We start from the raw sequence: 144,179 nt of genomic DNA, 5'->3' as shown, positions 1-144,179 counted from the left end.
AATCAATGTGGATCCATCAGCACTGAGTAGTTGAGATGCACCATAGGTCTTTGGTCCATAGATAACCTTCGGGACATCATAAAGCATTTTGGTTTGTTACTGTCTGCATGAAATTGAATTTTCTTACTGAACCAAGAGTCTAGTATTGCTCTAAGCTTCACTTTTACTTTACTTTTGATAGAATTAAATGCTATCTTCTTAGAAATGGATGGTAAATGCTGTGGAGTTCTCATTTTTCATTTAGCAACTTCTGTATTTCTCCTTCATTTTCATCAAACCAGTTCTGTTGTTTGGGAGTGTTCTAACCCAGATGGGCAAATGCAGTGCTGTACACCAGATCTCTGAAAACGGTCCACTCCTTTTCTACTTCACATTGCTAACTGTGTGATGGCTCAGTTTTCCCTCCAAATTGCCAACAATCTGTTCCCACTCAGAGAGACAGTCTAATCACTTAACATTAATTCTTCTAGTATTCATTTTGCTTTGGGGGCTCTACTTTGATTGAATGTGAATATTTAGCTTAGAGAGGATGCGTCTGTGATCAGTCCAGCACTCTGTAGCAAACATTGCCTTTGTCACTCTCACATCCTGTCTGTCTCTTCTCCTTATGATAATATAGTTTAATAGATGCCGATGTTTGCTATGAGAGTGTATCCAGGAAGTTTTATTGCCTTTAGATAAATAAAAGACAGTGTTTATGATAAAAAGGTCATGAGATACACAAGTCTTCAGTAGTGGGTAACAATTGCTGTTGCTGTTTCCAACTCTATTTCTCCCAAGTGCTCCCTGCCATGTCTACTAATCTGAGCCTACTCTAGCATTAAAGTCACCAAGGATTCATGTTTGTCCTCTTTTGGTACATTGATGATAAGGGTCCCCAGGTCTTCATAAATTTTTCCTTAACTTCATCAGTGTTTGTCATGGTGGGAGCATAGACTCTGATAATGTTGGCATGGGGTTTTCCTGGAAGTGACAATCTCATTGTCATGAGTCTGAAATTCACTCCTTTTGGTAGGCATTCAAAAATGTTGACTAGATTAGTTTTGGTTGCAGAACTTACCCCAGTTTCACAGCATTCCTCTTCACTGTGTCCACTCCGGAAAACTGGGTATCTTGCTTTGACTTCAGTCAGCTGTCCTTCATTTGCCAGTCTTGCTTCACTCAGGGCTGCTATTTGGATATAACTACTGCTTTCCCTTGTAACAAGAGCCGTTCTTTCTTCAGTTCTATTAGATTTTGTGTTGTCTATGAGTGTGTGCATGTTCTATGCACCAATGATGAGTAAAATCTTCTTTGGAGAAGTTCTTGTAGATTTTTTGTGTCTCAACCGCATTGTGAAATCCTGGCCTGCCATGGTAATCAGACCAGGGTTGGGAAAGCTGACAATTTTTAGGGCACATTTTCTTGCCCCTTCCTCACATCAAGAGGTGAGCAGTGAGATCCTTGAAAAGGCTTCTCAGTCACCCAGGAGGATGCTGAATCTCACTGCTGCTTTCAGTGGGGAAATGACCCTACTACCTGGGTCACCTATGTGCAGGGTTGTGACTACAGTTCCCAGCGTATCAGCACCTGTTGCTTCATCACTTTGCCACCAGAGTTTGAGGAATGATTTATTAGTGTTGTCCTTGCATCCTTAAATTGGATTTTAGTGAGGTAGAGCTGTACAATATCATCTACCTTGTTCTCTTATCCAAAGTCATCATGATCCAACATAACAAGCCAGAGGCAAGATAAGTCTAACCAAACTCTAAGTGCTCCACAGCACCCACTTCATCTGGCTTCATGGCTATTGGAATGAATTGTTTTCTTCCATCCATTCCACCAGTGGAAGACTTCACATGCTTAGAGTAGATACCCCCAATTATTCACCAATGAGTTTGAGATCCCCTTGGTTACTCTCATCCTGGTTTAGCACACCTGCTGTGTGTGGCTGTTGTGCATGCTACAGCTTTTTGGAGTCACAGATGAGAATTAGATGGCTCAAGAGGACATTAACGGTGAAAAACAGCCCTGAAAAGGCACTAGTCTCCTTGAACATACCCAACACCCCAACAAGTCCTATAAGTAAAGAATAATAGATCTTATTCGTGTAGTACTTAAGATATACTTTCATTCAAGTATCTGAAGCTGGTTTCGAACTCCTGTTCTCTTGAATCCAAGGGCAGTGCTTTACCCACTGTGCCACCTAGCTGCTAGATGATGCAGTGGATAAAGTGCTGTCCGTAGAAGACAGAAGTTTGAAACAAGACTCAGACATTTGACAACAAGCTGTGTGACCCTGTGCAAGTCACTTAAACCTGATTGCCTCACATCCAGGGTCCTCTCCAGTCATCCTGATTCATATATGGCCACTGGATCCAGATGGTTCTGGATGAGAAAGTGAGGCTGGTGATTTGGCAAAGCACCCACTCACTCATATTCAATTCATGTACTTGTCATGTCATCACCTCTCTGATGTCATGATCCTCTTTGAGAATGAAGGACGAACATTATTACTATTTGCTTTCATTCGACTGATCAAGCAATCAATAAATATTTATTAAGCCCCTACTATTTGTTAGGCACTGTACTAAGCTCTAAGGATATAAAAGAGGAAAAAGACAGGTCCTGCCATCAAGGGGAGAAATATAATTGGGGAGGAAACATGTAAACAAATGCATACAAACTATGTATGGGATAAAAAAGAACCAACATAGGCAAGGCACTAAAATTTAGCAGAGTTGAGGAAGTCTTATAATAAAAGATGAGATTTCATTTGGAACATAAAAAAAGTCAACAAGCCATGAGGTAGATAGTAAATCATATCTCTTTTTCAAAAGATAAATAAATTTAAATTAATCCCTCAATATTCATCTAAGATTGCTGCTCTAATCACACTGTCAGTCATCTCAGGAAGCCTCTTGGAAATGATATAATCTATTTTATAAACAGATGAAACAAAGTTTCATTTTTTGCATTTGACTTGAATCTTGTCTTCACTAATTTCCCTTCATGTTGGTTCATGAAGTTTCAGTCTTGTTGTTGCGACTTGTAAACTCTCCATCCACCTCCTTGATATTTTGCTTGTATTTGTTTTTGTTACTCATTATTAAAATTTAAGCATCATGTCAATTGTTTCACTCTGTGTATGTGGCACATTTAGGGAGTCTGTCTGGGCTGAGAAAAATCCTGAAAAGTGGAATTTTATTTTATAATATATCTGCTTGTGGCATTTATATAAATGATTGATGGATAAGCCTTAACAACTTTATACTATTATCAGGAATCCCTGTGTCAGTCTTCCATATCTTCTTGCTATTTTTCTTTCTCTTTGTTTGTTTTCTCTTGTGTGTTTGGAGTCACTTTAGTTATTTAAGTTATTGAACAGCTATGATGCTATTTTTATTCACCAATGTCACAAATTATTTCTAAGATTTTCATTTTAGTTTATTCCTTTATAGAAATTTAGTTATTCAGGGGTTAAATATTCCCCACTTACCTCTTGTAGCTCTTATTTTTCAAAAACAGTAAATTTCCATTCATATATTTTCCTTCTCTATCACCTATGTTTACCTCTGCAGATGTAAAATTTACAATATGAGGGTAGAAATGGTTCTTTCTTTTTGATATTTTGGTCAGTATATTGCGCTCCCCATTTGGAGAAAGTCATAGCTTGTAACAAAGCATAAGTAAATGGGGAAAATTAGGTGAGTACAATTAATACATCAAAGTATTTGATATTATTTGTTTCACATCCAAAATCTCCCACATCTGAAGAGAAGGTGGGGGGTACCTTCTTAAAACTCTCCTTTGAGGTCAAACTTCATCATAATTTCTCAAGATTCAGTTTCTATTACTTTGTTGTTCTCTTATCATCCATAAACATTGATTAAATGTCTATTGTGTTCCAGGAGTTATGCTAAACTGAAGATACAAAGAGAGGCAAAACAAAACATATTAAGTTCGGGCTCTCAAGGAACTTAAAGTCTAATGATGGAGACAACATTCAAATAATTATGTACAATGAAAAAAATACATACATATATATATACATATATATATATACAAATATATGTGATAAATTGGAAATAATTTCAGTGGAAAGGCAAAAAAAATTAATGAGAAATGGGAAAAGCTTCTTGTACATAGTGGGACTTTAACCAAGATGTGAAATCAGAGAATCCAGGAAGTATGGTAAAGAGGGAGAGAATCTCAGGAATGGGAGACATCCAAAGAACACCCTAGAATCAGGAGATGAAAAGTCCTTGCAACAGCAAGGAGGCCTATATCACTGCATATGAGAGGCTGAATTGGAAAAATGAGGTTCCTTCTATCTAATTTTTATAATTGTGTTTATTGTTTTCCAGGATCTGCTTACTTTACCTTTCATCTGTATCCATTCTTTTTGTCTTTTCTTATAGCACAATTATTTTACATTACTTGTGCCACATTTCTTTAATCATTCCCCATTAAATGTGCTGTTAATCATTCAAGGCCACAGTGGGTGATCAGGAGAATGAAAAGAACACAAAACTCAACCTAGTTCTATTTGTAATTTGCTAATAACTCTGCTAAAAACATGGAGAAAATTTGAAAAATTATCTAAAGTAATGGCTCATAATTTTTAATTTAAAAACATTCTCAGATCCCTAAATGATAGTTAGATGCAGTGAATAAAATACTGGGCCTGGAGTCAGAAAGACTCATCTTTGTGAATTTAAATCCAGCCTCAGTGATTTGGATAAGTCACTTAGTTCTGTATACCTCAGTTTCCTCATCTATAAAATAAACAGAGAAGGAACTGGCAAACCACTACAGCATCTTTGTCAAAAAAATCCCAAATGGGGGGCATTAAGAGCTGTACATGACTGAAAAGCAACTGAATAAGTCAAGAAAAAGTACCATTGGTATCCACAAATCAAGAAAATAAAGAACAGTACATGGGACAAATGGAGATTTGGGGTTAATTTAAATAATTCTTTGGACTAAGGTTCTAAACCACTGAAAATTTAAAATCTTATATTTTTTTGCTTTCAGTTACTAAAATTAGTTTGGTCTCAGCACATCTGAAATGTGGTTCCATATCTGGATGCTGTACTTTATAAGGGAAATTGTCAGAGTGGAGAAAACAGGGCAGTGTGAATATTCAAAACTATGTTACAGAAGGAGCTATTGTATGTTGTTCAGCCAGGAGAAGAAAAGATTAAGCGAAGATGATATCTATTTGCAAGGTTTCAAAGAATTATCCTGTAGAAACTGGATTAAATTTGTTTCAGTTGGACCTAGATGATAGATTTATGAACAAATGGTAGAAATTTTAGGTGGAAGATTTAGGTTAATGTAAGGAAAAGCCTCCTAACAATTAAGAGTTGGCTGTTTCACAAAAATAAAATGGACTACTTAAGTACTACTTTAGTACGTGCATGTTCACTGGAGATATTTAAGCAAAGATTGAATGAGCACATTGATAAGTAGGGTAGGAATTAGATTTATAATCTCTAGAGTCCTTTCTATATCTAAGATTCTATCATACCCAGTGGGAATTAGTGTGTCAGGTGACCCATTCATATTCAGGAAGCTTAATTCAATGACCAAGTCTCATCCTATCTGATGATAATAATAGGTCACATTTATGTAGCACTTTATAGTTTACATTATTCTCCCTCATAGAAGCCCTGTGAAATAATCAGGAAGTTCAAATGTTTTCTCTGTGTATAGTTGAAAACTTTGAGATTCATAGAGACTCGGTGATTTGCCCAAAGTCATGCAATTGAATAGCTGTTAGAGTTGTGACTTGACCAAAAGTCTTCTGACTCCAAGCCCAATACTCTTTACTACACCATAAGGCATGGATAAAAGGAAGTTTTATTTTCAGTATGCTTAGCTAGCAAGGACTTTGATGGCATTCCACTCTCCAGGATCAAATTGCACTTTAGGTTCTATGGATGGTAAGAAGGAGCTTCTGACTAATTATGTCTAATATATTCTTGAGCTATGGTGAATTAGTGAATCATCATCTGAACAACTAACCAAAAATTATAGCAGTATGGAAATTTTTTTCAAGTGTACTTTTAAAATTGATTTTTATAATATTATTTTGCTTTTAGTTGCTCATCATGGCCCTTTAAAGCATAGTTTCATGAAATCAGCTGAAGATACAAAGGCAATCCATATATAATAAGAGAATAATACATATATATGCAAAGGTGAATGAAGAGCTATTTTTCATATATTGTTCGAAAATTGTATAGTAACTCAGGTGCTATCCTAAGTGCTGAAGATGCAAGGGAACTCTAGATTTATCAAGTGAAAAAATGCACTTCCACACTTCTCTCTACAAAAAAAGGAACAAGAAAAGGAAGCAAGCATTTATTAGGCACCTACTATTTTCTAGTACTGTACTAAGCGCATTTCAGATATCTTAACTGATCATCATAATAAACTTGGGAGATCAATGCTATTATTGCCACTTTACAGTTAGGAAAATTCTACTATTAGCAGTCTGAGGCTAAATGACTGACCCAGATTCACATGGCTAGTAAGTGTCTGAGGCTGGATTTGAACTCAGGTCTCTATAAGTTCAAGACCACACACCTACCAAAAATAAATGAAAGGTCATTTCTTTATACATGCTTGGGGAAGTATAATCAAGTCAAACAAATATTGACTAAGAACTCATCTAGTTCTAGAAAAAAGAGAATTAAAAAGTTAGGAGAAATATCAAAAATCTTCTAATTTATCTCCATTTACAGCTTGCATTCCACCCACAACATTCCTGACAAGTAGTCATTCAAACTCTGTTTGATTATTTCCAATAAAAGGGAACTCTTTTGGGGGACAGATATTTTGATTTTGAACAGTTCCAATTGCTTGGAAATTGTAATTTATATGAATTAAATTTTCCAACCAATATTTGACTTAGTAATTCCTTTTTCAGCAATCAAGTGAAATAAGTCTAATTCTTCTGTCACATGAATATCATCTGAATACTTGGAAATAGTTTTAATGTCCCACTTAAATCTTCTTTTCTCCAAGTCTAACATCTCTAGTTTTTGCAACCAGAATTCACATGTTATGGTTTTGATTACCTTCTCCATTCTAGAAGCAACTAGATTGCACAGTGATGAGGTGGTATAGTGGAAACAGCATTAGAACTACACTTAAGAGGACCAACATTCAAATATAGCCTCAGATGCTTATTAATTATGTGACTCTGGGCAAGACACTCAACTTCTGCTCTTCAGTTTCCTCAACTGTAAAGGGGGGGGGGGAGCATCCATCTTATAGGGTTGTTGAGATGATCAAATTAGACAAGATTTACAAAGAATTAGCCAATGCCTGATCTAGTATAGGCACTTAATAAATTCTTATTTATTTGTTTATTTTTGTCTGGTGATACCTATTAGCAAATGTTTCTTTTAAAATTCAATGGCCAGATGTAGTTATCAGACCAGAGTGACTTTCCAGAAGTGCTATGATCAGCAGAGTACAATAGGGTCAATTCTTCTCATGTGTTGTATGTTTCATTTCTTTCAATGCTGTTCAACATCAAAATAGATTTCAGGACAAGATTGTAAGCTCAATATGAGTTAGATTACAGAACAATTAACTCTTAATGAATTTATAATTCATGAAGTCTTTTTTTCTAATCAAAGACTTTTTAGATTTGAAGGCAATTTGCTAGTGACATAGTGCATAGACTATTGGACTTGGAGTCAGGAAAATATGAGTTTAAATTTCGCCTCAAACACAGATTAGTTGTATAATCATAGCTAAGTCACCTCTCTCAGTTTCAGTTTTCTTATCTGTAAAATGAAGATCAGTACATAATTCATGGCAATTGTAAAGATCAAATGAAATAATTTATATAAAGCACTTTTCAAACTTTAGAATTTTATATTTGTGTCCTACTTGCTTTTTTATTATTATTATTTCATAGAATGACATGGAACTCTCTGACCCTGGATGCAAGAGCCACAGATGTCTCCCATGGTTTTCCTCATAAGCCTGGCTTTCTCAATTCTGTTACCTGAAAAAGGCTTCCTTCAAGATGTATGACATCCTTCTATACTGATGCTGATCCCTTTGGTTTCCCACTTGTAACTGCAAACATTTTGGTTGGTATGAGAAAACAACATAATCACTCTAGGATCAATGTATATTGGTCAAATGTCTGAGATCAACTTCAAACTCTCATCCTTCTAGCTCCAAGGTCAGTGCTAGGTGGCACAGTAAATAGAACACTGGATTTGAAGTCAGAAGGATGGGAGTTCAAATCCAGCTTCAGACATTTGACTCTTACTCATTGTGTGACCTTGGGAAAGTCACTTAACCTTGATTGCCTCACATCCAGGCATCCTGATTCATACCTGGTCACTGGATCCAGATGACTCTGGAGGATAAAATGAGGCTGGTTAGTTAGCACAGCATCCCCTCAAACAAATCCAATTCATGTGTTTGTCTTGACATCACCTCCCTGTTGTCATGGTCTTCTTTGGGAATGAAGTGCAAAACACTGGATGGTCATACTTGCTCTCACCCTAAAATTTATTGTTTCATGACTTGCTCACTAAAAAATGGCTCATACCTTCTTCCCCTCAAACCAGAGAGCTTACACTTAGAATATATTCTCAGAGACAAAATAGATCATCAAAATATTTTTCCTATTTATAAAAGTCTGGCATTGAAAACTCTTGGGCATACATTCTCTTGATTTAGTTCTGTTCAGTTCAATTCATTTTAACCTATAAAGAAAGTATAATGTGTTATTACTGGAATAAAAAATGAAAAACAGTAGGGGATAAAAATAAGTAAACACACAAGTAAATATAAGATAATCTGAGTAGGTAATATATTCAAAGAGCCTTAATAAATGTTCTCTTTGTTTTCTGTAATATATATATATATATATATTTACTTCATTAAACTGTATGTGCTTGTAAGTAGAGCTTAAGATACATTGGATGATATCATATAGTAAAGTCTCTAGATAATAGTACAATGAGTGAGAGATATGAGAAATTCTCCCTTCCCTTCCTCCCTCCATGAACTTGGGTCTATCTATTTTGGGTTATGTATGAACCTCTACTATAGGAATTATAAAAAAAAATTGGGAAAGACTGTGGGGCAGCTAGGTGATGCAGTGGATAGAGCATTGACCCTGGGATCAGGAGGACCTGAGTTCAAATCTACCCTCAGACACAATATATTTACTTATCTGTGTGACGTTGGATAAATCACTTAACCCTATTACCTTGCCAAAAAAAAAAACGAATTGGGGAAGACTTGTACATTCACATAAAACCTTGTTAGAAATCTCTCAGAAAGCAATGGGGAAATAAGTAGAAATGGGAGAGAGAGAAAAGATTAGCCACTGAAAGCAGGTCCTATAGAAGATAGAAAAGAATGGAACAGAAATATTAGCTTGAAGGGGACTTACCTCATTCTATGGAACAAAACAAAGAAGAAGCACTGTGAAGACAGAAGGAATTTGATAGGTCACCTATTCTCAATCCTTATGTTCCTTGATTTTGAAACCTTTAAAATTGTGGACCACCCCACTTTTCTGAAACTATGACAGAAGGAAATCCAGAAGCAAAAGTCTTCACAATTATGAGATGATATTATAGCCCATCTAGGGGTTGGACAGAATGACTTCTAAGCTTGTTTCTGTCTCTGGGATTCCATGCTTCTATAACTAAGTGCTCTTTCAATTGCATTACAATTCCATGCATCATTAAAACTGAGTTTTTTCTTATTTCCCATTTTAAAATAGAATGAAGTAATAGTTTTCCTGTAGTTTCTTCATAAAAAGGTGAGATATTTCAAGAAGATGGAGCTGCTCTTAAGGTTTTCCAATTAAAGAGGCTCATTAGGGACTTCAAATTGCCTCTTCTACCTAAATTATTTAATTAGCTCATCTATGCATTCTCCAAGATGAATAGCAGTGAACTAATCCTTTTATCAGTAATTTTATACATCTACTACAGAGATCTGAAGCAGGGGAGAAAAAGACCCAAGAATCCTATTTCCTAATCCTTTCTTATAAGAAATAGAGATACTTCCTAATAAGACTAGACACTGACCTAGCAATTCACTTGGGACTGTGCAAATGTTGTACTTACATCATTCAACAATAATGCTTTTGCCACAAAACCCTTTACTTAGCCCTCTGAAAGACCCATATCTTGCTCATGTTATTTGCTTGTGGAGAAAAGCAAGCTAAGGATGGCAAGAGACAGATATCATCAGTACATGGATAAATATACCTAATTACAGCCTGCACTATTAGTCTGACATGAATTGCTGTTTTTATAAAGAATCTGTCAGCCAGTGAAAGTTCCCCTGTCATAGGTCTGTCCTATCTGTCAACTCACATATCTCCCCAGAAAGCAATCAGGGCAGTGGCACTCTCTGTGTTTTCGCCTGCAGCTCAAAAGCTTGTTTTGGTCTCTTGTCTCAGGAAGTCATTTTTTCCCTATGGAAATGAGATCAACCCTCAAAGTTATTCCTATTAAAGTCTTCAGTTCTGGCTTGTCTGAGGATAGCTGCTGGCTGCTTTAAGCTGCAGCAATAAATATTTGTTAAGCACCTACTATGTGCAAAGCACTGTGTGATGCCCTAGAGAATAAAAAGATCATGGGATCATAGATTTAGAGCTAGAAAGAAATCTTCAAAGTCATATAATTTCACCCTATGATTTTAGAGCTGAGGAACTGAGACCCAGAGGTTCAGTGATGCCAAAGGTCATGCAGATTAAATGGCAGGGCAGGATTTAAACCTAGTTCCTCTAACTCTAATCTGGGTGTTCTATCCATTAAAATGATGTAGTCCTAATTTTCCTGAAATAAACAGTCAAACTTTAAATATAAAATTATTGGGTTTTTAAGGGGGAAATGCTTAGAGATATATAAACATACTATTTTCATATAGTTGTTGTTAAAATCATTTCAATCAGATATGACACTTCATGACCCTATTTGGGGTTTTCTTAACAGACTGAGGAGTTTGCAATATCTTTCCCTAGATCATTTTACAATGAGGAAATTGGGGCAAAAATGTTTAAATGGGGGTGGCTAGCTGACTAAGTAGATAGAGCATTGGCCCTGGAGTCAGGAGTACCTGAGTTCAAATCCAGCCCAGACACTTAATAATGACCTATCTGTGTGGGCTTGGGCAAGCCACTTAACCCCACTGCCTTGCAAAAAAAAATTTTTTTAAAGGGTAAAATGATTTGCCCAAGATCACAAAGCTAGTAAGTTTCTGAGACCAAATTTGAACTCAGGAAAATGAGTCTTCCTAACTCCAAACCCTGTATGTGATCCATATCTCCATTTAACAGTCTATTCATTTTAATGGAATGAATAGATATTTCTAGCTATAAGTAAGTAGTACTTCATTTGGAGAGGAGGCTTGTAACTTTATCTTCCAGAAGCAGAATGAACTGCCTTGAAAGTGAAGTTCACCATCATTGGAAATCTTCAAATAGTCTTTTAAAATGACCATTCAGTGATTATGACATAGAAGGAATACTTTTCTGGTTCAGGTTGGATTAACTAACTAGTCTTTGACATTTCCTTCCATTTCTGAGATTCTGTGACATTCATTTATTTATGATACTCTTATTGACATCTACAACTAATTTCACCTCCAATTCATCAGATTAAATCAAAGCATTGTAAACAACCAAGTTCTCATTTCTTGACTTCTAGTTCAATAATTCTTTCCACTGTTGTACAGATATATTAGAATCACTATCTCCATCCCACCCAACTTCTCTTTTTGGGTCCAAGTGTATTATTTCTTCTGTATAAGGAGTTCTTTGGTCAGGGAATTCCTCTATCAATATAGATCAACAACTTCTAAGCTTGGAGAGTTGCTAGATCACTGGGGAGTAGAGTCTTGCCCAGGGTCACATAGTCAGTGTGGGTCAAAGGAGAGACTTGAACTGAGTTCATCCTGACTCCAAGATCAACTTCCTATTCACTCTGACCTACTGACTTCCCTTCCCTCATCCATGCAGTATTAATTTTTTTCATTTACAGATGATCCCAGATAAAGGAAACCACCATGACTAGTTGAACAACCTCTCTCCCCCCCTCCCTTCACTGAGATTGATATCACCTTTACTCTTCTAGCTGAGAGATAATATGACTTGGGCTGTGTAATGGGTATAATAAATCCTTAGTCCCTGACAAATGAGGACCTGAATTGTTAGGGATTACTGGTTTAAATTGCTGGTTTAAATGAATGAGTGTTAGGTTCAAAGGTATAGCAAGGATATGACACCTTCAGGAACATAATCCTGCCACACTCAAGAAAGACCATGGGCATAGTTCCAGGGTACTTTCCCCAAGGTCACATTTAAAAAAAAAAAGATGGGGCCGCTAGGTGGTGCAGTGGATAGAGCACCAGCCCTGGAGTCAGGAGTACCTGAGTTCAAATCCGGCCTCAGACACTTAATAATTACCTAGCTGTGTGACCTTGGGCAAATCACTTGACCCCATTGCCTTGCAAAAAAAAAAAAAAAAAGATGGTGAGTAGCGGAAGGAGTAGACCTGAGACTACACTTCAAAGTTTTCTCTCAGTACAGATCATGAAGCTTTTTGGAACCTCTATTAAGATTAGGCACCTTTCATACAGTCCCCTTTTTTGTTTGTTTCAAAAAAGAATTGCACCCTCCACCAAAACCCTCAGTTTTTTTTTCCCTAAATGAACTCAGGCAGAGGCTTCTCCTAAGTGAGGCTGACTGACAGCCCAAATGATTTCAAACTCATGTCTAACTGGGTAGAGCAGACTTGAGTTATTTATAGAATGGTATATATTTAGTTTAAATATGAGTTTTATTTTCCCTGAAGAAATGGAGGAGGAATCTGGGGGAAGGGGGAAAAGCTGGGACGAATGGAAATGCAACTACTCCCAGAGGAACTGGTGTTTGGGAAAGGGAAGAAGGACACATTGCACAAGCAATTCGTACAGTCACTTTAGCTAGTCTTCTCCATCCCCTGGCTTACCAGGTAGAGCCAGTGTTTCTTTGAAAGGGAAAGGGAAGAACATGATCCTCCAGAGTCCTTGCCAGAATCTAAAGCAGCATGGCCTCCTCTGACATCCTCAGCTGTGTTTGAACAGTTATTGACTTGAATGGACACATCTGGTCTGAGTCTCATTCACGTCGTTGCTCTGGGCTCACAGCAGGAATTCTGTGTGAAGGGGGGGGGATAGGCGAACAAATAAACCTGCCAAGGCAACATACTTTGCTACCTATATTTTCCCACATGGTTGCCAGGGGCTTCTGAGGCAAAACACAAAATCTTCACCCTTCAGTGTCTGGGGTGATTGCTACAGATAGCCAGTGTGAGGAAGCAAAAAGGGCTGTTGGAGGAAGGCCAGGAAGCTTTGCTCCACCTCCACTAAGGCTTGGGTCTCAATTTCCTTTCTTAAATAAAGTGATAACTTCAGTTCTCCTAGTTTCAATATTAGTCTGCTTAGTTTATGCCAGTGGATCTCCAAGTATGGCCCTGGGAGCCTAAGGAATCCCAAAGACCCTTTCAAGTCAGTCCACAAGGTTAAAACCATTTTTAATATAATAAGAGATGCTTTAACTTCTAATCAAATATACATAGGAAAAAAGCCCACAAACACAATAGCTCTTTGGAGAGTTCTCAGTAATTTTTAAGAGTGTAAATGGGGTCATGAAACTCAACGTTTTGAGAACTGATGCACTTAAACTGCTTGATATTGTAAGATTATAAATTTTCAGGATGTAGGGACTATATCATAAATCTTATTGTGACTTTCACCCAAAAGATGCTCAATAAAATGTTTATTGAATAAATCAAGAAATTCTGTGTATGCTTACAAACTGGGGAATGTTGTGTTCTAGTACCTTGCTAGAGGCTTCAATATACTTTCATTTGTCCTTTCTTCCCAAACTGCATCTGGCCCTGGGAGATTTGAGTTGTGAGTTTTGAAATAGATAGTAGCAAGAGTTTGGTAAAGAATACTGAAAAAAACGATTTGGAGACAGAGAGGGAAAAAAACACAATGTCTATCATGGCTCTGGTCAAAGCTTTGTGTGTTCTAATTACTTGCTTCTGTCGAACTGATCTACAGTAGCCAATAATCTGTGCTCCAGACCTTCAAAGTGCTGAAGTCAGCAATGGGAGTCTGGTTATTATTCTACTCAAATAGAGCAATTGTGATAGTCTGAAAGTTATCACCTGCTTCCCATGCCACTCTCAATAATGGAAGCAGCATGAGCAATTGGAGGAAATGAAACCCCAGCCTGAGGGAAGCAGGAACAGGATGGAGGGCCAGGCTAGAAGAAGAGGGGATAATGTAAAGAGATGCCAAGGTCTAGCATGGGAAAGAATCCTATCTGTAATAGATTAATTACTTTTTGCCTGTTCCTCCTTAAAATTACAATATTTTTCCCCTAATCAATTAATCAATTAAGAGTAAACATTTATTAAGAAAAAATAGCTACCTGGGCAACTATGTGGTGAAGTGGATAGAGCACAGGCCCTGGAGTCAGGAGGACCTGAGTTCAATTCCAGCCTCAGACACTTAATAATTATCTAGCTGTGTGACCTTGGGCAAGTCACCTAACCCTATTGCCTTGCAAAAACAAAAACAAAATAAAATTCATTTAAAAAAAAAGAAAAATACCTACTTACCTACTCTGTACAAGATTACAAGTATAGTAAGTACTGAGGATACAAATACTAAGAACGAACTAATCACTACTTCCAAGGAGTTTATATTCTATTGACAGAGACAACATGCATACAGAATATTAACGTATATACAGAGTAACTGAAAAAATACAAAAAAGTTGAATACAAGGTAGATAATTAGGAAGGGAGGGAAGGCATAAACAGAGAAGGAGATTAGGAAAGGCTTCATGTATAATGTGATGCTTAAATTGGATCTTGAAGGAAGACAGAGATTCTGCAAGGAAGAGGTAAGGAGGAAAGCTTTCCATGCAAGGGAGATTGTCAATGCAAAGGTATGGAAGTTGGAAATGGAGTAGAGTATTTAAGAAGCAGAGAGAAGGACAGTTTGGCTAGATTGTAAAATATGGGAAAAGATAAAATGAGGTTTGAAAAATAAATTGGCACCAGTTTGTAAACAGCCTTTAAAAAAGGCCAGAGGAATTTATAATTCATGCTAGTAGCAATAGGGAGCTACTGAGTTTTATTGAGTAGAGAGTGACCTGGTTAAATCTAAATTTAAGAAATTTGTTTTGGCAGCTGTGAACAGGGAAAGACCAAAGCAGAGAGTGGAGAGAAAGAAAGAAGGATCAGAACAAAGTTTTGGGGAATCCATACCCTTAGGGAACATAAAAAAGATGGTTACCTAACAATGGAGATTTAGTAAAAGTAGTCAGACAGTGAAAAGGAGAATCAAGGGACCAAACTATATAGGAAAAGTATGGTCAATGATATCAATGATAATAAAAGTTCACCAGAAACTTTGGGGAGAGCAGTTTCAGTTTAATAATGAGATAGGAAACCAGATTGCAAAGATTTGAAGAGTGAGTTAGAGACTCTGTTTAATATGGCCCTGTATTGTCTAAGGAGACAAAAAAAGAGGAAATTGTCCATAAATCCTTAAAGTTCATTGTTCCAGAGGTCTCTTGCTCTTTAGCGTCAAGGAAACTCATAGTAGACCTTAACAATGAAAATCAATTTATTGGTCACTAAGAGTTGAAGGAAAATATGGTTTCATTTCATTCTTTAATTGAACAAACACTTATTGAGCACTTAGCACGTGCACTGTTTTTTTTTCTAGGTACTTAAAAGATTTGTAAAAATCAATAAAACATAGTCTGCTCTCAAGGAATTTATAATTTAGCAGTGAAATATGTAACATCCATGCTTTGGTAACCTATATATTGCAATATGATCTCACACATATGAATCCTAGTCCAAAGATGCCAGCTACATAAAAGTTATCCTTATTTTTTCATACTATGGGTCTTTGTTCCATATTCTTCTGTAAATCTTTCAAAGGGGACCACCAGCATCCAGGGATCATTCTGATAGATCCTTACCATTGTGCAGATACCAATGAAACCATTCAAGATTTCATACTTACCACATGACTGGCCTATCTGTTTTTTAAAAGATTTTATTGATTGGTTTGATAGTATATAAATTATTCCCATATTATAAAAGATCTTTTGTAAAAATGTAAAACAATTAATAAAAACTAGTAATACGTTGTCTTTAACTGAAAGTGCATGCAATATTTCACTATATTCCCAAACACATATCTCTTTATTTAAAAAGAAACATCTATTTTCTTTTTTCTTCTTCACGCCCCTTCCCAATTGAAAAAAGAAAAATAAAATTGTAACAGTATACGTTGTTTTTTTTTTTCATTTTTTTTCCCAAGGCAATGGGTTTAAGTGGTTTGCCCAAGGCCACATGGCTAGCTAATTATGAACTGTCTGAGGTCGGATTTGAACCCAGGTACTCATGACTCCAAGGCCGGTGCTCTTATTCACTGTGCCACTTAGCCGCCCCAACAGTATACATTGTTAATAAAGGGTAATACCTTAGACCAAATAATAGAACAAGAAATACTCTATCTGTCAAATCTATGGAAAGGGAAGTAATTTATGACTGAACAAGAAATAGAGTATATAATAAATTGCAAAATGGATGATGTTGGCTGTATTAAAATGAAGTTTTGCCCTAATAAAACCAATGCTGCCAAGATTAGAAGAAAAACAGAAAGCAGGGAAACACAATTTTCATAGCTAAGGGTTCTATTAAAGGTCTCATTTCTAAAATATTTAAAGAATTGATTCAAATTTATTAGGTTACAAGTCATTCTGCAATTGATAAATGGTCAAAGGATAAGAACAGGAAGTTTTCAACAAATTAAAGCTATATATAAAATCATATGAAAAAATGTTCCAAATCATTACTGATTAGAGAAATGCAAATTAAAACAACTATAATGTACTAACCCATATCAGATTGGCTAAGAAGACAAAAAGGGAAAATGATCAATGCTGAAGAGATTGTGGTGAAATGCACTGTTGATGAATTGTGAACTAATCCAACTATTCTAGAGAGCAATATGGACCTATACCCAAAGAGCAATAAAACTAATCATATCCTTTGACCAAGCAATACCAATATTAGAGTGAAATCCAAAAGAAATCATAAAAAAATTTTAAAAGTCCCACAACCTCCAAAATATTACTTGAAGACTTTTTTGTAGTGGCAAAGAACTAGAAATTGAGAGGATGTCCATCAATTGGGGAATGACTGAACAAGTTATGATATCTGAATGTTATGGAATATTATTGTTCTTTAAGAAACCATGAATGGTCAGATGGAGAAGCATGGAAAGAATTACTGGAACTTCTGCTGAGCGAAGGGAGCAGAACCAATAGAATATTGTACACATTAAAAACAACAATGTGAGTTGATCAGTCTTAATGGATGCAACTCCTCTCAGCAGTTCAGAGAGTTAGGACAACCCTGGGAGACCTGTTATGGACAATGCTATACACATCTAGAGGAAGAAAAACAAAACAAAATAAAACCTACAGCATCTGGATGAACACTACATTTATTTTTAAAAATTTCTCTTATGTTTTTCCTTCCCATCTCAAGGTTTTCTTTCTTTTCCCTTAGTCCTACTTCCTCATACAGAAAATAACTTATCTATAAACATGTTAACACAAATATATATGTACATGTTCCCAAGATTGTTTGCCTCCGAGGGGAGGGGGTGTGGAGGGAAATTTTGTAACTTATTTTATAACTTATAAATATGCATTTCCATGTGGATTAATGTTGAAAAGCTTTCAGAACATGTAATTGGAAAAATAAAATATAATATCAATTGGGAAAAAAAGTATATATAGTCAAGCAAAATAAAATTTCTTCAATGGCTATATACAAATATGTTCAAATATATATACATATATATGTGTCGATGTATATATATATACATAATATACAAATATATATTATACATAGTTATACATTATGCATACATACACATGTATTGTATATGTATATTGTGTAATTTTCATGTTAAAATTTTTGTCATATGCAACATGTTTTATATATGCATATATGAATTATATATATATATTTATATCAACATTTCTCATGCTAGCCTTTATGCCACTTCTTTCCCACAATTCACTGTTAATTTGTTGTAGTTAGTTTACTCTCTGCTCCCCCATTCTATGCCTCTATAGTGCCCCATAGGTGTACTTTAACTTTTATTCTTCAGGGATTGTTGTATTACAACCCTGCAGAATCACTGGAAGAATACTGATATTATAAAAAAGATAAACTTCTGTTTCAGGGGAAAGCTTGAAGGGTCATTTAATTCACTGGGGAATTTTCCTAAGGCAATCTCACCCAGTCTTCACTTATTCACCTCATTGTCCATTCAATGTCTATCCTAAATTTTTATACTTAAAAGCATGCAGATGAGTAAATGCATAATCAGAGTAACAAGTTCTATGGGATCAGATTAGGGATAAATTACTTTCAGTTGGTATGGGAGAACAGAATGAGGGAAGGCTGCATGTTGATAGTGGCACTAAGGAGAGAAGAAGACTACAGGCATAAAGAAAATGTGGGGTATAAAAGACTTAGGCACATTTGAGAAGCAGTAAGAATTCCTTTGGTCTGAAGAACAGAGTGCATGACATGGAGGGCAGAATATGTATTCTCCTGGCCAGTTCCAGCGGGAACACTTTTGTCAAAAATAGGGGGGGATTTCTTTTTAAATTTTAGCAATAGTCATGGCCTCTAATTTCTCTGTCTCTGTCACTGTCACCTCCAACCCAAGGCAGAAGATGCTGGCCCAGTAGCCATATAAATAGGTGGCTGTAGATGCAGTTTGGAGCACATTTAAATGAAGGAAGGCTTCAGGTCCACTATTCACTTCGAATCCCTGTGAAATAACTGCTGTTTCACATCACTTATTACCTCAATGTTAAACTGATAAAACTGAGGGAAAAAATAAGTCTAGCCAACTTTCAATTTTCTGTACCAATGAAGGGAAGTATTTGAGGAGATAATAAAAAACCATGGATGATTTTCTGAGTTGATTTGGATTGAAGATGCAGCTCAGAATCAGGCAGGCACTGAGACAGACTAATGTAAAAAAACAGCTCTCTCCTGGGAAAATAATTTCCATAGCCACCTTATAGTTACTGAGGTTATTAGTGAATAAGACATATTTCTGCCTTATTTTTTACGAAGGGTGGAGGTAGGTGGGAAGAGAGGGACAAGTATGAGGAGTCCTGATTACTGATTCTTGTGCCACAAAATTCATTGTATTTTTAAAGATGTCAAAAAGAAAACTTCGAGAATTATCATTCTGCAATACATTCCTAGTTATCCAATCTCTGTATTCAAATTGCTTACAACATTAAGACTGAAGAATTAGGAATTCTGATTTTGGTGACTTCTCACTCTCCCTCAGTTACCCTGTAATTTAAGTCAAAATCTAAAGTCTAAAATGATTTTCCCTAAAAGTGAGATTGTAGTCTGGAATCTAAAGCTCATTATTTTCAGTTTTCCCTCAATGGCTATTCTCAAGTGATTACAGGAGAATGAAATATTTATTATTCCTACCAATGCCCATTTCAATTAGGGCAAACAGATTTTTTTTTCTCCAGGAGAATGAACAAGATACCATTTTAAAACAGTTCAGATAAAAAGACAGTTTGAGGGGAGGCTAGATGGCGTAGTGGATAAAGCACTGGCCTTGGAGTCAGGAGTACCTGGGTTCAAATCTGGTCTCAGACACTTAATTACCTAGCTGTGTGGCCTTGGGCAAGCCACTTAACCCCGTTTGCCTTGCAAAAAAAAAAAACCTAAAAAAAAAAAAAAAGACAGTTTGAGGCAGGATAGAGTCCCACCAGTCTCTGGTTTGAGTAAAGGTGTTGATGTACTGAGGGTACCTGAATTAACTTTGCTGGGAGAAGGGAAGAGTAGTGACCTGTAGCCTTTGGTCTAATTTGTTGGAAAAATCCAATCCCAAACTTGGACTGAAGAGAAACCCAGTGTCCTTGAGAGCCACCACAAGGCATACCATCTATAGTTTGAGGATTTCCAAAGCTCTTTCATTATTAATTCATATCAAAAACTCATCTGATGTACATAGTACATAACTTTCCCCTGTTTGATCAATAACACTTGCCAAGTATATGAACTTTATCCAGTACACTTGTGTTGAAACTAGGGCTAGAACCTAGGCTGTACTACAACCTGTCCAGGACTTTTCCCCACTGTTGTACATCAGACAACAGTCATATGAGATTTAGAAGTAAGACTTGGGTAATATTTACCCCCTCCCCCATCCAGGGATCTTAAAAATGAATTTGAGATGGCTTACTTGTGTGTGAGCAGAAAAGCTATACTAGGGTTCCTATTCCTTAGCTTGCTTCAACACTCTCTACACTCACCCCTTTCTAACCTTACCCTACTACAGTCACAGAACTATATCTAACCCAGTTTCCATCTCAATAATTTTCAAGGGTGTGCAAAGTGCATCATGAAAGTCAAAAGGAAAAGACATTGGAGGAGAAAGATGAGTTATGATATAACATTATCAGTTCTTAAAGACAAACATAGATAAATTTCAACCAATAAATGTGCTGTCCCTGAACCTGGTCTAACTCTGGAACATTCCTTTTGTAAAAATATCTGTGTCACAGAATTCCAGAATTTGGGGGTTAGAAGGGATCTCAATGGTCACCTAGTTCAACTTCTGCCTGAAAATGAATGCCCCTACTTCAATATACCTACTGGCAAGTGATCATCATGCATTTCCTGGAAGAATTTCATGAGGAACAGCCTACCTTCTCTCAGGGGATTCTATTCAAAGTTTGGATAGCTCTAATTGTTAGGAAATTTTATCCTGACACCAAGTCCAAATATCCTTTTTAACAAAGGGGGCAAAATTTAATCACTTTTCAACATGAAAGGCCTTCAAGCAACCATCATGTCTTTCCTGCATTTCCTTTGCAGGCTTAAACATCCTGAGTTCCTTCAGCCAATCCTCATGTGACACAGACAATCCTCATGTGATTGTCCTGATTGACATCTTCTATGGAATATCCAAGTTGCCAATTATTATTTTAGCTACCTCCCCTAAAATTGTACACAATACTACAAATGTAATCTAAGCAGGAAAAATAAAGAATAAACATTACTTCCCAATTCCTAGAACCTATGCCTTAATTCCACTTAAAGATACAATCACTTTTTTGGTTGACATAGTGATAACTCATAGTAAATGTTTGATCAATTCAAAACTCCAGTTCTTTTTTAAAAAATTACAATCTAACCATGCTTTTCCACCTTATACTTGTGAAGATGATTTTTTTGAATCCAAATGTTAATGATTTCAAAGATCCATGACAGATCAGAGTGACCTTTATAGTTACTGTAAAATATTTTATCTTTCTTGGTCCTAAGAACTTCTAGTTTCAAAAATAGCATGAATTTGTATACAATTCAGGGTACATCTGAGATAAATCTAAGATTATTGACCCACCAGGCCCATAGCACCAGATATAATCCTAAATACTCCTCATGTATGGGAAAGAGGAAGAAAGTTGAACATAATTCAATTCACTTTCCATTGCTTCTTTATTGCCCACTCTGGGAAGATCTGGATGCCAATGACATACTCTATTTACTGAATTAGAGTGTTAGTCCCTTCTAAAGAGGCTAGTGGTGACAGAAAGAAAAGGATAAGCTGAGGTCTTTGGGGTTTTTCCTTAAGTTGTTTCAGTGAATTTAATAGTGATAAACAACATTGAATTCACAACCAGAGATACTGAAAACCTGAGGGAAAACAGGAAAGAATTCTTTACAAGAAAAGCTTATTAAGATTTTTCAACTCTGAAGATAAAATTTCTTTCCCAATTATCTATTCAGTCTTCAGAGTTTGATTCTAGTTCCAATTGGTGAAAAATATACAGAATTAATTCTCTTAGGTATACTTTGTGTTCATGAGGCACTAGCTTTAAGGTAGAAGGATTAAATATTCTTGGCCTCATCCAGTCCACCCTCCCCTGTGCTAGTCAAGTTTTTTGGGAATCTGGGAGTTTCTAAGGGTAGAGTTAGTAGGGGAAAGGTCTCCTTGTGCCAAGGACTAAGCCTAGGGTACATGTTTTTGTCTCTTTAGAAAGCAGAGTCATTATAGTCTTGTTTTGGAAAAGAAACTTAGAAGTATCAAAGACTAGGGGAACTATAAGAAGCTAGGTATATAGGACTGGAATCTGATTATAGTGAGAAAATGTAATGGAGTCAATTTTAAAAAAGCTTGTAATCAAGGGCAATACTGGCCAAATCTACATTTGAAATGTAGCAAGACAATATTCAGGAAGAATAAAAGTTAATTTGGGCACAGAGTATTTAGGTACCTGTTAGCAGAAAACAAAGTACTATTGACCAGATCTTAAATGCTGATATTAATGAGAATACCAGACAGAAATCATTCATTCTAGACCAACAAACTCTTTATTATTTTTTCCACAAATGGAGACATTATAAATCTATCTTTTTTCAAAGACCATATGAAACTATAAAACTGTAAAAAAATGAATACTATCCTCTTTATAGGGTACCTCATTCTGAGGAGCCCAGAGACATAATTATCTAAGGTAAAGTACAATGCAAAGATAAGCCATAATACATAAGTCAACATTTTGGCCTTGGAGTCAAATGTCCTAGATTCTTATTTGCCATTTTATCAATTCATTGTATAACTTGACTTTTGCTCCTTAATTGTACCACTTCTAAAACTCTGATATTTCAAATGGTTCTTTCTAAACTTAAGAATCATAAAATGGTATACCATGAAAACAATGTAAAGACTAACAGACTGCCTTCTGGGGGGGGAAGATTAGGGGGGGGGAATTGTAAAACTCAAAATAAATAAAATCTTAAGGAAAAAATCATAAAATGCTAGAGTCAGAAAGAACATTTGAGATCATGTAATTTATTTTTATAATAGCTAGCATTTATACAGTTCTTCAAATCTACAAGGCATTTTTTCAATATTATTTCATTTTATCCTCCCAACCACTCTGGGAAGTAGATACTATTATTATCTTCTTTTTACAACTGGGGAAACAAAGCAAAAAAGTTAAATGAGTTGCCTAGGATCACATAGTTGGTTGAGACTAGATTTGAAATCAGATCTTCCTTATTCCAGATCCAGCAGAATCTCTACCTACCATCTCAGTAAGAAAACTGAGGCCCAAGGAAATGGCATAACATGCCCATGTCCCATAATTAGCAAATAATAAGTGTTAGAGATCAGGCCTCTTGATTTCTACAAAAGTAATGGAAGCTCCTTAGGATAGATATTGCTTAATTTTTTTTTGTCTTTGTTTTCCAGGCCTAGTAAAATGCCTAGCACATTGTAGGGTTTAACAAATGCCTGTTCAACTCTAATGCAGTGCTCTTTCCATTACAACATAGCTTTGCCTTATATCCCCTATAGCAGCATGCACATAAGTGACATCAATAAACATTTATTAAGTGATAACTATATTCCAGACACTCTGCTAAGTGCTGGAAGGCACCTTACAAATATGATGTGTGATAGTAAGTTAGTTAAAAGTGAATGAAATATGAATCCTTCCATTTCTTAGGGATGTACTCTATAAATTTGTTTTATCAGTCCAATTTTCTTTTCCAGAAAGAGCATACACTAACTTACTGTAGCTTCTCTTTGTATTTCTTTTTTAATAGAAATATTTTATTTTTCCCTAATTGCTTATGACAACAATTTTAATGTTTTTAAGTTTAGAGATACAGATTCTATCCTTTTCTCTACCACTTTCCCCCAACCCTAAGGCAATAATGAATCTAATGTAGTATATACATGTGCAATCATGTAAAATATATTTTCTCTTTATATTTCTTAATCCTTTAAAGTATGAAGTGAACTGCAATGTTTTGCTTATGAAGGTCATATGGAACAAGATGTCTGTCTCCCATTTGGCAGAAGTTGAGTATGGAATTTAACATAGACTTCCTTATTACTCGTATGTACTTATTTTGGAGAATCCCAGCAGAAAATCCTTAAGTCTCAAGATTGAAAAGAACCAATAAATATTATTTACTAGGAATGAACCTAGCTATTTCTATAATCATATATGCAGTTTTGCCATTGTTTAATATTTATATGTTCTCATGGATTTTCTCATGACCTTTGACTAGGGTTATAAGATTCTTGAAGACAATGATCTCACCATACTATAATGTTTGGTTTTTGGTTGAAGTATTTTATTTCTTTGGCTTACAAAATATTTTGCTTAAAATTTATTCATGTTGATGCCATCAATACTGGTAATTTGTATGATGGGTTTAAGTTAAGTTTATGGCTATGCGAGTGGTAAGAAGGGGTGTGCAGTATGTGAGAGATGTAGTAGAGGTAGAAATGGAAAGATTTGGAAATAATTATACATGTAGCATAATGGATATTGAGGACATTGGAAGGATTGTGGTGCCACGGAGAGAAATAAGGAACTTTGGAAAAGAAAAGGATTTTATGGAAAAGACAATGAGATCTATTTTGGACATGTGGACTTTGAGATGTTTATAGGACATTCATTTCAAAATGTGCTAGAGGCAATTGATGCAGGATTAGAACATAGGAGGGATCAGAGAAGTAGACATGGGAGTCATCTGTATTAAATATATTAGTGAAATTCAAATATGATGATGAAGTTACTGAGAGAATCTAAGAAGCTATCCTATTCATTGTTTAATGTTCTCTTTATTGAATGTAGCTTCAAAATCCTTTTATTGTCCTTTATATCCAAGTCAGTCTCAATTCATTTTGGACTCCTGATACTCTTCATTAAGGACATTGCAACAGTTTTATATTCATCCTGTCACCTGATTTTGTTTCTATTTTCTGTGAGAACCTTTTTTAAGCATCTAATGTGATTAGTGAGTTCACTATGCAGCCACATCTTTTTGGACAGCTCCATCTTCCCCAATTCTTCTTTCTCCTGGATGGAATTAAACAGAATGTTCAGGCATAGATCTTACCTGTCCTTACTCTAAACCATCTGAGATTAGTTCTCCAAAACTCTGTGTGTATTTCAGATTATAACTTCTCATTATCTTGTCATAGTTGTAATGTTCAATGGTCACTTCTCCTCAATTGTCCAGAATAGCAATTCACTTTAACACTTCAACCCCCAGAAAGCATATTCTCCTATGTTCTGCCTCTTTTGTATCTATTTTTACCTTATCACAAGGCAGAACTAAATGGAGCAATCATTGACATGAAATTAGTATTACTCCCTTTTACCTTCTCCAAAACTATAAACCACCAATTATTCCCTCTTTTTAAATTCTAAGATCCTTAACAAAACCCATCTTGATTGGTAAATCCTGTGAGTGATAGATAGTTTTTAAAGCATGATCTACCCAACATCATTTACTAATTGGAAGCTCAGAGCACAAATATTCATTGAATACCTGCCACGTGAATGGCCCTATGAGAAATACACAAATAAATAAAACATATTCTTCTTCTTCTTCTTCTTCTTCTTCTTCTTCTTCTTTTCTTCTTCATCTAGATACTTTAGGTTTCCAAATATATTTAGTTCTTTATATTAAAAAAAAAACCCCAACCAAATAGACCTGCTCTCAATGTTGCTTCTCCCTTCAAGTTATTGTCCTTCTCTTCCTTCTCATCACTACCAAACTTTTGAAAATATAGTAAGTCTTTGGTATATCCACTTTTACTCACTAGCTCCTTAACCCTCTGAAATTTGACTTCCATTATCATTGATTTACTGAAATTGTTTACTAAAATATTTGTTATACTGAAATACATATATAAACATATATATTTATGGTTTATGTAGATACATATAATATCTTCATGTATATAATATCTTTATATACATATAATATCTTCAAATTCAGTAACTTTTAGTCCTAGTCTGTCTTTACTTCAGTACAGAATTTGGCACAATCTCCTTCTCCTTGAAACTCCCACCCCCTTTTACTTCAATATCTTGATTACCCTAATATATCCCTTAGGACTTCTTATAGCCTTAACTCATTTCTCCTCTTTTTCCTCTATCATTCAATGTAGATATCCCCACCATACTATTCTAATATCTTTTCACTATGCTTTTTCCTTCAGTGATATAAGCTCTCTAATCATATGACTTGCAAATTTATATCTCCTGATTTTTCTACCAAACTGTTGTCATCTATTTTCAACTACCTATTGCACATATTCCCCTAGATAATCCAGTGACACCTAAATCTTATTATTTCCAAAAGAACCCATTATCTTTCTCTATAAGGCATCTGGCTGCTGATTTCCCTGTCTTTGTAAATGAAACCATCTTCTCAGTCTCTTGGGCTAGAATATCTAGAGTAAAGCATCGTTGCTGGCTTATAATTAGTTTTTAAATACTGTAGATTTTACCCTTGCAATGTCTTTTCTTGTCTCTATGTCATTCCATTCCCACCACTACTACTCTAGTTCAGGCCCTCATTACCTCTAGCATTTATTTATTTATTGCTAATACCTCCAGATTCTGTTTCTTGCCTTCAGTCTCTCTCCTTCAATCCAAACCACTTCCAACTGACAAACTGATCTGGATCAGGTGACTTGCTGATCAAAATTCTCTATTGACTTCCACTTTTCGGAGAATTAAATTAAAACAAGACACTTCACTACAAAAATCCAAATTAACTTTCCAAATTTGTCGCCTGCTACTTTCCAAGTAGTTCTTGGGTAGCTAGTTGGAGCAGTGAATAGGTCTGAGTTCAAATTTAGCCTTATATACTTACTAACTGGTGAGTCACAACACTAGTGGTCTCAGTTTTCTCATCTGAATAATAAGCTGGAGAAGGAAATGATAATATCTTTTCTAAGAAAACCCTAAATAATAGATCAAAAAGACTCAGACTCAACTGAAAATGACTGAATAACAGAAAGACTTCCCAAGAAATATCCTAGATTTTTGGAAAACAAGAGAATCACCACTGCCCTCAAAATTAATACATATCCTTCATTTCCCTACTTCTATACCTTTATTCATAGTGTATCCTATTCCTAATAAAATGATTCCTTCAGCAACTATATCTCCCTGTTGAAATATTACATATCAAAGGTCAGCTCAAATTCTGCTGTCATCATGAAAATCCTTTTCATTCTTCCACCTCACCTAAAGATGAAATTATTGTTTTTCTTCCTCAAATTCAAGAGTACATCACTCAAAGTATTTTCATGTTCTATTATATTTCTTGTGTTAGAATTATTTGTGTATTTATTTTTTCCTTCCAGGTTAGATTGCAAACTTTTTGAAGGAATGTACCATGTCTCACTGACCTATGCATCTTCCACAACACAGAACATAGAGTAGGTATTAATAAATAGTAGTGCTCTAAACTCTCACTCTTCATCAATTGTATGTAGTTATGTATTATTTTGCATATAATAATCTCTCACAGGATTACATATCTCTCCACTCTATATTATAAACTGGTTTCTTTAAAGGGTTTGGAGTTAGCAGAGCAAGCTGTAAGAGGCAGATCTTTTTAAACACATTTAAAAAACATTGCAAGATTTTTCAATAGATACATAACTCAATTTGTCTACAAATCTTTCTTTTCTATCCTCCATAGTGTAAGGTACATGCATAATAGGTACCAAACAAACAGTTTCTAAATTTAATTGTCTCTTTGTCCAGAATGATGCTAGCAACATGCCTTCTGGGGGTAGAGGGAAGAATTGAGCTGACTAAAGGAGGATATGAGGAACAGATTAGACGTGGTAAAGTACAGTCATTTTTCAGATGAAAAACAGAGCACAGAGGAATATGATGATTTTCCACAACCATCTACAATTCAGTGGCCTAGTCTTATTACTAGTCTCCATGACTCACACTACAGTGCAGCTGAATTGGACTACTTGACAATCTTCACATGATATGCCATCTATGGCACTCCCACCCCTCACCCCCATGCACTGTTTCATCTCTATTTCTTAGCATTCCCAGTTTAGCTCAAAAGCCACTGTCTACCTGAGATTTTTTCCTCAAACCTCTACAAGTTAGTATTTCCCCTCCCACAAAAAAATTATCTTGTATTCATACATTTACATTTTATACATACTTAAACGTAGACATGTCATTTTCCCTGTTAGAATGTAAAGTCCTTGAGGAAAGGAACAATTTCATTGTTGTCTTTTTATTCCCAGTAGCTAATATAATTCCTAGTACCTACTACATACTTAATAAATGTATGTTTATTGAAATTAAACTCAAATCCCCTCTGGCTGCTCTTTCTGACTTAAAAATCATATCTTATCTTTTAATTCTCTCCAGCAGCTCCAGCAACTCTTCCTTTCCCCTCCCAAAACAAAACCTTACCCTTCATTCTAATTCTAAGGAGAAAAAAAAAACAATTATTCAACCCTGGCTGCATACATGGAAGAATAATGCACCTAGTCAGATTCTCAACCACTACCTTGTCCCTTCTCCCTCCCTTCCTCACCAAAAAAATGTGACCATATTTTTTTCAGTGCTAGCTACTCTGGTGCCTGATTCTCCCTAAGATAAGTGGAGTGAGGTAAAGTACTCTGGCCAGACATTCCCTTTCTATCAGTGCTTCCAATTTCATCCGACATTATGCATTTCCATCAAGAAAGCATTCAGAGAGGAACTGGAAGCTGTGCTGATGTTTGGAGAAGCAGCCTGGATTACATGGCTGTCCCTACTCATCGGCTTTTTTTGTCTTCATCCACAGGAAGCACTTGCAAAGTCCCACTAAAAATGGCATTGCTGTGTCTGAGCATTTTGGAAAGGCTCCATCTGCAAAATCAAAGCTAACCATTCGATTTAAGCTCAGTGACTGAGAATAAACTAGAACCACAGATTATTAGAACTAGAAAGAGTCTTAGAGGACTTCTCATGCCACCCTTCACTTACAGATGGGTTAAGTTAGGACTAAAAAAAGTTAGTTAAGTGACTTGACCAAGGTCACAAGGCTAGTAGGGCCTGATTGGGGTTTGTGATCCGGGACTCATTCCTGTTGTGTGTTGTGTGTTGTGTGTGTGTGTGTGTGTGTGTGTGTGTGTGTGTGTGTGTGTTATGAATAGCTCACTGCTCCTCTATTTAGGAACTATCCTAGGTTGAGGCAACTACCTACTGCTCCATCTCATAGATGCAAGATTTCCCCAATATATAAAAGAAATATTGAACAAAAGGCATTGAGAGTATGGCAATCTATTCAATATATCCACAATATGCTTTAAACTATGGAACCTGGTTTAGGTTAAAAGTAAAATCATAAATTCAGTATGTGAATAAATGTCCACACGTTTGCTCTTTATATGAGTACGTGACCACCTGGGTTTAAGAGAGTTCTCAGAGTCCTATCAAGCCTAGGATGAGATCAAGCTAATTAAGGTTCAAGGTCAGCCACAGAATGAGCTACTCTCTTTTTCCCTTTTCTTACTCTTTCACCTTCTCAACCAATTATATAGTTTAGAGAATTCAAAGTATAGATCTGGAGAGAGATAAGAGATACCTTACATCCTCAATAATCACCTCCCACCCCAGGAAACTTCTCGCCCTCTAAAATTGAGGAAATATCACTAATATACCAGAGATAGAGCTTTTTTTTCTGTACAAAGGGGGAAAACTAGGAAGTCATTTGGGAAAAGCTACCATATCATCATTCAAATGAGGATACAGATTTAGAGAACTGCAGCATCCTTTCAACATCCACCTGTCGGTAAAGATTAACCATTAGTAAAGCTCAATTGGACACACAAGTCTTATGTGTGGATTTTCTTTCTTCCCCCTCCCTAGTGGATGCTCATTTCTCACATAATCTCTCATTTGAAGGGAAACCTTTGTTGTCAAAAATAGGAATTAAGATGGGTAAGGGAAATTGATCAAATATCTTCATTTTGAAATTCCTAAAATTCACAGAAATAACCTCATTCAAATCTGCAGTGGATGGTCTTAATTTGTCCTCAGATTCACATCTGCTGCATTTCATACACCCATGGAGGTGGTGCCTAGTGACAGTCCTATCCTATATCAGTCAGGGATAGTTAGCAAACATGCTCCTAGGTGATCCTCCATGTATTCAGGGATAAACTGATTTATTATCCAACTGTTGACTAAGCTGAAACATTCTTCTTGTCTGACAAGGTTTCAACAGAGGAGTAGCACATCTGCTGCATATGGTCAACTTTGGCTAGATACATAGAACATAGCTTGCTAAGAAAATTTCCCAGGTTAGTTGACACAGGTTAGGTGGCATCGTGGAGAGAGTGCTGGACCTATAGTAAGGAAGTCCTAAGTTTAAATATGGTCTTACATCTTTACTTACCATGTGATCCTGGATATATTACCTAACCCTCTTTGTTTGAATTTGTTCATCTATAAAGCAAACTGGAGAAAGAAATGGCAAACCAAGAAATCCCCAAATGAAGTCAGGAAGAATCAGACACAATTGAAACAACTCGACAGCAACATGAATATAAATATATTTGTATATATATTTACACACACAAATACATAATCATACATACATATATTTTACAGATAGATACATGTATGTCATATATACCTATATATATAGGCAGAGGATAGAACTTTCAACCAGATTTTTCTGATGCCAAATATGGTCATCTCTCCACTATACTATGCTGCCTGATTGAGATAAATATTACAGATATTGTTATCTTGTTTAACTGATGATGAAACTGAGACTGAGATTACAAATGACTTTTCCATTAATGCTCATTCCTCACCTGAGATGACCTCCATTTTATCAAATTTCTATCTTTTGTTGGTTCAGAGTTCTTTGTACATTGACTCTCCCATTAGATTGCTATCTCCTGGAAAATAGACTGTTTTTGCCTTTTCTTTTTATGTATCCCTAGCACTTGGTCAGTCTGTGGGCTGAACTGATAACCATGGAATGTCAAGAGATCAAAAGGAAGTTCCCCCTAGCACACTGAGTAAGGCCTCTTTTAAAATACTTGCAATAGGACAAGCAAATAGTTGCATAGGATGAAAATGTCTAGTGATACAACTGTCCAGTTGAGGGAATAACCAGAATCAAAGAATTCCATCAGAGTATTGAAGTGTTAATAGAACAATGATGCATTTGCACAGGGTTTAAATTTTGCAAACTATATGGAAAGAAATGCAAGTATTATTCCCATTTTACAAATGAGGAAACTGAATCTCAGAGAATGAGTTCACAGCTCTGAACCGAGACTTGAATGAAGGACCTCTGGTTCTGGATCCAGTACTTTCTCAAACATCAATCACCCTCTGGTTCTAGTTACCAATACTGATCTAGTCTATACTATAAAATGGTTTCTTGAAAACCATTCTTTGAGGACTTTAGGGGAATAATAGATTTGTACACAGAGACTTTTCTTAAAAGTGTTTTTTCATAATGAGGCTGTCAGAAAAATCCAGGTCAACAGAGAATTCTTATATTTCAGGGAGCAGTGGCAAAGCTGGGCAACCAGACAGCAAGATTCCTTCTGACTAGCTGGCAAGGCTTCAGGGTTGAAAGTCACCTCCATGGAATTCCACTGGGCATTGCATTTGCCTCACTGCAGAACCTTGATAGAAATTTGCAGATAATCAGTGGTCATACAATGATGGATATTATCAGTCTATTCCCTAGAAGGCTCATCATTCCTAAATCCAGACTTCAGATCACCCAAGTGTGGTGCAATGAGTATTTTGTTTAAATCTCTGTGAAATAACAATATAACAATAGATGTTTTGACCCAGGAAAGTGCTCCAGTGCTTCTTAATGAGTAAATATGTAAAGGACACAGAATGATTAAATCACATCTTTGCTTTGAGAAGGTCACTGAATAATAACTATCCCATCATATACTCCTCTTAGCTAATTAAAGATGGAAATAATATTATGAATCTGAAAAACAGTCACATTGGTCAAATTTAGTCTTATGCTGTTCTACCTTCTAACTTCTCCTAGCCCTCATTAGCAAATAATAGCATCTGCTGTGTTTCAAACTTAATATAATTGTTAATATGATATATATTTTATATAGAAACTTAATATAATTAATATGTCAGCATAATTAGTAATATAAATATAATTGCTAGTAGGAACTGTAAATCACTAGAGAGAAAAGGTTCCAAATAGCCAATTCAGAAAAGTATAATCTTTGTGTTAAAGGTTCTCACAGGACATAAAAAATTCGTGTATACATTGAAGATTTCTCATATCTCTGATTCACTGTCCCTCACACACACACACACACACACACACACACACACACATACACACACACACAAAACAAAAAAACCTGAGAACTTTACTGTTGTAACTGTTGTATTGTTGACAGCTCCCCTTGGAAACATACAATTTACAAAACTCAAAAAAAAAGGAGAAAAGATTATAGGTTGAAAAAACAAATAGAGTTTTTTTTCCCTGAGCTCATGGAAAATTCTGATACTTAACAATGAAAAACCTTTCCCTAAAATGTTTTTTATCACACAATGATAAAACCTGAATAGCCAGAATTATGTACTGGGACAGGGCTCCTAAGAGGTGTTGTTTCTTATAATGCCTAAGTATATATCTGGCTTTTGTATTTATATGCCCAAAATATAGTAGTAATTGTACCCAGAGTCCAGAAGGTGATGCTCATTGTGTCTGTCTGTTATGTCCTTAGGTTCCTAGAGGTGTCAGCCAGCATCATTCCATGGTAACTGTATCTCTGACCACACAGCTCTTGCGGATTATCAATCCTGAAACTAGAACTCTTATCCAGCATCACTCATGCTTATTTTCTGATAACCCTTCAGATCTGCCAGTTATTGGCACCAATCACTATTCTCTTAGCTCTCAGTCAGTGATATTGGTGTCACTCCTGGTGCTGTCTGACTCCTCTGTATTGCTCTGTCTATAATTCTCACTAAGTCCTAGCGGGTGGCACCACTAAAAAGCTTTATCCCAGCATGGCAGGGGAGGGTGTTTCATAATTTTTTTGGAAGCATTATATTTCAAACTGAAATGGGGCAGAATAATTCCCACATGTAACTTTCATTTGTGCTATGCTTTCCACAAGCCTCTTGCCTTAAACAAAAATGTATTCAGCCAACAGACAACAAAAAAAGTCCATTTTGTTTTTGAATTAATATCTTTTATTGATAATAGTTTTTTAATCAAATGCCACTATTTTATTTTTTTATTTTTTGCAAGGCAATGGGGTTAAGTGGCTTGCCCAAGGCCACACAGCTGGGTAATTATTAAGTGCCTGAGGTCAGATTTGAACTCAGGTACTCCTGACTCCAGGGCCGGTGTGCCACCTAGCAGCCCCATAATAGTTTTGATTAGAATAGTTTGTCAAATTTCTATACCTGTGGGAAGTTTTGATATGGATAAGAAACCACTATGATTTTAAGGAAAATGGAAGCCCAGACCATGGTCTGAAAATTTGACAAACTGTTCTAATTCTTACCCCTAAAAGTCCCTTTGGAGCCAGATAAGTGGATTACTTAAATGACCTAGGGCAGCTTCCCATAGCATCAAATCAAGCAACATTTATTAACTACTAATTGCCAGACCCTATGTTAAGCTCTTGAGGATACAAATACAAAAAAAAAAAGATATCTGCCCTCAAGAAGCTTACAATCTAATGGGGAAAGACAACCCACAAAAGGAAGCTGAAAAGTGGTAGAGAGATAGAAGGAAAAGGTACTAGCACCATGAGGAAAAGTTCCAGCATCCAAAAGGAATATAACTGGTGGGAAATAGGAATTGCTGTGCTGAGCACCCTCTTTCTTTTTTTTTTTCTTTTTTTTATTTAAGGCAATGGGGTTAAGTGACTTGCCCAAGGTCATATAGTTAGGTTATTATTAAGTGTCTGAGGCCAGATTTAGACTCAAGTCCTCCTGACTCCAGGACCAGTTCTTTAGCCACTGTGCTATTTAGCTGCCCTGATACACCCCTTTTCAAAAATTTTGGAGTCTAAAAACTGGGAGAGCCTTATATAGTGGTTGTAGATTTTTTTTACTTGCATTTCCTACTTTTTCAAGACACTCAATGTCTATTTGCCTCAGTTTCTTCATCAGTAAAATTATGATTAATAAGAACACTTTCCTGATAAGATTGCCATAAGAATCAAGTAAGATAATAATTATAATGTACTTAGCACAATGTCTGACACATAGAGAGAGTTATATAAATGTTTGATATTTATTATTAACTATTATTTGGAGAAGAGCCCTGATCACCAACCCTCATTCTTTGTACTGAAACACCATGATCCTGTATTGGTATTTCCCTCTCTTCCATCCCTTTCCAGTTTGTCTTTTATGTGTTGACTTTGTCCTTTAAGTGCAGAGACTATCTCTTTGATAATACCTTACACAAAATACTACTTAAAATTTTGTTTACTGATCAACTGACATCCTGAGCTTCTACAAACTTTTTTTATTATAGAAGAATTCAAGTTCATATTTTTATTGTTTCCCTCCTTATAACAAACATAAGTATATTTAGAAGCAAAATACTCTTTTATTGGATTCTTTTAAAAGCACAATTCACAATAATAATAGGTAGCATTTAAAGGTATAAGAGCTTTTAGTTTTCCATAGCATCTTACAAATGTTAACTCCTTATATCTTCACAAAAATCCAGAAAGATAGATGTTATTTTTACCACCATTTCTTTTTCAAATGAGAAACTGGAGGCAAATAGAACTTAAGAAATTGTCTGAAATCTTATGTTAAGTAAGGCTAGATCTAGGGCTAGATTTAAATTTTATATATCATGACTAAATTCAACACTCTGTTCCCTCAAGCTGGAATGCTTATTATCCATTCATGTTTTCCCACATTGTGTAATCCTTTTCCATGTTCATCAATAATCTTCATAAAGGATTTTCCTAATATTCTAAATACTTTTGTTTAAGTCTTTTAACGTGGGCTAAATATCCATGCCTAGCCTGTCTCTTTTTTTGGATCATAATTTAATATCTTTTTGGCATGACTTTCTGGCAAATAATTGTTGAAAATATAGTTCATTCTGTCTACATTTATGCAGTGGGATACCTGCAGTTTTGGTCCTTCAGAATGTTTCATAGGTGCTAATAATACCAGAAGAATATTGATCCCAAAATCAAAAGATCCCAAAAGTTTGTTGAAACTACCATGTAATTTCTCCAGTGCAATCCAGACAAATCCTTTCTTCCTAATCAGTTCTTGGCCCTGATACATCCATCTGTGGTTGGTTGGTTGATTGGTTCTTGTCCTTTGTTATTGAAGAAGACCAAAATGACCTCATTATATTTGAGACAAATTATGGTGTGTCCAGTTGTGACTGATCAGATCGATATGAGTTTGGAATGCTCTACTACAAGTCGGGCACAAATAGTCCATGTGAACACCTGGGATGGGTACTCTAAACTTACGGATGTCACTTTTCCTTTGAGTTGGTTCAATTCTGCCTTCCTGATAAAGAGAAACACCCTCACTAGACAGTCCTGTGCCAGTGTCTCTCATGCTGTACAATCAATTCTAAGGTTCTTCAATGAGGCCTTCAGGGTGTCTCAGTATTGCTTTTTCTAACCCCATTGTGAGCACTTGTCCTATGTGAGCTCTCCATAAAATAGTTTTTTTGACAAGTGCATGCCTGGCATTCTAATGTGCCCGGTTTATCATAGTTACACTCTCTCTGTAGTAATTTTGGAATATTAGCTAGTTTAACTTGAGAAAGGACCTCAGGGTCTCCTGCCAGATGATCTTCAGAATTTTCCTAAGACAATTTAAATGGAAGTGATGCAGTTTCCTGACTTGGCTCTGGTTGCACAAGCATATAGCAATGAGGTCAGCACAATGGTTCTGTAGACCTTAAGTTTGGTAGTCAGCCTAATACATCTCTCCCATTCTTTCTTTTGGAGTCTCCCAAATACTGAGCTACCTCTGGTAATGAGAGTGTCAACCTCATTGTCAATGTGAACCTCCTTAGAAAGGACACTGCCAAGGTAAGTGAACTTGTCCAAAGTATTCAAAACTTCTCCATTGCTGTAATTGATGTTTCCACATCTAGATGTGTTTTATTGGTGTTAATTTAGATCAAAATGAGCACAAGCAACTGAGAATCAGACCATATTTTGTGGTATCTCAGTTTCAGAGACTGCATTGAGTGTACAATCATCAGCATACTGAAGATCATGCACCAATATTCCCTCCACTTTTGTCTTCACTTGTAGACTTTTCAGGTTAAAGAATTTGACATCATTGTGGTAGCTGACCTTGAAGCCATGTTCATCCTCAGTGAAAACATTTGATAATATGGCTGAAAACATCATGCTAAAATAAGTATGGGAGTAAGGACGCATCTATCTATAATGTTTGTCCAAATATATGTTCTGATAGATTGATTGTATGAGCTGCTCATTCAACTGCATGTCAAATCACTATCTGGAAATATGCATTCATTCACATGGCTTTTCCTTTGTAAACTGTTAGGCAAATGACATTTGAGTGGTTATGGATCTCCTTGCAGAGGCTCTGAAAATTGCATCCATGTCAGCAAAAGTCATTTCCTAATTAAGATATCACCTGTTTAATTTTTTTTGGGGGGGAGATTTGGTGTTACATATGTTCAACTCTCTTCTGGAAGAAATTATTCATAAGATTTTGAAATTAATCTACAGACATTTGGCCCATTTTGTTCATTAATCCCAAATGATATTTTCAAATATGTTTTTGATGGCCATTCTACCTCCAAGTCCAACTTTGCATTTAACTCACTAAATATCAGTATACATGCTGAGTTGAATTGGAGGTTCTTGTTATATTCTTCATAGCACTTCATAGGCCTCTTCATCCTCTGTGAGAGATGATGTCTCATGTTATTGTTCAGTTGGGTTCAACTCTTTTGTGACCCCATTTGGGATCTTCTTGGCAAATATATTGGAATAGTTTCCTTTTTCCTTCCCCAACACATTTTCTAGATTAGGAAACTGAGGGAAGTAGGATAAAGTGACTTATCTAGAGTCACACAACTAGTAAGTGCCTGAGATCAGACTTAAACTCAGGTCTTCTTGACTTCTGAGCAGATGCTCTGTTTGCTGTACCACCTACCTACCCCTCCAATACTATATTAGTCACAGTTGTATCCATTTACTAAAGCTAACACAAGGTGCAATAACTAAGCATTCCATGAAATGATGTGCCTTTTTAAATTTTATTTTAAATAATGGATTTTTATTTTTTCTCAATTATATGTAAAAAATTTAATAATTTTTTTAAAAATTTAGAGTTCCAAATTATCTCCTTATTTCCCTTCCTCTTCCTTGAGAAGACAAGCAATTTGATAGAGATTAGATATGTGCAGTCAAATAAAATATTTATATATTAGCTATGTTGCAAAAGAAAACAAGAAAAAAGATAATAAAAAAGTAACAAAAGTATGCTTCAATCAGCAATCAGATTCCAACAGATCTTCTGGTGGTGGATAGCATTTTTTGTAAGTCTTGGAATTGTCTTAGGTCGTTGTTGAGAATAGCAATCACTCACAGTTGATCATCATACAATGTAACTGTTACTGGGTACAATGTTTCTCTACTTCTGCTAAATTCACTTTGCATCAATCCTGCTCATTATTTCAAACAACACAATAGTATTCCATCATAATCATATATTATAACATGTTTAGACATTTCTCAAAAAGCCATTCATTCAATTTCCAATTCTTTACCACACACAAAAAAGAGCTGCTATAAATATTTTTGTACATAATAGGTAAATTTTATTTTTTCTTTGATTTCTTTGGAGTACAAACCTGGTAGTATTTTGCTGTATCAAAGGGTGTTCACTTTATAGCTCTTTCCTCTCTAAATTTCTCTACAGAATGCTTGCAACCCTCCAACTTGCAACCCTACCAAAATTGATTAGTGACCTATTGTTGAACTTCTCATCCAATATTTGTCATTTTCCTTTTATATCATGTTAGCCCATCTGATTGGTATGGGATGGACACTCAGAGTAGTTTTAATTTGCATTTCTCTAATCAATAGTGATTTTGAACATTTTTTCATGAAATTGGAGATAGCTTTGATTTCTTCTTCTAAAAATGCCTTTCATATCCCTTGACCATTTATCAATTGGAAAATGATTCATATTTTTATAAATTTGACTCAGTTCTCTATATATTTAAAAAATGAGGTCTTTGTCAGAGAAATGGTACAATATTTCCTCATATGTCTGCTTCCTTTCTAATATTGGATGCATTGGTTTTGTTTGTGCAGCCCTTTTTAATTTGATGTAATAAAATTATCCGTTTTACATTCCATAATGCTTTCTACTTGTTTGATCATAATTTTTTCCTTATCTGTAAATCTTAAAGGTAAAATATTCTATGTTCCCCTAATTTTCTTGTAATACCACCAATTAATTCTAAATCATGTACCTATTTTGACCTTATCTCAACAGGTTGAGATATTTGTTTTTCCAGCAATTTTTGTCAAATAGTGATTTATTATCCTAAAATCTTGGATAGTTGAGTTTGTCAAACACTGGATTACCAAATTATTTATTACTGTATTGTGTGTGTCTAATCTATTTCACTGATCTACCATTCTATATCTTAACTAATACCAGATTGTTTTTTTTGATGATTGCTGATTTATAATATCGTTTGAGATCTGGTACTACCAAATCCCCCTTTTTCACATTTTTCATTGATTCTCTGATATTCTTGACCTTTTGTTTTTCCAGATGAATATTTTATTTTTCTAGCATTCTAAAATAATTTTTGGCCATTTGAATTTATAAAATTTAGTAGAAATGTGACTTTTAATTTATTGGATAGGTGTACCCATGAACAATTAATATTTCTCCAATTGTTTAGAACTTAAAAATTGAAAAAATTATAATAGTATTCATATAGATCCTGAATTTGTCTTGACAGGTAGATGCCCAAGTATTTTACATTTTCTGCAATTATTTTAATTGAAATTTATCTTTCTTACTCTTGCTGCTGTATTTCGTTGATAATATAGTGAAATGCTGATGGTTTGGATGAGTTTATTTTATATCCTGAATCTTTGATAAAATTGTTAATTATTTCAAGTAGGTTTTCAATTGATTTTCTCCTATTCTCTTAATTATACATCATATCATCTGCAAAGAGTGACAGTTTTGTTTCCTCAATGACAACTCTAATTCATTCAATTTCTTTTTCTTGTCATTGCTATAGCTAGAATTCTAAAACAATGTTGAAATAATAGTGGTGATAATGGGGGAGTCCTTGATTTACCTTTGATCTTAGTGGAAAGAGTAGCTTAACCTCATTACAGTCAATGCTTACTGATAGTTATAGATAAATATTATTTATTGTTTCAAGAAAAAACTTTATGTTTTTCAATTTTTTAAAAAAATGAGTTTTATATTTTTTCAAAAGCTTTTTCTGCATCTATTGAGATAAGAATATGAATTTTTTTAGTTTTGTTGTTCATATGGTTAATTATGTTGATAGTTTTTCTAATATTGGATCAACCCCATCTTCCTGATATAAATCCCAAGTGGTCATAGTATCTGATCTTCGTGTTATATCACTATAATCTCTCTGCTAATATTTTATTTTAAAATTGTTACATCAATATTAATTACAGAAATTGGTCTATAGTTTTCTTTTTCTGTTTCAGTTCTTCCTGTTATAGGTATCAACCCCATATCTGTGTTATAAAAGGAATCTTCTTTGTATTTTCGCATAGATTTTATATTTTATTGGAATTAATTTTTCTTCAAATATTTAGTAGAATTCACTCATTTGGTGGAAGTTTTTCCTTCTTAAGGAAGTCACTGATAGTTTGTTCAATTTCTGGGTTATAATGATGTACCTTTGGGCTTATGATGAATCTATCTCCTTTGTTTTCCTAAAGAGAACATGTGAGCTACCCTTCTATTAATTGTAATTTCCTTATGCTTTCAAGTTTAATTTCTGTTAATATTAAAAAGGCTAATTTTGTATTTTTGTTTGTTTCATATCATGCAATTCCATACCTAAATAATTCATCAGTCGTGATCAACCTACTGGTGAAGATCCTTTCTCTTATACTGGGTTCCCCTAACAGCAGATACGATCTACCATTAAGACTGGAATAAAAGCCTTCCCAGAATGATATAACCTGTCAGACTTTGCATTCTACTCGCACAACCTTCAAGAACCACAAGTCACCCTTCTATTATAATGGGTCACCAGGGTAGTGTTTTTCTGTAGTGCTTCTAATATAAATGATGCTCTACCCCTAGTGAAGAGGAGGTGTCTGGTACTAGAGTGAGTACTAAAGCTCTCATGTATAATGTGGCACTTGAATTGAATCCTAAAGCCTGGGAGATGGTCATGGAAGGCAAAAAAGAAGGGAGATGAAGTGTCATATATAAATAATAGATAGAAGACCAGTTTTACTGGATTGTAGAATCCTTGGAGAGGCCTGTTATGCAACTGTTTGTATTTGAGTTGTCTTCAATCATAGAGGTGATAGAAATCCAGTGAAGTTTATTGTTTATAAGATTATTTATTTTTGTTTTATTTTTTTTTCAAGGCAATGGGGTTAAATGGCTTGGCCAAAGACAAACAGCTAGGTAATTATTAAGTGTCTGAGGCCAAATTTGAACTCAGGTACTCCTGACTCCAGGGCAGGTGCTCTATCCACTGCACCACCTGGCCACCCCTTTTGTTTTATTTTTGCAAGGCAATGGGGTTAAATGACTTGCCCAAGGTCACACAGCTAGGTAATTATTAAGTATCTGAGGTTGGATTTGAACTCAGGTACTCCTGATTCTAGGGTTGGTGCTTTATCCATTGCACCACCTAGCTGCCCTAAAATCCAGTAAAGTTTATTAAGTGAGGGAAGATAGGAGTAGAAAAAGTCACATAGTTGAAGAAGAGAATTTAGGTGAAGTGAATAACGTGCTTTGCTCCACTAGATGTCCCAAATCTGGGTGGGGGGGTAATGGTTTTTCTCATTAACAGAAATAGGAACACTTTTAAAAATTCACCCTGCCATTTGTTTCAGTATTTTTCAGGAAATAGCACAGGATCAAAAGCCAAATTTTCCTTTCATTGAATACAAAAAGTTCTACTGATTCATAATGATTTCAGATTTAATTTATTCTTGAATGAGCAATAATTTATCCTTCATTGAATGAAATTCTTTTAACTGTGTTCTAAAGCAGTTTGATTTCTATGCTCATGTCAATCATTAGAGTGGGGCCACTGTGATCAATAAGCCCTTCCCCTGGAAATTCACTGTCATTTCAAAGACAGTGTGTTCCAGCTTTGTTTCAGTGAAATTCCAATAAACCAACTATTACTAACAAGAAAAACTTTAGGCTTTTCTTTTGAATAGAGAAGCCTTTGCAAAAAAAAAAAGAAAGAAAGAAAAGTTGAGTGAGATCAAGTAAGCATATCTTCAAATAGAATATGTTACTTCTTAAACTCTCTTATGGTTAAAGAGAATATTGTGTTGCAAATCCATAAAGGAAATCTTGATCTTCCATGGAAATAATACTCAAAAAGTAAAGCTTGTTTGTAATCTTATTTAAAAAGAATGGAAATAAGGGGCAGCTAGGTGGCGTAGTGGATAGAGCACCGGCCCTGGAATCAGGAGTACCTGGGTTCGAATCCAGTCTCAGATACTTAATAATTACCTAGCTGTGTGGCCTTGGGCAAGCCACTTAACCCCGTTTGCCTTGAAAAAAAAACCCTAAAAAAAAAAAAGAATGGAAATAGCATAATTAAATAACTGAAATCAATAGTATTCTATTATAATTAAGGTTTTAAAATTTTTTTAAAAACACTATTACTTCACATTTGATCCCAACTTCTGGACCATATTCATCTGAAAATAATATAATAACATTTCTAACTTATTTCCTTTTACATTCCTCTCAGCTTAGAAGGCAAACAGATTCCATCTTTTCTGAGAGTATTATAGACTTTCCTCCTAAATTTAAAAATGTATCCTTTATTAACATTACAGTTATTTCCTTAATATATTTCCCCTCTAATGAACTTTTTCTTGTGACAAAGAAAAATGTCAAATCCACCAAAGCAATCACATCTGACAGTGTGTGAAATATTCTTATTCATAGTATTTAAAGATTCATGCCAAAATGAAGAGTGCTTCATTCTCTATTCTCTAGAATCAAAGTTGTTATGGAAATTACTATGAATTCACCTGAATTTTAGTATTATTTTTATTTACATGATTTTAAATTACAATCATTGTTTCAATTGCACTGTTGGTTCTGATTTCATCACTCTGCATTTCTTCCTCTCAGTCTTTCCATGTTTCTCTGAATTTCTCATATTGATAATATCTTACTATACAACAATTCCATGGTTTGTTCAACACAGACCAATCAGTGGGTCCTCACTCTACTTCCAGTAGGGGTCGCTACCATAGAGTCCTGCTGTGATTATTTTGGAATATGTGTAGAATCTCATTAATATATCTGGAGACATAAGCAGTAGTGGGATTGCTGTGACAAAGAGTAGGAATAGTTTGATGACTTTCCTCATATAATTCCAAAATATTTTCCAGAAGTTGGACCAATCTACAGCTCAACAAATAGTCAACAAGCAATTATAAAGTACTTGCTATATGCTAGATACTGGGTAAAGTGCTTTGCATGGAAAGAAAGGCAAGAGTAGAGGTCCTGACTTCAAGTAGCTCACATTATTTTGTAGGAGACACCAGAAATGTTTTATGTACTTATAAAATATATATCAAGATGCATTCATCCCACAGCTATCCGATATTGACTATTTCCAATTTTAGTATCATTATTAGTTTCATGGATCTGAAGTGAATGCTTACTATGCTTTAATTTATATTTGGATGATGTTACTTGATTGTTGATTTAAGTTTAAGATATATGAGAGAAGAGTGAGACTTAGTTTGACATGAATGTTATATTTTAGGAATTTCAGAAAAAGGATTCTTGGGATTCCATGAACTAAAATTCTGCAAGAGATCAATCAGGAAAGGATGGAAAACTTTCCTTTTTGATACTATTTTATTTTTATCCCCATATTAAAAACAATTTTTCACATTTAAAAAATTCTGAGTTTCAAATTCTCTCTCTTGCTTTTTTCCCTCCCTGAGGTAATCAATTTGATACAGATTACATATAAAATCATGCAAAATGTTTCCATATTAATAATGTTGTGAGAGAAATCAAAGACCAAGAAAACTTGGGTACTGAAAAATCGTATCTACAATATACATTCAGCCCCATCAGTTTCTTTTCTCTGAAGGCCTTTTTCATCATGTGTCCTTTGGAATTATCCTGGATCATTGTGATGCTAAGAATAGCTAAGTCATTCACAGTGGAACATAATATAATATTGCCCATAACTAGGTACAATGTTCTCCTGGTTCTGATCACTTCATTTTGCATCAGTTCTTTTAAGTCCAGGTTTTTCTGAAAGTATCTTGCTCAATACTTATAGCACAATAGTATTCCATTACAATCACATTCTGCATTTGATGGATATCTCCTCAATTTTCAGTGTTTTGACACTACAAAAAGAGTTGCTATGGGGCGGCTAGGTGGTGCAGTGGATAAAGCACTGGCCCTGGAGTAAGGAATACCTGGGTTCAAATCTGGCCTCAAATACTTAATAATTACCTAGCTGTGTGGCCTTGGCCAGGCCACTTAACCCCATTTGCCTTGCAAAAACCTAAAAAAAAAAGAGTTGCTATAAATATCTTTATACAAACAGATCCTTTCTCAATTTTTAAATCTCTTTGGGGAAATAAATCTTTAAGTGTTATTACTGGATCAAAGAGTATATACTGTTTTATGATCTTTTGAGGATAGTTCCTAATTACTCCCCAGAATGGTTGGATCAGTTCAAAACTAGGATGAAAAACTTTCCTGGAAGAAATCCTGAAGGCACAAAGAGAAATAATTTCAATGAGGAGGAATAACATCCATGAGTTTTCTGAGGAGAATGATGACAATATATAGGGATCTTATAAGCAAATTGGATGTAAAAAAAGAAAAATACAGAAGATGGAAGTAAAATCAGGAATGAGAGAATGACTACAAAAGTGTGGCACAATTTTGTAAAAAATCAATTTCAGAATTCCAAAACTCAGAACTAGCTAAGGCTAGTAAGGAAAACTAATGACCAAAAAAAATGTGTTCTGTTGTTGCTGTCATTAAACTATATTGGGTAGAAGAAGAGAAGCAAAGAAAGGAGTGAATGGGGCCATGATAAATGACAGCAGAGAGTGTATTTTTCCTTCTATTTTATTTTCCAAGAAGAATGACTTTGCACTGGAAATAACAGAATAAAAGTGACTAAGTTGGATATGATACTAAAGATGAATAAGAAGATAATTAAGAGAGCATGTGATGAATTTAAGTCACCTGACCCAGATATAGTGAATTCTTGGGTACTTGAAAAACTTGGTAGATGTGACTGCTGCACCACTGTCATGAAATTCAAAAAATTTTAAAGAATATGAAAGGTATTTACTGAAGGACTAGAGAAGAGGGAAAATTTTCCATTTTTCAATAAAAACAAAGGAAGACAAAACACTCTACAGAATCTGAATCAGTGAGTTTAACTCTTATTCATAGGAGAATTCTAGAATGGATCATTAAAGTGATAGTTTCAACAAAAATAAGTCATGCAAGAATAGGTATTTTTAGATGAGATTATTAAATTAGTTTATCAAGGGAATAAAGTAGCTATAGTAATATGAGTCAAGTATTTAATAAAGCTTTTCATGCTATTCTTATGGAAAGGATAGAGAGTTGTGGGTTAAAGGAGAGTATAATTAGATGGATTTGGCAATGCTTGAATGGTCTTACTCAAAGAAGAGTCTTTAATAGCTCCATCTCAACTTGAAAGAAAGCTCTGGGAAAGTAGCACAGGTATTTATATTTGACCTGTGAGGCTAAACATTTTTATTAATAACTTGAAAAAAGACATAGATGGCATAGGTATTTCTCAGGCTGAAAGGGATAATTAATATATTGAATAATATCAAAATCCAAAAAGATGCTGATTGGCTATCATACTGAATTAAATAAATAAGGTGATATTTAATAGAGATGAAATGGCTTATTCTTAGTTCCAAAAATCAACTTCATAATTATAAAAATGATGAAAGTTAATCTGAAAAGTTTTTCCCCCCCAAAAGACCTTGGAATTTAAGCTCAGTATAAATTGACAGTATGATGTTTTAACCAAAAAAGTTAATGTGATGTGTTGTCCAAGGATAAAGAAAGTGAGGATCTCTCTGCTTTCTGACCTGATCAAACCAAATCTGCAATATTGCATCTGATTTAGGATGCTGCATTTTAAGAAAGACAATAAGCTAAAAAGCATCCAGAACATGCTAACCAGTTTCGTAAAGAGATGAACTGAACACACATAAGGATTAAATGGAGAGAACTGGAGTATTAATCTTGAAGAGAAGATTGAGGGTAAAAAGGAGTCATTATCAAGCACTTGAAGGGTGGTCATTGTGGAAGAGAAGGAATGTTCTATTTCACCTCAGGGAAAGAACAAGGAATTATGAATAAAAGTTGCAAAGAAGCAAATTTAGGTTTGATGTCAGAAAAACTTGTAACACTTATACTACACAAAAAGTAGAGTGGGCCATCTAATGATGGGTCCTCTCATTGAGGTTCAAAGTCAAGGTTGGATAATCACAGAGGCTTCATCCTGTACTAGGAATTATTTTGAGGAATGGATTAGCTTTGGTGGCTACCAAGGTTCCTTCAAGTGTCAAATCCTGAAATTTTCATTTCTTCCTCTAAAAATAGTTTGTTCATAACCTTGAATTTTTGTATTTTAGCAAATGTTCCAAGGACATTTGTTGCACTGGGGTAGACCAAATTGTTTAAATGCCACAATTTGAACTTGCAACATTCTTGATGCAAAAGATAGACTTCTCTCAAAATTATAATTTCACAAGGGGTAGTTAAATGAAATCCAAGACTTTTGGTTTTGTTATTTTTGGAGGGACTATTAATGAAAAATAAAAGTAAAGAAAAAGGAAGGGAAGAAGATATATTAGCAAAAAAATGGGAGAAAAGATAAGGGAACTTGTTAACATATGTAATCAAGGTGAACAAGTAGAATTATATTCAAATATTGTAATAGAGTAATGATCAGGCATAACTGGAACTTCACTTTCATCTAAACTGGTCAAAGAAGAACTATAACATATACACACACAGTTTGGTATAGAAACCCATTCAACTCAACAGGTATACAGATTTGGAAAGGAGAGATGAAAAGAAAGAATTAAAAGGGGAGGGGAAGCTAGGTGGCACAGTGGCCCTGGAGTCAGGAGTACCTGAGTACCTGAGTTCAAATCCTGTCTTGGACACTTAATAATTGCCCACCTGTATGACCTAGGGCAAGTCACTTAACCCCATTGCCTTAAATAAAAATTTTAAAAAATTTAAAAGAATTAAAAGGGGAGGGGGGAAGGCAGCAATTTGACATAAACAAGCAACAAGGAGTAGAGTGGAAAAAGTATAAAAAATAGGATGGAGGGCAATAAACAATTAACTATCATACTGTATCAATTTCACTCATAAAATGAAAGGTCTTAACAGAATGCGTTAAGAAAAAACCTAACAACATGTTATTTACAAGAAATACCAATGAAACATGAAGACACTCAGAGTTAAAATAAGGGGTTGGAATAAAATCTATTATAACTCATTTGAACACAAAAAATCATGGGTAGTAATGTGATTTTTGAAACATAAAAATAGTCTTAGGCAAAGAAGGAAACTATGTTTTGGTAAAGGGTATAAATCAATTTCTTTAAAGCTTAACATAAAGGTATCAAATGTCATAACTTCTAAGTAATTAAAAGACAATCCAATTGAATTATAAGAAAAAATAGCAAAGCTACAATAGTGCAAGACCTCAATTTTCCCCATTAGTCCTAGATTGATGGAATCTAAAAGCAAACAAGAAAAAAGTGAAGAACCTAAATAAAATTTCAGAAATGTTAGATCTAGTAGCTTTCTTGTAATCTTGTAAATGAAAATGGAAAGGAGTGTATATTATATATATATGTATATATATTTCTTAGTTGTTCAAAACACCTTTATAAAAAACTAAACATGTCTTAAACATAAAAACTCATAAAAATGAACATATTCTTTACTTCAAAAAATTCAGTAAAATTATATTAAAGTGTCAATAAGAGGTGGCTAGGTGGCACAGTGGATAAAGCAAGGCCCTAGAGTCAGGAATACCTGAGTTCAAATCTGGCCTCAGGCACTTAATAATTACCTAGCTGTGTGGCCTTGGGCAAACCACTTAATCCCCTTTGCCTTGCAAAAACCTAAAAAAAAAAAAAAAAAAAAAAAGAATTGAAAGTGAACAAACAAATCCTTTTGAATTAATAATTCAAAGGAGGAACAGAGTTTTTTTGGATGGGTGGGGCATAAAACATAAAATAGATAAATCATTAGCTAATTTGATAAAAAGAAAAAAGAGAAAAACAAAAGTGCCAGTATCTAAAATGATTTTTATAAAGAAGAATTCACAACAAAGGAAGAAGAAATAAAAATTTTAGAAACTATTTTCCCCAAATATATGACAATAAATCTACAATTTAAATGAATATTTAAAGAAATTATAAAATACCTAAATTAACAGAACAAGTAATAGAGAATTTAAATAAACTAATTTCAGAAGGATAAATGTAACATCCATAAATGAACTTCCAAAGGGGAAAAATTCAAGTATTAGTCACTCCTTAAAGACTGCCCCTGTAGCCTGCCTATTAGAGACTCTCTGAAATCAGGTGTTTAACTACTCCTCAAGCACTGCCCTTGTTCCTCCTACCACAGAAATGTATTTAAGCAAATTCTGATCCAGTTACTCCTTCCTATGCCAGCAGCTGGGTGCCCCATTCTGTTCCCTTCCTTTCTTCAGACTGGATCCATGTGGTCCCAGATCTAAATGGGATCCATGGTGTTCTAAGCCCTGTCACCATTTTGTGGCTGCTTCCTTTGCCCTTCCTTTCCCTCTCTCTTAACTATCTTTACTGTACTCCCCAAGCTATCTCTTCTTTTCTTAACTTTACTATATTCTTCTCCACCTTATAACTGTTTCATGTGCAGTACTAATAATCACTACTTCTGTGCAGTGGATATTAAGTATGGGTAGCATCTATTAATACTGCACCTAAGTGGGGTCTAATGGTACTGAGAATACGCCTGTCCCCAGGGAGTGACTAAAGTTGGGCTATTGTTAAAGTTCAAAGTGGTTTAGGAAATGATCTTTATGGGAGCAAATACAGACCGGAGAACAGTTTACAATACAGAAAAAATTACACAATTTGTTTCCAATACAAAAAGAATACAATATTCCTCTATGCTCAGAATTCCTTTGCTTCAAGAATATTTTATGCATAGATTTAGAGGTAAATGAACATTACAGTCATTTAGTCCTAACTCCTCATTTTGTAGATGAGTAAAATGAGGTCTAAAATCATATGAAGAATGTCACAGCTAAGATTATATAAACTTGAACATGTGGATATTCTGTTTATTCCATATGGTTCCTTTTCACTAAAAAAAAAAACCACAAGTATTTGTTTTGATTTACTCTTTTCCACCTTCTCCTCTCCCTTCCTCAATTGAATAAATTTAACTAACTCAAAAAATAATCCAATGACAATGTCTTCCTTGGTCTTCTTCAAAATGACACTCCATATCTTGACTGAAAAAGATTTACATTGATTATTCCCACACCTAGAACTCTTTTTCTGCTCATCTCCACCTCCAGTCCTCCCTGGCTTCCTTCAAGTCTTTCCTAATAGGTCCCTTTCTGCAAATAGCTTTTTCCAGTCCCCCTCAAATTTCAACCTTCCCTCTAAGAATATCTACAATTTATTATATTCATATAATATCTTGCTTTGCATTTTGTTTGCCCTATTAGGCTGTAAACTCTTTTGGAGTAAGGACTATTGTTTTCTTTTTTCCCCCATATGCTTAGCCCAGACTGGCATACTTGTGTCTCTCTACTATTATGATTTAAGTTTAAGGGGAGTTAGGTGGCACAGTGATAGAGGACTGGTCCTAGAGTCAGGAGGACCTGAATTCAAATTTGAACTCAAACACTTAATTACCTGGCTGTGTAACCTTGGGCAAGTCACTTAACCCCACTGCCTTGCAAAAATCCTTAAAAAAATTTATTTAAATTTAAGTTTACTCCTTTCATGGACATTGTGTGTATTTATGGGGAAGAGTAAACCAGGTTCTTTCCATAATTGCCCTCTGGTGACCCAATCTGCCAATTCAAACAGGAGATGAGAAATGCAGCTATTATCCATCATCTGTCTGTCTGTTGGTCTATCTATCTATCTATCTATCTATTGTTAATCATAGTCACAACAAAGTTAGTTTTATAAATGAAGTTTAATTCTCTAGGATCTTACCAAAACCCATGGGTGGCTGGCATCCTTACAAATGCCAACATAGGGGTGGCTAGGTGGCACAGTGGATAGAGCACAGCCCTGGAGTCAGGAGTACTTGAGTTCAAATCCAGTCTCAGACACTTAATAATTACCTAGCTCTGTGGCCTTGGGCAAGCCACTTAACCCCATTGCCTTGCAAAAAAACCTAAAAAAAAATGCCAACATAGACCCAACATTTTAGGGAATTTTTATACACTTTAGATTAAGAGCAGTAAAACTTTAGGTGACCAACCAGCAGAATTTCATATAGATGACATGGTTTTACAACTACAATTCTCTCAGATCTTAAAATATTTACTGAAAATTCCTATTGGACAAGAATTCCACTTATGCTGAAAAGTAAATGTTTACAAACAGCAATGGGATTTTCTCTCTGTTCATCTTTATCACTTATCTTAAAGTTTGTTGATCAAAGTACTAACATTGTGATAACCAGATAGTATTAACACAGGTATAGTCAGTATTGAGGAGACAGGTCTTACATAGGAGACTGCATTTTGTAACCCATTTAAAGGTTAAGAGACAAACTTCTGATCAGAAATTTATTGCTCAAGAAATATTAATTCCATCTCAAAGAATATCAGGTTAGACACCATCTATTTTTCCTCTTTCTCCTCCTCTCTGTCTCCTTCTCATTTTCCTTCTATTATTTTTTTCCGGAAAGTTGGAACAATTTATTTTTTTGTCTTGAACAGCTTTCATTTCTGATTTCTTGAAATAAAGTTCTAAAAAAAAAAACCCTAAGATTTTAAAAAGTCCATTGTGTTTCAAATAGAGCTACTTGATCATGCCTTTAAACCCAAATAATTTCATTGAATGGTCATCAATAATGGCTCAGTTCAAGCTTTTGTTACTCATTGTTTAGGTTCTGATGGCTTAAGAATGAGTGTAAATATAAATTATTTTCTGTTCCATCCAGAAACCGAGTCTCTTTCCCTCCCAGACTGACATTTTTGTGATTGTAAATAGGCCATCTTTTATCTCACTTCTTACTTAGCCCTTAGTCATTTAATGGACAAGGCTTCAGACAAACTGAGACCTGGGAAAGACCTTAATTTAGATAGGCCAGTCATCTCCTGCAACTCCAATCCTTTTAACCTTTGTCTTGTCACTTGACTCTGATAACTCTGGAAATGAGAGAGAAGCTGACAACTTTGTGCTTCTTGACCTCACTCAAAATCAATTCATGAGGGGCGGCTAGGTGGTGCAGTGGACATTGCACCAGCCCTGGAGTCAGGAGTACCTGAGTTCAAATTCGGCCTCAGACACTTAATAATTACCTAGCTGTATGGCCTTGGGCAAGCCACTTAACCCTATTGCCTTACAAAAACCTAAAAAACAGAGAGAGAGAGAGAGAGAGAGAGAGAGAGAGAGAGAAGAAAAAAAGAAAAAAATCAATTCGAGGGCAAGTCAAGACATCACTCTCATGATGTCATTGGTTCTCTTGGAAACAAAAGATAAACAACAGCACTTTTCCAGTCTATTTAGTGCCACATTTTTGTATTTTTGTGGAGTTTTTGTTATTTTTGCTATTTAAATGACCTCCAATCATAATACTGAAGTACTTACTGTCTAGTATTTCTTGGCAAAGAAGACTGCAGTGTGCTGTATGGAAAAAAAATATGTGTGTTAGATTGGCTTCATTCAGACATGACTTCTGTTGACTATGAACTCAATGTTAATGAATCAATAATTCAATAATATGGTACATTTAGAAAAAGGAAGACCACTATGGAAAGTGCCAAATGCTAGGAATTACACTTTAAGTCCAGGAAGAGATAATAATTTATTTTTACTTAGACCAGATAGTATTGTTTAAGGAGGACCTTTTTTGAGGAGCTCATAGACAGGCCTCCAAGGAAATTTAATGATTTCTGTTTTCCTTTGTTTTTGAACAAATACTCCTCTCTGTGTCCATTAACACAATGGCCTCCATCTTTATGGTTCACTGTAAATCTTAGAGAATAAAATTTTGTATCTAATCTATATTTTCTGTCATTTTATTTCAACCTTAAATTTTGAAAGTTTACAAGGGCTACTAGATTTCATATTGTCTGTAACTGTGCACTTATTCCATATACCAATGGTGAATGGAATTTTCTTCACAAAAGTTTTTTTACATTTTTTTTTGTTTAAATCCTCCTACTGATAACAGGGAATTATGGACATGGGAAATGTGGAACAACTCTGTTGATCATTGCCCTTCCTTGAACTTCCAAGACAGCTCTCATCCTGACAAATCCACATTTAACAATGTAGTCACTCTGAATAACAGAGTTCCCCAGGTAGGCAAAGACAATATTTCCCCTTCCACAAAATTTGTTTCTAATCACAATATCTCCTATATCCATAACTCCCTGCTTTACTACTCCAACAAGCAGGCCAGGGTTGAGTGAAGCAGTAAATTACCTCCCTCTCCATTTTCTCCTATGCCCACTCCACTGGGGGAAGTCTTCACATATTTGGGTAGATAGCGAACTAACTCATTGAGATCCCATAGTTACACTCAAACTAGTTTAACTTGTCTGCCAAAATGCTTTACCAAGGTGTGGCCACTGTGCATGCCCTAACTTCTTGGAATTACAGTTGAAAGTTGGGTGAATCAGGTGGACAACCAAGGGTGGAAAACAGTCCCAAAGAGGGCTCAGCAGCCCTTTAATCAGTCACTAATCTTCCTTGAACCTCCTACACCCCAAGGAAAGCATGTTGAAGAATAAATCAGAGGACTTGTGTTCAAATCCTACCCCAGATACTTACTACCATGTGTGTAACCTTGGGCAATCATTTAAATTCCTTGGACTTCAGTTTTCTCATCACAAAAATGGAGAGGAAGGATTGTTGACCTAGATAGCTTCTTAAGTCCTTTCCAGACTTAGTTCTCTGATAGTAGAGTAGTCTATACTCTCCCAAACCAAGCCTCTATATCTAGAAGAAATGACAAAGGACATTAGCAATTACTGTTTCACAGATCTGATTCCTTATCTTCACAAAATCTTTATAGAGCTTATTCTCCATAGTCTATGCATAAATGGAAGATTGCCCAGATGAAAAAAAGGAGATAGGCATATGAAAGCTTTTCAGTTGATTTTCCATACTGGACTACTTCTTAAGGGTTACAGTGTTGATGGAGAGATAAAGAGACTATTGGACTGAGTTTTTTTTTATTTCAAGAGATTATTATTTTTTTTATTTCAAGAGATCACAACCTTTACTATCAAAGCAATATGGTTCCATGAATTGGGAAGGGGAGGAAGAGAATAGAATATGAAGAAAAAATACTATGGAAATCATTTGAAAGTCTGAGTTCTGGTTCTGGTTCTGGTTCAGGTATTTTCATTCAAAGAAATTTTCTAAATTAAAAAAAATAATTTAAGTTAGTCACCAACAGATTTTACCATTCTGATCAATATCCTTTAAAGTGATGAAAGTGGTGCTTGGGAGATGAAAGTTTACTTATTTTTGTTAATCAATCAGCCAGGTAAAAATGAGAAGTTATAAGCAGTAAGTTAGAATATCTAGTTTGTGGTGGAAGTGCTTGTGGATCTTGGAAGAAAAAGAAATCAGTATAATGGGTTCATATTTCCCATTTATACTACTACTTCTTTTGTTGACAATTGATAAATCCAAACCCAAGCCTGAAGTGGAGGAGGAATGGGGATTTAAAAACTGCTTGGATTTAAAACTGCTCAGGATTTATTATAGAAAGGTACAAAGTATACAGATTTAAAACTTTTCTCCTAGAAAAACAGTAAGTACTTTGAGGACAGGCTAGGTGAAGTTGGACAGAGAGAGAGAGAGAGAGAGAGAGAGAGAGAGCAAGCCATCCTTGCAAGGTGAAGGTAAGGTCAAAAAGAGATCTGGCATTCTCTTCCAGATTTAGATGCACTTCTGAGTGGCTTGGACAAAGGTGGTGCTTGGGTAGTGGTCTAGTACCTGGCTCCAGGTTTTCTCCAACAGGCAAGCTATGTACTGGTCCTTCCTGTCCCAAATTGCATGATTTCTAAATCCAACATATTATTTCTTGTCACACCTGCATAAGCTTGACCCATCAATGACTAAGGTGAGTTTACTGGTAACTGAAAGCTAGAGGAAGGTGCATGGAAGCTGGAGGAGAGGGGGGAGCAAGCCAAGGCTACTCCCATCCTGGATTGGAGTCACTTTGAACAACAGAATTTCCCAGATAGGTACAAACAATATTTTTCCTTCCACAATATCTGCTATGTCTATTATTTCCTGCATCAAAAGGATCAACTGCTAATTGCAAAGTTTTACTATTGCTTTCTTTATTGCTTGTTTGCTTTTACGAAGAGGTATTTACAGAGAATATATATAGAAAGAGTGGAAGTTACAATCTAACATAAGTTTCTAAACACATTCCCTCCTCTATTACCAGAAACCTTGGAAAAAAGTGGCCTTCGACTTAAATAGTTGTTACAAGACGTTTGAACCATCAAATTAACTTCTAAATTTGGTATAATGATTAGAAGTGCTGTCTTGCTTGTAGAATTCAAGGAGTTGATTGATTCGCTGCTGGTCTAGATCCCTAAGGTTGATCCTTAGTCTCTATTGGTTTCTCACCTGGCTTGGATGCCCACAAACTCTGGCATTGACTTTAGACATTTTAAGATCTCAGTTTACAGGGTACCAACTTGGTTGTTTATAGGAACTGTCTCAGGCTTAAGGCTATATACCAGACTTAAGAGAAAGCTAGTTGCCTCTTGAATTTCTTTTATTTCCCAAAGGAAGCCATGCATTTTTCTCATTTCATTATTATTATTGATAGCAGTAGCAAATATTCCTTTCCTCAGAGCCATAAGTCTGATGGAGTGACTGAGATTTTGCCCTCTGGTACAAAATTTAGAAGTTGGACATCTGTCTCTACTTAAGAATTCCTTCCAGGCCTAAGTGGACCTAATACCACAACAAGGATTAGTCAGTGTCTCAAAGTATAAGGCTCTTATAGGTTCATCTATTACTTTTATGCTGAGATTTTCAACTTTTATATTCAACTGTAGTCTCTCTCCTGAATGCCAGCCTTATATAATCAACTGCCTATTAGATATTTCCAATCACATGTTTTAAAGTTATCTCAAACTCAAGATATACAAAACAGAATGTATAATCTTTTCCCCAAAACCCTACCTTCTTCTTAACTAACCTATTCATATCAAAGCTATTATCATATTTCAAGTCCATAATCTTAGAAAACTCCTTAGCTCTTCCTCTTAGTTTTACCCTCAAATCCTATCAGTTTTATTTCCACAACAGCTCTCATATTTGTCTCCTCTCAAATTATACAATTATCACTCTAGTTCAGGTCTTCATCTCCCACAATAACTTCATTATTGGTCCCTCTGGTTCTATTTTTGTCCATTCTTCAATCTATCTTCCACCTTCCTGAAAAATGGATATTCCTAAAGCACAAGTCCTTCTTTTGCTCTAGAATTTCCAATGGCCTCCTCTTGCCTTCAGAATAAAAAAAACTGCATTTAAAGTCTTTACAATTTATTTTCCATTATTTTCCTTCAAACAGCCAGTGTTCTAGCCACATTACAGATATTTTGATGCAGAGAATTATGAATGGAGCAGAATCAAAATCTGAAATCTTTTAATGCTGTTAAAATATGGGAATCTTGTTAAGGGTGTGAAAAGTTCTTTGCTCTTGAGATGTAAATTGACTCCTATTGTTTCTTTGTTTAATGTAAAATTTGTATTCTGTCTCCTCATTCCCAATCCCAGTCTTCAACCTTCTACCTGGTTCTGTCACTTAAGGAAAGAGAGATTTCCCCTTTTGCCCTCAGTGCCCAGATAAAGGCAAGGCTATAAAACCTGAGCTGGACCTTCACTTGGGGCAGCTCTCTCTCTCTCTCTCTCTCTCTCTCTCTCTCTCTCTCTCTCTCTCTCTCTCTCTCTCTCTCTCTCTCTCCCCTCTCTCCCAGTCAGCTCTCTCTGACTGTCTTCCCTCTCTCTGTTTCTGTCTCTGTCTACCAAGCAACCTGGTCTAGCCTTTTGCCATTCACCCTATCATTAAGTATTTGCTGACCCTTTGGGAGGAAAAGTTTTTTTTAACCAGTTTATTTTGCTATATTTCATAACAAAATTCTGAGCAGTTTTAAATTCCCAGAGAGTGTGCTAATTCTTTCATCCTTTTCAGTGGCCCTTGATTTCTCAGTTACCCCCAAATTCCCAATCAAAACAATTTCATTTTCTTTCTATCCTTAGTGCCTAGATCAGAACCTCATTCAGCAAGTGTTTAAATGTTGTTGAATTGTTGAAATCTTTCTTTTAAAAGGAGCAATCCTACCTACTTGCAATGAAAAGGACCCTGAAAATAAACATGTGGATTTTGCTTTGGGAGCAGGGAGATGTGTTGTTTTTCTGGGTTGAGTATGTGGGGGAACTAGCAGAGAATAAAGGAAAAGAAAGGTTTTAAATTATGTTATTGAAGAGAGATTTGGATTATATCACAGAAGACCATTTCATAGCCTGCAAAGATACAGGGTGCTTTATAAAATACCTCAAAGCTTCCATGGAAAGTATGTAATTTTTCTTCCCAGTATACAAAAGGGAAATTAGATATCAAGGATTTCAGTAATTTGGCTGAGGTCACTTATTAAGCTGGTGACAGAAGCAGAATTAGGTTCCTAGATTCTTCAGTTTTTGACAGCAGTGTGAAAGTAACAGCCAATGATGCTGTCTTCTCAGTTCACTTTGAAAATGTCAAGCTTGTATTAAAAAACACCATATAACTTTACTCTAGAATTATGAAATTGTGAATAGGCTGAAATCAACATACATATCTGCAGCTTCTTTCCTTGGATCATAGATTTATAGAAAAACTAAAGGCATTTCTGACTGCCTCCATTTCCTTATCATTCATTGTTTGACCTCTTGTATTCTGGCTTCCATTCTCACCATTATGCTGAGCTAGCTCTCTACAAGGTCAATAGTTACATTCTTATCAAGAAATACAATATCCGTCCCCCAACCCTGTCCCCTCTCCCCTCCCCCCCTACTTCTTGGCAACATCGGGTACTTTTGACCTTGTCTTCCTTTTTGATACCTTCTTTTCCTTTGGTTTTCCATGAAATTATACTCTTATGCTTCTCCTACTTCTCTGATCTTGCTTTGTATTTCTCTGCCTCCTTAAATAGATGTCTCTCAAGGTTCCATTCTTTTCTTTCTTTTTTTCCATATTTTTTTTGGCAAAGCAATGGGATTAAATGACTTTTTCAAGATCACACAGCTAATAAGTATAAAGTGCCTGAGGCCAGATTTCAACTCAGTTCTTCCTGACTCCTGGGTCAGTCTCTATCTACTGGGCCACCTAACTGTCCCCATACACTTTTTTGATGATCTCTTCTATCCTCACAGCTTTAATTATCTCTAGAACTTATATCTCTATACTCAACTTGCTCCCAGAAATCCAATTCCATATTTCTTCATAGGCTGGAAGTGCTTCCAATATTCTATCACCCCAGGACTAATTTGTCTAAAACTGAATTTATAATCTCTCCTCTCTATCTCTGAATTTTCTCCTCTAAAACTTTCCATTTCTGTTGATGGCACCATCTTCCTCCTGGATACACATGATTATAATCTTGAAACTACTATTAAAACCTCTTATCAGAGATGTAAGAAATAATGACAAATGTTTTAAATGAGATGTTAATGTGATAATGTTTGATTTATGTTAAATATCACAAGTATAAGCCAGAAACAAAAGCATAATTGACATTTATATAGTGGATTATATATTTATATATATAATATTATATATTTTATTTATTATATATTATGTATTTATATAGTGGATTATATATTTAAAAGTACTTTATATAAATTATCTCATCTGATCATTAGAATAACTGTGAGGTAGGTATTACTGTTAAACTCATTTTACAATTGAAGAAGCTGAGAATCAGAGAAATCATGTTATTTGCTCAGTCACACAGCTAGCAAATATCTGAAGTTGGAATCCATATCTTCTTGAATCAAAGTTTAGAACTCTAACCTTGTCTTGCTGTCTCTGAACGGCACTAATAAAATAATCTAATCTTTGACTAATGAAGTAAAGAATCCCTATGGATAACTGTGCTCTCTTATCCACACTGAAAATAACTACATTAACAGATAGAAATTTGCTTTTACATAAGTTAGAATTCAAGCTTTGTTGTGGATGGGATTTTGGTTTACCAGATAAGATAGAAATTTGGGGTAACCAATTAAAGATAGAAATTTGGGAATCATATGCTCTCTGGGATGCTTTAAACTGCTCAGGATTTTATTACAAATTATTACAAAATAAACAGATTAAAACTCCTAGAAAAGCAGTAAGCATTTTGAGAATAGGCTGGGTGAAGTTTGAGAGAGAGAGAGAGAGAGAGAGAGAGAGAGAGAGAGAGTGAATCCCAGATACATTGCATGGGGTCCCATGGTGAACCACCAGAGTTTAGCATGGGAGCACATGGCCTAGAAAGGGAAGAGAGATGTAGGCATCCTGCAGAGTCAAGAAGAAGCAAGAAGGGATGGTGTTTCCTATTTAATACACTTCTGAAGTAGGTTGGACTAGGGGTGGTGCTTGTGGGGGAGGGGTGGTATAGCACCTGGGCCAGGTTTTTTTCAATGGGAATCAATGTACTGATCCTTCCTGTTCTAAGGTGCATGACCTCTAAGTTCAACATGTCATTTCCTGTCATGCTAGTATCAATGGACAAAGTCAGGTAACTGGAAATCAGAAGTCAGGTGAAGGAGGAATGCGGGGAGAAAACAGCCTCCCATCCTTTAACAAGATTTAACAGCATTGAAAATTACAGAATTTGTTTATGCCATATTCATAATTCTGCATCAGTTTGATATGAAATCTCAATAGTCTAGAAGGCAGTCATGGTTGTTCCCACCCTTAAATCTGAAAGAAATTCAAGAGCAATCAAGTTGAGTTCAACTTATTTGGTTTTTTAATTCCTTTTTGAACATTCAAATAAGAAATCACATTCTTACCTAATGGTACGTCAGTGATTTTCATCAAAAAGAATACCAAGGACCTTAGTGTAAAGTGTTTTTGTGTTGGGGTTTTTTTTTTAAAGCACAATACTCAGGGAAAAACATTTATATTGGAAATGATTTCATCTGCTATCCTAATTTAATTATCCAGAGACTAAACTAGGAATTTGGCTTAATAACCAATTTTTTTCACTCCATTTCACATTTATTAGGCACCAAGTGAAGAGATTTCAAATGTTAATGTAATATAAAGTATGATCATCCATGTGGGTAGCTGAGATATAACAAAGATGGTAAGGAAGAGAATTAGAGGCAGCTAGATGACTCAGTAGATAGAGAACTGAGCCCATAGTTAGGAAGACCAGAGTTCAAATACAGCTTCAGATACTTAATAGCTATTGTGATCCTGGGCAAGTCATTTAACCTGTTTGCTTGGAGGCCCCTAAGTGATTCAGTGGGTAGAGAGCTATAACCAGGAGATAGAAAGATCTGAGTTCAAAATCACCTCAGACACTCACTAGCTGTGTGACCTTAAACAGGTCACTTGACCTGTTAAATGGCAAATCTCTCCAGCATTTTTGTCAAGAAAATCCCAGAGTCAGAAAGTGGTAGTCATGACCGAGTCATTAAAGGATAACAAGTTAAGGGAATTAAGGAACTTGATGAGGATGGAGACCAGGGTATTAGAGATTGGAATGTATAGGCAGACTATGAATTAGGTGCCAAAGTCAGTGAGGAAAGTGGAAGAATGTTCTGGAAGTTGATATATAATAAAACTGATAAAAAGACGTTTAATTTAGCTTGGACATGGATATCTAAACAGGAGAATTTTGCTAACGTGTTAAGATAAGTAGGTTTGAAGCCATTCCCCAATTGACAAATGGTCAAAGAATATGCAAAGGAAATTTACAGATGAGGAAATCAAAGGAATCCATAGTCATATGAAACATTGTCTAAATCATTACTGATTAGAGAAATGCAAATTAAAGTACCTCTGAGGTACCACCCCACACCTCTCAGATTGGTCAATATGACCAGAAAAGACAATGATCAATATTGGAAGGGATGTGGGAAATCTGGGACACTAATGCATTGTTGGTGGAGTTATGAACTCATCCAACCTTTCTGGAGAGCAATTTGGAATTACTCCCAAAGGGCGATAGAAATGTGTATACCTATGATCCAGTAATACCACTACTGGGTCTATACCCTGAAGAGATCATGAAAAAGGGTAAAAACATCAATTGTACAAAAAACTTCATAGCAGCTCTGTTTGTGGTGACAAAGAATTGGAAATTGAGTGAACGTCCATCAATTGGGGAATGACTGAACAAATTTGGTATATGTACATTATGGAACACTATTCTTCTATTAGACACCAGGGAGGGATGGGAATTCAGAGAAGCATGGAAGGATTTGCATGAACTGATGCTGAGCAAGATGGGCAGAACCAGAAGGACACTGTACACCCTAACAGCAACATGGGGTGATGATCAATCTTAATGGACTTGCTTACTTCATCAGTGCCACAATCAGGGTCAGTTTTAGGGTATTTGCAATGAAGAATATCATCTGTATCCAAAGAAAGAATTGTGGAGTTTAAACAAAGACCAAAGACTATTTCCTTTAATTTTTTTTTTAAAAAAGGTATCTTATCATGTAATTTTGCTATCTCTTATATTTTATTTTTCCTTAAGGATATGATTTCTCAACACATTCAATTTCGATCAATGTTTAGCATGTAAACAATTTAAAGACTATCAGGCTGCCTTCTGTGGGGGGTGGGAGGAGAGAATCAAGATTGGGGGGAAAATTCTAAAATTGAAAAAATTGATTTGACCTTCTAGCTGTGGGGCTGTTATGGGTTAAACATTCAAGAAAGATTCAATTAACATAGAGACATATCATTCAAAATGAAATGTTGCTTGCTTCCCTTGCTGCTAATGTTATTCTGCTTCAGATTACTTTCTATTCAATTGTATTTATCTTTTAGGTACTAATTTATCCATCTCCCCCATTAGAATGCAACCTTCTTGAGGGTATAGCTGCTTCTAGCCTTTTTTCTTTACCCAGAGCCTAGCCCAGCATCTGACACACAGTGAGTGCTTAATTAAAGCTTTTATAGATTGATTGTTAACTGTGCCTGGTAAATGAACTTGGAAATAAATATTCACTATCTTAAAAGCTTCTTTTACATATTTGAAAGGCAAAAAACTCTAGATTGCTGACTATCTATGTGACCAGATCCCAAGGTCAGAAACCATTGTATTGACAACAAAGAATATTGGTTAATGTGGTCACAGCTGAACACCTTGGCTTGTTCAGATGAACCTACTCATTTCACTTACTGTTTTTAAAATGAAACAAAAGCTTTCTCTCTGGAAATGATATTTAAATGAGTGATACTTTGGACTGTAGAAAAGGCAGATACACATTTTCACTATGTTCCCCCCATGGTTCTGGTTAAAATCTTACTGTCCCCCTGTGGTGCACATTCAGATTTCACATTCTTCCTTTGTTTTATTTCCATAATAGGCTTTAAAGTACCTCCTCTTCAGTGACAGACACTTTGCTTCGAATTAGCTGGTTTATCTCTAGGAAGAAAGAGATCACTCTGAAAGCAGAAGTCGATGGATATGAATGGCATTTTTAACCCACCAAAGCTTATGGATATTGTGAATTCAGTACACTGCCATGAAAGCTAACAGTCCAGAATGATTGAATACAAAATTGGGAAGGAATTTATCTCTGTTGACCAAGAACATTGAAGTCATAGCTTATGAATATTGATTCTGGCCTCCTTTCTCCCCATTGGAATGGAATGCAAAGAGAATATAATCTATATTTTACCATCAATAAAGGCAACTCTATATTGAATACTCCAGCACTAAAATAAAAACAACTCATTAACTTTACTTTAGCTGCTTCTTAATTTTTATGGTTTCTGGGGATAGGTTCAGGTTTGCAATAGAATCAAACTAATTTACTAATCCATTAATCAGAGAACAAGAGAACTATATTCTAGTCATAGAATCCCAATGTTATAAAGGACATTTGAGACTATTTAACCCAACCTGTACCAGATGAATGCTCTCGAGAATATCCAAAAGACAATCTTAAAAGTTAGCCTAGCCTACGCAAGACAGGTATGATTGTTTGGAATTCTTTTTCCTCCATTGAATCTACATCAGTCTCCTTACCAATTTCACCCATCGAGTGACCACTAGAACAAGTCTAGTCTCCACTACATGACAGGTCATCAAATAATTTAAGACAACTATTCTGTCTCCCTTGTTTTCTCTTCAAGTTCAATTTATCAATTTTTTTTTTCAATTTGTCTTCATGTGGAATGACCTTTAGTTCTCTCACCTTTCTGACCACTCTTGCTAGGTTGAACTCCAATTTGTCAATACTCTTTCTGAAATGCAGTGTCCATAATTGAACATCTCTTCAGAAAGAGAAGAAAAATGACTAGAACTGTTCCAACAAATGCAGGAACTTTCATAGATATCTCTGTTGCATTGAGTGGCTCTAATTGTGCTTTTGGCAGAGAAAATTCTAGCCACTATCTAAATAATTGATTCCATCTTAATTCTATCATTTTCCTATGTCAGGTTTATAATTTGTTTTCTAAACTTCCAATTTGCCTCCTTTTTGTGTCCAAGTGTTCTGTCCTATACTCTGATGGCAAAATCCCCCTCCCCCATTTCCCTTCCATTGATCTTTTTTCCAAAACTCTCCTTATTTGGATTCTTAAATTTCCTCATGTGATCATAGTATAATAGATTTAGAGTAAGAAAGAACTGAAGTCATCTAATTCAGCTTCTTAATTTAAAGATGAAACAAAGCTAGAGAAGTTATGTGATTTCCCCAATGTCACACAGATAAGTAAGAATTTGATTCTAGGTTTTCAAACTCTGAATCAAATGGTCTTTCCTCTAAACCATGAATATAATTTTTAAATATTTGCTGCCAACTCCATTTATTCATGTGAATAAATTTATGCCCATCCAGAGACATTGGCTAGTCACAGGTTTCATCCCTTCCCCCTCTCCTAATCCCAGTGATAACTATGAGGTCAAATATGTCTCCTTTCATTAAGGGTCACTAGTTCCTCTTATTAACTGCTTAAGCCTAGGGCATTTGTGTCTAGATATTTGAGATCATGGACTATACAACTAATTACTTTCTAAAATTTTGATTTAATTCATTCTGGAAAACTATTATTTAAAAAAAATTCTTCATCATGATGATCCTACATCTTCCTTTTTGTCATCTCCAACTCTTTCTCCTCATTCTGCCTTCTAGTTCACTACAGAAGTTTATTTCCTCTTCTGTAAATATTATAGCTCATAATATTTGAAGATATCAAGTCTCAGTCTCACTTCTCTATCTCAAACTCCAACTCCAACAGTGTTAATAATTTTTAAATTGTTTTTCAATTGAGAGGTATATATTTTTCTCCCCCTCAAATGTTTCTTGAATGAGATTACTTTCAAAACCCCTAACCATTATGTTTGCCCTCATTGAGATACCCTTTAATTATCAGTATTTCTCTTCAAAGGGTAGTACTAAGTCAATCACAGTGTACAATATTGTGGATGGTAAAACTGATAGTACTTGTCCATAATCTAGACACCATGCTTCTATTAATGTAGCCTAAGGGTGTATTACCGTTAAATAATAAATTTATATATATTTTATATTTTTTACAATGACCTTTGTAGTCAGCTAAAATTTCCAGTTTTTGTTCACTTGAATTGTTACCAAACAACTTCTGCCCATCCTATGTTTATACAATTTTAGTTCAATCTTATTTTATTTTTATTTTATAATAATAAAAACAATAGGTTGTATTTACACAGGGTTTTAAGTTTGCAAAGTGCTTTGCATATATACTTATTTGATCCTTAAAACAGCCCTGGAAGGGTGGTATTATTATTATTATTATTATATCATTCTTCTATTATGTTACATTATATTAAATTTTGTTATGTACTGTACTGTTACATTATATCATATTTCCATCATGTTATTCTTGTCACATATTATGCTCCCTATACTAGTATATTTTATCAGTTTTTTCTGAATATACTCTTCTCCATCCCCCCTTTTCAAGACTTCCCTTAAAACAAGGATTAAAAAAGAAAAAAATTTAATAAACTAACCACATTTGTCTAATAAAATATACAATATTCTATAGCCTTTTCCAATGAAAAAAGAAGCACATTTTTTCATTTCTTCTCTAGGGTCAAGTATGATCATTATAATTCTTTTATAATTCTTCTTATAAAACAGTTATCCTTATGAGTTTTCTTTTACTTTGTCCTCTTCATTGTTATTATTTCCTTCCAATCTGTCCTAAATTCTGTTCTCTATGTTTTCCTGCTTTATTTTATACCTCTCATAAGTAGAATTTCAGGCATACTTGGTTTTGAACTCCTTCCTTTACTTCTATGTTATTGCATTTATTGAATTTCAGTGACTCTTCCTTCCTCCCCCTTTTTAGGTTTTTTTTTTTTTGCAAGGCAAATAGGGTTAAGTGGCTTACCCAAGGCCACACAGGTAATTATTAAGTCTCTGAGGCCATATTTGAACTCAGGTAGTCCTGACTCCAGGTCCAGTGCTCTATCCACTGGGCCTCCTAGGCACCCCTCTTCCCTTCATCTTGAGGATAATAAGCATGGCCTTCTTCAAGAATGAAGTACAGAACAATAACAGCCAGGTAGCAAGTTGGATAGAGTGCTGAATCTGAAGTTGAACTCTTCCTGAGTTCAAATCTGACCTCAGCTACCTATTAGCTGTATAACCCTTAACAAGTCATTTAACCCTATTTACCTAAATTTCCTCATTTGCAAAATGGGCTAGAGAAAGAAATGGCAAATCATGCCTACAACTATACCAAGAAAACCTGATAATGGGGTCATGAAATTGTACATAACTGAACAACAACCCTTTCCCTTGAGTTTTTACTTATTTTTCTGTTTATTTTGGTGGTATTTTGAGGAATTTCTTTTCTTTACTATATTCAAGACTACATTTTCCTTATCTTTCAGATTTTTTTATTGTTTGTTTTTATGTAGAATTCCAGACTGATTTTATCATTTGAATCTTAATTGTGCAATTTATTTTATTAGCTAACAACCCCACACAACTTTGAAGTCTCTGCAAATTTGTTAAGCATGGCATTTTTATTTTTATTTTAAACATTAATCAGCACAGGGACTTATAGTATTTCAGTAGAATTTTCTCTCAGGTTCATTAATTCATTCAATGGACATTTTGATCAATTATTTTGTGGAAAGCACTGACTTTTACACATATTAGGAGTTTATAATCTAACAGACTGCAAAAAGCTATAATATTCAATGTAAATTTGTTCAGCCAGCTATAAATTCAACTAATAATGCTATCATCTAGTCTATATTTCATTATTTTAGCCCCAAAGAGAAAATGGGAGACTTGTCAAATTTACTAAAATCAAGATACACAGACCCTTTTGCCTTCCTTATCTACCCACTTAGAAATGATGATAAGAAAACAAGTTAATTTGACATTTGTGGTATCAAACACTCACTTGCTGTGTGATCCTGGCCACTTAAGCCTGTTTGCGTCAGTTCCTCATCTGTCAAATGAGTTGGAGAAGGGAATGGTAAACCACTCCAGTATCTTTACCAAGAAAACCCCAAGTGGAGTCACAAAGAGCCAGTCATGACTTAAAGTACTGAACAAAGATGTTACAGGTACTATGATAAGTGCTTTATAAACATTATTTCATTTGATAAATAATCCCTGCCCTTACATGCTTTTGAGGGAGACAAGAGGTACACATATAAATATTTTTAGGTTAAGTACAAAACAAATACAAGATTTTTAGGGAAGTAGAGAGTTCTGACAGAAGGGGAAACTATATGTAGAAACTGATGCTTGAGCTATGTCTTGAAGTAAGTGAGAGACTCTAAAGAGCGGAGTTCCAGGTAAGAGGAACAACTGGTACAAAGGCTCAGAGATAGGAGATAGCTGCCATATGTGAGGAATGAAGAGATGGTTCTTTTGGGTGGACCATAGAGGGCAGGAAAAGAAGTAATATGTAATGAGAGTGGAGAGATAGATTGGGAGCATTTTTGTGAGAATCCTCAAAAGTCAAAGAGAGGAGTTTAGATTTTATCCTAGAAGCATGACCCAGTAAAGGTTTTTAGTGGGGAAATGATATGGGCAGATGGATGCTTAGAAAAATCAATTTGGTAGTTGTGTGGAAAAAGGATTGCAGTGGGAAGAGATTCTAGGCAGGAAAATCAAATAGGAGACTACTGCAATAGTTGAGGCAAAAGGTGATGAGGTATAAGTAAAGGAAAGAATGTGGTTAGTGAAAATTTAGACAGAGATGAACGAATCATACACCTTAATAATTAAAAGAAGATAAGGGAATGTTAGAGTAGGTATTGAGTTGATTACTAATCTAGGCAATGGTCTTATACATGGACTTATAGATGACAATATAAGACACATTGATATAAGAGCAGAGCATTCTGTTACATTACTTTAATTGTTTTTTGAGAAACTCAGCTACTTCTAATTCCTCCTGGCCTAATTCTAATAGGTCCCTGCTTTTCTTTATAGTTTCTTTATGGTTTATAGGTCCTTCCTTCCATCATTTGCATGTGATGTTGGTTCCCTAGATATGTTTGGATCATTTTTTAAAATCTGAATACAGTTAAAACACCCCAAAGGAAATTAAATCTCTGGTTGCTAAGTAAAGATACTATTAAAATCATCTAGATAATTAATGTCCTGCTAAGATAATATTAGTGGAATAAACATGTCCCAATAATTTTTTTCAAACTCAGAAGGTTGAGTTTTTTTTGGTTTGGATAAGTAAAATTATAATAGTATATTTCAATTCAATGAAAGCATTTATTGACTTCCTACTGTGCATAATGTACTGTGCTAGAAACTGCCAAGAACACAAAGATGAATAAGTCTTTTCACCATGTATTTTTATTTAATTTTGTAACCATAAAATATGGTAATAATGGAAAAGTTTCACTTAATTATCTCTATGAGGGAAAATATAAGTTTTGCTATATAAGTAGAGCATGTCAGGTACATTTTAACCATTCCTGCTCATTTCACTGAGGACAAGTTGATTGGCCAAGGACTGTCAGAATGCTATGAAAGTAATATAGAGAAACCATGATTTCCTTATTATTTCTAACTACTCACAAAAGCACTACCTACCCTACCCTCCTTTTCTCTTCTCTTAATTTGGTCTGTTTGCTTCTGACTCTTCCGAGATGGGTTTATAACCTCTAGATATAATCAAGTGAAAAAATCCTCAACCAGTCACTGTTTCATAGGAAGTAGGGAAAATCCATGATACCTGGATTGTAACAAGTTCTCCAAATGACTTTGATACACTGTTGTGCAGGGAATTTAAACCCTAACCCAAAAGGACTACTCAGAGTCCTCTCAAAGTTGCAGTAAAGAGTTAAAATTTAATTCAGTTCTTGCAAGAAGCAGGGAAGTTCCTAACTCTCAATGAGAGAGAGAGAGAGAGAGAGAGAGAGAGAGAGAGAGAGAGAGAGAGAGCAGGAAAAACCGAATTACAGAAACTGAAGCAGGATTAAAAAACCACAAAACCCACAACCCATTCTCCCCGCCTTACAATTGCTCAAACTTGATGGTCTGAAGAGAAGAGGAGTATACCTGATCGTTCCCAGAAAAGTTAGTCTTTGTTTACATCTTAAGGTTAGGGTGACATGATTTTTCTAGCTGAAGATCCAGGTTCCCAGGCTCACCTGATTCTTGAGAAATAGAAACAGAGGCCTATGGCTTAGACTAATTTAACACTATGTTTCTGAAAAGTCAGCACTTTGCCCCGACCCTGTGATACTGAATCTTTTACTTTAAAGTTTTTGTGAAGGAGTGATTGAGACACCTAGCTGGGGTGAAAAATGAATAATATCATTAATTACTTTTGTTAAATACTAATGTAAACCCAGTCCCAAAGTCCATTGATATGTCACTGTCTCTTTGTTGTATAAGGGGCAGGGTGGAGTTGGTGAGCTCAGGAAAGAGAAGAGTTTTTCAGTCTCCGAGTTTTCTTTGGGTTTCTCTTGTTTCCATCTTTAAGAGAAAATGGTAGATGCCTACGTGGCTTCAGGTTAATGAAGAAAAGGTCTCAGAGTTGATGAGCAAGACTGGAAGTCTCCCTCATGCTCTTTTCTCCAGCTGATGACGCTAGTGACTTTGGGGAATTTCCTCTTGTGAAATCTGGAACTATCTTAGTTGAGCTGTTTCTTTGCTTCCAATTAGAGAGGTACTTCATTCTTATAGTGTTGTATGTTTTTCATATCATACTTTCTTTGATTTCTGTTTGCTATTAAATTGAATAAGTGAGTTTTCTTGGCTAAGTATTTTGTGTGTACATTACAGAGTTGGTATTTGGTAAGAATGGGATCTTGCTTTGGATATAAAACTTGGAGGACATGCTAACCCCAATAACAAAATAATGATTGAAGTTAGATTGAACTTGAAAATTATATTTCCTAAACTAAAAGTTTATGAGATAGCAGATAGATAATAATCCCCCTCCTCTGAGCAGAGAAGGGCTAGCCTCTGCTCCCAATTTCCTGTTTTTCCTTCAGTCAGGAATTAAAGTCTCCATCAGAGAAGGTGGGAGAAAAAGAGACTAAAGATATCTATTCTGCCTCTCATGGAGCCATACAAACTTCTATCATTCTATATGTGAAGAGTATCTCCTTGTTATCCTGCAGCATGAGGGTTCTCATCACATCTAAACCAAGAGTAAATCATCATAGATTTAAAATGGTTCTGATGCAAAAATTTTGTCTATAAAAATCACTTATCAACATAAATAATGGACATAATAGCTTTGTTTTGTTTCTATGCATGCACTTTGGTTCCCTGACAACTCTAGGGGGGACAATGTTACATAGACAAATAAATGTTTGTCTCACATATGTTCTACCCTTTTCACAATTACATGTAATCCTCACTTAACTCTGATTATTCTTTTTAAAGAACAAAGAATTGTCTTTGTTTCTTCTCCATGTCTCCTGGACATGGAGTTAATGGTCAAAATGAGGACCAGATACAAGCAACTTTGAGATTAGAACTTTTACTTCTCAATAGAGAAATGAAGAACCTTTGATAGTCACAATACTTATAAAATTAAAAATTGCTACAAGAATCAGATCACTTGATTTTAAGGAGAGGGAGAGACAGAGAGAGACAGACAAAGGAAGAAGTAGAGACAATGAGACAGAAACAGAGAGACAGAGAAAAGAATACAGTTTTCTTAAGCAGGCAGCCATTAAACTAAGGGTTATGTTTTCTGCTTAGGATGATTTTCTTTTTCATAAAAAATGTTGACTCCAATCCTAATGGACAAAAGTCGTTGGGGGTGGCTAGGTGGTGCAGTGGATAGAGCACTGGACCTGGAGTCAGGAGTACCTGAGTTCAAATGTGACCTCAGACACTTAATAATTACCTAGTTGTGTGGCCTTGGGCAAGCCACTTAACCCCATTGCCTTGCAAAAACCTAAAAAAAAAAATAAGTTGTTAACAATCAATCAGTTAATGTTCACTTTTTAAAAACTTGCTTATTTTTTTCTTCCCAACTCATGATATTCTTTCTTTTCCCTTAGTTCTAATTCCTCTTACACAAAATCACTAAAATGTAAATATGTTAAATGCAAATGTACATGTAAAACTTTTACCAGACTGTTTGCTATCAAGGGGAGGGGTGAGGGAAGGGAGAGTGGTAGAAAAAATGTGTAACACAAATTTGAAAATGTATGAATGTTGAAAAACTATCGCAAAATGTAATTGGAAAAGTAAAATAAAATATCAAGAAAAATATTTTAATTAATTAAATGCAGAGTGCCATTTGATTCACTATTTCAGTAATAAATCTTTTTTTCCCCTTGCTTTATAATTATGTATCTTTATCTTCCAAGGGTTTCTTCACATGCAAGTTCTTATGCATTTCTTGCATTTGTCACTTTCTCTCTATTTATGTTGTCACTATCAAAATCCAGGCCCTCAATACCTCCTGCTTGGAATATTGGAGTAACATCCTAATTGGTCTCCTAGCATCCAGTCTTTAATTCATGCTTCACATAGCTACCAAAATAGATTTCCTAAAGCACAAAATTGGTTATGTCATTCCCCTGAGCAAAGAAGGAAGGAAGGAAGGAAGGAAGGAAGGAAGGAAGGAAGGAAGGAAGGAAGGGAGGGAGGGAGGGAGGGAGGGAGGAAGAGAAGTAGGGAAGAAAAGGAGGAAGGAAAGAAGGAAGGAAGGAGGGGAGGGAGGGAGGGAGGAAAGGAGGAAGGAAGGAAGGAAGGAAGGAAGGAAGGAAGGAAGGAAGGAAGGAAGGAAGGAAGGAAGGTAGGATAAAGCATTTAATGAACTACCTATAACATACCAGTATACTGAGATCTAGGATACAAAGACAAGCAGAAAGACAGAAAGTCAAGCACATGAAGTCTGATTTGTACCCTGTCTAAAAATGAAGGCTCCAGGAAGGATCCATCAATGATTGAGGGAGAATAAATTAAAAAAAAATTTTTAATGATTGAAGGGGAAGGTGGACCTGGAAGGGATATATTCTGTGGTGGGTGGCTACAGAGTTCCTAGGAAGATTCATGGTCAGGAGGCCCTAGATGCTGAGAGAAGTTCCAGGATGATTCTGTGGTAGGTACATTGGTTTGAAGTCCAGAATGTAAGGAAGAGGGTCATGAGGGGAATACTTTAGAATTTTCAGTGGCTCCCAATAGCTCCCAAAGCAATAGCTTCTTAGGTAAAATACAAATTCTTCAGCTAGATATTTAAAGTCCTTCCTGATTTAAATACATACTATCTAAATTTGCATCATTCCCCTTCATACATCCTACATTGCAATTTAATTGATCTTATAAATGGCTTTAGAATACTTAGTCCAGAATAATTAAAATAGTTTTTATTAAGATAGCTTAACAAAATGGCATACCTCTCTCACAGTGGGAGAGAGAGGCAAGAAATTCCAGAAATGGAAGGTCTTTTATGAAGTTTGAAAGGCTTTGTTCCTTCCCTCTCATGCCAATCATAGGCTGGGGTCACAATTGATTCACGGATTCCTATACATTTTCCCCACCCTGTTTATTATACTAATAAGCAAGAATAGCTAGATCTCCTTGAGCATGTGCAAAGGAGAAGGTCAAGACTCTAGGTTAAGTTAAAAACAGGTGGGGCAATCTCATCAGTTTTTGATCAAAAGGAGGCTAAATCTTTTATATTAACTCAGTACCTGCCCAGAGGCAACAATATAAGCAGACCCCAGTCTTGCAGTGTAAATTGACAATCCTCCCTTCACATTCTTATGGAATCCAAACACCTGCATTTTCTTCACAATTGATGTATTTGCTATTTCTGAACTCTGTGTTTCCTCTCTTGTCTCCTCCACTTTGCACAGAATGTCCTCCATGCCTAGAATGCACACCTTCCTCACTTCCACTTCTTAGGATCTTTAGCTTCCTTTAAGGCTCAACTCAAGTACTGCCTTCTACACAGAGTATTTCCTGGTACCCTTGTTATTTTTCTTAATCTACTCAAAATAGCTTTTACTTTTTGATTCCCGTATTGTATTCACCCAGTACAATATGAGCTCCTTGAGAACTGTAGCTATTTTTATCTTCTTTTGTATGCTTAGGGACTAGCACAGGGTTGGATAGATATTCATATATATATATATATATATGTATATATATATATATTTATATGTATATATAGTATTAGATATTTAATACAGGCTCATTCAATTGAATTCCCAGTATTGTGAGTGTTGGTGTTCCAATAAATGTTTGTTGCAAATTGAATTTGTTGCAAATACACTGGCCTTGAAAGGTGACCCTGACCTTAAAACTTGACCCTGGACTGTCTGAGCATATAACTGGATCACCTGCTTTTCCTGGATTGGTTTCCCCTCAATTAACATTTTTGATATTATTTTCTTTCTTCCCTAAAATCTGTTATGGTTTCAATATCTTTGAAATTTAATTTCAGAGTGTAAGTTGCAAGCATCCTTCTCAAAGCCAGATAGCATATGGCAAAGGAAAAATCTTATTTGTGATTCAGTAAGGGATCTACAGAGTAATCCTTACTTTACTGAAGTGGAGCTTACTAGTTTCTGTCTGATTTTAAACTCCTCACCAATAAGCTGGGTTTTTTATGCAGTCTCAGGCCTTTCATTTGGTTCAACAAATTTAAAAGTGCCCTTTGAGTTTCTTCTCAACCTAGAAAGGCATTTTAATCAAAGTCACATCCCAAGCAGTACCTCTACCACATTCAGATCTTAACAATTAAAATTCAGGTCTGGTTTAATGAGGACTTTTGAGAATCAATAAATTGGAATCATCTTGCAAAATGTCACAAGATTAAAGAGATCAGATATCCCTCTTTAGAAGGCAAAAATGTCAGAGTTCATCTTGTGCAATATGCTTCTGAAAATGATGTTTGCTGTATCAATGAAGATTGTGGAGGAATCCTCCCATCATCTAAATTACCCAGAGGGCTGGATAACTGAATAAAGAAGATAGATGATTTAGTGTAGCATCCTATACTAAATCATCTATCTTCTTTAAATCTTACCTATGGAGGTCTAGCCACAGATTGCCCATAGAATACAACCCTAAATCCTTTGGTAGATTTTACATAGACCCAGCTGCATCATCAATATGCAAAATGATTATCAACTGCCTACCATTGGTAAGGTATAGCGTTTATTCTTTGTGATGAGGGTGATGGAATAAAAGATTCTGATTCTTCCCCTTGCTCTTTATTGTGAAGGAATTCTCAATTATATTGTTTGTCTTTATGTGATAGGAGGAGGAAAATATGCTTTTATAGGACAACAAAGTAGCACGATACCACATTTTGGTCCCAGGAATTAAGAGGGATGGCTGGTATTATGCTGCTGAAGGGAAAATTCTTGGATCAGCACAAGACATACCAGAGTGAAAGCATTTGCCAAGAACGTTTTCATTAATCAAGAATGAAATTTAGAGGTTCGAAGACAATCAAATACTAACATAGTTTCAACCCTAAATGATGCCAACTAGAGATCTAGTGGTTTCATTCCTATGACCCAATGGGCAGCTTTCATGAAACTAAAATCTTTGAATTCAAAGGGAAATTTGGTTGCAGAGGTGAACAATTCAATCACCATACTGACAATTAGACCACCCAGAGAAAGGTTAGCTCTACAGAGTTCTCACGGAGTTGTCACCAAAAAAAAAAAAATCACCATTTTGGTATTCTGCCTGGCATTTCAGAGGGTCCCACCTAAAGGCCAAGGATTCCCACATCATCTAAACCATCACCAGATGTGCTTTTCCCTATTAGATTAGGCCATAGAGTGATGACAGTTTTGAAAAGGCAGTAAAAAGTATGTCTTTGCACAGCATTTCCCTTACTATAATCACCATAATATGCAAGTCATGCCATCATTCATTTGATATCATGGTCTTAGATATGCTCCTCTACAAATAGATCATTCTATTCTCTCTGAAGTGAACTTAAGCACTCAAGTTTCCATAAGTAATAGTTAGCCTGAGGCCATTGGAAAATTGGAAATAGAGTACCTGACTTTTCATCTTGAAAAGGTACTAGAGATCATATAATTCAGTCCTTTCTTTAAAGAAACAGATTTTTTTATAATATATTTTATATTTAAATTGTGAAGATCAAGGATTCTCATGCCTTTTTTGTAAGGATGACATTTTGACAGTCTAGTAAAATCTATTCCTCATAATATATTTCACTGTATAAAATAAGATACATAAGATTACAAGGAAACCTATTTTATTCAATAGTTATCTGCACATTTCTAAAAGCCAAATTTATGGACCCCAGGCTAAGAACTCTTTGCCTATATTTTCATCTGTATCTTCCTTCCTCTCCCTTCTCAAAGATTTCCTCCTTATTAAAAAATTTTCCCCCAAAAAAGGAAAAAGAGTAAGCAAAATAATTCAGTGAAATTGATCAATATTTAAAAGTTGATATTATAGAAAATACTCCTGATCCAAGTCTTCGACTATTTCTTTAAGGTATCTTCTTAGATTTCTTCCCTGATCTAAGTTCTAACCTATCATTTAACATAGGAAGTCACTGAGGTATCTTGAGGTCAAGTGATCTACCCAAAATCACTCAGGTAATTAAATTTGGAATTAGAAGACTCAGGTTTGAATCCCAGTACTGCCCTTTACTATGCATGTGCTACTGTAGTTACCTGTCTAACTGACCATGGGCAAGACACTGTCTCTCTAGGACTCAATTACTCCACCTAAAAAAAATAATGAAAGTAAACTAATTGGTGCTTTGGGTCTCTTCAAGTTCCAAATCATATGAAATTTATAAATATTGGAGTTAGAATTTGAAATCGAGTTTTCCAACTCCAAAATCAGTTCATGAACTACAATTTTTCACCCAAGTATATCATTTGAGGGCCTGTACTTTTGTGGGAACTGTAAGGAAGGGGAGTAAAAGAGTGTAATGCTGTTGCTAGTATTAACTAAAGAGGAAAATCCTTAGGAGAGGTAGATGGTCACCATCAGGTAACACTAAAAACTGGCCTAAGCCTCATACAAACTCCTTCCATCACTTTTTCCTATACAAATACAAAATCTAATCAGGATATAGGATTCTAATTTTCATGGAGCTTACTGTTATTGTTGTTGTTGTCATTTAGTTGTTCAACTGTCAGATTCTTTGTGACCCCATGAACCATATACCAGACCCTTTTATCTTCCTCTGTCTCTCAAAGTCTGTCCAAGCTCATGTCCATTGTTTCTATGATACTCTCTATCCATCTTATACTCTGTTGTTCCCTTTTCCTTTTCCCTTCAATCTTTTCCAGAATCAGGGTCTTTTCTAATCAATCTGTCTTCTCATTATGTAGTCAAAGTAGTTAATCTTCAGTTTTTTTATTTGGTATTCCATTGAATAGCCTGAGTTAGTTTATTTTAGTATTTATTTGATCTCCTTGCTGTCCAAGGGATTCTCAAGTCTTCTCCAACACCACTATTTGAAAGCATTGATTGTGCAACACTTAGCTTTATGGTCTACTTCTAACAACCATACATTCCTACTAGAAAAACCATAGCTATGACTATGTAGGCTTTTGTTGATAAGGTGACATCTTTCCTATTTAGTATGTTGTCTAGATTTGCCATAAATTTCCTTCCAAGGAGCAAGAATTCTTAATTTCATGACTGTAGTAGCCATTTGCAGTGATCTTCTAGTCTAAGAATATAAAATCTGACACTGCTTCCCTTTCTTCTTCCTTTATTTGCCAGAAAATGATGGGATCAATTGCCATGAGCTTAGTTTTTGTTTTTATTTTTTGTTAAACTTCAAGACAACTTTCATATTCTCCTCTTTCATCCTCATCAAGAGGCTTCTTATTTCCTCTTCACTTTCTGCCATCAGAGCGGTATCATCTGCACAGACTGTTGATATTTTTCCCAGAACCTTAATTACAGCATTTGATTCATCCAGTTTGGCATTTCACATGATGTACTCTGCATATAAGTTAAATAAATAAGGTGACTTCTTAAAGCTGTTCCATGTTTGATTCTAACTGTGGATTGAATATAAGTTTCTCAGAAGACAAGATGATATGGTATTCCCATCTCTTTGAACATTTACCATATTTTCTGATTTTCTGTGTTCTACATAGTGAAAGTCTTCCTTGTAATCACTGTAGCAAAAGCAGATGCTTTTCTGGAACTTCTTTACTTTTTTTCATCATCCAGCAATTGCTATGTTTAATTGCTTGCATGCTGTCTCCCCCATTAGATTGTAAACTCCTTGAGGGCAGAGACAATCTTTTTCCTCTTTTTGTATTCTCTAGAATTTAGCATTGCATCTGGTACATAGTTGTTGTTATTAAGTCATTTCAGTTATGTCTGAATTTTCATGACCCTATTTGTGATTTTCTTGGCAAAGATAGTGGAGTGGTTTACTATTTCCTTTTCCTGCTCATTTTACAGATGAGGAAACTGAGGCAAGCAGAGTTAGTGACTTACCAAGGGTCATATAGCTAGTAAGTGTCTGAAGCTAGATTTAAACTCATAAAGATGAGTCTTCCTAATTCTAGGCCTTACATTCTATCTACTAAGTCACTTAGTTGCTCTGGTACTTAGTAGACAATAAATGTTTATTGACACCATAAAAGGAAATATAGTGAGTTTATTCATCAACCTAATGAAAATATCAGTGTTGGTCACTAGATAAAGATAAGGGTTTCCACACAGGAAATTTCTAGGACAATGGCCAAAGAATCGTTTATGTCTTTGATTCCCTTTAAAAAGAATCAGCTAGCCTTCAGATTCTGAGAGTGGATAAGAGAGGCAGTTCTTAAGGAAGAGCTTGGTTCTTGAGGCTATTTTTCACCTTTCTCCTTGAATCTTTCACAGAATGAAGCAAAGGAGATAAGAGCAGATTCCTTTCTTTCCTCCCTACTCTTGGCAATGGAATCTTTCACACAGCCTAGAAGGAGAATGCAAGAACAACTTTTCCTAAACCCAAACTCCCTATAGAGAGGATTCTGAATTTGACAGTTCCAGTGACACAACTGAATTGAGTCAGTCAGGTTGAATTAGAGTAAAGAATCCAATGGAAATTAAAGATTGATATAAAGAAAATCTTCTCCACATAAAATATTCTGATCAGGAAATCATAGACAGACTGAGACTCTTTGATATTAAGGTGTAAGCTCCAGTTCTTTTCAAAAGAACTTAGTAATTCCCTAGGCTAATATAAAGGCTTGTCTCAGCTGATGGTGAAGACTAGAACCAAGTGAAGTCCAATGATGAGCTATATGGCTTCCATACATTTGTACTTCTCTACTAGAGAATTCTTCTCCCAAATGTTCTTTTTTTTAGGGCAAGTGTGGACCAGGTTAATGAGGGAAAATGTTTTGTTATTATTGTTCTTGCCATACCATTCCAGTAAATACCTTTGCATTGAGCTAACTGTGCTAGATGATGAGGTTTTTTTTTTGTTGCAAGGCAGTGGGGTTAAGTGACTTGCCCAAGGTCACACAGCTAGGTAATTATTAAGTGTCTGAGGTCAGATTTGAACTCAGGTCCTCCTGACTCCAGGGCCGGTGCTCTATCCACTGTGCTACCTAGCCGCCCCCGGATGAGTTTTGAAGATAAGTCAATTGCATAGATTTATGAACTATAGTGGCAAGAGTGTACACTACAAGAGTACCTTGAAACTGGGGAAATTTCTTTAAGATTCAATGTGTGGGGGTGGCTAGGTAGTATAGTGGATAAAGCACCAGCCTTGGAGTCAGGAATACCTGGGTTCAAATCCGGTCTCAGACACTTAATAATTACCTAGCCGTGTGGCCTTGGGCAAGCCGCTTAACCCCATTTGTCTTGCAAAAACCTAAAAAAAAAAAAAGATTCAATGTGTGCATGCAGTTATAGGTATGGGCTTGAGGATATAACCCATAGGGGTCACTGTTCACAAAATTAGAGAAGTTACATCTAATGTCTCAAAGTGAATAAGTAGCTTTGTACTCTGACAATATATAGAACTCTTTTCACTTTAGAGTAGAGTAGATGTCCTGCAAGTCTACTGCACTGGGAAGATAACCTGCCATTACAGATGGTTCTTTTTAAAAAACATAGCACACTTTTCAAATGTTTGAAAATTGTTTTGTAGGGATAACTCCCAAATATACATGTCTAACTCTCTTGAAATTACATCCCATACCACCAAAAGTCAATTGATCATCTCCATTTAGACATCCCATTCAAATTTAGCATGTTCAAAAGGGCATCAAATCTACTTCCCTTACTAACTTCATTATTTTGGTAGAGTCCTATCATTCTTCTAATTATTCAGATTTATAATCATGTTTACAGATTCATTCTTGACTTTTTTTCTCTCCCTGGGCTCTATAGGCAATAAATTACCAAGTTTTGTTAAATTTATATTTCTTGCATCAAATCCTTTTTCTACCCCCTAATCATCACCTTAGTTCACACCCATTTTACCTTTCACCAGGACTATTACAATAGCCTCCTAATAGTTCTCCTTTACTTTGAATAATCCTCCTTTCCAAGCTAATATTTATACAGCTGTCAAATTAATATTCCTAAAACTCAAGTCTGGCCATTTTACTTACTTGCTCAAGTTTTGGTACTTCCTTATTGCCTCTAGGATTAAGTAGAGACTCTTCTGTTTTGGCATTTAAAGTAAATTTGAGGGCAGCTAGGTGGCATAGTGGATAGAACACCAGCCCTGGAGTCAAGAGGATCTGAGTTCAAATGTGACCTCAGACACTTAATAATTACCTAGCTGAGTGACCTTGGGCAAGTCACTTAACCCCATTGCCTTACAAAAATTAAAAAACAAAAACAAAAAAAATAAAGTACTTTGAAATCTGGATCCAGACTACATTTCCAAATTAAGTTCACAATAAGCTCTCTCTGACTGTCTGTATCTCTTTCTCACTCTTGTTCTCTTCCCTCTCACTTGTTTTTTCCCTGTCTCTCTTGATCTTTCCTACTTTTTCTCTCCTTCTGTCTCTCTCTTTTCATTCCAGTCCTATTGGTCTGCTTGCTTTCTCTATACATATCTTTTTAACTCCTGTTCCTTTACAAAAGCTATCCCTCATTCCTGGGTTGCTATCATCTCTTCTCCCCTCAATATTGTGGAATATAGCCCTTTTGGAGACTCACCTATTGCATAAAGCCTTTCCAGAGATTGCCCCCAAAACCCAATTTTAAGTGCTCTCACCTCTTGAAATTATTTGGCACCTAATTTGTATGAGTTATATATATTATATATATATTTATGTCATATTTACTAACTATTAAATCTGTTGAATAACCCTCATAGAGCATAGGGTCCTTAGGAGCAGAGACATTCTTTGTCATCCATTATTCAATTGTTGCTGTTTTTATCCTTCATTCTTGAAGAAGAGCATGACATCAGAGAGGTGATTTGTGTTGGGGAAGAGAGGGCAAAAAGTCTAAGCACACTGGAAAGGTAGAAGGTTATAAAGGCCCTTGAATGTCAAACAAAGGATTTTATATTTGATATTGAATGTGTTAGGAGGCCCACTGAAGCTTATTGAATAGGGAAGGTGACAAAGTTCCTTTTAAGAAAGTCACTTTGGCAGCTGAATAGAGGATGAATTTGAGCAAGAAAAGATTTCTGGCAAGCAGACTTATCAGCAGACTGTTACTATAGTTGAGGTCCTGCAGTATAGCAATGACAACCAAGAGAAGGAGGTATATTCAATAGATGCTGCAACAATGAAATCCTTGGCAACAGGTTACATGGGGGGAATAGAGAAAGGGAAAGGGGGTAGCATAAAAGAATAATAATGATTCAAGGATGACTTTAGTTGCTTAGCAAATAGTTGTTGAATTGAATTTGCATAAAATAAAATGAAATTGTTAGAGATATATGTTGATATACAGGTTCAAAACATTCACAAATATAAAATGGGGGAGGAAAACTGGCAAATCACTTTAAAAACGTCTGGGAACTTAGATGGATATAAATTTACAATATGATATGATAGCCATGCTAATGTGTTCTTGGGCTACCTAAAGAGAGGTAATAATTTGGCTATATTTTACCCCAGCATGATCACATTAACAATATCAAATTCAGTTCTGGGAAACTCCCCTTTTGAAAGGACATTGATAAATTGAAGAAATCTAGAAGAGAAGAGAAATGAGAGTAAAGAAGCAGAAGTTCGTGCTACATGAGGATAGGTTAAAGGACTGAGGTATATTTAATTTATAGAAAAGAAGACTAAGAGGATGTAATCAACAGGATGACTGACTTCTGGTGTTATAAGTTCTATCATGTGATTAAAGGATTGGAATTATTCTACTTGGTCCTAGAAGAGAGAACTAGAAAGGATAGATGGAAGTTAAAGAAGGAAAACTTTTAGCTTGATATAAAGAAAGTGCAGTGGAGAGAGTACTGGGCCTGAAGTCAAAAAGAATCATATTCCTTATTTCAAATCTTGTTTCAAATACTTGCTAGCTGTTTGACCCTGAGCAAGTCACTTAACTCTGTTTACCTCAGTTGCTTATCTGTAAAATGAACTGGAGAAGAGAATAGCAAACTATTCCAGTATCTTTGCCAAAGAAACCACAAATGAGATCACAAAGAGTTAGGCAAAACTGAAATGACTGAACAACAAACTTTTAAAAATTTCTTAATAACTAGACCTATCTAAATACAGGCAAACTTGTAAGACTATGGGTTTCAAAAAGAAGTTCAAAATGAGCACTGCCAGGAGGGAAATCAAATGCCTCAGGAAATGTATTCAGATGTTCTGATATTCCCTACAAATAAGTCCAGACCTATGACCTCATTAGTGTGAGGAATTCATGCAGAAACTCCCTTCCCTGAAGCAGATAAGAAACTCTTCTATAATCTTTGGTATAAAAGAGTTTTGGAGGGGTGGCGTAGTGGTGTAGTGGATAAAGCACTGGCCTTGGAGTCAGGAGTACCTGAGTTCAAATCTGGCCTCAGACACTTAATAATTACCTAGCTGTGTGGCCTTGGGCAAGCCACTTAACCCCATTTGCCTTGCAAAAATCTAAAAAAAAAAAAAAAAAAAAAAAAAAAAGAGAGAGAGAGAGAGTTTTGGGCCATTGAGAATTTAAGTGACTTGTCCATAGTCACAGATTAATCAATTCTTTCTGACCCATAATGGCAGTTCCGTTTCAGTACACTCTTTCATAACTGACTTCTGATATGTTACTGAATTCTGAGCACATCTGTATTACAACCATGTGATTAACACCTCCCTAAAGAAGGTTCCTGAGAAAACTCTTTTAGGATGATTTTAAAAATATATGTATATCTTTATTTATGTCATTAAATATTTTGCAATTCCACATAGAAATTTTTAAAACTTTTTAAAAGCTATTTTATTTTTAATTAATGGAATAAGACAAGCATTTCCAATACAGTATTAAGAAAAAGATGATCACACATGAAACTGTAAATCTACTATTATAGAATTTGTTAAAATTTTGAATTCCAATTTTTTCCTTTCCTTCACTCTTTGAGAATGCAAGCAATTTTATATAAATTAAGATATGTGAATTCATGCAAATCTTAATTTCACATTAACTGTTGTGAAAGAAAACAGAAAAATAAAGCAAAACAAAAATTAAAAAAGAATACTTCAATCTGCATTCAGAGTTCATCTTTTCTCTCTCTGGAAATCATGGGTGCTTTAATATTATCTTTGGTCACTGGCTTGATCAGAGTAACTAAGTCTTTCACAGTTTATCATCACTATATTGCTGTTACTGTGTACAATGTTCTGTCCACTTCATTTTGCATCACTTCATATAAGTCTTCCCAGGTTGTTTTGAGCAATCCTGCTTGTCATTTCTTACACCAATATAGTATTCCATCACAACTTTTGTACTTTAGTTTCTCAGTCATTTCCCAAATGATGAGCATCATCTCAATTTCTAAGTCATTACCACCACAAGAAGAACTGCAATAAATATTTTTCAATATAGGACTCCCCCATCCCATTTTCTTTAATCTCTTCAGGATATAGACATTACAGTGATATTTCTGGGTGAAAGTATAAGAACAATTTGATACACCTTTGGGCATAGTTCCAAATTATTCTCAAGAATGGGTGAACCAGTTCAGAACTCTGGCAAAAAGCATTTAGTATCTCAATTTTTCTATATCCCCTCCAGCATTTGTTATTTTCATTTTCTGCCATGTTAGCTGATGGACAGGTTTGAGATGGTATCTCAGAGTTATTTTAATTTGCATTTTTCTGCTCAACTATTAACATTTTGTCATTTGCTTATTGATAGCTTTGATTTTTTCTTCTGAAAATTCCATGTTCATAGTCTTTGACCATTAATCAACAGAGGAATGACTTATTTTCATAAAAAATCTACTGCCCCTATATTGAGAAATGAGGCCTTTATCAGAGAAACTTGCTGTAAATTTTTCCCCCAGTTTACTGTCTTCTTTGTAAATTGGATGCAATGTTTTTGTTTGCTACAAAAAGACTTTTAATTTCATGAAATCAAAATTATCTATTTTACTTCCTATGATCCTCTTCATCTCTTCTTTGGTCATAAACTCTTCCTTTATCCATAGATCTGACATTTTTCTATGCTCCCCTAATTTACTTCTGATATTTCCCTCTATTATCTAAATCATTTATCTGTTTTAATATATGGTATGCGATATTGTACTATGCCAAATTTCTGCCAAATTACTTTTTAGGTTTTCTAGCAATTTTTATCAAATGATGAGTTCTTATTCTCAAATCTTGAATCCTTGTGTGTATCAAACAGATTTCAATAGTCACAGAAAACACAAAAAAAGTACAAAAATCTTTTGCACAGATAATTGCATGTCCCATCGATATATAGAATGGGCACACACTTCTAGACAACACAAAAATCTAGTAGACCTGAAAGATGAACAGCTCCTGCAGAGGGAGAACTCAGCAGGTAACACATCCAGATAACAGTCGTGAGTGAAACAAGGCTGGCAAATGAAGGCTAACTTACCAAAGTTAGAGCAGAATGAACATTTTTCTGCAGTAGTCACAGGGAGTGCAGTGAAGTTGGAGTAGATTTTGCAATCAAAAGTAATGTAGTCAGCAAATTTATATGCCTACCAAAAGGAGTGAATGACAGCCTCATGACAATGCAATTGCCACTTGCAGGAAAATATCACTCCACTATCATTAAGGCCTATGCTTCTCCAGTGACAAATCCTGATGAAGTCAAAGAAAAATTTTATGAAGATCTGGCTATCTTTACCATCAATGTGCCAAAAGAGGACAAATTTATAATTCTGGATGATTTTAGTGCTAGAGTAGTCTCAGGGGGCAGCTAGGTGGTGCAGTGGATAGAGCACTGACCTCAGACACTTAATAATCACCTAGCTGTGTGGCCTTGGGCCAGTTACTTAACCCCATTGCCTTGCAAAAAAAAAAAAAACCCTAAAAAATTAGAGTAGACTCGACTACTAGATATAATAAGGAGTGTCTGGGAGGAATAAAGTTGACAACAGCAATAGAAATGGTCACTTTCAACTGAAGTATTTTACTTCTCATGATCTCATTATCAATGCTGTTTTCACAGCAAACATTGGAATTTATCAGATTATAACAAAAAGAGACAGACAGGATGTGAAAGTAACAAAGGTAGTTGTGGCACAAAGTGCTAGACTGATCATAGACCTATCTCTCCAAGGTAAATATTCACTTTTCCTGAGTCCTCTTTAATAGGCTGACTCTCACCTAGAAGGTGGTCATATGTTACCTGAGAGCCAGTGTGGCTTCAGAAAGGATCAATGAATGTTCCATATGATATTTGTTGCCCAATAACTTGAGAAGAAATGCCAGGGGGAAGAACAGAGCTCTTTATAAAATGCTGGTAGATATTACCAAGGTCTTTGATACCATTAGTCATGAAGTCAAATGGAAAATTACATAAAAATTTGGTTGCCCAGAGAAAGTCATCAGTATTATGCCAGTTTCCTAATAGCATGCTTGCCCAAATTCTAGATAATAGATGATGCTTTCTCAATTTTCCACTCACGAATAGAATGAAATAAGGCTGTATGCTAGCTCCCATGCTGTTTAGCATGATATTTTCAGCTATGTTGACAAACACCTTCAACAAGAATGACTACAATATCAAAGTTAGCTACTGCCCTGATGGCTATTCTTCTTCAAATCAACTTGAAAAGGCTACAAGCAAATACAAAGTGAAGGAAGTATTGGTGCATGATTTTCTGTTTACAGATGATTATGCACTCAATGCTACCTCTGAAACTGAGATGCAACAACTGCTTATGTAATTTAGTCTAACAACAGCAAGAAAACCCAGGTGCTCCATCAGCAAGGCTCCATCCATATGTGGAGCCATCAGTTACAGCAAGTGAAGAAGTTTTGACTGCTGTGGGCAAGTTCACTTACTCTGGCAGGTTACTTTCCAAGGATACACACAAAATTATAAGGTTGATGAATGCATTGAATGCAACTAGCTCAATATTTAGGAGGCTCCAAAGGAAAGTGTGAGAAAAAAGAGGAATTAGATTATCAAACTGAAGGTCTCCAGAGCCATTGTTCTGACCTTGAACCTGTACAGTACACAAGTGTCATGGCAGGAAACTGAATCACTCTATTTGAATTTTCTTAGGAAGATATGGAAGATCGCCTGGCAAGATAAGGTAGCAGACATTGAGGTCTTTCCCTGCCAAGCATTAAAACTCTGCTATAGAGATCATAACTCAGATGGGCTACCCATGTTGTTCAAATGTCAAACTTACACTTGCCTAAGAGATTATTTCATGGACTCACACAAGGCAAACACTCACATGGTAGTCAGAAAAATGGATATGAGAACACTCTGAAGGTCTCTCTTAATTGATTGTGTGACATGGGAGACACTGGCACAAGACCACCCAACATAGTTTGCCCTCATCAAAAAAGGTGCTATGCTCTGTGAGCAAAGCCAAATAGAAATAACCAAAAAGAAATGAGAGATGAACAAATTTAGAGAAGCCACCCCAAAAGTTCATATGGCCTATCTGTGCCCCACAGGTGGCATAGCATTCTGAGCTTGCATTGGTCTGATCAGCTATAATTGGATACCTATAACTTGACTCTAACATGGAGATGTAATTTTGGTCCTCTTTGAGAATGCAGAACAACTATTTCCATATATGCATATATATATATATATATATATATATATATATATATATATATATTGTGTATTGTGAAGCTAAGCTATTCCAATGATCCACCACTCTTATTTCCTAGCCAGTACCAGCTTGTTTTATTACTTTTCAACTTTCTAGAATAGTTAGAAAAGTGCTATGGCTAAGCTACCTTTTTTCACATTTTTTCATTTGATTCTTTTCATATTCTTGACGTTTTGTTTTTGAATTTTGTGACTATTTTTTTCTAGATCTTAAAATAATTCTTTGGTGGTTTGATTAGTATAGAAAGACTGTTAAATTTTCAGTGAGAATATTTGCACCTCCCAAAGGTGCTGTTGTTTCTGTTGCCATCACCTAGTTCTACCACTGGTATTTCATCCATATGGGGACTCTGGGCCATTCTCCAACCCATGTTCTCTCTTTCTGGCCTCCTAAGTTGTTTTGGACTGAAAAAAATGTTTCACTCTGACCTTTTTTTCCCCCCCACTGCAACCACAGAATTCAATTTGAGGTATTTTTTGTTGTTTTTTTGAGGGGGAGGTTGGTTTTTGCAAGGCAATGGAGCTAAGTAACTTGCCCAAGGTCACACAACTAAGTAATTATTAAGTGACAGATTGGATTTGAACTCAGGTCCTCCTGATTCCAGAGTTGGTGCTCTATCCGCTGCACCACCTAGCCTCTTGATTTGAGGTATTATTTTGAAATTGGAGGGGAATGTTGGTGAAACCCAGTCGAGTGCTTTCTCTACACTATCATCCTTGTTCCATCATTGAAAGTCCTCCAAGAATGGGTTTTGTTTCCAAAACTTTTCCTTCCCACACCAAGGAAATGACCATCCCAGGACACATTGTTGGGAAGAACTTGAATCCAAAACAAGCAGTAACAGATACTTTGATCATTTTTCCATCAGCCCTAGCATGACAGAAACTATCTTTGGAAGAAACAGGCTGCATCTAGGGTCCACTCATGACTCCTGCCAAACTGAGCTTCCAAGAACTATGGGTGCTTATTAATTATTCCACCCTAGAATAGTAGAGCCAAATCCTGAGCCTTAGACTAGGCTTTTGCATCATTAACTCATTGGAAGCTAAAGAGGGTTTCAGTTTTCCATATGGGATAAACTTTGTCAACTTGGAGCCCACTGAATCAGTAGGGACTAAAAGAACCACAGATCAATTATATTGTTTACTCATCATTTTAGATCATCCACTTTTTAATTATGTGGGTTCTTTAGCGATTTATCACATAACTTAGAAAATATTACTCACATGAAATGTTTTAATGGTGGGAGTCAACTTAAACATGAAACTCCTGTCTTTTCTCTCATAGTGTTGTTTTAATAGCACAGGACCAAAAACCACCAAAAATCACCTCAGGGGTTTTAGTCACAGACCACTAACCCCTTTCATATGGTACCATATTGTCTTACCATTTGATTTGTTCTACCTTCCAAGACTATGTTGTGTATATTGTATGCTATACTTAGCAAGGGATTTTGATTAGGAGAGTCAGTATATCCCAGCTCTTGGGAACCATTCATTCATTCACTCACTCACTCACTCACTCACTCACTCACTCATTTTTCAGCATCTACCACAAAGCATAATTCCTTGTGCATAGAAAGGGCTCAATAATGGCAATAATGACTTGTTTCCTTCCTTCCTACTTTATGTCAAGCACTCTGTTAAGAACGTGGGATACAAATAGAAATAAAATACTCCATATCCCTAAGGAACTCACATTATATTAAATAAAGGAATAAAGCAGCTTAAGCTTTTTAAAAAAAGAGATAGTGACTTTCTTATCATAGGAGTACTTCGAGCAAAGGCTGGATGACCACATGATATATACATATACTTATAGATGAAATTCTTTTACAGATATGGGTTGGATAACAAAGATTCTGAAGTCCCTTAACAACTCTAAGTTGTTGGGATTCTGTTTTTCTCTACATGTGATTATTCAGTTAAATAGATACTTCAGTCAATATTGTATTGGGTTGATGTACCCACTTTTGCATTCTGCTATAATTAATTCACTGACCCTTGGGAATCTGGCTCCAGGTAGCTGTTCTGAAAACAGTAATTTCTTTTCTGCCCCTAACCTGAAAGGTCATTCAACTATTAATATTCTTTGTTCTTACCCCCCATGGGAGTTATAGTCAGAGAAAGCCAAGAATGTTAACCACTACTACAGTGCTGAGTTCACATCCAGAAATCCCTCCTCATCTGCCAAGGGATAGTTCAGATCAGATCCTCCTCCCTTGTTACTGCCCAGGCAAGCCTAGTAACACTGGTATAATCCATGACAGAGTACTTAAAATTATTTATGATTTGTGCTTGGGTAAAATCCAGAGTAATCACTTTGACATGAATGTGTAGGAAATTAATTTTTATTCTGCTACTGGCTCATTCATTATAAAATCATTTTAGGTTCTCTGTGTAATTTTCCAACTGAACACATTTACCTAGATCCTATTGCATTCTAGTTTTCTGATTCTGGAGATGGTGACTCTGTGGATAGTGGTAATGTACAGAATAGCAGTGGTAGAAGACAAGAAAGAGGAAGAAAAGGAAAGTCAGAATAATAAGCATATTTTTCCCCACTGTAACCCTGTCTTCTACCCTTCCACCCACCATCTTAATTAGAAAAGTCTCATGGTGATCCTTTATCCTTCTCTCTTAATTTCATCTTTGCAAACCTTTTAAACTCTGCAGAGACTAAGATGATTGTATCTACTACATAAATGAAATCAAAATGAAAATAGATTGAACTGACAGCTCCTTAATACAAGTTACCCTAACAATATATGACCTTGAGAACTGTAAGTGACTACAATCAAAGGCTATATTCTGAGAGAGGAAGGAAAGTACAGTTAGAAGAAAAGAACATAATTTACCAAGTTTTATCCTATCCTAGAAAAGACATGGAATTTGTTTTGAATTTCAATGATTAAAACTTGATATATTTAGAATGTTTCATTGAACCCTTCTTAGTTATTGGAAGGTAAAAGAATGTCTCAACATTTTCATTTTATGGTAACATAAAATTATGAATATAAGAATGATATGCACAATCATATGACTAGGTAAGTGGTAAAGCTAGAGTTTTCTGACTCCAAGCTCTTGTTTCTATACTACACTGCTAGTTTCTAATTAGTATATAAAAATAGAATAATTCTTGTTCCCAAGGATTTTACAGTTTAAAATTTTATATTTTATAAAAGATATTGGTGGTACAACGATTTCTAATAATATCTTGAAATCTGTTTTTCCTCTACTAATTCATCTAGTCAAACATCTTCATTTTATTCTTAAAAAGGTTTAAAATTTTATGACTCTAAAATTACTGTTTGTCTTTTATGATCTCTATCTTTTATTTTAAGAATTTTTCCCCAGTCAGAGTTATTTAAGTTACAATTTTCAATTCATCTCTATTTCTTAAGGAATGAAATTTTTTATTTAGATTCTATGTCTCTTTTGAGCTCATTAGCATATTTGGTACAAGACTTGTCTGAATTTAATTTCTGCTGAACTGCTTTGCAGTTTTCCCAACAATTCTTATCAAAAAGATACTATTTCCTCTAATATTTTGTGTTCTTAGGTTTATGACACTGTATAATACTCTCACTTTTCAAAGGAGGAAACTGAGGCTCAGAAGTACAGCAACTTTTTTCAGTATCACACAGAGTAAATAGAAGTCAAAGTTTAAAGCCAGGTTCTCCCATTCCAAATCCAGTTATTCTTTCTGCCACAACCCACTTCCTTTCCTTCATCAATATCCTTTATGAATTTCTCAGTGATCACAACTATTTTTGTCTTGGCTTCATTTTTTTTTAGGTTTTTTGCAAGGCAAATGGGGTTAAGTGGCTTGCCCAAGTCCACACCGCTAAGCAATTATTAAGTGTCTGAGGTCAGATCTGAACTCAGGTACTCCTGACTCCAGAACCTGAGCTTTATCCATTGTACCATCTAGCCACCCCTTGGCTTAATTTTTGAAAAAAAACATTTGTAAAATATTAAATGAGCTTGCTGAAACTTAGCATAGGTGCCATGGTTTAGTTCCCTGGGTCCAATGAGCATTACAACAATGAAAGTTTTCTATCTGAGTTATAAGAAATAAGCCAGTAACAGCAGGTACATAATAATAGTTAATTCCCTACACTTTCATGACAAAATGATTACTCTAGAGACCAAGAGAGGTAAAAAAAAAAAAGAAGAAAAACTGCTTGACTTAAGCAGCTTTAAAAGAAAGAGAAAATAGCAAAAAGCAATGAGAAAGATCTGAACATTTTCCATGTCTCATTACCAATTCAAAATTTCAGTTTGAGTTACTGATACTGTCAAAAATCACAACAGCCCTTTTCTACACCCAAATTAAAAGACAATGAACATGAAGTCTCAAGACCCCTTTAACTGAACAGTTTCATTGAACATGACATAATAATCAACCATAAGGACACTCAATTCTTTGACATACCATCCAACCTCTATATATCTCACAAAGTCGATAAACTATGTGTCAAAAAGTCACCAAATGAACAGAAAATGTCTGACCACAGAGATCCTGCTTCATAAGGCAGCCTTTCACAATGAAACCAGAATGCAATGATCAGTCCTAACTTATTATCAAAATCAGATTCAACCCCTTTGTTTCAAGCAGCAGGTCCTTAGGCACATATATCACTCAACATGCTGTAATAGTTCACATTTAGTGGAGAATTTATATAGAATAAAGAAAGACATACAAAGAAATGAAAAATGCCAGCCTGTATGAAAAAGGTAAAACATATCATAGACCTGATGTGAGAACAGGATCCTTTGAAGCTGGAGAATGACAAGCTCATTAACACTATACAGACTCAAATGCAGGCAACATAACTAGGGCACTATAATTGGGGAAATGCACAAAAAAACACAACAAAGTATTTAGCTGAGTGACACCAGCAAGGCAAAATCCTCTGTAATTTGCTACATCATAATGATCCAACCTTTTCAATCATCTCAAGAAAGGAAGCTCTTTTACCAGCAGAAGGGTAGAGGGCCAAGCTAGTTTCTATCCTGAGTGGAATATCATAAACTGCTGAAAAGAAACCTGAAATGACTCATAAAGAGATGATTGAAGATCAAGCTAGTTTGTCTTTTGTTTCCTCTCTTCCCAGAATTGTTGCTGACTTAGGAACTGCATCTGAATCAGTTACTACTCTATGACTGTGGGTAATATTTCAAATCCCCTAACCTCAGATTCCTTATCTGGGGAAAAAAAAAGGTGAAAATGTAATAATACTTACATAACCACCTTATGTAGCATTGTGGGAAAACTATAAAGCATCATATAAATGTGACCTATGAGGAGGATCCATTCTCATCCTTCTCCCCTGCAGAGCATTCTAGAATACTCTTATTCTTATAAACTCTGGCTATATATGACTAAAAGTCTTGCTCTGACAGTACATTTGTTTGTCCCCAAACTTTGTAAAACAAAGATTTCCAAACCCATCTAAAATTCACTTATGTAAAAAATTAAAAATAAAATTCTAGTTTCATAAAATCAATCAGCAAATATTTATTGATGCCTACTATGTGCTAGGTAACTCAGGGTACAAACTTTTAGTGATTCCTCATTGCCCATAATAAAAAAAAGTCCAAACTTCTAATCTACCTTCAAAACTTTTTGCAAAACTCTTCCATCTGCCTTTCCATCTTTGTCTCCCATTATGCTCCCATATATTTTACTAATTATTCCCTGAAGGCACCTTGAACTTTCTTACTGCTATATCTTTACTCATGGAATATCCTTCTTCTCCATTTTAATTTTTTAAAATATGATTTGTCTAACAAGGATAAATTTTACCTTCTCTAGGATACCTTATGTTATGATGCTACCTCTAAAGGATTCAATTAGAATGATCATTCTTAAACTTGACATTACTCATTTGACATTTTTGATCATGGATTTAAAGGTGAAAAAGTCTTCAGCTATCATTTAGTCAGATTTCTCATTTTACAAATGAGGAAACTGAGACTCAAAGATGTGAAGTAATTTGCAAAAATCATAGAAATAATTGAATCCAAGGCCTCAGTTTCTAATTGCAGTTTTTTCTACTACTCCACATTGCATCTCAGTCATAGATGAGAAGAATGATTTCTCGTATTAAAAGCTAATTCTTGTATTGAGAACAAAGTTTTTACTTCCTTATTCAGAATTCAACCCAGTCTGGGAAATCTTTCTAAAAGATTTACTCATTCAAGATGACTGAGATCTAATCAAATACAGTAAAAGAAATTCCAAGTTTAAGTTAATGGATGCATTCCTGCTTGTTGTGTTTGCTGAAACAGGTCTAGGAAAATGTGAATCCTCCTTTTTGTCAGACAGGTGAGATGGAAATTGATAAATTCAAGATTTCAGTCACCTAGTCACATACCCCAAGACGTTCATTGTAATATAGCCCAGTCTCTCATTGTCCTTTTCATTTTTTCATTAATTATTAATCAATCAGAGTCAATTGCACACCTCAGGAATATCTATTCTTCCAAGGGCATGTAAATGGAAAACTCATCACCATTAGGAGTCTTTGGTCTAGAGAGAGAGAGAGAGAGAGAGAGAGAGAGAGAGAGAGAGAGAGAGAGAGAGAGAGAGAGAGAGAGAGAGAGAGAGAGATGGCCAAATGACTATACTTCTATCAAAATGCTATCCTTAGTAATAAAAATGATTAAATTATCCAGAAATTATATCTATTGAACCGTTTTAAATGTCACATAGAGATATAACATTACCTTTTCTTTTCATCTGAATATGCTTTGTATTCTACATTGGATTTTAAATTGTGTTGAGATACTTTGCATTCACCTCTTACAGGCACTTATTCTACAATGATAGATGACCCTTCCCTTGTTTCTGGCCAATTAAATAAAAAGAGAGTGGGACATGACAAATGCAAAAAGATGTGCACCAAAATTCAGATTACTAATAATCTTATTCACCTCTTAATTGTTTCTTCTTCTGATGTATGCATCCATAATGTTTTATTGAATCATATATGCATTATGCATATGCATAAAATATGGTATATGTCACCTATATACATATATATTTATCATGTCATACATACATAAGATATTATAAATACATACCCTGTAAATATCTTTATGGATCTTTGATGCATTTAAATATGTGAAAAATATAAAGCAAAAATTAAATCATTTTTGGAATTTTGGAAAGAGATTTTTAACAATGAAATTAAAGTTTCAAACCACAAGGAATAATAAACTTTCCAGGAGAATTCAAATGGATTTTTTTGGTTAGGTGTTTTATTAAGGTGTTAAACTCAGGAGAGGGTAGTCCATACAGATTTTCATCTAAATGTTTATGAGCTGAATCTTTGATTCAAAAATATTACCTTGAGGATCTCAAATACTTTGGCATTTTAATATATTACATCATCTGGAAAAGACATTTAACATCTTCTGGACTTGATTTTCTCATAAGGAAAATAAGTGGGAGTGGGCAAAGCATATGAACAAGCAATGTTCCAGAGAAGATTTTTAAACTATAAATGATCACATGAAAGCATGATCCAAGTCATCAATACAAGAGGAATACTAATTAAAATCACACTAAGGTTTAAAAAAATATCAAACAGAAGTTTCATAAAACCAAAATGCTAATAGCAGGCTTATTCAAGATTACAAAAACTGGAAAAAATAAGTATCAATTGATTGGAGAATTGTTGAAAAAATGGTTTATGAATATAATAGAATATTGTTGCATCATCAGAAATAGTGAATATGAGGAATTCAGAGAAATATGAGATAATTTTATGAACTGATACATAGAAGAATTATCAGATCTAAGAGAAATATATCTGTAATAATAATGTCCTTCATTTTCAAAGACCACGACATCAGGGAAGTGATGACATGATAAGCACATAAATTGGATTTGAGTGAGGAGGATGCTATATGATAAGTCACCAGTCTCACTTTCTCCTCCAGAACCATCTGGGTCTAATGACCAGATATGAATCAGGATGACTGGAAATGGCTCTGGATGTGAGACAATTAGGGTTAAGTGACTTGCCCAAAGTCACACAGTTGGTAAGTGGAAAGTATCTGAGGCCAGATTCAAACTTCATCTTCCTCAATCCAAGGCCAGTGATCTACCCACGGAGCCACATAGCTACCCTAGTAGCCATATTCTCCGTGTGTGTGTGTGTGTGTGTGTGTGTGTGTGTGTGTGTGTGTGTGTTGACTACAAAAATGTAACTGAAAAGATAACTGGAATGAAGTTGTTGTTTTGTCATTTTTCAACTGTGTCTGACATTTTGTGACCCTACTTGGGATTTTCTTGGCGAAGATATGAGAGTGTTTTGTCCTTTCCTTCTCAAGTCCATTTTTCAGAGGAAGAAACTGAAGCAAACGAGATTAATGACTTGCCCAGGATCACACAGTTAGTCTGTGCCTGGATTTGAACTCAGAAAGATGAATTTTTCATACTCTAGGCCTAGCACTGTATCTATTATGCCGCCTTGTTGCCCTGCAAATGAAGATGAATTTTATGTAACTGAAAACCAATGAAGAACTGTTAGTTACTGTTAGTATAGCAACCTCCTTCATGTCAGAGGAACATGGGACTGCTAGGACAGAGCACTGTATGCATACAAGATTTCAGTATCCAATGCTTTTAATTAAATATTTTGCCTTTTGTCTTAAGGGAAGATTCATTTCAGAAGTAGGGATTGAAAATAAACAATATAAAGACAAAAAGCATCACTGAAATTTACTTTTAAGAAGAAAAGATAATTGGTTGATAAGATAATCTCCTGGGTTCCTCTTAGATCTAAAATTTGTATGAAATTTCTTCTTTGTCTTCAGGGACAACAAAATCTACTTTGAGTAGATAAGAGAAATGCGAAAACTTAAGTAGCAAGATATAGAAATATTTCATTATGAAAAGACAAGTGTTGCAAGTCCTTGATCAATTCCAAAAGAAAAAATTTTGATAAAAGGGGGAGCAAGTACTAGGGTTGAGGAGGCCTCACAGAGGAGCAGGAATTTGGGCTAGGTCTTGAAGAATGGATAAGATTTGGATAGTTGTAGAGAAGTTAGGCAGTATCTGATTTGGAGAAAATACGTAAGTAAAAGTATGGAGGTAGAAACATACAAAAAGATTTCAGGAGCTAGAATTAATGATTTAAGAAACTAATAGTTTTAAAATCAAATCTTACATAATGCTATGCAGAGAGTAGAAATTCAATAAATGTTAACAACTTTGGCGAGGCTAGATGGGTAGATGGGGACTAGATTGGAGAGGGCTCTTTATGCCAGTCCAAGTAGCACATTCTTTTATTCTATGGAGCAGTGTTCTCAAAGTATTGTCTAAGGATCTTCTTAGGGATCCAAGACTTTTGGGGGGCTTCAAGGTCAAAAATTTTCATAATTGTACTAAAATATTTCATTTCTAATAGAGCAAATATCAATATATTTGAATGATATAAAGAAAAGCTCTTAGGGGTAATAAAGTCCTAAATTGGACTGGTAGGTAGTGCAGGGGATACAGAGTTTAAAAGAATAATCTTCCTGAGTTCAAATCCAGATTCAGTTGCTTACTAGTTTTGTGACCCTGGGCAAGTCACTTAACCTTGTTTGCCTCAGTTTCCTCATCTATAAAATAAACTGTAGATTGAAATGGCAATCTACTCCAGGATCTCTGTCAAGAAAATTCTAAATGGGGGTCACAAAAGTCAGACACTACTGAAATGACTCCACAATAATTAGTCCTAAATAATTTTTAAGAGTCTAAATGGGTCCTGAGATGAAGGAATTTGAAAAACGCTGCTGTAGACAATAGCCAGCAAACTGTACTTTTGACAATAAGCTGGAAATTTCTCTCATATTGCTATAACATTCAGCATTCCTTTCCTTGTGATAGGAGATATACAACAATAATCAAAGGAAGCATACTGGTCCATGGGTCATTTTACTACAGTTGAAGCAATGTAATATAATATAGATGGGAAATTACCAAATATGAAATCAAGAGACCTGGGTTCAAAAATCTTTCTCTAATACTTACTAGTTAGAAACTCTTAGGCTGTATAATTTCTATGAACCTTAGTTTCCTCATTTATGAAAAGGGAATAATGAGGTAGAATTATGCATTAGGATTATAGGGTTGTTGAGAAGAAAGTGCTTGTTAAGCTTTAAAACATTACATAAATGTTTTTCCCAAAATCATAATAAAAGAGTCTTAAGTTTTTTTTCAGTAACCTGTTTCTGGTTCTACTTTAGGCTACATTTTTGCTAAAAAGGATGTCCTGAGGCTTTTTGTGATCTCAAGTACACAGGAAAAATCAATTTTACAAAACTTCTCACATCTTCCCCTGTGCCTAAAAATCAACAGATGTTTCCAAAGCACAAACACAAAACCACCTCTTACCTCTGAAATGGTTGACTTAACCACGGTATTGCTCCCACAAAAACATTTACTCCTGGCTTACCTCTTAATAACTTGGTAAACCTTAGAAGACTTTGGCTCTCTGCATATTTGCTAGATGTTTCTCTGCTAAAAGCAGATCATACAATACGTTTTTGACTTACCTGATAATGTTGTATTTCAGATAGGACTTGATGAAGGGAATGATTCTCCTAGACCTGATTCCAACAAAGAAGGAAGACCTGATTGCATGAAATGGAAATGATGGCAATCTTGGGAGGAGAGGGTCAGTCTTAGAATTTCTAATCTTATGCATTCTGTAAACCTTAGGTGAGAGTATTTCAAAGAATTAAAGGAAAGGATACTTAGAATCCTGGGGTGTTGAATGAAGTTGACTCTGCAGATAAGTATGTAAGAATCAAATGCTTATTAACAAATTACAATGACAATGAAGAAGAAAGAATAATCTGCTAAATATTCTAATGTTGACTTCACAGGGAGCTCATTAATGAGCCCAAATTAAACATAGATGGATATAAACAATATATTTAAATGATAATTGTTGAGGATTACTAAGCAAGTGACCTTTTGCAATACAAATAGTTTCAGGAAGTCCAAATTTTAGAACAAAATGAAATTTGTAAAATTTAAACTAAAAATCACAAAAAGATACTTTTAAAGCTATGCTGGAGGCAAGAGATAGTTAAAGCAACTAAAAATCCATACTTGAGGTGGATGACAGAAGGCAAAACAGTTCAATTTCTATCTTGGTTCTATTTTCTCTATCAAGGAGAACAATCTAGAATTAGAAGAGCTAAAATGCTCACCAGAGAAGTGAGGAGATGCCTTTGATGAAGGCAATCCCCATCTTGGGATTCTAAAAGAACTTAATAGACATAATTGTTGAAGTGCTTTGCACAATGAGAACAGAATTGCAATACTGAGAAAAGGCAAATGTCTCTATTTTTAAAAGGAAGTAGTTATTCCTAAGTCTGTATGTTCCTTAAGAACAAGTCATGCTCAACTAACTTCATTTCCATTTCATTTTTTTTGCTTGCATGAAAGATATAGACTAGAGCATGTAGAGAAGAAGACAAGCAAGATGGCAAGGTGATTAGGCATAGTGCCAAGGGATGCTTAAGGAATGCATTATAGATGTCAAATATTTGAATATCATGTGAAAAAAGAGTACATTTATTTTGCTTGCTCCTGGAGGACAGAACTGGGAACAAAGGATGAAAATTAAAGATAGATTTTAATTCAGACAAGTAAGAAAAAAGAACAACAAAAAACTTACTAATAATGTGATTTGTCCAAAAAAAAATTAGGGTGGGTATTAGATCTGTATTGAAAGAAATCAAAGAAAAAGGAAAAGAATCAATTTATATAAAAATATTTATGGTAACTCTTTTTGTGGTAGAAAAGAATAAGAAATTGAGGTAATACCCATCATTTGGGGAATGACTGAACAAGTCATAGAATGTGATTGTGATGGAATACTATTGCACTATAAGAAATGATAAAGTGGATAGGTTTAGAAAAACTTGGGATTCTTTTATGAACTGGTACAAAGGAAAGTGAGCAGAACAAAACACTGTACATAGCAGCAATATTGTAAAGATCAATTGTAAAAGACTTAGCCACTCTAATCAAGATTCAAGACAATTCCAAAGAATGTATGATTTAAAAAATGCTATTTTTCTTAAGTGAACTGAAGAACTCTGAATTTAGATTGAAGCAGACATTTTTAAACTTCCTTTTTGTGGAGTTTTTTTGTGTTTTCTTTTGTGGCATGGCCAATATGAAAATATTATACATACTTTACATGTATAGTAAATATCATATGACTTGCCTTATCCACATTGAGGAAGGGTGAAAAGGAGGAAAAATGAATGCTATTTTTTAAAAGTAATTGGGGGGCGGCTAGGTGGCGTAGTGGATAAAGCACTGGCCTTGGAGTCAGGAGTGCCTGGGTTCAAATCTAGTCTCAGACACTTAATAATTACCTAGTTGTGTGGCCTTGGGCAAGCCACTTAACCCCGTTTACCTTGCAAAAAAAAAAAAAAACTAAAAAAAAGTAATTGGGCAATAACAATATATGTAAAGATTTATTTTAAAAAATATAGTTTGGGCTATCTTGCAAGGTAGTGATTTCTCCTTCAGAGATCTTCAAGTGGTCAGTCTGCTAGCATTTATAAAGTGTATACTATGTATCAACCACTATGATGAGGTTAGGTATATTATAAGCAGGATTCATTCTACTGGAATAGAATAGAATAGAATAGAATAGAATAGAATAGAATAGAATAGAATAGAATAGAATAGAATAGAATAGAATAGAATAGAATAGAATAGAATAGAATAGAAGTCTTCCTAATTTTTAGTAGAAAATATGGCTACTATCTTTTGGACTAAATAATAAACATTTTTCCTTTAGGCAACAAATAAAACCAACTTCTCTGATATGTTAGTGTGGGAAAATAGAAGAAGGGCAAGAATTATTACCATTAGAATCATCTGTAATTGAAAGAAAATGTGCAGTTAGGTATGCTATACACATATACACATACATATACATGTATAAAATATATACATATAATATACATATATACATACATTCACATTCACACATATATGTGTTTAAAGTGGTACTTTCATAGTACTAAAGAAAGAACAAGAAATAAAGTGAGCGGCTATTTATTGGGTAATAGTTTAAAATTATGGTGAAACAAATAATGTGAGAAAAAACAAATACAAAGAATTCAGAAATAATTTTGGAAATAGTTTTATGAATAGGTAGCACCAGTAGAATAATATACATAATAGCCATAATCATAACATTTTAGTCTCTGTTCAGACATCATATGTTGAGTCTCTTTCTGGACTCATGTTGAGTCCCACTTCTAGACTCCCTCAATGTTCCCCAGGTGAACGTTGGAGGGAAGGGAGACAAGGATGACAAAGGAGACAAGTACTCCATCAAGATCTCCAAGTACTCCATTTATTCACCAGAATACAAGTGCTTAAATATCCTTCTCAGACCCTAATCCACTCCCACTCCCATAGCACTTAGTAAAACAAAGTTCTGATGCTCAATTATCACAAGGTGATAATTTACAGTATTCCCACACACAACAGTCCCTAACAATAATATACATAATAACCGTGATCATATCATAGAAAGATATCTGATCTCTCATAGTTAGGACCATAGATTTAGAGTTGAAAATACTTTAAATATCTTCTTGCCCAACTCCCTCATTTTACATGAGGAAACTTGGGATCCAGAGAAGGGAAATGATTTGTTTAAGATTAAAAATGTGTTATAGAGGTGGAATGTGAACAAATGTGGAATTCAAAGCCAGGTTCTCTGGCTCCAAATCTATTTCTATAGTAAATGTAGTGGCCAATCTTGGTTCCAGAGAACTGATGGAAGAATATGTCTCCATCTTTTTAGCAAAGGGTTGGTGGATTATAACTTTGAAATGAGACATACTTTTTCAGACATGGCAATTTCTTATTCTTGCTTTGTTTTGTTTTGTTGAATTACAGTTTGTCCCAAGGAAGGGTTTTATGAGAGAATAATCAGTTAGAAATAAATTTTGTAAGAAAATGGAACAATAAAACTTATTTTCCCATGAATCTAAGTCATAGGAAGAGAAAGTAATTGACCTAATTTGTCATCAATAGGTATAAAAAAAATCTCAAAATCCATCAAATAATAAATAGTAATAGCAACTCACATTTCCATAGTATTTCAAGTGCTAAAGAGTTTTATGTATGTATATATATATATATATATATATATATATATAATATTTTCCTTACAACACTGTGAGGGGAGTAGTGTCATTATTATCCTTATTTTACAGAAAGAGAAACTGAGCTCGTATCTTAAAGGTCAAATCCCCTTTTTAGAGTTACACAACTAGTATGTTTCATCTTTCAAGAAACTGCAAGAGAAAGACAAATGTTCATAAATTCACAGAAATTATTTTTATGCTGAATGAGAGAAAAAACACATCATGATTACTATGAATCAAATTCTTCTAAAGTCACAGCTTAATTAGGAAATTAAGGAGAAAACTCTATACATATGAGTTGACTAATTAAAGCATCTTTTCATTTAACTGCAAACACTAAACTCAACTATTGGGATCAATCTTGTCCTAACCAAAGTAAAAGCTAGATAGGAAAAAAACAAATAAATAAAAAAATAATTTTTATAAAAGTCATGAATTGTTAGTAAGAAGCATACAATTTAAAAAGATGCTAGAATGTCTAATTCATTTTTGTCAATGAAATCAAGTTCATGAATATACTTTATATAAAGAAATAGACAGTGAACTAATTGGGTAAAGAGTTCCTTTATTCAGTGTGACTGTAATAAATGATTCACACTCTATTTTTCAGCTGCCATTCAAGTCTCCTGTTCCTTACAGTCTATATATATGGCAGATTTCAAGAGAAGTCAGCAAAGAGATTTGTACAAAGTGGGATGCAGCTAGACCCTTTAAACTTCAGGTTATGAATTCCTTTTGCAGTTTTTCTTTTCTGTTTTGCCTCCTTTTATGTTTCAGTCATATAACTATCCTTTTTTTTAAACCAAGTTCTCTCTGCTTCTCAGAGACACATAAATTAAACTGTGAGTGAAATGAATCTATAACAAATCTTCCTTCTGTGCTCACACTAATGAAATGGAGTAGGGGTTATATGTATCAGGCAGGAGAACAAATAAAATTTAAATTTAAAATCTCATACCTATCTTTTCACCCATCCTCTCTTCCTCTGCTCCAACATGCAAAAATCTATCAGGATGAATTTCAGTCTTAATATGAGACAAAATATGGCTTTGAAATGTAATATATATTTTCCCTGCAGAGTTCTTTCTCCAGGATAAAGATATTTACTAATTCTTAAGATAATATTATGTTGAATATTATTAAAAGAACTGATTACTTTTGAGAAAATCTATGATTTATTGCTATTGTTTAAAAATAAAATCCTCACAAAAAATAGTTGAATTCATTTAAGCCTATGAACTTAGTTGTTTTTCCTTCCAAAGCCTGTAAAAGTATTTTAAGACCCCTATATTCTATATATTCCCATTAGCATTTTTAGTTTAATATTCAAGATACAATGTGACCTTGGTGCTCACTGCTGAGAAAAATTAGAAAGCTATACACAGTAATAAACAAAGATACTTGTACAGAATGCAGGATCAGGTGCAAGGAAAACTATGATAAGGTTAGCAGATCTAATTTCTGTGTGATTTTTAATTCATCTGTTTCCTTCTGTGTTTTGAAAGACTCAAAACCCAAAGAAGGAATATTGATTATATATGGTTATAAAAGGAATTCTCACTGGGAGAGACAGGTTAAAAATTATGACGAAGAACTATTGCATTTCCCTGGATAGTCTATATAAGAGATATTAAGTGGGATAGAGTCATGGAAAACAAATATATATATATATATATGTATATATATATGTATATATATATGAGAACATTAAAACATATATTATAACAAACTACCTTATTCCATTTGCTAAATGGGCTATGTGATTGATTATAGCTTTTCTATCTTGACCTCTTATTATATTGAGGCATACAAGTGTCTAAAATTCTCAGATAATTTTTAGGGAATTTTAGTATATATCAAAGGAAAGGGAGAGACAGACAGAAACAGGGAGACTCAGAGACAGAGACAGAGAGACAAAGAGAGAAACAGAGACAGAGAGATTTAATCTTATAGATATTATTCCTATGCACACAAATTTTCAACATCAGAGAAATCATGTGCTGAAACATATGAGGCTCTTCCCCCTTATCCTTATCCTCCAAAGAATCTAGAGAAAAGAGTAGATTTGTTTGCTCTAGAATTCCTATGAGGAGAAACAGAAGAGGAAAATATTCCAAAAATCCTAGGGAAAAGTCTAGCTTGTGTCCTTCAGATTTTGCTTTGGACTCAAAAAGACTTTCTACCTAGACCAGATGCTGGGATCCAATTCATTGGAAACAATGGCAGAACAAATTCTCTTCAAGAAGAGCTATGTTTTCTGCTGCGTTGTTGTTTACTGTAATTTAAAAGCAGTCTGATCCCTTCTAATCCCCAAATTCATTTGGGGGATTTCTAAATGTATTAAGGTCTAATTCATTTTAGAGCAGGACTATAGCCTACCCTTCTCTTCAAAATCCTGTGAGGCCAACTCTGCTAGGAATATCATTGCATCTGGCATCTCACTGCTCAAATTTGATTCTAGGTCATGAAAGTATTAGTAAATATTTTAACTCCTATTAAATTCAGGAAAATGGGTCTTGTCCCTGAGGTTCTTTCATTGCCAGGAACTCAGGTGTAAACCAGGTGAACTCAAATGTTTCCTTATCTATCTTAAGGATGACTTTAAAATGTGTTTAAAGATTTAAAGTTTAGGGCAGCTAAGTATACATGCCTAGCAAGATATATGTTTACATAATTTCCCTCAAGAATTTTTTAGGATACTTTTGTCTCCTTGACAAATAACATAACATTGCTAGGAAGTCAGCATCTCAGAATTACAGAAAAGTAACAGGGGGGTGTTAGAAATGGAATTTTAATTCCCTATCTCCTTCCTGAAGAATTTGCAGGAAGTAGTAATCTGGGAGTGACTTTAGGAACCTTCCTAAGGTATATACATAACATATCTATATACAAATATATATATATGTATATATATGTATGTATATACATATATATCTTTCCTTTTGCACAAATATTAACAGCTCATACTCTATCATATTCTACACAGAGAGACATCTTTCAAGAGAAACCTTTGAATATGTTCCATATAAATGTCTCCAAAGCACAATAATAAAAATGGAAAAAAATGTCCTGAGAGAGAAATCAGACAAGCCATGGTTTCAGCTTCAATTTGAGCTAGATAATGTGATTGCAACAACATATTCCTTGAACTGTATCTGATCCCAGGTTGACTGGAGTCATCAACTTCTTGAAAAGGATGCTAAGCTAGTCCCTATGTCTGGACCTATACACATGACTTGAGTTCAGTCCTAGAGGATTTTAGTCACTAAAACTAAGGGTCAGAGGGCAGCTGGATAGAGTACTGGCTTTGGAGTCAGGAGGACCTGAGTTCAAATATAGCCTCAGACACTTAATGATTACCTAGCTGTGTGGCCTTGGGCAAGTCACTTAACCCCATTGCCTTGCAAAAACAAACAAAATAAAATTTTAAAAAATTTAAAAAATAAAACTAAGGATCAGATTCTTTTTCCTACTGCTCTATACCCTACTTTGGAGGCCTAAGGGGGAAAAAAGTTATAATCTCAAGGTGATTCATCTAGGAACTTCCCAAAAGGCAGAAAAAACAATATTTAATGTACAATGTATAGGAGATATAGGACAACTACTTATTCTGCACAAAAGAAATTTTAAACAGAAAAAATTCAAAAGCACACATAAACAAGATTTAAGCAAGTAACTCAGGCAAATAATATATATTTAAAAATCAAAGACTGAATCATTTTCAAGACAGCCAAATAGAAATTTCACCTTCAGCCCAGCTTTTCAGAGTACAAACAATTTCTTCCAGTTTCATGTCTTCTAGCTATCTAGATAGACCCTTTCTGGCCTGGGAGTAGGATCAACTTCCTACCAGTGGTCATCTTTTCCAGTAAGAACTATAGCAATAGTTAGAGGGTCTCCTGATATATAACTGGCATCAGCAGAGCCCTGGAGCTCTACTAGCTAAAACTATTTTGTCTCCAAGATTGAGAATGTCCATTTTAAGATAACTACTCTGGTCTTTATTCAGGAAAAAATGAAACAAAAGAGGCAACCCAAAACACAGCCACATACTTTCTCTGCCCTGTGCTCACAGCTGTCATGCTACTGGGAAAGACTTGAGAAACCTTGACACAGAAGGACATAGCACCAGAGAGCCAGTGAATGGAGTTTAAGGTCCACAGAATGATCTACTTCTGGTTTGGTAGCCCTTGCTTCTATCATGAGATTAAGGTATCAATAGGGGTTAGAGATATCCTCCCAAAGTACCCAACCCTTACAGTGTTAAGCCACATGTGATTAATATTATCCATAACAGAACCATTTTCATGGAGTGTAGTGTATGTAAGCTAAAATCCCATTACACAGCATTCCATTTATAGAGAACTTTACTGATTTTGAGTATTTTCAAATATGCTCAATAGCTCGTGAGCTCCTTAAGGACAGACATCCTTCTTCATCTTTTTATCTTCCAAAGTGCTGTCACCCATTATAGGCATTGAACAATTGCTCATTGATTGAATGATATTCACGATAACCTTGGGAGAAATAAGGGTAGAGACAGTGTGATTCAATGAAAGGCATGTTGGATCTGGTGTCACAAAACCTGATTTCAAATTTTGCTTCTTCTTAGTACTGTATATCCTTATATTAGTCACAGTCTCTGTGGGGTTCAATTTTCTCATCTATAAAATGAAGCAATTGTACTCGAAGACCATTAAGGTGATCCATTGCTCTAAATCTATGAACCTAACATTTTTCAGAGTACTTTGGGACATAAGAAGCACTTAATAAATGTTTCTTGACTTGACATCTCTATTTTGTAGATGAAGAAACATTTTGTAGATGTAATATTTGAGTTTAGTAATTTACCTAGGGTTACATGTCTAATAAGTCACAGAGAATTTTATATCTTCTAATTCCTGGTCATATAGTTAAGTCCTCCTAATATTGGTCTAAAATTCCAGTGTCCAATCTTTTAACTCCCCTGGGCTGCATTGCCCAACAAAACCCACATATAGAATTTAATATGTATTTATGACTACAATGTAACTCATATTACCATTAAGTAATAAAAGTAAAATGTTATAATGTCTGCATGAATGGACTGGGCATGAGGGCTCAAGTTGGACATAATTGGTCTAAATTGAAAATACGGATATAGGTTCCTAGACACTAAGGGGTTTGCAATTGTTTTTAAACTGGATTACCCCCTTCATCAGAATGTAAATTTTTAAGAACTTTTCCCTAGAGTCTATCAAACAAAAGTACCTAACTAGAATAAGAGATATTAAATAGAAGTAAAACAGTAAAAAAAAAAAAACAACAAAGCTTTAGTACCGCATTTTGATTTTAGAATCCCTACAACTATGTTTTATTTCAAATAATTTTGAATAAAAGAACCTCCAAGGCACTGCTGATTAATGATCGACTGATAAAAGAAACTATAGGACATCTCACGCTAGGCTGTCAGATAAACTAAGAAGAAAAGTAATTGGAAGTCTTGAGCTAGTAGAAGGTGCCAAGAGAGAATAAACAATGCATTTCCACCCTGTAAAATGCCCTTACTTTTGTTTCTTAGCAAGCCAAGGTGAGAAAGCTCTGGCGATCAGGGGGATTTGTAGATTGTGAGTAACTGAAATTATACAGTCACTTTCTCTTCCCTTGCTACCAAGGAAACTACAGATAGGTCGTAGCCCCTGTTGTCATAGTCCTGAGGTAGAATCATTCACTTTGAATGTCTTTGAAAATCTGACACTGGAAAAGGCTTAAAGAATTCTGACCTGCAGTTTGGAAGGCAGGGAGGGGAAGCAGATAAAGTAAAACCCACCAGGCAGAGCTCAAATCTCTCTTTTACCAAAAGCTTCATGGTGCTGTAGCTAGGTTAGGTCTGAGCAGGCATGCCAGTGAACAATAGAAAGGAAAACCCTTTGAAGAACAGGGCTGTGACTCTGGAATACATAAAGAAGGCTGTTGTCAGCTTCTGACATAGTGAATGGCAATAACCTAGGAGTGATTCAGTGATTCAGCTGAAGAATGAAAGTTGGCATTTCTATCTTCTGTGGCCTCATCAACTTGCAAATAAGGAAGAAAGTCCTACCTTATCACCTCAGACTAAGTTAGAGACTTTCAGACTACTTTATACTGCTCTATAATTTTTGGACTATTTATGAATAGAAATAGCATCTAAAAAGAGACATTACCAGTCATTTTGTTACCACACCCCAAGGACCATAAGGCCTTTCCATCTGACTTGTGGCTGAAATCCTCCATATCTGTTGTCTTCCCCATTAGAATATGAACTCTCTTATGACTTGGTATTGTTTTGTTTTCTGTCTGTATTCTCAGTCTTTAGCATAGTGCTTTTTTTGCACATGGTAATTTCTTAATAATTTTTTAATCTATTCTATGTAGCAGGAAGGATCCTTTTTTTGTTGATAATTTATTTTTCCAATTAGATGCTATGAAAGTTTTTCAACATTCATCCACATTCATATGTGTATTTATAAGTTACATAATTTCCAGGAAGAAGGATTTTTTAAAAATGGTGACTAAAAGCACTTGAACTTGTGCCTCTAGGAATGGTGCTCTTAACTTTTTTGTACAGTAAACCCCTTCTCAAAATAATGTATATGTGTATGTGTGTGTGTGTATGGCTAGCATTTATATACTCCTACTATGTTTTAAAGACTTTATAATTTCATTTGATCCTCACAACCACCCTGGAAGCTAAGTATTGTTATTTTATTCGCTTTTTACAATTCATGAAACTGAGAAATTAAATAACTTGTTCAACCAGGGTCACACAGCTAGCAGGTATCCAAGGTAGAATTTGAAATCAGGTCTATGACTCTAAACCCAGTAGTCCATCTACAATTTCACCTGTCTCTACTTTAAATAATCCAAAAATATAGATTTTGTTAAATGCATTAAATAAAAGCATGAGATTATAAAGGAAACCAGTTATAGAGAAATGCACTTTAAAAAATTAAAAAAACAAAAACAAAAAAACAAGTTCACAAACCCCAGGTTATAAACTCTCCCTCTGATTAGATTCCTCTGTGATGACTGAGGGGAATCAGAATTCCCAGTCCACAAATCCATCCATAGCCTCCTCCTCTATCCTATTCTTCCTTCTACATTTATTATTCAGATCACATATAACTATGTAGCCCCGGGCTATAGCCTAGGATTATAGAAGTGAATTTATCCTGGAGCAAACCCCACAAACTACCACCTGCACAATTTCCTTACTGCCTCTATTCATCATGTTTCAGCTTCAAAACTAAAAAAAGAAATACTGCTGCTCTCTGCCCTGCTCCCCAAGGTTCAGGTAGGCGAGGGAAATTGTAAACAGCCTCCTTACCACCAGACTAGGACCACACAGGAGAAAATACCACCTCAAAGGTATTGCGACTTCTGGGTAATTACAGACAGTGAAAATATCACCTTGGAAAGGAAGTGCCTTCTCAGACTTAATTACAGAGTTGTGATATAAGAATCGGAAATGCATTTGCCCACCTTCTGTCTATAGTCATTATGGCAGATATTGTCTGTTACTTCGAGTTTCAACTGTGAGAAAATTGTGCAAGGACCTGTTATCCTATATTCTCATCTTTACAGTTTCCTTGGGGTCTGTATGAGCAATTCAGTGAAAGGTGAGATGCAATTTAGGATTTCTTCTAACTAGATGAATTATCAAGAAAGGGTTGTCTTACTCTTCTAATTTGACTTAGAAGGCTAGAGAGGGAAAAAAAAAAGAGGGCTAGAGAGATCATTTAGACTAATCCCCCGGCTCTAAAACTGATCACAGTTAAACTGGATAAATGGATATTTGTCTAAATGGAAAAGTGATTTATAAATCATGAAAAACCAACCACTCTATCTTTTCATTAAAACCATTCTAATACTTAATGATGTCCCAATGTTGCTTATCATTTGTAATCCAAATTATTTTTTAGGTTTTTTGCATGACAATGGGGCTAAGTGGCTTGCACAAGGCCACACAGCTAGGTAATTATTAAGTGTCTGAGGTCCAAGTTACTCAGGTACTCCTGACTCCAGGGCCAGTGCTCTGTCCACTGTGCCACCTAGCAGCCTCTAATCTAAATTTTTCTGATATTGTTTAAAGTTTTTTCATCTTGTGTTGTCATAGTAAAGGATAGTTCTATTTGATGTTATTCCTGAAATATGACTTGAATAAACCAAAATGCATTTTTACCTTCTGAAGGGCTTTCTATCAAAATTTCCATAACTTAGAAAAGCTTTTGGCTAAAGGGGTATGCTGAAACTTGGGTGCTCAAAAGAATTGGGTACTACCATTCCATGTCATTCATTCATTCAACAAATATTCATTAAGCATCTTTTGGATTCAATGTATTATGCTAGGTGCTGGGAGAAGAAACAAATTAGAAAAGCCATAGTTCCCCTACTCCTTGTGAAAATTAAGACACAAAAGCACATAACTATAATATAGGAAATTAAGATTTAATCCCCAAAATGTACTGAGAATAAGTAGTTTACTAAGATAGTAGGAATGTTTATCAATTTGATTAAATTGTATTTTAATTCTCCATGTTGTGATTGAGCTGTTTCAAGTAAGATATTTTTCTATAAGTTGTTTTTTCAAAAATGACATGAGCACTTTTGAAATATAATGTTAAAATCATATGTGTATATTCTGAAACAACCAGCAATCATATGTGAATCCTTTGATAAGACCACAGTAGAAAATTTATAAACAACTTTATCAGTAATTCTGAAGTAAACTACCAATTGTATGGCAAACAATTTAAGAACATCCATAACTACAAGTATAAAAACCCCATCTGAGGCTCCAGCCATCAGCCTGGTCAGGGTATAATTAGAATTGATTTTGATATAAATACTTTAGATTCAAGCAGCTTGAGTATGTTTGTCAGCAATACCTATTGATAAAACTTGCCAGATTACCACTTTGAAGAGAGACATATGACCTCCAATTGGGCAGAGAAGGAACCTAGTCTACTCCAGTATGGAAAGAAGCTTATCAGAAATGCTAAGACTCAAGTTGGTGATTTTTTCTTAGAGACCGGTATTGTTTGCACACTTTGATTAATTAAGTTTGATTGCATGAATCAGGAAGTATAAGTCTAATTAGTGTTTCCATTCACTAGTTATCATAAATAATGGTAAATTCACTAAGCATGTGTACCTTACATTATAGCTCCAGAATAAAATATATTTACAATGTAAAGATACTACATGGCTTTGATAATATAAAATATTCTATTCATTAGAGACTTTCAAGTTGAAGTTTTTATGTGAGATCCAAGTTGAAAGATAATTAGCAATCAGGAGGATTGGAGAAGACTTCATAGGAAAGATTGCATTTGGTTTAGATTTTAAAGGATGAGTGGGAATTTAACAAGTCAAGGAGGGAAGGAAAAACACTCCATGCATAAAGAACAGCCTGAATAAAAATCATAAATTATATTCAGGTAAAGAGAAGGAGGAGTCTAGTTTGGCTAGAACATAGAGTACAGGAAAGTATTATAATAGGAATATTCCTAATCATGCCATGCTCCTCTGAATACTGGCAAATATAACAAATTAAATAAACAGCAAGAAGAAAGAAAAGAAACATCAAAGAAAAAATAGAAAAAGTACCAGATTGAAGAAATGAAAAATAAGATAGGCAACAATAGAGATAACACTTGATAAAGGAAAACAAGGAGCTATCTCCAAAAGGAAAAAATAAGATTACAGTAACAGGTATATTGCAAGAAACTCAAATGGATTAGAAGAGCAATGAAATGTCAAAATATATATATATATATATAACTCCAAGTCAAGAGTTTGAAAATCTCTTTGAAGTTTAGATTCTGTGAGGGAGTAGAGAAAATTGGAAAAGTAATTTTGGAAGAAAAAATAAACATAAAAATTTTAAACTGGGAAAATTGGAAGACTTCATATTTCTATGAACCAAAATAGTAGAGTCAAAGGATACAGATCAATAGTACAATCTGAGAAATATTGTTTTCCCAGGAAAACACAAAGAAACAATATTTTCCAAAAAGTCATAAAAAAGAGAAAATTTCCTGAAAATATTATAATACAGAAGAAAAAACAGATTCACAAAATTCACAGAATTAGACAAAAGTTTAATTCATTGAAAATTAAGTTGAGAAGTAAAAATTTAATATCATCTTGTAAGAAACCAAGAGAGTAATTTACAAAATCAATAAGGATAAATGTTGGCTATATAAGACTATTCAACAGTGAAAAGAAATGAAAGATAATACTGAAAACCAAAATTTTAAAAGATGAAGAAAATCAAACTAAAATTATATATCTTGAAAACTCAGACATGCTTATCACAAGAAAAATGTTTTTCAAGGAGATCAGAAGTTTCAATTGTCTCCAGAGAAATCCAAAACTGAGCAAGGTTATTAATAGGCAAATTAACTGAGTATCTAAATTTTTACAAGGAAAGTTAAATTTGAATGCAAATAATGAATAGATAACAATAGCACCATGTTTACATAATATAAGGAAGCTATATGTCTACCATAATAATTAAAGTCACATAAAATAGGGGTCATTGAAAACAAGAAGGCTAGATATTTGAGGAAAAATATCATTGAAATAATAATGAAACTAGATCATCTGGAAGAACAAAAGGAGAAGTAAGATAATTTTGTTTAAATCAGATACCACAAAGAGGGTGTCTGATCTAAGCAAATAAAGAGGCTAGAAAGATGTGTATATATATATATACATATATATATATATATGTATATATATATATACACAGAGAGAGAGAGAGAGAGGATGAATCATGAACCATAACATCTTTTATCTGGATTTAAAAAAAGACAAGGAAAGGAATGGAAGGAAAACAGTTTCAACAAAAGTTGAATAAAGGACTTGTCTTGGATCTAGGTCACTAGTGGGAAAGGAGAGTAATCGATCTAGCAATAAACATTTGGAGTCAATAAACATTTATTAGCTATGTGATCCTAGGCAAGTAACTTTACCCTGTTTGCTTCAGTTTCCTTAGCTATAAAATTAATTGGAAAAGGACATGGTGAACCACTCCAGTATCTTTTCCTTAAAAAAAAAGACCCCTAAAAAGGGTCACAAAATATCCAACATGACTGAAATGACCAAACATCAGCAATAACAATTTCTTGGGCATTGTGCTAAGAACTAGAGATGTAGACAGTCCCAGCTCTCAAGGAGTTCACAATCTAATGGCAGCCAACATGCAACCAAATATATAACACAAGTGATATACAGAATAAATAGAAAATTATTAACAAAGGGAAAATGCTAGAATTAAGAGAGGGTTAGGAAAGGATTTTCTTTTCCTGGGGTTTTAGTTGGTATTTAAAAGAAACCAGGGAAGTCAATAGATGAAATTGAGGAGGGAGAGTGTTAGGGACATTCAGAGAGAAGACCTGTAACTGAGAATTGGAGTGTCTTATTCATAGATCAATCAGGAATCCAGGGTTAGCAAACTGAAGGGTATATGATAGGATGTAAGATACAAGATGATGGTTAAGGAAGGAGGGTACTAGATTACAACAGGTTTTGAATGCCAAATAGATAATTTTGTATTTGAATGTGGAGACAATAGGAGTCACTGGAGTTTATTGAATAGAGAGGTGAGGTGATCAGGTCTTGCACCAGAGTGGTAACAATGTCAGAGGAGAAAAGTGAGCAAAGAGGAGAGATTTGGGAAGATGTTCCTAGCAACCACTAATATGGGGGTGAAGAGAGGGAATGAGAGAAAGGGAGAAATTGAGGATGTGAGCCTGTGGGACTGAGAGGATAGTGTTTCCCTCTATAGTGTAAGAGGAGGGATGGAGAGTTTGGGGGAAAAAGATAATGAGATCTTTTTTGGACATGTTTAGTTTAAGATGTGTGGAGGTCTGCAGAAAGAGTAGGGAAAAATAGGTAGATTAGATAATCATTAGCATAGAGGTGGCAATTAAATCCTTGGTAGATTAGGAGATCACCAAGTGAAGTAATATAGAGGAAGAAGAAAATAAACATAACCCAGAAAAGAACCCTGATGAACACCTCCAGTTGGAAGGCTGATTTACATCAGGATCCAGCAAAGGAGACTGAGATGGAATGGTCAGATGAGTAGGAGGAGAACCAGGAGAAAAGAATATTAGGGAAGAGATGATCATCAACACTGTCAAAATCAGAGAGGTGGAGGAGAATGAATATTGGGGAAAGGACAAACGGGGATTTACTGAAGCAAATGTTGCAAATAGGGAGTTTATTTTGTTCAGTTTTTTGACTTGAGAAAGTGAAGAATAAAATGTTAATCAGATTAAACTTTTAAAATTTTTGTAGAGAAATGGTTTTTAAACATTTACTAGCACATCCCTGGTTACAAAGGAAGAAGAACTGTATCTGTGTTTATAATAAACAGCAGAATGACTATGTGCTACAGAAATGAAAGATTGGGATCTAAGAAGCAAAATGGGTAGTATAAAACCTTGTGTTAATAATTCTTTTTTCCTATGTTATATATAGAAATACAGGCAGCTAGTAAATCAGTTAAACTTGTTTTCCCTAATAAGTATATCTTAAATGCATATATATGTATATATATATATATATATATATGCATCTTTCTGGCCCCCTTGTTCCTTTTCTGTCTCAATTTCTCTTCCCTTAAAAAAATGAAGGAAAATTAAAGGGGAAAAAAAAATCAAGATTCTTTGGGACCCTTTCCAGTTTCTTTATGAAAAGCAAAATGAAATGAAAGTCAAATAGAATTCCTTCATCATATCAAGTTCCACTAGTTAGAATGATGTTCCAAGATTGGAGTGATAGTTATAGAAAGGACTTTCATAGAAAAGAGGAAAAGTTTTCACACAAAACTCACATACCAAAGGGAATCAAGTCAGTCAAGCTGGGAAGCTAGATTCAGGAAAAATGGATCAATGCTGTTGTGAGAAATTTGTGCCATTATTATTCTCACCTTACATTCCAAGTTTGTCTTGGCTTAAATCTGTCCTTTTAGTGACTGTTCAGATTTTTTCCACTCATGTCTGGCTCTTGCTGACTCTATTTGGGGTTTTCTTGACAGAAAGAAATACTGGAGTGCTTTACCATTTCCTTCTCCATCTTACTTTATAAATGAAAAAACTAAGGTAAATAGGGTTAAATAACTTGCCCAAGGACCTGCAGTTAGTAAGTGTCTGAGGCCAGATTTGAACTGAAGTTCTCCTGACTCCAGGATCATTGCTGTATCCACTGTACCACCCAGTCTCCCAGTGTCTCTGTTTTCTAAACTAGAGAAAAGACATGACTTTCACTGCAGAGTGATGATGGCAGGAGAGGTATAACAGTTTTGTAGCTTGATAAATTCAAGATGGAGGCAGTGTTTATTTACCAAATACATAGTAGGGAAAATTCTCATCAATCTTTTGCCCTGAAGACCAAAAGATTTTAAGATAGCGGAGAGAAGTAAATTATTTTACTACTTCGATACACCTCTTTGATATATTACTAACCAGGATCATAAATCTAGAGCTAGAAGGGACCCTAGAGTTCATTTATGCAAACCCTCTCATTTTAAGATTCGAAAGCTGAAGCACAGAAAGTTTGTGAGTGGGATCTGAACTCAAGTCTTATGACTTGAAAGACACAAACTGCCACATTGAGGGAATATCACACTGCCTCTCTTAAAAGAGTTTCTTGTAAAGCTGACTCACTTTGATTTTAACTCTCTATCCTATTGTTTATTAGCTGAATTACATACAGAGCTCTAAATGCAAACTGTCCTAGGTCACTGACTATAATAACTGTAAGATTTTGGGCAATTTCTTTGCCTAAAAAAAAGAGTAATCATTTTTGTCCTCAGGAAGCTGTTGAGAATAGCTATTTAAAACAGTATATCATTATGAATTTTAAGGCACAAGTGAAATTGGTTTATTAAATAACACAATAATCAGAAAAGAAATTACTTAGGAACTATACACAGAATTACAGCCTTAAAATATCTTTTAATAACTAGGAGGTATCATCTGGCACTGGGAGAAAGATCACTCAGTAATGGGGCTAGGTCAGGGTCTAGGTGATTAATTCTCTCAAGTTCATTAATGTTAACTGCTCATTTACATGGAGGGAGGACAGCTTGTCAGGAAGCTCAGAAATTTTAGCCTGCTCACTGGCAGCCCATCATAAGAATTATTGTCAGAGGCTTCTTCAGTTCAATCTAATGTCAAGAAAAGTGAAAATTGGTGAAGACTAAACTTGTAAATTAAATGTTGCTCAACACAATGAAGCTTTGATAAAGAGTAAAAATTACCCAGGGTGCAAAAACACTTTTTAAAATGTACATCCACTGGCTGGACTAGCCTAAGTCCATTCTCAACATACTTCCAAATTTAGCACATGCTATATGATTCTGGGGGTGGGTGGGTAAGAAATTAATAGAGAACTAATAGAGAAATCCTGAACCTTTTTTCTAAAATCTTCCATATTCTGGTTCAGAGTTGATAAAAAAAAAAACAAATAGTCAAAACCAATTAAAAAGTACTCTTAGAAAAACTTGGCTTCTCCTTTGTCTAACCCTTCTAAAAATAGGCTACATTTTCCATCCCCTCTCTCCATCCCTACCCCACATAGGGTATCATGGACAGAGAGACAGTCATCCTTGAAGTAGGGATATATCCAGATGACAAGAGGGACAGAGCAGCACAGGAAAGAAGGAATCATTGGTTGTGGGAATCATTTCATTCAATTTAGTAAACATTGATAGAATTCTAACTGGATGCTCATATACTCTGCTTCCTTGAAGGGAAAGGAAAGCATTTATATGGCACCTGCTATTTGCTAAGTGGTTTTGTAAATATTATCTCATCTGATCCTCACAAAAACCCTGGGAATTAGGGGCTATTATTATCATCATTTTACAATTAAGGAAAATGAGACAAGCAAGTTAAATGACTTGCCAGGAGTCACACAGGTAGTTAATGTCAGAGGCAGGATTTTATCTCATCTGCCTTACTATTCAGATTTTTACTCAAACATGAAACTGAAGCATATACCCTAGGATAAACATGCAAGTCTTATAAAAGCATCTGGAATCAATTTAGCTGAGTCACACACACCAGGAAAAGCATGCAAAATGACAAACAGCAAGAAATAGACCTTCAAATCAATGTTTAAATTCAAGATGGAAAATAATACTAGAACTAAGACAAATTCAGTTAAGTTAGAGAAAGGATTTTACTTGGAGTGACTCCAGGCTGTTGTTAACAACATGAATGATTTAAAATAATTGTTTCTTCTAAGCACAAAAATCAATTATGGAACTTCTTTAATCATCAGAAAAATATTCAAAATTAGACAATTTTTTCAAAATGCATTTTTTTTTCAGGAAATGCCATGGCTCTCTGTGGAATCTCAGTTTGGGCAATTCCACCACATTTTTCATTTGTCATCACTTAATAAAGATGAATTTGGAAAATATTCCCACGGAAATTAAACATTTCTTTTTTTAAGCTACTCTGCTGCAGCTTGACGCCACTATGAACATTTGAAAATTAAGTAACCAGTCAAAAATTTTTCTATTAAAAATAACCTTTTGTTTAATATTCATTTAATCAAATCTATTTGATATAGTTACCATTTTTTCTATAAAATATAACTTTATTAAAACCATTTTAAATATCAATTGCATTACTACCTATACTTACAATTCTTAATACAGAGTGAAAAATTTTGAAAAATATCTAAATGCAAGTTACTACTGACTACTTTATTAAATTTAATCATTCTTAATCTTTACTTAACTAAACCTTGAATTTCATTTCTATTTTATTTTATTTGGGGAGACAATTGGGGTTAAATGATTTGCCCAGGTCACACAGCTAGTAAGTGTCTGAGGTTGAATTTGAACTCATGTTTTCCTGACTCCAGGCCCAGTGAATAGAGTACCACTCTATTCACTGGGTCACCTAGCTGTACGTCATTTCTACTTTAAAAAGTTTCATTCTTATATTGAGCTCTTGAGTTCTTTCTTCCACTTACCACTACTTATATTTCATTAAATAGTAATTTCAGATGTGGTAAAACTATCTCTCATGTTGCATGGGGATGTCCTCTGTAACTCAAAAGGACATAGAACAGAAAACGCTAGACTCTTTTTCCCCCCACCCTTCTCCAAAGAAGACTTTAATTAACAGGGCAATTATTTGGCACAGTAGATAAGAGTTTTAGACCTGGAGTCAGGAAGACTTACTAGATGTGTGACCTGAACAAGTCACTTAAACTTATTTGCCTCAGTTTCCTCATATGAGGAAATGAGTTGGAGGAGGAAATGGCAAACCACTCCAGTATTTCTGCCAAGTAAATCCCAAATGGATTGAGTCAGACATGACTAAAAACTGCCTGAACAACTAAGAAGAAGAGTACATGGTTGGGGCCTCAGAGAGACAGAATATCAGCTAGATTTATATCTATCTGCTCCCTTAAATATAATAAAACTTGGGAATGTTGTTTTCCAGTTCAAGCTGAACTTCTGATCAGTATTCATTAATGAGGAGAGTCCCAAGTTTTATCTCCAAGGCTTGATTTCCTTTCCCACCACTATCAATTCCACAATGAACATACATAGCAAATACCAAAAAAAGTCTATTTATCTAAGTTGATAGTAACAAAGAAATCAGAGGAAATATGTATATATTTCCTGAAATCAGGAGGATCTGAGTTCAAATTTGACCCCAGACACCATCTGACTTTGGACAAGTCACTGAACCCTGATTGCCTTTCATCCAAGGCTATCTCCAAATGTCCTGATTCATATCTGCCACTGAACCCAGATGGCTCCTGAGGAGAAAGTAAAGCTAGTGACTTAGCACAGCACCCCCTCACTCAAATCCAAATCATGTGCATGATATGGCATCACCTCCCCAATGTCATGATCTTTTTCAAGAACTAATGACAAACATCATCATCATCATCATCATCATCATCATCATCATCATCATGATGTATGTGTATATGTATTGTTTACCTCTACAAAGGTCACTGGGTGTGCTGACATCCTGAAGGGAAGATTCACATTTGTGGAAGTGCTGGCATAACTGAAAAGACACAAAGATCTTGGGTTTGGGAAGAGCCTACTGGACATACCTCCTAATGGGTGTGTCTAATATCCAGTTCCCATTCAGGTTGAAAACCATTCTTTTCCTTTGATGGACAAGACAGAAGTAGCTTTTCAGCTCTCTGGGTTTCTGATAGTGGCAGGTATAAAAAACCCTTTATAAAGTTGTATCTTTGGGGATAGTCAGCCCCCACTCCCACCCCCACTACATGAATACCTATATAATTTGTGAACTTTTTAATAAATTAATATGTAATTAATAAAATTGTACATTAACCTAATTGTTTTGCTCTTTCTTGAAAACTATAAGGATTAACATATATTTAATCTGATAGTTATTTTTAAGGCTAAACTCAGTGAGGACCCCTTGGAGAACCTCTTCTTCATATATACATATATATATATATATATATATATATATATATACACACATATACATATATATGTGTGTACACATATATATACATATACATATATATGTGTGTGTATATATATATATATATTTATTATAATATAGAGAGAATTGGAGTTCTCCCCCAGGAATGAAATAACTCAGATCAACCGAGAAAGAATCCCAGATCTCACCCAAGAGGAAATTTCCCAAAGTCAATAGTATAGCTGCTGCAGCCAAGGGCATGATAGAGATTGCTAGAACCTCTCTCCTTCATCCCAGAAACTGAAGTAGAACCACTTGGAACAATTGCAGAGCATGCAGAGATTCAAGAGACCCAAAGAGTTGTCAAGACTTGAAAAGATTCTAGAGATCCAGAGAAAGTAAAAAGATCTGATGAGGCTGAAGAAATTCTCCTCTCTTTTTTCCAACTCCTCCCTTCATGCCCATATAGTCATGGGTCATTGGTCATTGGTCATATGGGTCACTGGTGAGGAGAGTCCCATACCATGGGCTTTAGGTCTCAAGTTAAACAAATAAGATCTCAAACTATATTTTTCCTAACCTCATTACTGCTCACTCCTTCCATGTCAGAAAATGAACAGACACAGAACAAATCACTGCTTCTATTTTACCCAAATCTGATTAAAACCTTGTGGCTCTTGTCATTCAATCCACAAGTAATCTATGTGATTAAATGACAAATACAGAAGGGCTAATATTCTCTTTTGTAGATTGCTTATCCCTTCCCTCATTTCAAATTACAAATCTCATAATTGAATGTGATCCCTAAGGCCATCTAGTTCAAATTGCCCCTTAGCAAGAAACTACTTATTCTTTCTTCCTTTACACGATCTCTCTTATATATCTCTCACAGTACTTAGCCACAAGTCTGGTTCACATCCTGAGTGCCACTGATTTACATTACTGCAATCTCTCTAACCAGTCTACCATTCTGTCTTTCTTCATCCATTCCATCCCTCTACTTAACTGCCAAACGGATTTTCCCAAAGCAGAGACCTGATCATGTCACCCCTGTTCCATGCTCTGTTTCCTCCGGGATTAAATTAAAAACTCTTAATTAAATTAAGCTCTTCATAACCTGGTGCCAGTCTACCTTTCTAGTCTTGTCACATTTTACTCCCTTCCCTGCATCCCATAATGCAGTCTCACTGATGTACTTTCAGTCCCTTAAAAAGAGCATTCCATTTCCCATCTGTGGGCCTTTGCATACCCTGTCCTCCATGCTTAAAATGTTCCATCTCCTCACATCCACATCTTTCTTGTTTTTTTTTTGACTTCCTTCAAAACTCAGCTCAAAACACATTGTCCACAGGAGAACTTTTCCAGACCCCTGGCTACTAATGCCTCCCCTTGCAAATTATCTTTCATGTAATTTTGCTAATATCTTGCATATACATAGTAACCTGTTGTCTGTCCCTTTAGAATGTGTGCTTCTTAGTGGTAGGGACTATTTTTACTTTCTTTGTATCCCCCTAATATTTAACTTTTTGCCTGAGGTGCATAGTTAAATATTTAATTAATGTTTCATGAACATTCTTCTCTTATTCAGATTGTCAGTGTCCTGCCTGGTAGGACACAAGAAGTGAAACTAGTAGTGTATTTGTTGTTTCATCAGAGCAGATTATTGCAAGATTATTGTCCATTATCACTTATTAATTAGAAGATTTCCTTAAGATAATCTGTATTTTGTATTCTAGATTATGTTCAACTGACTTTTTAAAAGGATTTTGACAGCTTTATAAAAACTCTCTCTAGCCCTGATATCTCCAGAGCTCTACTTTCACATTTCTACCTAAAGTAAGAAAGATCTAAGTTCATATCTAGCCTCAAACACTTACTAGCAGTGTGACTCTGAACAAATTATTTGACCTTTATTTGCTTCAGTTTCCTCATCTGTAAAATGGGTTTTTGTGAGGACCAAATTAGATAATAATTGTAAATTAGTAAATACCATACAAATGTTAGCTATTTTTATTTACAGCTGTCTAATAAAATATATCTACTTTTCTATACTGATAGTTCCTAAAATTTAAGGTCAAATTTCTCATCATTCCTTTCTCACTAAAATCTCCTCCTCTTTTTCTTCTTTCTCTCCCTGTTCCTTCTCCTCTATCTCTGTCAAAGAAACTTCTCTACTTTCAAATTTCCATGTTTAAAAATCTTGGCATTATCTTTGACTCATGGTACTACCTTGCCCCAACCTTCCACCTTAAAGCAGCTAAAAGGTTTTATAGAAAAATCTACCTATACAATGTCTCTGGAATCTATCTCCTCTTTTTCTACCTCAATATAACCACACTAACGCAAGTTCTCATTAATTCTCCTTGGAGAATTCTCCTATTACAACTCTACAATCTTTCCACTTCAAGTCTCCCTCTGCTACAATTTATCATACACAAAAAATGCTCCAAAAGCACAACTCTGATCGGGTCCAAAGGGAAAAAAAACAAATATAAATTGCAGAGAAGGTAGAACTAATATTGGTAGAGGGAGTTTCCACATCTTGGGATACTTTATAACAGGGAAATCATAGGTCCAATCCCTATCCATAGAATCATTTACAAAGCTAGGAGTCTTAAAGATCATGTAAGGGAGGCAATTATGTGGTATAGTGGATGGAATATCATACCTAGAAAGAGGGAGCTCTGAGTTAAAATTTGACTTGAGACATTTATTTACTAGTTGTTCAAAGCTAGCTAAGTCACTTAAAAAAAAACTAACTCTGCTTCAGTTTCTCCGTCTATAAAATGTGGATAACAATTGTGCCTATCTCTCAGAGGATAAAAGATTTTATATATATATATATATATATATATATATATATATATATATATATATATAATTAATATGGTATAATATAATGTATAATATGATATTATATAATGTAATGCAATATAATACAATACAATATAATATAGTGTAATATAATTAATATAATATAATATAATATAATATAATATAATATAATATAATATAATATAATATAATATAATATAATATAATATATAAAACACTTTGTACATTGTCTGGCACAGAGCAGGAACTATATAAATATTAGCCATCATTATCATTATTATTATCTAATTCAAACTCATCATTTTATTACAAGGCAAATAAGGCCCAGAGTGATTCAAGGACTTGCCTATTATAGTACAACTGAGCAATATAAGAAATAGAGTACCCTCTTACTATCCTTTTCTATAAATACTTCAGTGGATCTGTGATTTTATCAGGGTAGGTACTTCTTCCAAGAAAAACCAGATTTCAACCTATCTACCCTTGTCCATGACCTTCCATAAACCCTCCACAGCAAGTTTTCCCAATAATAATGTTTTTTCTCTAGATTTCTTAATCTTTTCAACATTGCATGGATACCAATGTAGCATAGGAACTATGAACCAATGAGACATATAAATTATCCCTCATTTTCCCAGAATAAACAACCCATCCCCTTTTTCTTGTTATACATCTCTCTGATAATATCCTTTATAACATTTTTCTTGTACAATTTCCATGCTTTCACTCATTCTGCCTCTTCATCTGCATCTCCACTTGTTAAAATTCTACTTTTTCTCTTTCAGTGTATCTTTCCTTGTGTGTGTGTACATATATCTATGAACATAGATATGAGTATACTTGGATATATATATATATATATATATATACTTATATCATAATAATATGTAGTCATATATCCAGATATATAATATACACTTCACATATATACATACACACACATATATAAAAATATAGATATTTTAACTACTAAATTTTAACAATCTTCAATGATGGGGACTGTCTTCCTCTTTATTTCAGTTCTGCAAACATTTATAGAACACTTTCCATATTCAAAATATTCCATAAATATTTAATTGACATTTAAAATAGCTAGGAAACATTTTTAAAAACACAGTTATATATTAATATCTTCACATATTCTCTCTCACCAAATATCTGTCTTGACTATATCTGGCTACTACCCAAGGGTGTGCTAGAATCAGCTCAAACCTATGAGAGTCAACTGTTAACTTTTCAACATGAAAACCTAGGAAAATAGGCAAAGGCAAAAGACCAGAATTTGATTTATTGTTTTGTTGATAGTACAGACTTAAGAAAATGATGAAGAATATACTAATAATAATGCAGATGAAACTTCAAAGAGTATTGTAAAATCATTTCCCTGACATCCAGAGAGTCAGTTGCTAAAATGACCAGGAACATCCACCCCCTACTAGTAATCAAACTTGACTACTTCTGAATCACTAGTCCTTTTCCTTTTAGTCAATTAATATGGATGCTATCACAAACACACACACACACACACACACACACACACACACACACACACACACACACACAAACAGACAAAGAAATACATCAGGATGCAATTCTATGTGTAACATTGTTCAACATTTCACATCTCCACTTCATTGTCTTAGGCCAAACCTGTGAATCCTGATGTGATCAACATGCTTTCAAACCAGTCTTTAATTATTTGTAATGAAAGATCCAAAGAATGATTTTAGAATCATAGAATCATAGATTCAGAACTGAAAGGACTCTTAATAGTCATCTAGTCAAACACTGTTATTTTATAAATCAAAAAAACTGAGGTACACAGAGTTTAAGTGATTTACCTAAAGTCACATAGGTCCTTAATTCCAAGTTCATTGCTATTTCTACTGCACAACACTGTCTCTAATCATAATTGACATTTCTATCTGAGTTAATGTTTACAAAGCACTTTACATACATTATCTCATCTTAAACTTCATTAGAGAAGATGAAAATTAGACTAATTTTGAATTAATTAACATAGGCAATTCTCAGCTAGCTTCATTGATGGAGAGAAGAGAAATAAATAACAGGGAGAAAGAAAGGGTAATCCCACATAGTTTGGCTTTAGAATAGTCAGACACATAGAGGCATACAGGTGGACAGTCAATAGAGATACTATACTTGGATCCTTACTTCGGTGTCTTGGTAATCTCAGTATTTTATGTCCTGACTAAATAGTAGCAATAGTGCAACAGCCATCTTAAATCTTGTATAAGGTAAAGTCATTAAGAATCAGTTGTAAATGGACCATAAGAAATTAAGGACCCTTTGATCCAGCAATACCACTACTGGGTCTATACCCTGAAGTGATGATGAAAAAGGGTAAAAAATATCACTTGTACAAAAATATTCATAGCAGCCCTGTTTGTGGTGGCAAAGAATTGGAAACTGAGTGAATGTCCTTCAGTTGGGGAATGGCTTAAGAAACTGTGGTATATGTATGTGATGGAACACTATTGTTCTATTAGAAACTAGGAGGGATGGGAATTCAGGGAAGCCTGGAAGGATTTGCATCAACTGATACTGAGTGAGATGAGCAGAACCAGAAGAACATTTTACACCCCAACAGTAACATGGGGGTGATGATCAAACTTAATGGACTCACTCATTTTACCAGTGCAACAATCAGGGACAATTTGGGGCTGTCTACAATGGAGAATACCATCTGTATCCAAATAAAGAACCATGGAGTTTGAACAAAGTCCAAGAACTATTTCCTTTAATTTAGGGAAAAACCAGATATCTTATTGTCTGATCTTGTTATCTCTTATATTTTATGTTTCTTCCTTAAGGATACGATTTCTCTCTCATCACACCCAATTTAGATCAATGTATAACATGGAAACAATGTAAAGACTGACAAATTGCCTTCTGTGGGGGGGGGAGTAAGATTAGGGGAAAAATTATAAAACTCAAAATAAATAAAATCTTTAAAGAAAAAAAAAAGAAATTAAGGACATGCCACAATGTAACTGGTTTAGTTGCTATGTCCCCATTTTTCCTGAATTACGATGTTTAAAATCCTGATTTTCTTCCCTTTGAGAATAGAAATTCAAATGAAAGAAAATGTTTTTGAACATGAGGTTTTTAATGGCAATCAGGATGTGAAAAAGGGTTTGAATTCCTTAATTTTCCTCCAAAATTTCCCCAGCCTCTTTTACCCTAGAGTTATCTTATGTCCCAAGTCAATTTTTATGAATTTTGTAAAAGTATTTCAAGTTCCAAAGTGTTTTATGATCAAATTAGTTTGAGAAATTGAATTCTTAATCATCTTTACAAATAAGGAGCATTTGCTTCTATTTTTCCCCTTACCTAGCAGTGGGAGCCTTACCCTCCAGAGATTCCCACTCTTTTTTTTTTTTTTTTTTTAGGTTTTTGCAAGGCAAATGGGGTTAAGTGGCTTGCCCAAAGCCACACAGCTAGGTAATTAAGTGGCTGAGGCTGGTTTTGAACTCAGGTACTCCTGACTGACTCCAGGGTTGGTGCTCTATCTGGTGCTCTATCCACTGCGCCACCTAGCCGCCCCCACTTTCTTTTAAACTATAAGAAAATGAGTTACCCACCAACAGCAAATGACTTAAATACAGTCATCAATGTCGACTCACAGAAAAATGAAGCAAATAAAGAATGTGAGTGGAATCAACTCCCTTGCTCCTTAATTAGACTAGCCCTGATTCATTTTAGATAATCTAGTCTGGGAGTCAGGGCTTATTTTTGCAGTTTTTTCCCAGGGGAAAGCCAGGATTTGGAGTCAGAAGGCAGAAGACTTGTGTTCAAATCCTATCTTAGCTATTTACTCTGTGTGTGTGTGTGTGTGTGAACTAAATCAGTAGTATCAAACTCAGATGTTGTTCCTTCCCACCCCCACCCTCTGCCATAGAATGGACAGAGACAATTTCATGTTTATCTTTATATTCCCAGAACTTAGTTGGAGATACTCTTAATCACTTATTGTTTAGATATTCTTAATAAAGATAGAAAACAGCATTTATTGAACATTCACAATGTACCAGATATTGGGAAATCTCATTAAACCTCACAATTCTGGAAGGTAATGAGATTATAATCCCCATTTTATAATAGAGGAAAATTGAGGCAAACAGAAGTGACACAAATAAGTGTCTGAGACTGGATTTGGATTAAGGTCTTCCTGAGTCTTATTCCAATTCTCTTTTCAATTTCTCACGCATCATAATCATAATACTTCTCATGAGTTCATTTCATCCCACACTCCCTATCCAATAATAATTCACATTCACATCATGATTTATGATTTATAAAACATTTTTCTCAGGTGAGTGTTGCAAAAGCTTATTATCTATAGTTTGAAAGTGGGAAAACTAAGGCTCAGAAAATAATTAAGTGACCTTCTCAAAGTCAGACAGTTAATATCAGAGACAGCATTTGAATTTGTAGCTTCTTGATTCAGAATGCAGTAGTCTTTCTACCAGATCAAGATCAGAATTAAATTTAAGTACAAGTATAGTCAATTCTTCTACAGGAAGACTTTTTTGTTGTTGTGTCCCAATCTTTGTGATCTCATGTACCATACTATTTATGGGATTTTTCCTGGCAATGATACTGGAGTTGTTTGCCATTTCCTTCTCCAGTTGATTAAAGCAAACAGAGGTGAAGTGATTGCTCACAGCTAACAAGTATCTGAGGCTGGATTTGAATTCAAGTCTTCCTGAGACACCACACTTCATCTACTGAGTCACCAAGGTGCTTCTAACATGGTTTCAGTGTTCTCAAAAAGCACAAGGCTATAGAAATAAATCCGCAGATTTTATGGGGAAAATGTAATTAAGGACACAGTGCTCCAAAACTTTGTCAACAACAATGAAAAAAAAAATACAGGGACTTAAAAGAAAAAGAGCCTTTATTTTCTAAAATGTTTATAGTCATTCTCTTTGTGGTGGCGAAATCCTGGAAACTGCAGCCATGCCCATAAGCTGGGGAATGGCTGCACAAGTTGTGGGTATATGAATAGTGATGGAGTAATACTATACTATAAGAAATGATGAGCTCAATGATTTTAGAAAAATATGGAAAGGTTTGCACAGAATATGGAAGAGGGAAATGAGCAGAACTAAGAGAACATTGTCAACAACAACAATATTGTTTTATGAATGATTTTGAATCGTTATTTTGACTATTAGAAATAGCTAAATTAATTATAAAAAGCATATGAAGATACTAACTGCATCCAGTGAAAGAATTGATGGAAGTATGTATAGAATAATGTCGTATATATATATATATATATATATATATATATATATATATATATATATATGTATGTATTAAATATATAGACACACATATTTGTATATGATTGATTGATTGTTGTCCTTCATAATCAAAGAAGACCATGACATCAAATGAAGGTTGGCATGACTTGCACATTGTGTTGATTATAGTGAGGAGACATCCTTCTCACTGCCTTTTCCAAACCCATCTTCACCTTGTGGCCTGATATAGTAAGAAACAGAATTTCTAAATGCTATAAGAGTCCTTGGTCTTTAGGATGTGAGTCCCTCCCAAATCAGCAAGGCAATCTAATGGTAGCCATTGGGGGTTGGGGAGAGAAAACAAAAGAAATTTACTTGATAATTTTGTTGTATATTTGAAAGGCATAGAAAATTATACATGTACAAATATCTTTTTATTGTACTATGTTATGGAAATGCATCACAAATAAATTTTTTAAAAGGTAATAGTTTTATAGATTCTAAATGGTTAAGAAATACACATATATATACATACATATATATATATATATATATATATATGTATACTGTGATAAATAGTGACTGCTTAGGTAATTACTCAGATACTAGGGAAAACTGGGTAATTCAGGATGCCTTGAGGAAAATGCCAGAATAGAAATGGGGAGAAAAGGATGAGTTTTTGGGAGAGGAAATAGTGTTAGGGAAGGGTGAAATAGACCAACATTCTGCCCACAGCTCCTACTGCTACAGAAGATGTCCAGTAAATATTGTACTTTATCTTAAAGTCTGCTTCTTAAAGTGAACATTGGAAAGTGAACAACTTGTGAATTACTATCAAGTGAAATAGTTTTCTGAGTTCTGTCTGGTTTCTCAAAGAAGAAATCTCAAAGAAGCTAACTCAAAATTTGAGTAATGCCTCAAATATTCTGTAATCAATCAGAATGGAATAGATTTGCATTTTTGAATCACATTATGGTAGAACTGACAGTAAACAAAAATATGAGAAATAAATGACCTATTGGAAAGAATTTAATTAAAAAATAAAGAAACCTAGGTTTTCTTATTTCTAGCCATCTTCAATGTGTGTGATCACATCTCTTTCCATTCTTTTTTTTTAAACATGTCTGAAAAACACTATATATCAGTCTTTTTCCCTTGTGAAGCCACAAGCCAAAGATCTCCAAGGAATATTCTCTTTAACAATTCATCTTCCTTTATCCCTGTACTAATTCAGAGATAGTCCTAATTGCTGAAGCTGAAATACATCTTTACTTCCTCAGATTTTTTTTTCCTAGAGCACTCACTCTAGCTCTCTGCCTTGGTCCTGGCATACTCTATTTAATTGTTTATATGGCATATCTCCACTAATAGAATATAAATCTGAGGACAGGGATTATCATTAAAAAAATCTTTGTATCCCTAGTGCTTAGTAAACTTTGCATATGAAGAAAGAGTGTGCATTTAATTTTTTACTATTAAATTGTCTTTTCCATTGATATTTGGGGATCACTGGCAATCAAAATTTTAAAACACCACTGATTTGGGTTTTTTAAAATACCTCCAAAAGCACTATTTTTTTGTCTTAAAACTAATGCTAACTAGCATTCAGAGATCTTCATCTTTCCAATGAGGAAACTGAGACCCAGAGAAATCAAATTGCACCAGAGGCGTTCTGAGGACAGAGAAATTTTGTGATCTTTTTGTGTTGGGAACAATGTGGCTTTTTCTGTACTGTTAAAGTACTGTACTATTCTGTATTGGCTTTTAGAAACACCCTTGGAGTATCCATATGTCTGGATTTGGGTGGGTGGCCACATGTCTGGCCTTGGTCATGCCCTTAGGGCAGTAACATGTACAATACCAATAGAAACCAAGATTATTCAACGGACAATAGATGCTACACATGCACAGTGGATGTTTGTAATGAAGTAAGTAATACTTCAAGTATTAAGTAATACTTCAAGTATTAATCCACTCCCTAAGGACTGCCCTGTGGCTTGTCCAATGGAAAACTTCACCTACAGTAATGTTCAACCATTCCTCAAACACCACCCTAGTTCCTCACATCACAGCACTTAAAGAGTTCTCACTTCCTTGTCAGGTTTTCTTTCCTATATGACTCTGCCAAGCAATTGCTGCCTGGTTTTTTCTTCTCTCCTTCCTTTCTCCAGGTTGGATCCACTTAATACCAGCTCCATGCTGCTGGACCAATATGTTCCCAGTTCCATAAGGCTGGATCTATGTTGATCTAAGCCCAATCACTCCCTCATGGGTGTTTTCTCCCTTTTTTCCCTTTCTTAACTTGACTATCCTCTTTGCTATTCTAGCTCAACTGTCTTTTTGCTTAACCTTATTACCTTCTTAGAAAACCACTCTTCACCTTGTTTAAGTTCTTAAACTTGAGTCCACAAGACTATTCTCCTTCTTTAGGGATCATTGGTTTCCTGCCTTCACTTTAGCCTTTCTTTCACTCTTCTTCGAATCAACCTGCCTATTAGTACCTCTCTCTCTTTCCCTTTAGCTCACAGCAATATTGAAACTCACTATCTAGCTGCTTCCACAAAGAACCTAATTTATGAATTTTTTGTAATACCTTGTAAAACTATTTGTGTAACTTGTGATTTAAAGACTAAGCCTTTCTTACCTCCCTGAGTCAGAGTTCAAACCAGAACTGACTGACTGTCTGTCTGTCTGTCTGTCTGTCTGTCTGTCTATTTGTCTCTCTCTCTCTCTCTCCCCCCACTCCCCACAACAAAATGACTTGGAACAGATTACTAAAGTAGTAAATGGCATAACTGGGATTTCCAACTTAGGCCCTATGACCCCAAATTCACAACTCTAAGAACATATTTTTTTCTACAGGTGGCAAAAGAATTTCAAAGCCAAATTCAGCTCACAACTTTCCCAGTACACCACCCAGATTAAAATGTAATGGGGAAGTATTTAAGAGGGATAAAAACATAATAAAATATGCATATATTAATATACAATTTTCTAAGCCAATTTATGACTTGTAAGGATCCTTACATATAGTTTAGTGATCTCATTTCTAACTGAGTATAACACAAGACTTCATTAGAGGTTGGATCAAGTATCCTTTTTCTAGGAAACTTGAAGAAGTAACTTCTGCCATGTCGCTATGACCTTCTGGTGCAGAAAACTCCTTAGAACTGGAATTTTTATCTATTTTTTATGTTTTGTATCAGTTCCTAGAATTATGTTTATAAATGCATAAAATAAGATATCAGAGTTATATTGGAATAGATTTTTTTAAAAAGTTCTTGAATCCCAAGCTAAAAACCCCCTTATCCTAAGGGAATTCTTCTAAACTTTCTCACATGGGGGGCGGAGCCAAGATGACCTTGTGAAGTCAGCATTTCTGGAGAACTCCGACCCCCCCCAAACCCCTAAAAAACAAAGGATGGTTCTAGCCAAAATTTAGAGGGGCAGAAACCACAGAAAGACTGAGTGATACATTTTCCCAGTCCAAGATAATTTAGAATTCGGAGGGAAAGGTGTTTTTCACCAGGACCGGGGTTGGGGAAAAGCCACTGCACAACCCAGCCCATCCCAACCCACTGCAGCCCAGAGATCACCAGCAGCAGCTTGAAGGGGTGGTGAGAGAACTCTGCTGAACATGGGTGAGTGTGGAGTAAGGAACAAGGCCACAGAATCTGCAGCAAGAATCTGGAGAAAACAGCCTGTACCTCCAGAGATGGTAAGGGAAGTCTACAGAGATTTCTCTGCTCTCCCTGAGGCAGGACTCTGCTGTTTGTCTACACTCACATATTGCAGTTTGGTCTTCCATACTAAAGAACCAAGCTGGATCCCTCCTTATAGCCCCAGGGCAGAGGGCAGTGCTATGGTCATCTACATATCAAAGCATAGGCTAGAGAGCATAAGACCTTGGAGAAATAAAGGTTCCAGTGGGGTGTCCCAAAGACAAACACTCCCAAAGCCTTGGAAGTGCTGTAAATTAGTCTTGGGCTAAGGAAATGAGTAAACAATAGGAAAAGAAGAATCTGACCATAGAGAATTACTTTAGTCCCATGGAAAATCAAAACACATACTAAGATGATTACAAAATTGAAGCTTCCCTATTCAAAACCTCCAAGAGAAATAGAAAAGGGGCTCAGACTGTGGATGAGCTCAAAAAAGACTTTGAAAAGCAATTCAGGAAGGTGGAAGAAAACTGGGAGGAGAAATGAGAGCGATGCAGAAAAATCATGAAAACCAAATCAAAAGCCTGGTGAAAGATATGCAAAAAATACTGAAGAAAATAATATGTTAAAAACCAGTTTAGGCCTAATGGAAAAAGCAACACAAAAAGCAAATGAGAAGAATGCCTTAAAAATCAGAATTGGCCAGCTGGAAAAGGAGATGAAAAAATCTCTTTGAATAAAATAACTCCTTCAAATGCAAAATGGAACTAAAGGAAGCTGATGACTTTGCAAGAAATCAGGAAGAAATAAAACTTCCCAAAAAAAGCCAAAAATTAGAAGAAAATGTGAAATATCTCATTGGAAAAACAACTGACCTTGAAAACAGATGCAGAAGAAAGAATTTGAAAATTATTGGACTATCTGAAAGCCACATCCAGGAGAAGAGCCTAGACTTCATTTTTCAAGAAATAATACAGCAAAATTGCCCTGAGATCCTAGAAGCTGAGGGTAAAATAGAAATTGAGAAAATTCACCGGTCACCCCCTGAAAGGGATCCCAAAAGAAAAACTTCCAGGAATATTATAGCCAAATTCCAAAATTCCCAAATCAAAGAGAAAATTCTAAAAGCTGCCAGAAACAGACAACTCAACTATCAAAGCTCCATAGTCAGGATTACACAGGATCTGGCAGCATCTACATTAAGGGCTTGTAGGGATTGGAATATGATATTCCGGAAGGCAAAAGATCTTGGTTTACAACCGAGAATCAGCTACCCAGCAGAACTGAACATCCTCTTTGAGGGGAAAAGATGAATTTTCAATGAAACAGGGACTTTCAAACTTTCCTATCGAGATGACCAGAACTGAATAAAAAGTTTGATCTCCAAGTACAGGACACTGGTAAACCATAGAGAGAGTGGAAGAGAGGGACTAACTATGAGAAACTTGATGATGTTGAACTGTTTGTATTCCTGCACAAGAAGAAGATATTGATAACTCATATGAACTTTCTCATTTATAAGAGCTGTTAGAAGGAGCATATACAGACAGGGCATAGGAAAGAGCAGAATATAATGGTATGATTTTGGTAAAGGGATGGAGTCAGTGGGCAATGGGGGGAAGTATTGGGAGGAAGGAAAAGGAGATGAAGAAGAAGCTGAGAGATTTTACATAAGAGTCAAGAAAAAGCTTTTTTCAATGGAGTGGAGGGGGGAAAGCAAGAGGGAATGAGTGAGCCTTCATTCTCATCGGAAATGGCTCAGGGAGGAAATGACATACACTCTTAATAGGTTGAGGAAATCTTTCTTGCCCTGGAGAAGGATGGGAGGAAAGGGACAGAATGAGGGGAAATGGGGGAAGGAAGGGGGGGAATAGGTGACATAAGAGAGGAAGATCAAGGGAGAGGGTACTCAGATTCAACACACTTTTGGACAGGGCCAGGATGAAAGGAGAGAAAGAAAATAAAATAAATGAGAGTGTGGAGAAATACAGTGGAGGTACAGCTAGTAATAGCAACTGAGGAAAAAATATTGAAGCAACTTTTCTGGTGGACTTATGATAAAGAAAGCAACTCACCCCAGAGTCAGAGTCATTGAAATCTGAACACAGACTGAAGTACAATTTTTTTTCTCTCTATTCTTGAGATTTCTCATCTTCTTGGGAGGGGGTCTGTTTATTCTTATGTTTACTCTTATAACATTCAATTTACATCAATGTATGGAATGGAAACAATGTAGAGACTGTCAGACAGCCTTTGGGGTTGGGGGGGGAGGAGGGAAGGGGGGGAGAATTGTAGAATTCAGAGCCTTGCAAAAAATGATGGGTACATATTACTATTGTATATAATTGGAAAACAAATAAAATGCTAAAATGTTAAAGAAAAAAGAAAGACATTGTACAAATCAAAAAAAAAAGAAATAAAAAAATAAAATAAACTTTCTGACATAGTTAATGCTAGTTTCAGGGCTAGCTGTGAGCACATGGATGAAAATATACAAATTGGTTCCTTGGTTCATAGAGAAGCCATGTGAACTAAACTTGGCCTTGAAGTCAGGAAAAACTGAGTTCAAGTCCAGATATTGGTACATATTGACTTTGTGAACCTGGGCAAGAATTGCCATAGGAAAGTCTCTGAAAGTGTAAGTTGCAAAGAGGTGCCGACCTATGTTGATAGAGCAAATTTTCTCACCTGAAATTTCCCATACCAAGGAACTCTGAGGTCCATTTCATATTTGTGATTCACAGTCATCTATATAAACAGTCACAAATATTAGATTGAGGAATCACTGACAAATTTACAAGTACAGATAAGTCTCAATTATAGATGACATGGAGAAATTTTGGAAAATTGAATTTTAAAGATAACTCAAGAATCTGACTTTAAGCTAATAGCCTCAGCTTTCTTTCATTGAAACTGATAATTAGCAGCAAAATTGACTGGCCTGAGTTGCGCCTTTTATTTCTCCCACCTACAATCTGGTGGAGGTGCTAATTAACAGGGAAATGGCCCACAGGCAAATAAAAGACAGAGAGAGAAGGGGAATGACTGTCATGAATAATCCATAATTGTATAATCATCCTGTAAATAATCCCAAATGGGAGAGTACACAAATCATTGTGCATAGACTGCTCACCTTCATAAACACTCCTGAGACTTGTATGCTTATCAAAGAGGCCAGTTGTGAACATTTTAGAGCAAAGATGAGAGAGAGGGGAAAGGACAAGAAGGGGGGACAGAGAGAGAGAGAGACAGAGAGACAGAGAAAGAGAAAGACAGAGACAGAGACAAAGAGACACAGAGAGAGAGAGAGACAGAGACACAGAGAGAGAGATTGCACACTCCTGATATCTCTTCAGGAAAAAGTTAAGCAGGAGCCTGGAAGACTGAGGAACAAGGTTTTCTTTTGTTCTTGTCTCTGCTAACTCCAACATGCCTTCAGGAAGATTTTACCCTCAAACTTGGTGTACTCCAGGTTCTAAACTAAGTGATTCAAAGCAGTGACTGCAAATTTAAATCCTGTTTGATATCAAATAACACAGGTACTGAAAGAAGCAAAGTGAATTTTCCAAATAAAATTCTTAATAAATTGGGGAAATTATTCAGTCATTGTCTTGAATATATCAGATTAAATACGCATATTATCTTATATTTGTAGTGACTCTTTCTTGATCCCAGAAGTCATATCACATTCCTTATCTGCATAATTTGCCTCAATCATAACTTACCCATTCTATCTTTTCCATTAGTATTCTTTGCATCCTTTAGATTGCTTCAATCTTGATTTTATTGAGCTCTCATCATGTTGATACTATGGCTTTTTCAAAATGACAGAATTTACCATTCTGTCCTGAGATGTCCTCTAGTCATTTTATCAGCCACCCTATGCGTTCCAAGTATGCTTTTCTTTCAAACCATGTTAATTAAATTACCTGTCGGTATAAGTTATTTCAAACTATCCCAGATGAATGTGATGAGACAAGTACCAGGATGCTCATTAATATTTCTTTAACTCTTGCTGGAAGAATGGAAGGCATCACTTGCCCATCTGCTCTCTGGTCCCTCTCCCACGCTTAGCTGACATAAGCAGCAACAATGACAGAGTTGCCTAAAAGATGTGACTAGCTTCCAAGACAAGGTTAAAAGTAAGGAATAGGAAACTTAGAAACTCCCATAATTATGACTGGCCTTACTTAAAAATCCTAGGATTTACAGTTTGAAGAGACCTTTGGAGGTCATCTATTCCCATCTCCTCATTTTAAAAATGCAAATCACAAAATTGGAAGGGCCTTCAGAGATTATTTAATCTGAATAAAGAAGCTTCATGACCTTTACATTTTCTTCCACATCTAAAATTCAACATCAAGACTTGGATTAATAAGCCCCCTTGTAACAACAATCATACTGGGTACTTTGTTTTGTTTTTCCCCAAAATGCCATGCTTTCTTTCCTCATGCGAGCCTTTCCATGAGGTTGCAAGCTTGCAAGGATTTACTTATGTATATCCATCCATCCATCTATCTATCTATCTATCTGTCTACTATCTATCTATCTATCTATCTATTTATCTATCTATCTGTCTTTCTGTCTATCTATCCATCTATGGGGCAAGATAGGTGGTTCAGGTTAGAACACTGGTCTTATGTCAGAAAGACTGGAGTTTGAATCCAGCTTTGGACATTTGACACTTGACCTTGGGCAAGTCAATTAACACTGATTGTCTCACATCCAAGGTCATCTTCATTTTTCCTGATTCATATCTGGTCACTGGATCCAGATGACTGGAGAGGAAATTGAGGCTGGTGACTTAGCACAGCATCCCCCTCACTGAAATTCAATTCATGTGTTTGTCATGGCATCACCTCCCTGATGTCCTGGTCTTCTTCAAAAACAAAGGACATTATCGTCATGGAAGAAGCTGACAGGCTCCTTTCCCAACCCCATATTTCTCCACTGCATGTTCTATTAACCTTAACTAAAACTCATTCTCTTCATTTACATACTGCAGAGTTCAAATTACATACTGCAAAATTCAAATTTTGCCTGGGAAGGGGTAACAGGTTAACAGGTTAAGTAATTACCAATAAAATGTATTAGGTTAGGTATTTATTAGACAAGCTAACAGAGTCCTTAAACAACTGGGACACAGGGCAGGACAGTTTTGAGAGGGACTGGGGAGAAAAGCAGTCAGAAAAAGAAAAGATATAGTGAGTTGCTAAGGACAGAGAAAGCCTTGGGGAGGGACTGCAGTGAAGAGTCTGGGCAGCCAGAGCTCAGCTGGTTGTCTGAACATAGAAGGGAGGCAGATGAATCAATGAGGTAAGCTATATAACTATATAGCTGAGACCTGATGCTAACTAGAAAGCAGAGGCCAAAAAAGAAGCTGCAACAGGGACAGGGAAGAAAAAATAGTAAGTGAGAGGAACTTAAGCAAGAATCACCTTCATCTAATTGGAAAACAAAATTATGTAATGCTTAATCATTTTTCTCTATAAGAAAGCAAAATAAAATGGAATAATGATATTGAGGTTCATATGACATATTTTTTTTAAAAGTAGAAAGTGCTTTTGGAGAAAGATCCTTTGTGATGTCAAAATTGTGTACCACCTTTTATTATATTTCCTCCTCAAAACAACTCTGTGAGGTAGGCAGGGCACTTTTCCCATTTATAAAAGAAGAAATGGAGGTGCAGAATGTTTTAGGAACTTGCTCAATATCACTGCCCAAGTAAGTGGTAGACTGTATGTAAATTCATTTTCTTGATTCTTAACACCATTTCCAATCATATTCTTTGAATAATTTATATATAATTATATATATAATTATATATAAATTATATAATAATATAATTAATTTATAATATAATTAATATATAATATAATAAATATAATATAATAATTCTTTGAATAGGAAATACAATTATATAATTCATAGACAGGATTTTTCCCTAATAGGATTCTCCTTTTTATTTTATTTTTTGTTTTTTGATAGAAAGTCAGAAAAGACTGTGCAGGATTTAAATCTTACATATGTTCAATTAGAAATCAAATCATGGGGCAGCTAGGTGGCACAGTGGATAGAGCACCAGCCTTGGAGTCAGGAGCACCTGAGTTCAAATCTGGCCTGGGACACTTAATAATTACCTAGCTGTGTGACCTTGGGCAAGCGCCTTGCAAAAAACCTTAAAAAAAAAAAGAAAGAAATCAAATCATGATTTGAAATAACATCTCTTCAAAACCATGTCAGAAAATTTAACCAACATATCAGAGGTATATTCAATATCCCTCTACAAAGGATCTTGCAAAGACTAAAAGTAGTTTGTGACTCATTTTTGAGATTGTGTTCATGACTGAGAATCTGATCCACAGAGTTTTGAAGTTGTCCTCATGACATTATGGGAGCAATCTTTGAAATGATATTCTTGGAAGCAAAGAAACCACATTAAAGTTGTGAATCTAATTCTGACAAACAAAAAAGGGGTATGGATGAAATTGTCTGGTCAGCTAAAAACACTACTGTCTTGGAAACAATAGCTAGCAATATAAGGTAAGCATAATGATTTTTAAATATTTTATCATTTTATACTCACAGCAACTCAGGTGCTATTCTATTATTTTAAATTTAAAGGCAAGGAAACACACAGAGGTTAAGTGATCTGTCCAGACTCATATAGATAGTGTCAGAAGTCATATTTGACTTCTTGACTCCAGCTCCAACCATCTGTCCACTATATGACCTTGCTGCTTCATTGTGTATTCTTTCTATTTTAAAGAATAATTTCTACCACTATGACAGACACTTAGGAAATCTATAGTATTCAAGGTGCTAAATTGAAACTGTATAGAAATTACTTTGTTTGGATAAACCAATAGCCTCTAATAAATTGGCTAGAGGGGAAAATGAGGAGAATAGAGTAAATAACAAGAAAATGAATACCTGAAATTATTTATAACTGCTTCCAATAGTGCCCTAATATCACACTAAATCTCTTCTCTTGCTCCTACCCCATCATGGTAGGAAGTAGAAATGAGGCTGACTTTTCTATACATCTGAGATGGGCTTCAGGATTTACAGGTTGGCCTAATCTGGTGAAATCAATTTGATCCAATCCAGCAAGTATTTATAAAACACCTATTACATGTGAGGCACTATGCTAAACCCTAGAGGTATGAAGGCAAAAATGATAAACAGTCTCTGTTCTCAAAGAACCTATACTCTATTGGAGAGATAAAATGTGTAAACAGCTATCTATATGATAATCCAAGGACAGAAAGAGTACTAACAATGAGGGAAACATTCCCCCTCCACAACCAAAAAAAAAAAAAAAGCAAATACAATAGTGATAAGGAGCCAGAAATGAGTGGAGGGTCAAATAAGGCCAATGAGACATGACCAGGTTTGCAAATAAATAGAGACTAAATGTGGGGACAAAGTTGGGAATTATATCCAAGGTGCAGAAGCATAGGTTGACTGTGGGGAAATTTTTAAAAATGATAAAGTCAGGCAAGATTCCAAATATTTGAGTAGCCAAATAAGTTTGACCTTACACAAATTGCTCATTTACTAACTTCACTTACTTAGCATAAAGATCATTCCCTTTATCTGTTTGAGCCCTAGTCCTTAATTCTGTTTCCCATTTCCCATTTCCCATTTCTTATGAGTTTCTACCTCAGCAACATTAGAAATTCTATGGAGCTTGTGTGATCCTTCATAGCAGTTTCATTTAATTACTCATTCCTGTATTAGAACATTGCTTTTAGATCTAACATTCTGCCATTTCATGATTTAATGTTCCTATTCCCATTTTTCAGGATGTAAGATTATTTGATGCTTGAACTTTTTAAATGCTTAAAATTATTTTGTAAAAATTGAAGTAGGTTGTCTATAGTTTAACCATTAACTCATTATGTTGCTTGCAGTAAATTCTTTAACTTTTTTTTATATCCCTATTCAGTGTTTTGGAAAACAATATGTCTATCTTCATCCATTTTATATCAACTAAGATAATTAATTTTTTATTTGACTTAGAAAACAAAACTCAGATTTTCCACAATATGCTAAAAGAACATAGAGACAGTGACTGACTATTCTTTGGAAATAAAACAAGGAAAAATGGGCATAAATTGCTGCTGAGGAGGCTTGTATTGAACATTAAAAATTTTCTCTAAATAAAGTTGAGTTAGTGACTTTTTAAAATGGTTTTAAAGAAAAACTAGGTAACTAGTTTTTAAAATAATTTTTAATATAATTTTGAGACAGGGAATAATCTAGATCAACTTCAAGAATCTATTTTGAATGACAAATATCAATCATGGAATCCTAGCATTAGGAAGGACTTTAGAGGACATCGAGTAAATACAAATGATTGCACAAATTCCTTTCTTGACTTGATTAGGAAATTACACATACCAGATTAAAAAAAATAAGCAGAATACATAGTATAGGCAAATTTAGTATTCATGTAAAGCTTCCCCAAAGTAAAGAAGATTGGTTTATATTTTTTATGTCAATGGAGGCATGGAAAGGCTGAGATGAAATTTCCTTATTATTTCCCACTACAGCACACAACAGGGAGGTTTCACAACTAATGTTCCAAATGACCTAAACTCTACATTGAACAAAAGTCCAGAGGGGCCATTGAAGCCTGGGAGAGTGTTTTATTCTTGCTCCTTATTTTTCTAGAAATGAATCCTGGAAGGGAATGGAGATGACAGAGAGAAAAGAACTGAACAGAGAAAGATAATAAAGACAGTTTTTCTTGAAATTCTCTTTTCTTTCTTCCATAGTAAAGAAGTCAAATATGCTGAATATGTTGGAATATTATTTGTCATAAAGGTTATGTAAAACTATATGCCTTAAATGAGGCATGGATGTCTTTATCAAGTGGGAAGTTGGAGGAACAGCCTGGGGGAAAGGAGAGTTTCATAGTATAGACTTAATTTGAAAGCTAGTGTGTGATGATATAACCTTGGGCAAGTCATTCATTTGAAATTAGATTTTTCAACTGAAAAAAAAGGACTATAGTGATATAAACCCCATGCATAGGAAGGCTACTAGAACTGAAGTAGAAATTACTATAAAATGATTTTGAAAATATAGTGTTGTCAGAAGTTCATCCCAGTTAAAATTCAGTTTGAAATTTCCTTAACTTTGTTGACCAATATATAAATATGGAATACATATGAATAAATCAACAGACATTGAAAATGTCCCTGTACATGTTTTTAAAACAATGAAATTCAGTCTGTGCTTAAACAAAAATCCATGGAATGCAGAATCCAAGATTGCATGCTAAATAACGACAAACTTTAGTTAAGTTGATATGTGCAATGTGTTTCTCTATGTGTGTATATACCTGAACTCCTTTCATAATTAAACAAATTTTTAGATTGTGAGATTGATTTAAGGTTACATTTATACCTTTTGAGCATGACTGCATCATTCTGTACCTATTAAAGGATGAGACTTTGGGAAATTATTTTCACTTGAAAAGTTACAGCAGAGACAATGAACTTGCCTGACATAGGTTACCTTTATACCTTTTCCCAGTCTTTCATTTGTACAGACCTTCAAAAAGAATCTTAGAACTTAAAAAACAAACTGGTAAATCCTGAACCTCAAAGTTGTTTATCAATTATGGTTTATTGTCAACATATGACCTAGTCCATAGGAATGAAAATTTGAGAAATGTATGATATGACTATTATAAAAGAGAATGGGATCTTACCCTAAGAGGAGTTAGCAAAGATTAAACATCTATCTGTACTCCTGTCTATGGAGTCATAGATAGCAAGTCCCAGAGTTGAAATTTTCAGAGGTAAGACTAGGGAGAATTCTGCTAGTCCTAGGCTAAGGGTCACTGTTCTTTCTGAAAGAAATATGCCAATTGAGGATTAAAACTAAGTCTGAAGCTGGAAGCAGTAAAAAATTATAGGTGCCCGTTGGATCAGCCCATTTAGCTGAAACACCATGCTATGGGAGAAGCAAGCCTATCCAGGCAGCATATCCTATAAAGAAAAATGCACAGTGGCAAACTTAGTGAGGACTCTAAGAGATCTCCGAGCCAGACTCTGGGCATTTTCACTGACTGATTCTTATGCCTGGAATATTCTTCTTCTTCATCTCTGCCTCCTGCTATCCTGGTTTCCCTCAAGGCACATCTAATAGAAGCCTTTCCTGATTCTTTTTAATGCCTATGCCTTCTTTCTGTTGATTATGTTCTCTATCTACTGTGTACATATCTTTTTTTTTGTACATGGTTGCTTTCCTATTAGTTTCTTTTTCGTTTTTGTTTTTGTTATTGCAAGGGAATGGGATTAAATGATTTGCCCAAGGTCCCACAGCTAGGTTATTATTAAATGTCTGAGGTCGAATTTGAATTCAGGTCCTCCTGACTCCAGGGTTGGCCCCATTAACTTCTTGAAAGCAAGAATTGTCTTTTGACCTTCTTTGTATTCTCAGTTCTTAGTAGAGTTTCTGAAACATGGGAGCTTAATAGATACTTATTGTTTAACCGGCTGATATTAAGCTATTTAAGTTCAGGAGTTATGAGTAAACTTGGTCACATGTATTTCCTATATAATTTTTATTTTGAGCTTGTTCTCAGTTTTCTCATTGACAGTATATAAATTTGAAGGAGAGTGCATCCCTGGTTGATGAGGGAATTTTTTGTACCTATTGTTTTTGCTCTGCTTTTTGAATGAAAGACTGCTGAAAGTCAGGAAACATACCACTGGGGGCTCATAAGCCATAGTTTTAGAAGAGGGGGGATATGCCACATGGTATTCCATAAGCCTAGGGTAACAATCACTTTCTGAGCATCCAACCCTTGAGTTCAAGAGCATATTTGGAAAGTATCCTAAGAGGGCTCATTTATATATATAGATATATATGCCCATATGCAGGTCTGTACCTAGTACATAGTAAGTAGTTACTCTGTACCAAGTTATAATACATAATTTAACAAATAAAACAAGTCTGTGGGATACTCTTGGTGTGGAAAATTCCCCCACCAATGCAATTCAGTAATTTATTTATAACTTTTAGCCTTATAGAATTGTCTCAAGTGATGAGAGGTTTAGTAATGACTACGTAACTATCATGTGGAAAAGGTAGGTATTGAATCTAGTTTTTATTAACTCCAAGATTGGTTTTCACTATATCATGCAACCTCTCATTTTGAAATATATTTAATTATTTTTCACCAAATTAGTGGGTTTTTCATTTTTACAAAATGAAGTATAAAATATAGTACATAAAACTTTGAGAAATCCTTGCCAAACAAATTTTTTTTTGTTTTTGTTTTCTTAAGTTCATAGAATTTCGAATCAGAAAGGTTTCAGAGATTATCCATTCTAATCTCTCATTTTACAAATGAGAAAGAATAAATCCAGAAGTTAAATGACTTGCCCAAAAACAGAGTAAAAGAAATGCAAATCAGATTCAGTTCTTCTAACTCTAAATTTAAGACTCTTCCTACCCTATTGCATTCCTTTTCCACAAATCATTCTCTTTTGTTGTTTTGGTTTGGTTTTTCCAGGCAATTGGGGTTAAGTGACTTGTCCAAGGTCACACAGCTAGGTACTTATTAAGAGTCTGAAGTCACATTTGAACTCAGGTCCTCCTGACTCCAGGCCTAGTGCTCTATCCACTGCACCACCTAGCTACACCCCCCAAATCATCTTCAGTCAGTGATAAGTAGCATGGTATGCCTATGGTATGTTGATTGAACAAAAGTCAAGAAACCTTTGATTACATTAATACTATAGATATATTCAGTTTGTTATACAAGCAAGATATATAGCCAGAAGTCTTTTACCATCCAATGATATGTTTAAAATATCCATTCAATCTATAGAATTATAGAATGTTAATACTTCTTTCATGAAAATCCATTGGATACAGATAACTAACTAAGGTTGTTGGGAGGAAATTACTTTGTGAAACTTTAAGAACTATATAAATGTGAATTATTGTTATTATATAAAAATTACTCTCATTTTAATTTAATAGAGTTGACATAGAAATAGTCCTGGGACAAGTCATTATCCTGCTATTATTTTTTATATGTAATTATCTGTGGACTATTGCAGCAGTAGTTAAAATAGCTGGATGTTGCAGTACAATAAATCAAAGTAATTATTAACACGTACTATTTAGTATCTCTTATGTGCCAAACACTGTGCTAAGCACTGACAAAACAAATACAAGCAAAAAAAAGAAGAAAAAAGAAAAAACTATTCCTTTCCTCAAATAATTTGCATTCTAATTTAAAAGATAACACACATAGAGAAAATAGAAATGGGATGAAGAAGAGGGGACAAGGATGCTGAAAAGAAAATGGAAAAGACCAGAAAGTCAGTTGAGATAATAGTGAAGTGAACTCTCATAAACTGATAGTTAGATACATATACAGTTAATGAAATCCTTACTGACAAAAATCTTCCAGTCAAAAAAATCATTAGGATATAATCTCATCTTCTGAAGGCATTGAAAGTATCCTTAACACAACAACAGATAAAATGACAGGGGAGATATGCCGTTTATTCCACATTCACATGATTTAGATTTCTCCGAAGGCTTATATTTTGAAAGTATTTCATTCCATACAGATTGGTGATCATTTGGTATGGTAACATCTATTAAAAATGTTTTTAACTTTTTATGAATCAATGTTATGTTCAGGTGATTGTGGGCCATAGTTTGGTCTGTGGTCATGGTCCAATTCCAGTATAGCTAATTTTCTGAGTTCTCAGGGATACTTGAAAGTAGGCAATTTACTATCTGTCAGTACATGAAATATACTAAGATGTTATTAAATAATTCTATATACCTGGTTATGTCTCACTAGGTGTGAAAATTTTTACTTTCCATTTTCTTGCACTACTTTGCTTCTACCATTTCCTTGAATAATCTGCATTTATCATGAATTCAGATGCTATCATCAACCCATCTATTGCCATTAAAATATGCACATTACACTCATTCTTTGTTCACTTATTGTTGAATGAATTAATGTGTGTGTTGCTATTGGAGGGCCTCTTGTTTTCACTCTTGGATTTTAGTTGCTTTATGAGTTTTATGTAGAGGTTAGTCATTTTTGTTCTACTCAACAAAGATAATGGTTTGTACCTATTGTTCTTGCAAGGTGAAGAAATGTCTGATTGTTCTAGTCTTATTTCTATAGGTTTTTATTTTGCCCTTTCATCACATATTAGAGTGCTGAACAATCCTCTTCCTTCTTTTGATGAGGAATTTCTACAAATTCCTTTATTAGTATACTTTCCAAATCTATTGAGGTCTATTTTAATAGTTCATATATATTATAATATATATATATATATTATAATGTATACATATATATTAAAATTGATGATAAATAAGCATTAATTGCCTTAAATTTACTCTATAAAACTGACTTTACAATACCAATGAGGCTCTTAATGTATTCAGCCAGTTTTTCCCCCCTCTGATAGTTTTATACACAATGTATCTTGTCTGGAAAAGAGCATGGCATTTCTGTGTATCTTCTAGCATGTAGTAAGTAGGTACTTTATAAATATTTGTTGGCTTATCTCAAATTTAAAACACTCATTCTCTAACTTCCTTTTTCATACAAGAATGTTACACACATTGAATCCAAATGTCATTATTATATCATTGAAGAATGTTTCTGTGCAATAAAGGAGTTATTTAATGTTTCTTTTGTTTTGGTGAAGACAGCCTAAGTTCACTATGCACTCAAATGATTAGTAGAATCTTTTGGTTTGATTTCCTCATTATCTTAGAAACCATATCTATTTCTATTTAGGAGAGATGACAATATTCTTAAGGCTAGAGAAAACCACAATGGGCTTAAACTATCTCCCTGAATAATGCTACATCATAAATCAATTATTCTTTACATCATTGGTTGTAAAAATAGACAGTATAGACCCAGATTGTATAAGAACACTAAAGTATTTGATGTCCATATAAAAATGGTTATCTATTTTAAAGTTTTCCTGTGAAAATCAAATACTCATCTTTCCCTCTATAGTTTGGTCTATTTTATATAATTGCAATATATGAACAAACTATGAGTATTGAACTAAATCATGGATTTTGCAACAATCAATACAGGAACTTTAATGTTCCAATACTTTTGGATGATTTGTTCAATAATTACTAAACCAACACTAAGTTTCTTTATATCTCCCTCCTCATCCAATATATTGTTTTTAAATGAATGTATTATATGGGATAGTTAATATTCATACAGCATTTTAAAGTGTACAAGGTGCTTCCTAATATTATCTCATTTTATCTTCACAACAACCATAAGAAGTTGCTAACAGTATGATAGCCACTTTATAATAAAAGAAACTGGGAGGTCAAGTGATTTGCCCAGGGTCACACAGTAAATCTGAAGTGGGATTTGAATTCGTCTCCTTGATTCAAGAGCCAAAACTCTCTCTGCTGTGCTACTTAGTATAATTGCATTATTGCTTTCCATATAACAGAATTATGCAGTATGTTCCTAAAGTCTTTAGCCTGAACTAAGAGCTTGAAAATGCATTAAAGATTTTCAGAACCCCTGCATATAATATGCATATTATTTATAAGCTGAATAATTTGTATAACGTACAAAAAAGCATAGAATTAGTTTATTTGGAGAAATCACTTTGATTTTCTTATTTTGGCAGGAGAATATAAGCTCTGCAAAACAGAAATTGTTTCAATCTTTGTACTTGTATCCCCAGTGGATAGCACTATATTTGGTTCATAGTAGATGTTTAATAAGTGCTAGTTGATTGAAGAAAGCTAAACTAAAGCTGAGTAGTAGCTGGTAAAGTCCTTAAGAACACTTCCCATGCATTGTGAAGAATTTGAGTCAATGTTTATGGGTCTTATCTGGGGCTACCACTTTCCAGTTTTTGGGAAAAGTTAGGTGAGGTTGGTGCTAGTTGGTTGCATACCATTGAACTAAAAAATGTTTTTCCAATCTAATATTACAATGTCCTTTTCAACATCCTTTGATGGTTTTGTTTTAATCATCTGTTTCACTTTTGAGTAGAATTTATGGAAATTGCATTAAGTGAAGACTTTCTGTGTAATCGAGTTCTTCAACTTTTCCCTCTTCAGATTTTAACAGCTCCTTAATTTTATATCTATTTTTTAAATCTCTTCCAAGCTTAGGATAAAATTCTTTCTTACAACTGCTCTTTATTGGTTGCCAATACATTAAGTATAAGCCCTTTCCTATCAATGTAAACTCTATTTGCAATTTTGTTATTAACTAATACTGGCAAATAAGAAAAGTTTTCATGTCTTCAGTCCTTTTCATGTATATTTGTGATTAATAGATCTTAATCATTCTCTTTGTCAAACTTATCAATGTGAAGGTTCAAAATACTATGCTTTTCTATTTTGGGGATTCTCTAGCACTAGTACATTACATTGAGACTACCATTACTATTACTAGTGATATCACTTATATAGAATTTTCAGGTTTGTAAAGCACTTGAAATATATTAATTCATTTGATCCTTTGAGGCAAATGTTATTATTATCCCCATTTTACAGATGAAAACTGAGGTTCAACATGATTAGGTGATATCTGATATCTGATATCACACAACAAATGACTAGTAAAATTTTTCTGACACCAACTCCATCATTATGCGCTATATCCCCTAACTGTTCCAATACTGACCTAATCAGTATTGCTGGATCCAAAGTGCCCCATGGTTCAGAGTTCTTGATAAATTTTCACAGCTACTATTGGGGCTTCAAGGCACCCAGACTCCCTCTATGCATATAGATGAGAGTTTCTCACTTTGCCATTGAACCCTCACTCAAAAGATGGAAAATAAACTGAACTTTGAGAGCGCTATTATTGTTGCTGTTATTATCATATTCTTATTTTTTATGGATCTGAAACAAATGGTTATATTATTATTTAACATTCAAACATGTCACAGAATATATTAAGTAGATAAAATAACTGCTTTTTTGTAGCTGAATAAAAATACTGGGCTATAATCTCATCCTCCCTAATCTCATTGGAAGCATTATTAGTGCATTTCCAGGTGCAGATAGTACAAAATTATATTTCTACTACTATCATTATTGTTATCGTTTTGTTATTACTAGTAACTATTGAAATTATATACTAGACTGTTATTTCAAATGAGCATCAGGAAAAATTTCCAACAGCATAAAATCAGTCCAAAGGAAACTGGCTCACTTTCAAACATGTAGCCAACTGTACCAGTTCCCATCCTTCTTTTAGACATAATTATTTCGAGTTACTAAACCCAATGATAAATTGAAAAGCTAAGGTTTATATTAGTATTTAGTGCACAATCAAACTTCTTTCACCATTAACCCAGATATACTCTAAAGTTAAATTTGCT

Source organism: Macrotis lagotis, chromosome 1 (assembly GCF_037893015.1).
Source record: "Macrotis lagotis isolate mMagLag1 chromosome 1, bilby.v1.9.chrom.fasta, whole genome shotgun sequence".
Taxonomy (NCBI): Eukaryota; Metazoa; Chordata; class Mammalia; order Peramelemorphia; family Peramelidae; genus Macrotis; species Macrotis lagotis.
Note: the sequence above shows the minus strand (reverse complement) of the source record.